The sequence below is a fragment of the Piliocolobus tephrosceles genome, chromosome 1 (assembly GCF_002776525.5).
Source record: "Piliocolobus tephrosceles isolate RC106 chromosome 1, ASM277652v3, whole genome shotgun sequence".
Lineage (NCBI taxonomy): Eukaryota > Metazoa > Chordata > Mammalia > Primates > Cercopithecidae > Piliocolobus > Piliocolobus tephrosceles.
In genome coordinates this window covers 89155099-89298380 of record NC_045434.1, presented here as the reverse complement: position 1 = coordinate 89298380, position 143282 = coordinate 89155099, and the positions used below count along the sequence as shown (strand labels likewise).

Genomic DNA, 143282 nt, shown 5'->3' with positions numbered 1-143282 from the left:
CTGAGGTCGGGAGTTCGAGCCAGCCTGAACAACATGGAGAAACCCTATCTCTACTAAAAATACAAAAAAATTAGCTGAGCGTGCTGGCGCATGCCTGTAATCCCAACTACTCAGGAGGCTGAGGCAGGAGAATTGCTTGAACCCGGGAGGCAGAGGTAGAAGTGAGCCAAGATTGCGCTACTGCACTCCAGCCTGAGCAACAAGAGCAAAACTCCGTCTAAAAAATAAAAAAATTAAAAATTTTTTTAAAAAACTAAATTATGCACTTTAGGTGAACTTATGGTATATAAATCGTATCTTAATAAAGTTCTTATGGCTGGGAGCAGTGGCTCACACCTGCAATCCCAGCACTTTGGGAGTCCGAGGCAGGCGAGTCATGAGGTCAGAAGTTCAAGACCAGCCTGGCCAACACGGTGAAACCCCATCTCTACTAAAAACACAAAAATTAGCTGGGTGCAGTGGTGCGTGCCTGTAGTCCCAGCTGCTGGGGAGGCTGAGGCAGGAGAATTGCTTAAACCCAGGAGGCGGAGGTTGCAGTGAGCAGAGATCACACCACTGCATTCCAGCCTGAGTGACAGAGGGAGACTCCGTCTCAAAATACATACATACATACATACATACATACATACATACATACATAAAAAATGAAAGTCCAGGCGTGGTTGCTCATGCCTGTAATCCCAGTACTTCGGGAGGCCGAGGCGGACGGATCACCTGAGGTCGGGAGTTCCAGACCAGCCTGACCGACATGGAGAAACCCCGTCTCTACTAAAATACAAAATTAGCCAGGTGTGGTGGCACATGCCTGTAATCCCAGCTACTCTGGGAGGCCGAGGCAGGAGAATCACTTGAAACCAGGAGGCAGAGGCTGCAGTGAGCCAAGATCACGCCACTGCATTCCAGCCTGGGCAACAAGAGCGAAATTCCGCCTCAAAATATAAAATAAAATAAAAATAAAAAATAGGCAGGGCACGGTGGCTCACACCTGTAATCCCAGCACTTTGGGAGGCCGAGGTGGGTGGATCACAATGTCAGGAGATTGAGACCATCCTGGCTAACACAGTGAAACCCCGTCTCTACTAAAACTACAAAAAAATTAGCGGGGCATGGTGGCAGACACCTGTAGTCCCAGCTACTCAGGAAGCTGAGGCAGGAGAATGGCGTGAACCCGGGAGGCGGAGCTTGCAGTGAGCCAAGATCTCGCCACTGCAATCCAGCCTGGGCGACAGAGTGAGACTCCATCTCAAAAAAAATAATAATAAATAAATAAATAAATAAATAATAAAGTTCTTACAAAAAAAGATAGCTGAAACTATAAAACTGTAAGAAAACATAAAAGATTGGGGTCCTTGGGTTAGGCAGACTTCTTAGAACACAATTGCATTACCCATAAATTTAAAAACTGAAAAACTAGACTACATCAAAATTTGAAATTTCTGTTCTTTGAAAGATACTGGTTTTAAAAACGAAAAGGCAAGTCACAAACTCAAATATTTACAAAACATCTAAGTCCTTTTTCTTTTTTTTTTGAGACAGAGTTTCACTCTTGTTGCCCAGGCTGGAGTACAATGGCACAATCTCAGCTCACTGCAAGGTCGGCCTCCCAGGTTCAAGTGATTCTTCTGCCTCAGCCTCCCGAGTACCTGGGATTACAGGCTCCTGCCACCATGCCTGGCTTATTTTTGTATTTTTAGTAGAGACGGGGTTTCACCGTATTGGCCAGCCTGGTCTCGAGCTCCTGACCTCAGGTGATCCACCGACCTCAGGTGATCCGCCCACCTCAGCCTCCCAAAGTACTGGGATTACAGGCGTGAGCCACTGCGCCTGGTTTATCTAAGTCCTTTTTCAAGCTACTGGAAAATATATATTTTATATATATATATATCTGATAAAGGACTTGTAGGGCCAGAATATATAAAGAACCTCTACAACAAAATAATAAGACAAACAACCTAATTTTTTTTTTTTTTTTGAGATGGAGTCTTACTCTGTCGCCCAGGCTGGAGTGCAGTGGCGCGATCTTGGCTCACTGCAAGCTCCGCCTCCCGGGTTCACGCCATTCTCCTGCCTCAGCCTCCTGAGTAGCTGGGACTACAGGCGCCCACCACTGCGCCTGGCTAATTTTTTGTATTTTTAGTAGAGATGGGGTTTCACCGTGGTCTTGATCTCCTGACCTTGTGATCCGCCTGCCTTGGCCTTCCAAAGTGCTGGGATTACAGGCGTGAGCCACCGCGCCCAGCCACAACCTAATTTTTTAAACAGGCAAAAGAGTTAAACAGTTACTTCATCAATGAAGACACATGAATGGCCATTAAACACACAAAAAGCAGCTCATCATCATGAGTCATTAGGTAAATGCAAATTAAAACCACAGTAAGATATCACTATGTCTATGAGAATGGCTAGAATTAAAAAGACTGAAAATATCAACAGGTTATGGAAACAATGAAACTCTCCACCTTATATGAGAATGTAAAAATGGTATAGCCACTTTGGAAAACTGTTTGGCAGTTTTTTATAAGGTTAAACTTACACTCACCCTGCAATTCCACTTCTTGGTATATACTCAAGAGCAATGAAAATATATGCTTACATAAAGACCTGTACATTTAATATTCTTTCATGGCAGCTTCAGTCATACTAGTCCAAAACTGGAAGCAACCCACATGTGCATGAACAATGAAGGGATGAACAAACTGTAGTAAATCTATATAATGGACTATTACTCAGCAATTAAAAAGGGACAAATATTTGGTATAAATAACAATGTATACCAATCTTAAGGACTATACTAACTGAACAAAGCCAGATACAAGAGAGTACACATGGTATGATTCCATTTATTTGACATTCTGGAAAACGTAAAATACAGTGACTTTAGTAAGCTGATCCGTGGTTGACAAGGGCAGTGGTAAGGGGTGAGGACTAACTGCAAAGGGCATGAGGGAACTTTTGGGGATATGAAAATGTTCTAAATCTTCATTGTGGTGGTGGTGGTTGTAAGACTATGTACATTTGTCAAAACTTGTAAAAGTGTAGACTTAAGGGTGAATGTTAATATAGGTAAACTATGTTCAATAAAGTTGATTTTAAAAGTACAATTAGTGGGCTGGGCACAGTGGCTCATACCTGTAATCCCAGCACTTTGGGAGGCTGAGGTGGGCAGATTACCTGAAGTCAGGAGTTCGAGACTAACCTGGCCAACATGGTGAAACACCATTTCTACTAAAAATACAAGAGTTAGTAGGGCGTGGTGGTGTGCACCTGTAGTCCCAGCTACTTGGGAGGCTGAGGCAGGAAAATTGTTTGAACCCGAGAGGCAGAGATTGCAGTGAGCCAAGATCACACCACTGTACTCCAGGCTGGGGAACAGAGTGAGACTTCGTCTCAAAAAATAAATAAAAATAAAAATAAAGGTACAATTAGTAGTATCATTCCTTTTCTCAAGTTTCCAAGGTTTTAGGTAATTCCCAAAAGGTCTCAACATCGAATCTGCTCTACTTTTAGGACGTGACCTTGATTTCAACTTCTTACATGCCTTATGACTCAAAGTTAGCACTTACGAAGCATAAAACTCTAAATTCTGTGTGTGGTTCTAAGACTACAGAAGTCCATGCTGAAATAAAACCTATATGCCATTATCTACAGCTAAATTACAGATGCAACCAAGCATTATTTGATCCTCTGCAACTTTTTTAGCTTCCTTGCTTTTCTTATCTTTTCACTAAAAAGAATTTACCATAAATGTTTAGTAGCTCATTCCCATGCGGAAGATAAATCTCAGTTTTAGAGACTGAAACTTTAGTCAACTGTTAAGCTTTAAACACCTGTAGTCTGTTTGCCAGTATCTAACAGAACCCATTGCATTTTCTACTAAGAATAATGAACATTTCTTATTATATCAACACTCCACAAATAATTAAAGGCAAATAAAGCATATTGCCACCAAAAGAAAAATTAAGTAGACTGAGCTATCAGTGGCAATTAGGCTTTGAAGAACAAACAAAGGCATTCAGGAAAGGGGCTAGCACACATCACTAAAAATTCAAGATGGGCTTTCCTGCATAACTACAACAGCAACAGACTGGAAATGTGTAAAACAGCTCATGGGAATTGCATTCAGGAAACTCGTGGGAAAAACCACAGTTAATCATTCACACGGGTATCTCCAAAGAAAATGAAAAAGAACATGATGTGGAAAGAAGAGTAGACATCTAAGTTCTGAAATGGGCGAGCCTCTCTATTACCCAAATATCTTGAAAGACACCATCCTTTTAAATTAATCTTGCCCTACAGCGCCACAAAATCAACAGTAAATAAGAGACTACTATTAGCAAAGAGATACGGCAACCAACAAAAGAACGAACAAAAAAGAAACTAAACAAACAAAAACTCACACATTTACAACAAACCAGAATGCAAACTCGAAACTATCTAAAAATAAAATGGAATTATAGTCAAGCTGAATAGGACTCTTTGCCATTACTGTAGTTCACCCCCTGCAATAAATCAGGGTCAGTGTCTTTTATTTATGTGTGAACTCATCCTCCTGGCAGACAAACTGACCTAGGTTGCAGTCTTTTATCTACCACTATAATAGTTTCATAATTATAAGACTAGGGGAAACAAAAGCTAGATGTTTGAGGATCGAGTTGGGCTGACACTCACCACAAACTTCTCACCATTCTGCTCCACATGTTTGTATCTGGGGACCGATATGGGCACTGCTTGCTTTTCTGTGTAATCATAAAATGATTGTCCCAACGAGTCGTCACTGGGATCTAGGTTATCTGCCTCATGAGGAGGTACAGATAACACTGTCAAGATCAATTCCTTCTCGCCTGCTCGAATCAGGTCCACCACCTGCTTGTGTGTCGCCCCCTCAACATTCACGTGGTTCCTAAGGGGAAAAAGGGAAAAAGACAATCCCATAAACCAGAAGGGTCCAAACACCTTGTATCTCCACCCTCCTGCCCCCACTCCAGTGTCACACAGTATGAACCATGAAGTCAAAAGATTAATTTGGTTCCTGAAAAGTTGTTTATGTTTTAACAGTTTCTAATGTGAAAAACTTTGTGAACTTATGGCAGGGAAAAAATGGAAAGAGGTGAGAAGACCTCCCCTTCCTCTATATTAATATCCCACACATAGCTTCAGGAAAGCACATGGAAAGAGGCTGAAGCTGAGGAGGAAACAAAGCTTTTTCAGTCAAACAGTTCAATTTCCTCATTCTACCCAAGCATGTATACAATTCAATCAAAGTGGCTTTCGACAGCCCTGCCACTTGAATTGTACTTTGTCCTTTTTAAACCTCATAGGAATTCTGTTAAAAGAACCTTCACAAAATACATTCCCTTAATTTGTAAGTAGAGACTCAAAAAGAGTTATGACTGAAGACAATTCCTTTACATTTACATCCAATTTCTCTCCATATCTCAAATCAGTCAACTTAATTTTCCTTTATGCCAAGTTTCATTACTTTGGGAGCTAAATGGTATTACTCTTCACGAATACACTAGTTTCCACTTCAATTAACCTCTTGGGATTCCATCAACTTTTTTCCTGCTCTATGCTATCTCATTTAAAGTCCTGTGTAATCAGTCCAAACTAAAAAATATACACCTATAGTTATATAGTAAGTCAGCCTACTAATTTTCCTTCCTGTTTTGCTGTGTATAAAAGGCAGAAACAAGGCAAAGTACAAGGTTTAGATGAAGTATTTTGTCAAGAAAGATGCTGAGTCTCAAAAACTCACTCAGCAAACCAAACTACCTTCCAGAATGCTGACCCAGGCTGCTCTCTCAGCAAAAACCACTGGGCAGCTGGCCTGGAGGTTCCGTCCCATGGCTATCCCAAGAGAGGTAGGAAACACACACCTGACCTCTAATCAACTTAACATTTAAAGCTTATATACCCTTTAAATTCTTTTTCAGTCCTGTTCCAAAGGTTATTAGGGATTTTCCTACCTGAAAAATGATACTAAGTTTAGTAACAAGCCTTCCATAAACTTTTCAGTCACTGAAATTGTCTCTGTCAGAGTTTGGTATCTGAAATATCCATTTATATGAACAGAACAGTCAGGAGATCCCCCCAGCTAGTCTCCTGGGATTTAATTTAGGGTTTAACAATCTAGCCAGTAAATTCAGCACTCCTGACATTTCACATCCTACAAGTCTAATTTACATACAAAAAAAAATCAGTAATTTTACAATAAGCTAGCTATAGAAAAAAATAAAGAGCCCCTTTCACTGATGAAAACTTGGGCTTTTTATTCATTCAGTCAGACTTGTAATCAAAAAACATGATCAACTTTGATGAACATATACCAGCATGGTAAAATGGAAAGAAAATGGGCTTTGGAGCTAGTTACAGGAGCTAATTTAAATCCTGATCCTGCCTATTAGTACCAGAATTGGTCTTGACTAAGTTTTTAACCTTTCTTAGCCTTGCTTTCCACATCTGTAAATGGAGACAATAAGTTCCTAACAGTGTTGCTGTGAAGATTAATGTAATAAAACATGTAGAACAATTCCTAAACATTTATATCAGAAGGTTTAAGAAGTAAAGAGGTACTATATACGTATTTATATTTTTTTTTCATTAAAGAAGAAATGGAAATCTTAAGTTAGGAACTGGCAAAAGATTTTTATCTAAGTATTTGGACTTACTAGTCCGGAGAAAATGATTTGATGGTAGAAGAAAAAACTGAAAAAGCAAGTTTAGAAATCATCAAACAATCTCATATATCCCTAGGAACCTTAGCTAACTCATGAATATACTTTTTTTTTTTTTTTTTTTTTTAAACACAGTGGCAAAAGCTGACACCTTAAAGACTGGCCAAAATACTAGTATCTTGGATACAGGCTGGGCACAGTGTGGCTCACACCTGTAATCCCAGCACTTTAGGAAGCCAAGGCAGGAGGATCACTTGAGTTCAGGAGTTTGAGACCAGCCTGGGCAACATGGTGAAACCCCATCTCTATACAAAATATGCCAAAAGATTAGCCAGGCCTGGTGGCACGTGCCTATAGTCCCAGCTACTCGGGAGGCTGAGCTGGGAAGATCACCTGAGCCTGGGAGTTCAAGGCTGCAGTGAGCTAGATCATGCCACTGCATCTAGCCTGGGTTACAGAATAAGATCCTGTTTTTAAAAAAATGAAATAAAATAAAATCTTAAATATCAAAATTTTTGTTAATGTAATCAATTTTATGAAATGCACATTTGTGAAAAATAAAAACTGATGCTCAAATCTTACTTTTCAGTTCCCTAATTCTTTTTCCTTTAAAGAATTTTTTATCCAGGGCACTCTGTTGGTAGACTTGGGAGTCACTGGATCTACAAAATTTGTATGTAAAATTGTTTTTATGTGCCTATTATGCATTTTTTTCTGGGGCGTTTCCCTAGTTTTCATCAGCTTCAAAAAGGAGTATATGAACTCCCAAAAGATTCAGAACTATTGCTTTCAATACACACCTCCACCCATTCCGTTTTCAAATCAAAATACACCATTCCTTGGGTCACTAACAAAAATAAACTCTGAAAATCGTCAGAGAAACTTAAGTGAGACATACCAAGAGGGGTCAAGGAGCAAGGGAGTTCACTTAGGCTTCACTTCTTTATTAGTAAGACCAAGTTTCAGATTGACTATAATTCCAAAAATCTCTTTTAAAGGAAGGCAGGAAAAAACTTCCAGTGTCATGTTCTAAACAGACTTGCTAATATTTACCTGGTTCAACTACAGAAGGAATGCTATACATTCCACAACTTACTACAAAGTGGGAAATTCCTTCATTCTTCAGAGAATGAAATAAGGTCAGTCTGATTTGAGGATGTCTGATTTGAAAAAGGACCCTCCTTCCTCAAGAATTAAGAGGTCTTCACAGTCATAAAAGTGTTATATGAGATACTTTTTTACAAGAAGGCTACTCTACCAGACTCAAATTCGGTGTGGTCCAATACTTTGTACAATTCTGAAGACATAAATTAATGCAAAAATATAAATTCTTCAATAAGGAGAAACTTTCAGCACTAAAGACTTCAGGTTCGAAGTATGGGTTTGGGAGTCAAACAGATGGTTTTGAATACCAATTGTGCTGTTTAATGGATAAGCCCTTAAGTAAATTACTCTATCTCACTAAATCTCAATTTTCTAATCCATAAAATGGGGTTAATACCATTGGCTAATGGAGTTGTTGTGAAAATTAAAATGAGATGAAGTTCTAGAACACGGTAACCACTCAATAAATGGCAGCTATTTGTGTTACAGTATTTGTATCAATTGGGCAAACAGGTTGGTAGTATTTTCACCTCCCTGATGATACAAACCTTTTCTACCAGCAATTTCCCTTGCCTTTCAATTTTGTCTTTGTAACGTAATCTAGTTGGAATTCATTTGAAAAATCAATAATCAAGCTCTCAACCAATGCTAATGGGGTTCACAGATAGCCAGCTTCACAAGACCACTGGATCAGTGAAGCACTAATTCTCTTATCACACAAAAGTACTGACTTCCCAGTAGGATCTACCAATATATACTGCTTTTATAAAGAAAGGCAGCAGCTTAAATACATCATCAAAAATATTTAACACATATGTGATCAAGCAAATACAACAAAATGTTAATTACAGAATCTAGGTAATAGGTATACAGGTATTCACTGTATGATTCTTTCAATTTTTCTGTAGGTTTGAAACTTTTCATAATAAAATGAAGGAAAAAATTAAGGGGGCCAAAAATTCCAACAATCCACAAATAAGATCAAACTTTTATTAAGCTAGGCAGATGATATCTAATTTATTTTATGTCTTTGGCATTGTAAAGATACACTTGATAATTTTAATAAAGTACTTACTTTTACATAAGACCAACATTTGGCCCCAGTAGAGAGAGGCCTTAAACTAGCTAATGGGAGTGGCTTCAAATAAGACTTCTATTCAACCAAAGTTGGCCAGCTAGGGAAATTGCAAAGCTAACATAAACATTCCCAAAAGCAGGAGAAAAAGCTCTAGTCAGGATTTGTATACCACTTGTGAAGGAAGCTATATACAATGAAAACTAGGTATAAATGGAAATATGACAAACCCAATCACTATATACACCACAGCAAAAAGCCATTCTATGTAGTAAGCAAAATACCATTTTGACCCTCTGTGACATGCATGAAAGTAATAAAAAAGTAATTAGTCTCTCAGAGATAGCCCATTAAAAATACATAATAAATTCCTATAACTGCAAGTGCTAAGACATACATTTCAATTTTGTAGATGGCTATATATGTCTACACAATGGCTACACATCTAAAAGAATGGCTAAAATAGAGTGGCAATAACAAGTTTTGCCAAAGATGTGGAACAAGTGCCATTCTTATATATAGCTGATAAGTGCATAAAACAAAAACAATGTAGCAGTTTCTCATAATGTTAAACATACATTTACTACAAGACCCAGCAATTCCACTCCTAGGTATTATTCAAGAGAAAAAAAAAAAAAAACACACATCCACACAAACAACTGTAGTTGAATGTTCACTGCAGCTTTATTCAAAATAGTACAAAACTAGAAACAACCCAATGTCTATCAAAAAGCAAATGGATAAACAAGTTGTGGCATATTCATAAAGTGGAGTATCACACCAATAAAAGGAAAAAGCAATAAAAAGGAAAAACTACTTATATCCCCAACAACACAGATAAATCTCAAAAATACACTCCAGGGGAGCAGAGTGAGACAGAAAAGAATCTGACTGATTTGACTCCATTTATTTGAAGTTGTGGAACAGGCAAAACTATTCTTTAGTGGTAGAAATCAAATCACTTGTTGTCTGGAGGGGAGGGGATAGTACTAAATGCAAAGGGGCACAAAGAAACTTTCTTACTTGTCACGCCTGTAATCCCAGCACTTTGGGAGGCAGAGGCAAGGGGGATCACTTGAGCTCAAGAGTTTGAGACCAGCCTGGGCAACATGGCAAAACTCCCTCTCTACAAAAAATACAAAAAATTAGCTGGGCATTCTGGCGCAGGCCGGTAGTCCAAGGTACTTGGGGGCTGAGGCAGGAAGATTGCTTGTACCTGGGAGTCAAGGCTGTAGTGAGCCAAGATCTCACCACTGCACTCCAGCCTAAGTGACAAAGTAAGACTCTGTCTCAGGAAAAAAAAAAAAAAGTGATGGAACTGTCTCTATCTTGACTGGGGTGGCGGTTAAATGGATGTATACTTTTGCCAAAACTCAAACTCTATACTTCCTATGTGTGCATTTGACTGTATGTTAATTAAGCCTCAGTAAAGTTTATTTTAAAAAAAATTATTATATAATATCTACATCTATAAGTGTGAAATAGGAGTCCACTACCTGGGTGAAAAGCATAACCCCTATTCTACTTTTAGATTACTCTGAATTTTCTGCTATTGTGAATAATTTTGTTATTGAAGATCTAGTAGATGAATCTGTACCTATCTGCAGCATAAAACTGCTTAAACAAAATACATGCGTTTTCCTTCACCTCCCATATCTTGTGGAAAATAAGCTAAACTTTGGCTATTTCCAAGTCTTCCAAGGTTATTTCATAGAAGCAATGAAAAGAAAATTAAGCCACAGCTAGTTTACCCCTACTTCTGCTTTGGCTTTTTTGTCTTACTCTCCTATAAACAACAGGACACTTATTTCAAACCTAGTATAGTTAAAAACCTCACCAACGTGGCCGGGTGCGGTGGCTTATGCCTGTAATCCCAGCACTTTGGGAGGCTGAGGCAAGCAGATCACAAGGTCAGGGGTTCGAGACCAGCCTGGCCAACATGGTGAAATCCCGTCTCTACTAAAAATACAAAAATTAGATGGACATGGTGGCACATGCCTGTAATCCCAGCTACTCGGGAGGCTGAGGCAGGAGAATCACTTGAAACTGGAAGGCAGAGATTGCAGTGAGCCGAGATCGCACCACTGCACTCCAGCCTGGGCAACAAGAGCAAAACTCCGTCTCAAAAATAAAAATAAAAAATAAAAAAACCTCTGCAACAAATTATAAAGTTAAGTCAGATAAACAACAGCATCTCTCAAGTTTATCAAAGCCATAACGTAAGGGACAAAGTTAAATTCACCAAACACTGCAAAAATACCATTATAGTGCATTACAAATACAATTCAGATTATTTTTCTTAGGAGGCCTAGATTTCACTTGTTAGATTTTTAAGGGTCAGGCATACAATCCCAACATTTTGGAGGGCCGCAGTGGGAGGATCACTTGAGCCCAGGAGTTCGAGACAGCCTGAGCAACATGGTGGGACTCTGGCTCTAGTGGTCCCACTAGACCTAGTGGGACACACGTATTTTTTTTAATTAGCTGGACCTAGTGGTGCACACGTATTGTCCCAGCTACCTAAGAGGATCCCTTGAACCCAGGAGGCAGAGGTGGCAGTGAGCTGAGATTGCGCCACTGCACTGCAGACTGGGTGACAGAGGAGAGACCCTGTCTCAAGAGAAAAAAAAAACGTAAGCATTTAAGATTGTAAAGCATTTTCTTCTGACCAAGTATTTGAAAAATAATTTGTTCAGCCAAATAATATCCAACATTAGAGAAACCTTTAAAGACACTGAAGTACATCAAACATATGGACTATAAACATCTTAAAAATATTTATGAAAACTATATGCAAACATGGAAAAGTTCTTACGTTAAATGCAAAAACGAAGATTACAAATTGTTTATATTTTAGCCCACAAGGCACATTATGTAAAATACAAAAACAGTTGAGTTAGGGTGACTGGAACTATGTTTAAAACTTTAACACAGCTATTATATCATCTTCTCAATTATACAGAGTTTCATAAATGAACTCCCTACCTTCTCCACAACATATCTTCTTGAAAATTAGGAGATCTCTGAAGTTGAAGGAAAAGAGACCCCTGCCATATGAGAAGAGAGACATTTCCTTTGACTTTTCACTGGTTCACTGCTTACTTGTTCAGTACAACTGTACTAGAAACTACATTATAAAGACAAGGAACTACTCTACCAAAATGTAAAGGTCTGTCCTTTCTGGTTTTTGCAGTTAAATCATCTGACTGGTTCAGTTTGTCTCCTTTTCATTTAACTCTGCCTCTTCGCTATCTTACTTAAGCAAACAAGTTGAAGAATATTCTTCTTGACTAATTATATAAGCAATCATACCATACTTTGCCCTTAAATTCTTGAGATACGAGATTTAGACACATGTAAGCAATGAATGCAGCCAAAATAGGTGAAGCTTAAATAGATCTAAACAAAATTTCCATTCTGGATCACTAAATATCAAAGACATTTGGAATGTTGTTTTAGAAATAATAATATTTTGCACCTCACATCTTAGAACATCTTATTTACTGATGGATGATAAAAGCCTAACAAGAGAAAGTAAATGGCCAAAGTTTTCCAAAATGCTTGCACTTTCCAATAAATAGCAAAATCTGGTCAACAACTTTTAAAATAAAAAATTATCTTAATTATTTTTAATATCAACTTTTATCTAGAATATGAGATGACGGTTTCATAAATACGCAAAATCCTTTGGAAAGCAATTTCACCGCATCTAAAGATATAAAAATGCTCATAATATTTTAACTAATAATTGTATTACTGAGAATTTATCCTAAGGCAATGACCAAAATATGAGTGTCGTAAGGGCAAACATTTTACAATGGTATGCAGAACACTCTCAAGCATTTCATGTAAGAATAAATAATCCCAAACACAAAAAAGTTCTTTTTTAATCTCGCTCTGTCACCCAGGCTGGAGTACAGTGGCACGTCTCGGCTCACTACAACCTCCACCTCCTGGGTTCAAGTGATTCTCCTGCCTCAGTCTCCTGAGTAGCTGGGATTACAGGTGCATGCCACCATGCCCGGCTAATTTTTATATTTTCAGTAGAGACAGGGCTTCACCACATTGGTCAGGCTGGCCTCGAACTTCTGACCTCGTGATCCACCCACCTCAGCCTCCCAAAGTGTTGGGATTACAGGCGTGAGCCACCATGCCCGGCCTGTTGTTTTTTAAGTAATTTTTTATTTTACATTTTGTATATTAAAAAAAAATAGAACAAGTCGGGCATGGTGGCTCATGCCTGTAATCCCAGCACTTTGGGAGGCGAAGGCAGGTGGATCACAAGGTCAGGAGTTCAAGACTAGCCTGGCCAATAATTTGGTGAAACCCCGTCTCTACTAAAAATACAAAAAAAAAAAAAAAAAAAAAATTAGCTGGGCATGGCGGCAGGCGCCCATCGTCCCAGCTACCTGGGAGGCTGAGGCAGGAGAATCGCTTGAACCCGGGAGGCAGAGGTTGCAGTGATCTGAGATTGTGCCACTGCACTCCAGCCTAGGTGACAGAGCAAGGCTCCATCTCACAAAAAAAAAAAAAATGGAACAGTGGCCGGGCACAGTGGCTCAGGTCTGTAATCCCAGCACTTTGGGAGGTTGAGGCAGGCGGATCACCTGAGGTCAGGAGTTCAAGGCCAGCCTGGCCAACATGGTGAAACTCTGTCTCTACCAAAAATACAAAAAATTAGCCAGGCATGGTGCCACACCCATGCAGTCCCAGCTACTCAGGAGGCTGAGGCAGGAGAATCGCTTGAACTCAGGAAGTGGAGGCTGCAGTGAGCCAAGATTGCCCCACTGCACTCCAGCCTGGCAACAGAGTGAGACTCTGTCTCGAAAAAAAAAAAAAATTATATTTTATTATTATATATACATACATATATACATATACACACATGTATAGATACGTATATATATCTACACATATATAGACTATATATGTATATGTGTATATATGTACGTGTATATATGTATATATGTGTGTGTATATATATATGGAACACTTCAAGAATTTATGTGTGATCCTTCCACAGGGGCCATGCTAACCTTCTCTGTATCATTATAATTTTACTATATGGGCTGCTGAAGCAAGCACCTAAACACAAAAAAGGCACAAACATATCCATTATTACTTAGGTTGTTTCCAAATTTGTTTTTATAAAAAGTCAATAGGGGGATGAAAATCCAAGAATATTGCAGTATAATAATTTAATAAACTAGAAAGCAATCATGTAAAATTGTAAATATGAAGAATAAAATAATTTAGAAATGTTTGAGCCAACATGTCTAAAAGTGGATTACACAAATACAAATCTACAAAACTTCTAAAAGACAACATAGGAGAAAATCTAGGGGGTTGGCAATGAGATCTCAGCTACAACACCAAAAAGCATGATCCATGAAGGAAAAAAATTGCTAAGTTGAACTTTATTAAAATTAAAAACTTCTGCTCTGCAAGAGACACTGTTAAGAGAATGAAAAAACAAAACAGACTAGGAGAAAATATTTGCAAAACACGTATCTGACAAAAGACTTGTATCCAAAATATACAAAGAGCTATTAAAACTCAACAATAAGAAAACAAACAACCCGATTTAAAAATGGGCAAAATATCTGGACAGATACCTCACCAAAGAAGATATACAGATGGCAAATAAGCAAATAAGATGCTCAATATCATTCATCATCAGGGAATTGCAAATGAAAACAAGATACCACTACACGCCTCTTAGAATGCCTAAAATCAAAAAAACTGATAATACCAAATACCAAATGCTGGTGAGAACGTGGAGCAACAGCAATCCTCATTCACTGCTGGTGGGAATACAAAATGATACAGTCACTTTGGAAGACAGTTTGGCAATTTTTTACAGTCTTACCATAAGATTCAGCAATCACATTCCCAGGTATTTACCCAACTGAGTTGAAAACTTACATCTACACAAAAACCAGCACATAAATAAATGTTTATAGCAGCTTTATTAATAATTGCCAAAAACCTGTAAGTAACCAAGATGTCCTTCAGTAGATGAATGAACAATCTGTGGAACAGCCACACAGTTGAGTATTATGCCTCTAAAAGAAGAAATGAGCTACCAAGCCATGAAAAGGTCGGACACAGTGGCTCACGCCTGTAATCCCAGCACTTTGGGAGGCCAAGATGGGCATTTCACCTAAGGTCAGGAGTTTGAGACCAGCCTGGCCAATACGGTGAAATCCCATCACTACTAAAAATACAAATACAAAAATTAGCTGGGCATGGTGGTGGGCACCTGTAATCCCAGCTACTCAAGAGGCTGAGGCAGGAGAACTGCTTGAACCCAGGAGGTGTAGGTTACAGTGAGCCAAGATTGCACCACTGCACTCCAGCCTGGGCGACAGAGTGAGACTCCATCTAAAAAAAAAAAGAACAGTCATGAAAAGACATGCAGGAACCTTAAGTCCATGTTGCTAAGGGAAAGAAGCCAGTCTGAAAGGCTACTATATATGTATGATTCCAATTATATGACATTCCAGAAAAGGCAAAGATCAGTGGTTACCAGGTGCCTGTGGAGAAGACAAGGATGAATTAGTGAAGCACAGGGAATTTTTAGGGTAGTGAAATTATTCTGTATGATACTGTAATGGTACATATATGACATAATGAATTTGTCAAAATCTATAGAACTTTATAGAACAAAGAGTGAACCTTGGCCAGGCGCAGTGGCTTACACCTGTAATCCTAGCACTTTGGGAAGCCAAAGCGGGTGGACTGCTTGAGCCCAGGAGTTCAAGACCAGCCTGGGCATCATGGCGAAACCCCATTAAAAAAAAGAAAAAGAGTGAACCTTAATATATGCAAATATTTTAAAAATCAGTTAGGAGGTTGGAAGAATCCCAGACTGTGACAAGAGAACCTAACTGTACTTCAAAGGTATTTTTAAAAACCTCACTAAAGTGAGTGGAGGAAAAGTTATGGATCTAAGTGACTGAAAATGAAAAGAGTCTATAAAACTAAAGGCAAAAGGGACTACCAACAAGTACTGTACTTTAGTCAATAAAGTTGTTTTCCACGAGGGTACTCGTTAACAATTCTGATACCGCAAACAAGCGTACTGGAATTGAACAATTAAGTAAATGGGTGGCAGATGGGAGAAGCCCAGTTTCTCACTGTGGGAATGGAAAGTTTCTCACTGTGGGATCGGCAAGGGGAGGAGGCTAGAATAATCCATGTGGTAATGCAGTAGAGATGGAGAATCAGAACTCATGTTTAATTTAATATAATACAGAGGGTTACAGAGAGATTTATAGATATGTATATACACAAGAGTTAATATACACACATCAATTTCTTTGCTGTCAGCCAAAATGGCCTAAAAGAAACCACACCCTAATGCCCAGAATGCCCAGATCTTGGTTGGTAAAACCAATAAAGGAACCAGGGACCTTTTTTTTTTTTTTGAGACGGAGTCTCGCTCTCTTCCCCCAGGCTGGAGTGCAGTGACCGGATCTCAGCTCACTGCAAGCTCCGCCTCCCAGGTTCACGCCATTCTCCTGCCTCTGCCTCCCGAGTAGCTGGGGCTATAGGCGCCCGCCACCTCGCCCGGCTAGTTTTTTGTATTTTTTAGTAGAGACGGGGTTTCACCGTGTTAGCCAGAATAGTCTCGATCTCCTGACCCAGTGATCGGCCGGTCTCGGCCTCCTAAAGTGCTGGGATTACAGGCTTGAGCCACCGCGCCCGGCCGGAACCAGGGACCTTTAAATAAATGGTTGATTCTAGGACTACAGCAGGAAATATACAAGATGAGCCTGGAGTACTTTACAGTATTAGAAAACAAAACAAAAACTATCTTGCCTCTCTTCAGTCATGATTTAGTGTAACCACTGTCCAGCCTTAGCAACTGCCTAAATACAAGTGAGCAGAAAACAACAACCTCAAAGTTATAGGGTCCCAAAATTTCAATCAATTTCAGTTTTCTCTTCTTGATTTTATTTGTATTTATTTATTTATTGAGACGGAGTCTTGCTCTGTCACCCAGGCTAGAGTGCAGTGGTGTGATCTCGGCTCACTGCAACCTCCACCTCCCAAGTTCAAGTGATTCTCCTGCCTCAGCATCCCAAGTAAATGAGACTACAGGTGCACACCACCATGTGCAGCTAATTTTTGTATTTTCAGTAGAGACAGGGTTTCACCATGTTGGCCAGGATGGTCTTGATCTCTTGAATCTCATGATAAAACAGTATTCTCTTCTTGATTTTTAAAACCATTATCATAAAACATTCTTTTAATGCAATAATTCTGACAAATTATTCTTTGTTAGTAAAAGACAATGTAAAAGACAATATAAAAGTGTCTTGGCTCAAAATAAGACCAAAAATAAAAACAAACCAAAAAAACCTTCATTTAATTCTAATTAGGTCTCATCTTTGGCAAATATTGGGGAAAACAAACAAAATGTTAATTACATACAGACCAAATTGAACAAATTTCTGGGATTCTATGGAGAGAGCCTTACTTCTCAAATCCTTTGGCACCTTTTTTAAGTATGAAAAGTAAGATTCAGTCTTTTTTATTTTTTTTATTATTATTTTTTTGAGACAGAGTCTCGCTCTGTCACCCAGGCTGGAGTGCAGTGACGTGATCTCGGCTCACTGCAAGCTCCACCTCCAGGGTTCACACCATTCTCCTGCCTCAGCCTCCAGAGCAGCTGGGATTACAGGTGCCCGCCAGCACACCCAGATAATTTTTTGTATTTTTAGTAGACACGGGGTTTCACTGTGTTTGCCAGGATGGTCTCGATCTCCTGACCTTATGATCCGCCCGCCTCAGCCTCCCAAAGTGCTGGGATTACAGGCGTGAGCCACTGCGTCCAGCCCAATCTTTTTTTTTTTTTGAGACACAGTCTCACTCTGTTGCCCAAGCTCTGGAGTGCAGTGGCCTGATCTCAGCTCACTACAACCTCTGCCTCCCAGGCTCAAGCAATTCTCCTGCCTCAGCCTCCAGAGCAGGAGGGATTACAGGTGTGTGCCACCTCACCCAGCTTTTTTTTTTTTTTGACAGAGTCTCGCTGTGTTGCCCAGGATGGAGTGCACTGGCGTGGTCTTGACTCACTGCAACTTCCACTGTCCAGGTTCAAGTGATTCTCCAGCTAATTTTTGTGTTTTTAGTAGAGACGGGGGTTTCACCATGTTGGTCAGGCTGGTCTTGAACTCATGACCTCAAGTGATCTGTCCCTTTGGCCTCCCAAAGCGCTCAGATTACAGGCATGAGCCACCGTGCCCGGCCAGATTCAACCTTTATACCAGTATTTTTTATTTATCTTTTTTTTTTTTTTTGAGACAGGGTCTTGCTCTGTCACCCAGACTGGAGTGCAGTGGCGTGATCTCGACTCACTGCAACCTCCACCTCCTGGGTTCAAGCGATTCTCCTGCCTCAGCCTCCCGAGTTGTTAGGATTACAGGTGCCCGCCACCACACCTGACTAATTTTTGTATTTTTAGTGAAGACAGGGTTTCACCATGTTGGCCAGGCTGATCTCAAACCCCTGACCTCAAGTGATCTGCCCCTTTGGCCTCCCAAAGTACTGGGATTACAGGCATGAGACACAGCACCCAGCCTATACCAGTATTTTTAAAGCACCTACGTTCAAAAATTTAACACTGGGCAAAAGGGAGTATTAACAACAATAAAGTTTGCCCCTGGCAAAGTTGAGAAACTGAGAAATATGTTAATTGGCATCTGGTCTTCCCAAAAAGGAAAAAAAAGAATAAATAACTTGTCAAACAAGCTGCTTACCATCACTGGGTCTTTTTACCTTTGACTGGGTGTTCTAGTTACAAAGAATGCTGCCTGAGGCAGAAAAAGTACAAATAAGACTCATCTGTTCTTCAACCTTAATATCTCCAGCCAGAAGTAACACGAGTTTATTACTGGGGAAGAAAGAATTATAGATTCCTCAAACCTTCTAACTCCAAGGCAATCAGTATACAAATATAATCAGGTAGATTTATTTTTAAATAAATGAATCATATTTGTCATTCAGAGAAAAAAAGTATAATAAGGCTTAAGGATTTAAGATATTTAAAAAATAAATATAAAAATATAATCAAGCTGACCGGGCGTGGTGGCTCATGTCTGTAATCCCAGCACTTTGGGAAGCCGAGACCGGTGGATCACCTGAGGTCAGGAGTTCGAGACCAACCTGATCAATATGGTGAAACTCCATCTCTATTAAAAATACAAAAATTGGCCAGGCGTGGTGGCTCAAGCCTGTAATCCCAGCACTTTGGGAGGCCGAGACGGGCGGATCACGAGGTCAGGAGATCGAGACCATCCTGGCGAACACGGTGAAACCCCGTCTCTACTAAAAAAAATACAAAAAACCAGCCAGGCAAGGTGGCGGGCGCCTGTAATCCCAACTACTCAGGAGGCTGAGGCAGGAGAATGGCGTAAACCCGGGAGGCGGAGCTTGCAGTGAGCTGAGATCCGGCCACTGCACTCCAGCCTGGGGGACAGAGCGAGACTCCCTCTCAAAAAAAAAAAAAATACAAAAATTAGCCGGGCGTGGTGGCAGGTGCCTATAGTCCCTGCTACTCGAGAGGCTGAGACAAGAGAATTGCTCGAACCCAGAAGGTGGAGGTTGCAATGAGCTGAGATTGTGCCACTGCATTCCAGCCTGGGCGACAAAGTAAGACTCTGTCTAAAAAAAAAAAAAAAAAAAAAAATCAAGCTATTCAGAAAAAAAAAAAGGATTTGTTATCTGATCATTACCTGTAAAGCCAATGTAACCACTTGTCACCAAGAATAAAAACAAACTTGTCCATTTCCCTCTTAGTAGAATACAAAATTCCAGTCAGAATTTTAGGCCAGGTGAGGTGGCTCACTCCTATAATCCCAACACTTTGGGAGGCCAAGGCGGGAGGATGGCTTGAGCCCAGGAGTTTGAGACCAGCCTGGGGAACATAGCAAGACCCTAACTTTACAAAAAAAATTTTAAAAATTAGCTGTGCATGGTGTTACACGCCCAGTCCCAGTTACTCAAGAGGCTGAAGCAGAAGGATCACTTGAGCCCAGGAGATCAATAGCTGCAGTGAGTTATGATTGTGCCACTGCACGCCAGCGTGGGCGGAAGAGTGATACCTTGTCTCTGAAATAAATAAATAAATAATTTTTTTTTTTTTTAATGTAAGCACAACGTCTTTATCACATGTGAGAGGCTAAAGAATTACCAGTGAGGTCTTAAAGTAAGTTCTGATGCTCCAAAAATATACAACACTGATTTATTTTGTCTGGATAGGATTTTTTTTTTCATTTTTATCTTTAAAAACTTGATCAGTACAGAGCAACCCTACAGTTCTATCCTATCATAGGGTAGACATGACAATGGGTTACTTCTTTGTACTGGAGGACAATAAATGTTAGAAATGGGAAAGGGTCAGGCGCAGTGGCTCACGCTTATAATCCCAGCACTTAGGGAGGCCGAGGCAGGAGGATCATTTGAATCCACAAGTTCAAAACCAGTCAGGGCAACAAAGTGGGACCCTGTCTCTACAAAAAATATATAAAAATTAGGTTGGGAGTGGTGGCTTATGCCTGTAATCTCAGCATTTTAAGAAGCCAAGGCGGGTGGATCACTGAGGTCAGGAGTTCGAGACCAGACTGGCCAACATAGTGAAACCCCATCTCTATTAAAAAATACAAAATGGGCTGGGCATGGTGGTTCACGCCTGTAATCCCAGCACTTTGGGAGGCCAAGATGGGTGGATCACGAGGTCAGAAGATCGAGACCATCCTGGCTAACAAGGTGAAACCCCGTCTCTACTAAAAATACAAAAAATTAGCCAAGTGTCGTGGCATGCGCCTGTAGTCCCAACTACTCGGGAGGCTAACGCAGGAGAATCACTCAGGAGGCAGAGGTTGCAATAAGCCAAAATCGTGCCACTGCACTCCAGCCTGGGCGACAGCGAGACTCCATCTCAAAAAAAATACATATATATATATATTAGGCGGGTATGGTAGCATGCGCCTGTAATCCTAGCTACTTAGGAGGCTAAGGCAGGATAATTGCTTGGACCTGGGAGGTGGAGGTTGCAGTGAGCTGAGATCATACCACTGCACTCCAGCCTGGGCGACAGGGCGAGACTCTGTTTCAAAAAAAATAAGTAAATAAAATAAACAAATAATATAAACATTAGCCAGGTGTAGCAGCACATGCAAGTCGTCCCAGCTACTCAGGAGGCTGAGGTGGGAGAATCCCTTGAGTCCAGGAGGTCATGGCTTCAGTGAGCTGTGACTGCACCACTACGCTCCAGCCTGGGCAAGAAAAATAAATTAAATTAAATTTAAATTAAAAAAAAAAGAAAAGGGAAAGAAAGTTGCTAATAGCCATGACGATTTTCCTAAAGTAACTCATTTTCCTCCTACACATTTCTGAGGAACCCCCCACTCAGTTGTTCACCACCAAAACATAACTAGTCCTAAATCATTTCCCAACACCACAAACTCAGTGTTTGAGAGCTGCTACATTTTGAATCATTGTCAACATGACCAATTTAAATGCTACCCTCAAATGATTTTAACTTGGTATACTGACCACAGGGAAAGTTAATTAAATAATAAAATATACTTGTTTTATCAATAACCTTGGTTTGCAAGTCAGGTAAATCATCAAAGGAAAAAAAATCTTGATTTTTTTGAAGTTCTATTTCACTACTAATTCTGAATTACTACATAATGTAATTAAAAGCATGATTCCTCATGTGATCTGGTAAATTTGTTCTGGGGCTGCAACCTGCATTCTGAATCTCAACCACCCATTTCCTATACATTTAATTAATCCTAAGTGGTCCTGTACATGAATGTGAATAGATAGCATAATCTATCATGACAACTGAAAAAAACAGCTGAAATACCTTCATTTACGAAAGATAGTCTTTACAAATTAGTAACGAGAGAAACTTTTGAAGGGATGACCCTTTGACAATCAAATACCATCTTTTAATCCCAGTTAAATTTGAGCCATTTCTTTTGGAAATGAAAAACACAGACTACAGTTTCTGTAAGTCTGTAGTCCATTCCAACATATTCAAAGAGAAGAAAGGTACAGTCGGACCTTTTCCAAATCAGGAATATAAAAGATAACTGGGTAGGACAGGGAAATCTAAAATAATCTACTAGCACATAACTCACAAAGGAAACTTCAGTGTCACATTTCCTTGATACAAAACATGAGGTAGAGAGAACAAAACTCATTGCTGTTTCCAAGTAAAGACAGAGGCAGGAACAAATGTTCTAGATGATTAAACTGACCAGCAAAAGAAGTAGAAAAAGTTTCCAAAATTTTCAGAGGCCATCGTGTTTTCCAAGATCTCCAAATATTCACTTAATCAATCTCCTAATTTTTAAAACATAATAAATAAATATAAATAAAAGTAGATAGACACATAGATATAAAAGTACTGTGGTATTTACGGGGGGAAGAGACAACCTTCCTAGTTAATAATCTTATTGAAAGTTCTGTGAGAGTATTCAGCCTCTTGAAAGCAGCTGGGAGAGCATGCACCAGAGCAGCTGACTCTCTGCAGATTGCCTGTACTTTTCCAGAGGGAAGTAAGCTAATTCCTTGTGGATCAAGTCCGTAGAAAACATAGGCCTATCATTCTGGTCTTGCTCTGAGGTTTGACACAAGAACCTAAAAAGTTTCAGATAGCTTAAGCAAAAACAGACCATTTCTTACAAGATGTTTTCATATCAATGGAAGTTCACTGAGGAAGTACACATAAGAGTACTCAAATACAACTCCTTATTCAGCAACTCAATACCTCACAGAGACGCACATTTCCTCAACTATTATGAGAACCTTATTTAGTTGGCAGGGAGCAATAAATAATAAACAAGAGACTACACACATACTACCTAGCATTTGACTAATACCATATCACAAAATGTAACCTGGAGTACTAATATTATGAAAGAAAGCAAATATTCACTTTGTGGTCACCACCAAGTCTTCAACTTATTTGAGGGCGCTTCACAGGAATTTTCATTTTGAAGGGAGGTATTAAGTGTAAACTTTAGTACCACATTAATTCCCCCTGTCTTCAGTCCCCTCAGCTCCAACATGCTGTATGCCAAAATAAAAGATTTAAATTAAAAGAAACATCTTTGGCCGGGCGCAGTGGCTCATGCCTGTAATACTTAGGGAGGCCGAGGTGGGTGAATCATGAGGTCAGGAGTTCAAGACCAGTCTGGCCAGCATGGTGAAACCCGGTCTCTACTAAAAATACAAAAAATCAGCCAGGCATGGTGGTGCACACCTGTAATCCCAGCTACTCAGGAGGCTAAGGCAGGAGACTTGCTTGAACCTGGGAGGCTAAGGTTGCAGTGAGCTGAGATCGTGCCATCGTGCCACTGCTCTCTAGGCTGGGCGACAGAGCAAGACTCCGTCTCAAAAAGAAAAAAAAAAAAAGGCAGCATCTCCAAATCAGAGGAACAGACTTGGAGCTTGGAGGAAAGTACAGCTAGAATAGAACAGGCCTATAGCACACAAGGATGACAGTCATCAACTGTAAATACAACAGTAAGTATAGTCATTTAAAACATAAGAGAAAGAGAAAGGATAACTGAGAAGCCGGATTCGATCGTGAAATAAAATACATACACAAGTTAAAGACAACCAGCTCCTCACCAGCTGTTCTCAGTTCTGGGTGTCAGAGCTTAGTTGTTCTTAGTTCCATTCTTTATATAGTACAAGACAGTCCAAAAGACTAGATGCTCTGAAATTATGCTAATTCTAATAGTGATTTTCCTCTTTCACCTGGGAAAAGTTATTCAACCTCTTCTGGTAAATAATTATATAAAACTGAATTCACAGTAAGTCCTGGGTATTAATGCACACACAGCTATATTCTGAGCTCATAAAGAGAAAAAAATCCAAACTTCTTGGGATTACATTCAAAGTCATCTTTTTAAAATCTTACTGCAACCTTCCTTTCCAGTTTCTATTACCACAAATGTCTACAGACAAACAGCAACTTCAAGCCCCTTGCTAGCCTAAGAGCTTTTCACATTTTCCCCTCTTTGGTCACAGTGTTCCTCAACCTATAAAATCCTTGCCCCTTCTCTGAAGTTTTATTTGTTCTTCAATCAAGTTTAAAAGCCTTATATGAGCTGTCTCCCTGCCAGTCTTCTCAGGCATATTCACTCCTTCCTCTATACTTCGATTGTGCTTTTCATTTATCTCTATTACTTCGTCTAGCTTTACACACAGTAAATTGTTTACCTTCCCTACTGCAGTGTAAGCTTCTCAAAGGCAGGGATGCAGAGACCCTGTGACTCATACAAGCCAAGCAGTACTTTATATACAGTGTGTGCTTACTTGTGGAACCAGACTGAGTACGAAGTAATATTTAGCAGGCCGATATCAGGAAAAGTGATGCCCTAAATTACTGTTGTTCAGACAGTGGATCACAACCAGATGAGTTGTGAAATTAATGTACCAGGCCACTACCAACACTCAAAAAAACAGAACAAACAAACTCAAAATACGAACAAACTAAAAAATACCAGAGTGGGCCTGGCACGGTGGCTCACACCTGTAATCCCAGCACTTTGGGAGGCCGAGGCAAGTGGATCACTTCAGCCCAGGAATCTCAGACCAGCCTGGGCAACATGGTGAAACCCTGTCTCTACAAAAAATACAAAAAATTAGCTGGGCATGGTGGCATGTGCCTATGGTCCCAGTTTTCTGGGAAGCCTAAGGTGGGAGGAAAAAAGAAACCAAAAAAAAACGTATTTACTGGCATCATGCACTCTGGTGTTTGGTTTTGTTTTAGAGACAGGGTCTCACTCTGTCTCCCAGGCTTGAGTTCAGTGATGTGATCATGGCTCATTGCAGCCTCAACATGCCAGGCTCAAGCAATCCTCCCACCTCAGCCTCCTGAGTAGCTGGGACTATAGGCACGTGTCACCACATGTGGCTAACTTTTGTATTTTTTGCAGCGATGAGGTTTCACCATGTTGCCCAGGCCGGTTTCAAACTCCTGAGCTCAAGTGATCCGCCCACCTAGGCTTCCCAAAATGCTGGGATTACAGGCGTGAGCCACCATGCCTGGTCAGTAAATATAATTTTTGTGAAGCTTATTTCAGGTGTGTTTTTTTGGTTTTTGGGGTTTTTTTTTTTTTTTTTGCATATATATTGGGTTGTAATGTAAAATGTATCTCTTACTATGAGTTGCAATTTTTTAAAAGATATTTTAAAACTGCCTAAAATTTTTTTCCAAATGTGGGCTGAACTGTACCAACCCATCCATGGGCTCTTACTGGATTGCCCAAGAAACACAGAAAACACCTACATAGCTGAAGTGGAAGAAAAGAATGAACCTAACTGGCTCTAACCTAAACCACCACAATATCCTTTTGTCAGCAATGCCATCATCTAATGAATGAACTTGCCACAGATTATGCTTAAAAAGCACTTTCCAGTGATCATAAATTGTTAAGTGTCTGCTTGTCAATTAAGTCTCTTTGCTTATCTACAAGGTCATAAGAATTATTCCCAATGGGACTTATCTTGAAAAATAATTATCTTTGAGAGTATGGTAACAGGTCCTCATCTGAAATAAACTGGTCAGTGGTGGATGGAAAGAGAACTGTTCTTCACAATAATTTAAAAGACCCAGACAAATCGTTACACTACTAATAAAATATATTTTCCTGGTTACAGCAATCTGTGGAAGTGATTTCTGAGGGGAAGGTAATGCTATTTTCAAATTTAGTTTTATTTGTTTGCAACCTCAACTACCTGTGAAATTAAAAGGAATTTAAAAATGATTGTTCTGCTGTCTTCACTGATAACCAACAGGGTAAAGATAGCAAAAATAAAGGCTAAGAATGCCTGCTTTAGTCCCCTCTCTTCCAATTTAACAATGGGTAATAGTGGGTAAATAAAAATATAAAATAGTTACAGTTCACAATAGTAGAACCAAAGTTCAACCGCTATCAAAGTTTATATGAACGTAACTGAATTCTAAGTTATCAGCAAGGTGCTCAAGCCTGTAATGCCAGCAGTTTAGGAGGCCAAAGTGGGCAGATCACTTGAGGCCAGGGGTTCAAGACCACACTGGGCAAAACGGCAACCCCATCTCTAAAAAAAAAAAAAGTACGAAAAAATTAGCTAGGTGTGGTAGTGCATGCCTGTAGTCCCAGCTACCTAGAAGGCTGAGGTGGGAGGATCACTTGAGCCCAGAGTTCAAGTACAGCCTGGGCAACATAATGAGACTCCTATCTCTTTAAAAGAAAAAGAAAAAGCTATAAAAAGAGAGAAAATAATCAAGACCTAGAATCCAAAGATCTGGATTTAATTCTGGTTGCCATTCATTGGTATAACACGCAGTTTCCATTTCCTCTCTTATAAAATAGGGATAATACTCATATATTCATTTGGCAAGTATTTATTTATTTATTTATTTATTTTACCTTTTTTTTTTTTTTGAGATGGAGTCTCACTCTGTCCCCCAGGCTGGAGGGCAGTGGCGCGATCTCGGCTCACTGCAAGCTCCGCCTCCCAGGTTCACGCCATTCTCCTGCCTCAGCCTCCCAAGAAGCTGGGACTACAGGTGCCCGCCACCACACCCGGCTACTTTTTTTGTATTTTTAGTAGAGACAGGGTTTCACCGTGTTCGCCAGGATGGTCTTGATCTCCTGACCTCGTGATCCGCCCGCCTCAGCCTCCCAAAGTGCTGGGATTACAGGCGTGAGCCACCACGCCCGGCCTTGGCAAGTTTTTATTGAAGAATACTTTCTGTGTGCCACCAGACATTTGGCTAGGGATACAACAAATACATACTATTTGATGTAGTCCCTGCCCTTGATAAGCTTATAATCTTTCTACCTCACAGGGCTGTGTGAAGATCAGATGTAAAAACACTACAAACTGGCTGGGTGTGGTGGCTCATGCCTGTGATCCCAGCACTCTGGGAAGCGGAGGTGGGCTGATCACCTGAGGTCGGGAGTTCGAGGCCAGCCTGGCCTGACCAACATGGAGAAACCCCGTCTCTACTAAAAACACAAAAATTATATGGGTGTGGTGGCACATGCCTGTAATCCAAGCTACTTGGGAGGCTGAGGCAAGGGAATCTCTTGAATCCGGGAGGTGAACGTTGCAGTGAGCCGAGATTGTGCCACTGCACTCCAGCCTGGGCAACAAGAGTGAAACTCTGTCTCTAAATAAATAAATAAATAAATAAAACTACAAACTATAACACACTATACACACTGCAAAGCAGTAAAATGATTATTATAACTATTAACTTGCTCTACCTCTTAACCATCCATCTTTATTTCAAGAGCTTAGCAAGATCCAATAAATAAAGTATAGATGATCAGATAGAACAGTTAGTATTAAACTGATTTTCCACTTAGGTTGGAATTTGAGAGCCTAACAATTCACTATTTGTTGGTATAGCCTTAGCTCATTACTCTCAATATAATCATGAAAATAAAATGAACTGATTATCCAAGGCCTACAACCTACTGCATCACCCTGGGCATGTAACTGGGTATGTGGGTTGCATTACCCATACCTGGCAAAGGAGTAAAAAAATAAAGATTTCTAGGCCCTACGAAAGATCTACTGAACCATAACCCTTAAAAGGTGAGCCTGAGAATCTGTACTTTTGATAAGCATACCCAAGTGCTTCTTATGTACCCTAAAGCCTGAGAACCGCTGCCATAAAAATTTCCTTTGATCAATAACCATGATGTGGTTATTTCAAACATTACCAAAATCTACCTAGAAAGTATCAGCGAAATAGAATTCAGTTACAATTGAGACAGCAGCTCTTGAGACAGTACTTAGTCTGTGTTACATGACTCACACTTAACTCATAAAAATACTTCTTGTGGCCGGGCGCGGTGGCTCAAGCCTGTAATCCCAGCACTTTGGGAGGCCGAGACGGGTGGATCACGAGGTCAGGAGATCGAGACCATCTTGGCTAACACTGTGAAACCCCGTCTCTACTAAAAAATACAAAAAACTAGCCAGGCGAGGTGGCGGGCGCCTGTAGTCCCAGCTACTCCGGAGGCTGAGGCAGGAGAATGGCGTAAACCTGGGAGGCAGAGCTTGCGGTGAGCTGAGATCTGGCCACTGCACTCCAGCCCAGCGACAGAGCAAGACTCCGTCTCAAAAAAAAAAAAAAAAACTTCTTGTGGCACCAGTCTCTTTATTCATTTTCAAACTCTCACATAAAATGAAGTTAAAAAACTGACTTTCAAAAAACAAATTGACATACACAGTTTTAATTTATCATATGACTTTTATGAGGGAAAGCTGATGGGTCTATTATCTCGTGGCTATCAAAGAGGAAAGCATATACACTGACTAGCATAAATATATCATGATTCTGAATGCTTGCAAGCCAATCTTAGTGGTCCATGCTTAAACTAATCCCTCAAAAATACAGACAGTTTTATATCTATATCCACTGTACACTAAAACCTTCCAGCAGCATCTCTCAAGAAATCAATCAAGAGTCCTTGGAACTACTTTAACCTTAAGAAAATTAACCTGAAGTCAAATGTTACTTCACATGCTATATAATTAGTGCAAACACATATTTATTTTGGTTCTGTTTGTTGAAAGCATTCTTTACTCATTAGCCTCCAGGTACATACACATCAAAGGGAAAATACTCAGTATATGTTACACTGGGAAAAATTACAAGGTGGAAACCAGCATTGCTAGTCAAAAAAACTTTCCATCTGCAATAAAATTTAGAGCCCAGAGGGCTTGTTCATACTGCAGTACCAAGCTCTGTTAGAATCTAGACGTCTAGCTTTGAAAGGAGAAAGGGCAAACTGAACCATATGGGTTCCAATTTAGTTTCAGGACTAAAGATTAGGACAGAGCCTTGGTAAGCCTTTCTTTGTGTTTAAAAGAAACACAAAGAAACTGATGCTCTTACTTGTGTCCAAGTTTGTATGCCCTTAAAAGTTACTCTGTTCTTTCACATCTCTGTCAGTTGTCCAAACAAGTGAATTATAAAAACAACTTGTAAAACAATAGAAGAACCTAAAATAGGGAAAAGTCTTAAATAGCAGTTACCAAGGTCCAAACGTTCACCTATGACTTGATATGAACTATATCCACACAATGATAATCCACCTATCCCTAATTCTGACCCCATCTGGCTCTTAATCAACATGCAAAGTTTTCCTGGGACAATAGAGGTAAACTTTAAGAACTTGGAGGACAGACAACAGCTCTAAGGAGTACTGCCTAAAAAAATGCTTTAGGAAAATTAGCATCCATCTAATCAAGATCAAGACAAGTAGCAGGCACAGATATCCCTCAAGAACCACATCTATTGCATTGCTGATTTCCCCTCACTTGAAACCCTAAAGAGAAGGCACAGATTATCGAAGAAAGGAAGAAAAGAGAACGACACTGTATAGTTGAGGTCTCACAGAATGTATCACTAGCTTGGCTTTGGGCTGTAATTATCATTACTTCCCCTATAGTACCAAAGAAGGTTCAGATAATTTGGAAATCAAAATACATGTAGTTGGAAAGGTGAGAAACCAATGCCAGGAAGATTTCTGATTACCACAACCTTCCACAGAAGTCTTCTAGGCAGAGTATTCTTTTCCTCTGCCCACTAAAAGCAACAAAGTTCTCTACTTACCACAAAGGATGTGCCAAAAAGCAATGTTTTTTCTCTAGAAGGCAAAGATTTCCCAGCTTCCTAATCTGGAACTTGAGCCTAAGGCAAGTCCTTCTACCTTTCCTAGGGGATCATCTGAGGTCTCCTTTACAGTTTATATCTAGGCTCTTGGGCAGAAGCCACAATAAAGGCAAGAAGTCGCTAACTATGTATGTTGGGATGTGTGTATCTGCAAAGATAGATCATGTTAACTATAGTCTCCTACAGAATTATTCTTTTTAGTTTAGTTCCTTTAGATCCTGTGAAGAGTAAATAATTTAGAACTTTATCATAAATTTATAATTGTAAATGCTTTAGTTTTAAATTTAAAAATAAGAAGCTGAGTCCAAAGTTAACTTCCAAAGGGAAAGGAAAACGACAATTCCAAGACCTTCTATTGGAAGAAAACATCAGCCACAAATTTTGAGTTATCTATAAAGGAAATAATTAGGTGCCCAAGTATAAGAAATCTGAAAGTCATTATTGTAATCCCAGCAGTTTGGGAGGCCGAGGCGGGCGGATCACCTGAGGTCAGGAGATTGAGACCAGCCTGGCCAACATGGTGAAACCCCGTCTGTACTAAAAATACAAAATTAGCTGGGCGTGATGGCACATGCCTGTAATCCCAGCTACTCAGGAGGCTGAGGAGGGAGAATAGCTTGAACCTGGGAGGCGGAAGTTGCAGTGAGCCGAGATCGCGCCACTGCACTCCAGCCTGGGCGACGACCGAAACTCCATCTCAAAAAATATATATATATATATATATATATATATATATAGTCAGAGAATACTAGGAAACAGTACATAGGACATTAATGAAACAGGAAAGCATCTATTTACAGAAAGAACAGAAGAAAGGTATACTGCCTCTAAACACTGGCCTAGGTGAGCAACTATTTTTTTTTTTCAATCAGCTCTCCCAGTTTAAAACCAACTATTTCTTGAGGTAGAAGAGATGAGGAAACAGAATGAGTGGACACCATAGAGTAAGAATGTCAAGGATAAGGGTAGACGGCACGAGATGAGTAAGAAGGAATGGACTTCTCTATAAGGCAGATTTTCAAAAGACTATTCCCTTTGCAAACCTACTGTTTTACAAGAGGCAACTGAAGGTTGTGGAAATTACAATTAAAATAAAATGTATTGAAAAATGAGAACGATTTCACGTGGGCAAATCGAAACATGGAGGGAGAGAGTAAAAGTGTAAAAAAGGAATGCACAACATATATTCAGTGAGAAGAAACACAGCACTGAAGACTGCTGAGGAGCGCGGAGACAATGCGAGAACACACCGCCTGCAAGTCAACTAGCAATCACTATCCGAATTTCAATACAAAGCACAAAAACACAAATGTAACACCTAGATTAGAGTAGTGGAGGAGGTGTGCACAGAGATTGCAAAACAAGGCAGCATCCCGCAAGAGCTTGAAGGGATGTGAAGGGATGTGGTGGGGAAGGCGTATGAAGGGGGAAGGACTGCAGCAGGGGAGACAGGGTGGGCTGCAGCAGCAGAAGGCGCCTTAAAAAAAACAGAAGAAAGGAAAAGCAGCCTAGGGGAGAGAAAGACAAGGACAAAGTCAAGTGTGGGATTACAGTAGGATAGAGTAGAAGAGCAGCAGAGACGGGCATGCCCTAAAAAAGCAGAGAGGTCAAAGACCCAAAAAGGGCTTGAAGTAGTTTGGGAGGAGGAGGAGTGACAAGGGGTCCACCATAAACCTGACTAGAAGGAGGCATGAGTGTAGAGCAGGAGTAAAGGCAGGAGGCCAGGGCAGAGATGCTCTCAGAGGGGTGTGCTGATGGAGACACTAGATTCCAAATTAGGGTGTGATACGGGGGCAACCGAGAAGAGAAACTACAGTGTCAAATCCCACGCCCCCTACCCCAAAGGCATGCAAGGGTCAGAAAGCAAGGTAAACTCTTGGAGTAGAAATACAAAAACGAGGGGAGGAAAGGGGCACACGGTGGGATGGAAAAATTTAGCGGCAGCTTAACCATGAGGAGAGGGTAACTAAGGAAAGAAAAAGGAGTGGAGCGGGGAGGGATGCTGTTTCCGGAGGAAAAGTAGGAGCAGACCAGAGTTCCTGCCTACTTGGTCTGGAGGGCAGAAGGGGCAGTCCACGGGGGCGGAGGGGAGTGGTGGAGAACGAAATTGCGATGCTGAAGATGAGAACTTGGGGAGGACACGGTACTGGCTGGATCAGAACGAAACGCCGTCAGGAAAGAGCAGATGAGGTTCCTTCTGAGCAAGACGAGGGGGAGTGAGGAGCAGAATGCAGCACGCCAAACGGGAAGGCAAAGGGGCGGAGAAGAGCCCAGAGTAATCCGGGCACAGGGTAGAGCACTGGGGGCGCAAGGGCATCAGCTGGAGACGACGGGGTGGGAGACGGGCGTCGCAGAAGCCCCGGGGCGGGTGGGGGGGAGGACAGCCCACAAGGAGGGGCCTGGCTGCGGAGGCCTGAGGGGCCGGGGTCGCGAGGCCGGCTCGGAGCTCGGGGGAGGTGCGGCCTGGGGGTGACAAGGGTAGCGGGGAGTGCAGGGGCAGGAGGAGGGGCGCGGGGAGGGTGGGGCGGCGGGCACCCCCGATACTCACACCTCCAGGATGCGGTCCCCCTTGCGCACCCCGGCCCGATCGGCCGCCCCCCCGGGCAGCACGGCGCTCACATGCTGCAGCGGCGCGTACAGCTCCCCGTTGATGCTCCGCAGTTGCCCGCCCTCGCTCACTTGGCCCCGCACGTTGAAGCCGTAGCCGGACTCGGACTTGACGATGCGCACGACCCGCGGGCCGCCGCCTCCCCCGCCGCCGTTCCCGGCGCAGTGGAGCCCAGACCCCCCGCCGCCGCCGCCACCTCCGTTCCTGTGAGGGGCCGAGGGGTGAATCCCTTCCCCGTCCTCGTCCGCCATCTTGCGAGCAGGCGAGCAGTACCCCCGCCCCCTACGCCTCCAAGGCCTCGCGGCGCGTGCTCGCCCTGCCCGGCAGCCGCACGACCCCCGACGCGCGCGCCCGATCCGCCGGCGCGGGACCGACTCGGCCAACGAGCTGCTGGTTGGGGGTGAAGAGGAGGCAGGGGGCGGGGGAAAAGCGGACAATTGGGCACCGTGGGGCCTCCTGGGAGATGTAGTTTATGGGCGGCGGGGGCGGGGAGCGGTCTGGGCCCGGGCCTGAGCCGAGGTTATAAGACGCAGTTCGGAGGCAAGGCCTGCCGGGAGTTGTAGTTTATCTTTTATGCTGGGTTAGGAGTTTGATCTGTTGGGTGGGGAGAGTATAACCCAGCACCCAGCGTGGTAAAATGATTCAGTTCTTGATGCGGACCAAGTTTCCCCCCCCTTTTATTTCATAACCTCTAAAAAACAATAATGTTAGAATAACAACTATGATTCAACACAGTCTTAAATTAAATCATTTTTTTGCACAGTAACTTATATGTTGACCAGGACCCAACAACCTGTAAGGCAACCTGATCACGATGAGCTTCCCTATTTTACGTTATTAGGAAACAAAGAGTGCTAAGAGTCATCCAGCTACTAAGTATCCGGAACTAAGGCCCAGTTATTGTGCAACTTTCTTGTCCTGTATTGCAACTACAGTCATGTGCCACATAAGGACATTTTGGTCTACAATGGACTGCACACACGAGGGAGGCCCCCTAAGATGATAATGGAGCTGAAAAATGTCTATCACCTAGTGATACAGTAGCCACCATAAGGTCATAGCACAACACATTACTCACATGTGTGGGGTGATGCTGGTGTTAACAAACCTGCACTGCCAGTCATATGAAAGTATAGCACATATGATTATGTACAGTACATAATACTTGATAATGGTAAGAACTATGTTACTAGTTTTTGAATTCACTATAGTTTTTATCACTATTTTAGGGTGTACTCCTGCTTTTTTTTTTTTTTAAGTTAACTGTAAAGCGGCCTCAGGCAGGTCCTTCAGAAGGTATTCTAGATATTCCAAGTATTGTGAGTTTTTTCCATGTATTCCAAGTATTGTGTTTTTGTTTTTGTTTTTGTTTTGTTTTGTTTTGTTTGTTTTTTGTTTTTAAGATGGAGTTTCACTCTTATCGCCCAGGCTGGAATGCAATGGCACGATCTCGGCTCACTGCAACCTTTGCCTCCTGGGTTCAAGTGATTCTCCTGCCTCAGCCTCCCAAGTAGCTGGGATTACAGGCGTGAGCCACCACGCCTGGCTAGTTTTTTGTATTTTTAGTAGACACAGGGTTTCACCATGTTGGCCAAGCTGGTCTCGACTCCTGATGTCGACTCAGGTGATCTGCCCACTTCAGCCTCCCAAAGTGCTGGGATTATAGGTGTGAGCCACCGTGCCTAGCCCCAATTATTGTTACCATCAGATGACAGCTTTGTGCATATTATTACCCATGAAGACCTTCCAGTGAGACAAGATGGAGGTGGAAGACAGTGAAATTGATGATCCAGATCTGGTGTAGGCATAGGCTATGTTTGTGTCTTCATTTTGAACCCCCAAAAAAGTTTAAAACATAAAACAAAAAATTGCCTAAATAGAAAAAAAGCCTTTGGAATAAAGATATAAAGAAAGAAAATATTTTGTACATCTGTACAATGTGTTTGTGTTTTAAGCTAACTGTTATTACAAAAGAGTCCCCCCAAATTTTTAAAGTCTGGGTGTGATGGCTCATGCCTGTAATACCAGCACTTTAGCAGACCGAGGTGGGAGGATTCCTTGAGCCCAGGAGTTCAAGACCAAACTGGGCAACAGAGTGAGACCCCATCTCAACAAAAAATAAAAATTTAGCTGGTGCGAGGTCAGGAGATCGAGACCATCCTGGCTAAACATGGTGAAACCCCGTCTCTACTAAAAATACAAAAAAAAAACCTAGCCGGGCGAGGTGGCGGGCGCCTGTAGTCCCAGCTACTCCGGAGGCTGAGGCAGGAGAATGGCGTAAAACCCGGGAGGCGGAGCTTGCAGTGAGCTGAGATCCGGCCACTGCACTCCAGTCCGGGCGACAGAGCGAGACTCCGTCTCAAAAAAAAAAAAAAAAAAATTTAGCTGGTGGCTGTGTGCAGTGGCTCACACTTGTAACCCTAACACTTTGGGAGGCCAAGGTGGGTGGATCATGTGAGGTCAGGAGTTCAAGACCAGCCTGGCCAACATGGTGAAACCCTGTCTCTACTAAAAATATAAAAAAATTAGCCGGGTGTGGTGGCAGGCGCCTGCAATCCCAGCTACTTGGGAGGCTGAGGCAGGGGAATGGCTTGAACCCAGGAGGCAGAAGTTGCAGTGAGCCAAGATTTCACCATTGCATTCCAGCCTGGGCGACAGAGCGAAACTCTATCTAAAAAAAAAAATTAGCTGGGCATGATGGCACATGCCTATAGTCCCAGCTACTTGGGAGGTTTAGGTGAGAGGATCGCTTGAGCCCGGGGGGTCAAGGCTGCAGAGAGCTGAGATCGCACCACTGCACTCCAGCCTGAGCATCAGAGTGAGATCCTGTCTCAAAAAAAAAAAAAGAAAGAGATCTCACAAAATATGGGGTGAGGACTCAGTCATTATAATTAGAATATAAAAATGTGACCTTATTTTACAACCAAGCTAATGAAGAAGGAGCTTGATTAGTTACACAATAAAGTTGGAATAAGAGTTTTGTTCCAAAACAATAGTGGCATTTGGATTGAACATGAATCATTTGGTTTGAACTGAGCACTGGATGGGGAAAGCAAGGCATCAGAGAAAGGAAAAAGAAGGGAGCCTCCCCTAAAAGAGTTATTTTTTCATTGGTTTATTAGATGAAAATATACTGAATGCCTGCTCCATTCTAGACTCTGTAATGGTAGCTAGGGGTGCAGAGATAAATACAATGATATCTACAAACTCCCTGAAAGGCAATAGGACATGGTCAAACTTACAAATACACATATTCCTCAAACTGGAGGCGGTTCCACTTCCAGGAGTTCATTCTACCGTGACACTTGCACATGTGTGAAGTGATGTTTTTATCAAGTTAAGTCATTGCAATATTATTTGTATTCACAAAAGACTGAAAACAACCTAATGTTTATTCGTTAAATCATAACATATCCACAATGGAAAGCTGAATTAATGTAAACACAGAATAAGGAAGCTCTGTATGCACTTACATGGAATGATCATATCATCAATACCATATATGATTCAGTGAAAACAAAGTGCAGCACAATCGATACAACATGATACCATTTGCATATAAAATGGGAACCATGGGCCAGGTATGGTGGCTCACGCCTGTAATTCCAGCACTTTGGGAGGCCGAGGTGGGTGGATCAGGGTCAGGAGTTTGAGACCAGACTGGCCAACATGGCGAAACCCCATCTCTACTAAAAATACAAAAATTAGCCGGGTATGGTGGCACACACCTATAGTCCCAGCTACTCGAGAGGCTGAGGCAGAAGAATCGCTTGAACCCAGGAGGTGGAGGTTGCAGTAAGCCAAGATCGTGCCACTGCACTGCAGCCTGGTGACAGAGCAAGACTCTGTCTAAAAAAAATAATAATAATAAAATAAAATAAAAGGGAACCATATATATTTTTATATCTCTAGAAGTATTCACAAGAAATTGATAACACTGATTGCTGCTGGGGAGGGAGACTGGATAGCTAGGGTGTCAGAGGTGGGGACAGGGGTAGGAGAGAGACTTTTCACTTTATACCTTTATGTAATTTCCGAATTTTCAGTCAGATGAGTATGTTGCCTATTCAAAAAATAAATGTAAAAATATTTAGACAGGATCAGATTGAAAGAAAAGGTGATCAGAGCATCAAAATAACCAAAGACTAAGACACCATTACTGCTGGTGAGAATTCGCAATCTAGCAGGAGAGAAAACAAAAGAAAAAACCATTGCAATAAGGCGTGATGAGAGCTGTGATGAGAGTCCTGCACAAGCTGCTAGGAGTGCACATTGGAGGGACTTCCACGTATCCAGAGGGAGGAGTTAGGGAAGATGACTCACGAAATGGGGGAGCTGAGCTAAGTGATTACACATGAGAAGAGTTAGCAATTGCAGCAGAGAAGGATAGTGGTGGAAGGGCATTTCTGACAAAGGAAACAGCATATTCAAACACACAGAGATTTGAAAGAACACAGTACCATGTGAGACCACCCAGTTCAGTAGGACTGGAGCAGAGGAGACAGGAAGTGGACAGGGGAGGTGGGCAAGAGTCAGATCCGGGAGGGCTTAAAATATCGAATGTCAGCTGGGTGCGGTGGCTCACACCTGTAATTCCAGCACCGTGGGAGGCCGAGGCAGGCGGATCATGAGGTCAGGAGATCGAGACCATCCTGGCTAACATGGTGAAACCCCGTCTCTACTAAAAATACAAAAAATAAAAATAATTAGCCCAGCGTGGTGGTGGGCACCTGTAGTCCCAGCTACTTGGGAGGCTGAGGCAGGAGAATGGCATGAACCCAGGAAGCAGAGCTTGCAGTGAGCCGAGATTGCGCTACTGCAGTCCCGCCTGGGCGACAGAATAAGACTCCGTCTGGGGGAAAAAAAAAAAAATCGAATATCATGCCCAGGAGTTTGAATTTCATTCCTTAGTAGTGAGAGGCCTCTGATTGCTTTCAAGCAGAGCACAGGCATTCACAAATCTGTGCTTCAAAAAGTTCATGCTGCAGGATGTGTGGAGAACAAATTCGGATAGAAAGATCAGTTATGAAGCATTTGCAGTGATTCTGATGGGAATTAATGAGGTGCCAACGAGGGCAGTAGTGTTGGGAATACAAGGAGGGACATGCACAGGAGAGAAAGCACTTGGTGACCACTAAGATCTCGGGTGCGAAGGTAGGGGAGGAAGGAATGACATAAGATTTCTGACATGGTGGTGTGATTCCCCAAGACATGGCATAAAAAGGAAGAGGGAGAGGTTTGCAAGGACGATGAATTCAATTTGTTTAAATTTGTTTGATTTGAACAAGAAGATTAGTTTAATTTGGGGCCTGTGGGAGAGCCAGGAGTAACTGTCCAACAACTGGTTGAACACATGAGTGTGGGCCTGGGGAAAGGAGTCTGGGCCAGAACTTAGATTTGGGAGCCATCAGCCCTGGGTGGTGGTAGATGAGGACCCCAAAACATATTGTGCAGTCAGATGAGAGGAGTGCCAAGTCCGGAACTCGGAGAATCTTCTCCCACAGTCACTCCATTTAGGAGACTCAAAGAGGGAGAGCATCCAGTGAAAGAGGAGCCAGGGGGCTGGGGGACCCAGAGAGAGTGGGAGTCAATGATGCTGCTTTCAGAAATGGGATCTGGACCATTTACAGAGCAATTTGCATCCAAGAGCTTATTTCGTTCTCACAATAACAAAGTCAATCGAAGTGGTCACAAGAAGCTCAGCTCAGATAACCAGCAGGTCCCAGTCACACTGCTAGTTAATACTGGACCTGAACCTTGAACCCAAATTTTCTGACAGCAAGCCAGGACATTCTCCTTTCCCTACCTAGCTTCCCTTTGGTTCAATAAGAAAAAGTTCCTCCTACCCCTTGTGATCTGCAAAGTCGTCAGGTTTCTGTTACCTTTTTGTGTAGGAATGACTTAGGTGAGAATCCCACCTCCATACTTTTGCTAACGGAGTTCTTTGGTCCTAGATGTTCTGCCTCTTTATTTCCCTTTGCTGTACTAAATTCTACTCTTCCTTTAAGACCTGGCTGAAGTCCTTCCAAAGAGCCTCCCCAGGGAGTCCAGTTCACTCTGACATCCCTCTTTTCTAAATTCCTAAGGCAAATATACCTTCAGGTGACCCCCTCGGTGAGTCATGCTCTTGTGTAATCCCTTCTTCTTGAGTGTGGGTAGAACCTGTGTGCTTCTAGGCAATAGAATATGGCAAAGGTGAGGATGTGTCACTCCCATGATTATATGACATTATGTAACACTTCTGAGCAGACTAGAGCAGGAGACTCATGCTGGCCTTGAGGAAGCAAGCTGCCATGTTGTGAAGTGCCTGTGGAGAGGGCCACACGGCAGGGAACTGCAGGGCCCTCTCTAGGTGCTCAGTGTGGCTCTGGGCTGACAGCAAGAAACTGGGGTCCCCAGTCATACACCCTCGAAAAATTCTCCCAGCAACCACCTGAACTTGGAAGAGGATCCTGGGCTCCACAAAGAAACACAGCCCAGCCAGCACCTTGATTGCAGTCTTGTGATGCTGTGAGCCGAGGACCCAGTTAAGCCCAGCCTAGACTCCTAACACCAATAGAAACTGTGAGATAGTATATACTTGTTGCTTTAAGCTGCTAACTTTGTGGTGCTGTGTTACACAGCAATGGGTAATTTAATTTAACTGCATTTAGGTCAGTACCACTCTTAATTTTTTTTTTTTTTCTTTTTTTTAGAAACAGAGTCACCAGGCATGGTGGCTCACGCCTGTAATCCCAGCACTTTGGGAGGCTGAGACAGGCATATCACTTGAGGTCAGGCATTCAAGACCAGCCCGGCCATCATGGTGAAACCCTGTCTCTACCAAAAATTAGCCAGGCGTGGTGGCATGGTAGCTGTAATCCTAACTACCACCTATAATCCTAGCTACCACCTATAATCCTAGCTACTCGGGAGGCTGAGGCAGGAGAATTGCTTGAACCTGGGAGGCAGAGGTTACAGCCAGCCAAGATCATGCCACTGCACTCCAGCCTGGGCGACAGAGTGAGACTCCGTACCCCCTCAAAAAAATACATAAATAAACAGAGTCTCACTCTGTCACCCAGGCTGGAGTACACAGTTTAGACCATAACAATTTAATATCAGTTTAACTTTATTTTTCCAATCTGATCATAAGCTTCTTGAAACAAGGAACTGGTCATACATGACTTGTACCCTGACAATGTATGAGAATGAGAAGCACAGAGGAGTTGAACAAGTGTTTCTAGAATGTGAGTCTAGGAAAGGACAAAAAGTGGCTAATACGGCTATGTTGGGGATCAAATCAGCGTTACGTAGAAAATGCCTAGCAGAATGCTTAGCACATCACTTTTTTTTTTTTTTGAGACAGAGTCTCACTTTGGTCGCCCAGGCTGGAGAACAGTGGTGGGTGCAATCTCAACTCACTGCAACCTCCGCCTCCCAGGTTCAAGCCAATCTCCTGCCTCAGCCTCCCAAGTAGCTGGGATTACAGGTGTGCACCACCACACTGGGCTAATTTTTGTATTTTTAGTAGAGACGGGGTTTCACTGTGTTGGCCAGGGTGGTCTCAAACTCCTGACCTCAGGTGATCTGCCCATCTCCACCTCCCAAAGTACTGGGATTACAGACATGAGCCACTACGCCCAGCTGCTTTTATTTATAATTCTAACAAATATCAAATCTAGCCCCATTTGCTCATTTTTTCTGATAAGTATCTCCCTCCACCACCACCCTTCAGAAGAAGAAACATACCCAGCAAAAGTACAGCAGTTTCTCAAAGGTCACTCAGCAGATCAGTGGCCAGAACTCAACCCTAAGGAGAAAAATTAAATAGTCTGAAAGAGACAATGAACTGGACACAGTGGCTCACACCTGTAATCCCAGCACTTTGTGGGGCCAAGACGGGGAGGATCACTGGAGTTCAAGACCAGTCTGGGCAACATAGCAAGATCACATCTTACCACAAAATTTTAAAAGTTAGCTGGGTGTGGTGGTGCATGCCTGTAGTCTCAGCTGCTCGAAAAGCTGAGTGAGGCAGGAGGATCACTTCAGCCCAGGAGGTCGAGGTTACAGGGAACTGATTGTACCACTGCATTTCAGGCTGGGCTACAGAGGGAGACCTTGCCTCTGAAAAAACAAAAAAAGGCAATGAGGCATCCATTATCCATGGGTTCACATCTTAAAGAGAACAAAAAGGGGGTCCTCGTTTTAGGCCCTTGCCCTAATTCTCTCTTCTCTCCTTCACTACCTTTCTATACTTTTTCCACAGACACCACATGAAAAATTACTTCTTTGGCAAACTGAATAACTGACTCACAAAGAGTGAATAATACCTAGAGACTAGAGAGTTTATTAGTCAAGATTCCTTGCAAGTAATTAGTCAAGATTAGTTGCAAGTGACAAAAACTCAATTCAAACTAACTTAAGCAAAGAATAAGTATTGCTTTACATAGCTAAGGAGGACATTGAGTATTCCAGTAACTGCAGCTACGTAACAAACCACACAGCCAGGTGTGGTGGCTCATGCCTGTAATCCCAGCACTTTGGGAGGCTGTTTCTGGAGGATCTTTTGAGCCTAGAAGTTCAAGACCAGTCTGGGAAACATAGCAAGACACTGTCTCTACAAAACAATTTTAAAATTAGCCAGGCATAGTGGCACATGCCTGTAGTCTTAGCTACACAGAAGGTTGGGATGGGAGGATCCCCTGAGCCCAGGAGTTGGAGGCTGCAGTGAGCTATGATCCCACCATTGCACTCCAGCCTGGGTGACACAACAAGACTCTGTCTTTATTTTATTTTGTTTATTTATTTATTTATTTATTGAGATGGAGTATCGCTCTATCACCCAAGCTGGAGTGCAGTGGCATGGTCTCACCTCACTGCATCCTCCGCCTTTGGGGTTCAAGCTATTCTCCTGCCTCAGCCTCTCAAGTAGCTGGGATTACAGGCATGCACCACCATGCCCAATTAATTTTTGTATTTTTAGTAGAGACAGGGTTTCACCATGTTGGCCAGGCTGGGCTCGAACTCCTAATCTCAAGTGATGCGCCCACCTCGGCCTCCTGAAGTACTGGGATTACAGGCGTGAGCCACCATACCTGGCCGAGACACTGTCTTTAAATAAATAAATAGATAAAATTTCTAGAAGAACTATGATTATCCAAACCTGGATCCCATGCCCAGGTCATGTGCCTAAGAAGAAAGCTTGCTGTGTAGATGCTAAACAATAGCTAGTACAATCAGCACAGGTTTAACTTGAGGGAGAATTTATGTCAGCTTAGCGTGTAATTATCATTCTGTTGGCTCTTTATCAGCATTCTATAGCTGTAGTGTTCCCTTTCCCTGGTCGTCTTCATATCATGTCCCTGTCTTCCACTTTGCCATAACATCACCTCTCTGAGGTGCGCTGAGTTTCCCATTGGAAAGTAAAGTTTCAATGGCTTTGTCTGGGCACGGTGGCTCACACCTGTAATCCCAGCACTTTGGGAGGCTGAGGCGGGCAGATCGCCTGAGGTCAGGAGTTCGAGACCAGTCTGACCAATATGAGAAACTCTGTCTCTACTAAAAATACAAAATTAGCCAGGCGTGGTAGCACATGCCTGTAATCCCAGCTACTAGGGAGGCTGAGGCAGGAAAATTGATTGAACCCAGGAGGCGGAGGTTGCAGTGAGCCAAGATTGCACCATTGCACTCCAGCCTGGACAATGAGAGGGAAACTCCATCTCAAAGAAAAAAAAAAGAAAAAAAGGAAAAAAAAAAAAGAAAGAAAAGAAAAGTTCCGTGGCTCTTACAGCCACACTGGCCGGCTTTTTTTTTCTGTCATGCCCTCTCACTACATCGCACTGTCATGCTTCAAAGGCCACTCCCAAATATCATCATCATTTTTCACTATCCTTCCAGCAGCGACTACCTAGGAAATTGTCACTCTATGAACTGTGTTTCTCCCTCTTTTCCAGTGCTTCCCCCACCTTTTTTTCTTAAAATTACACTCAGTTTTCCAAGGGTCCCTTTTCCTAGAGATTACCTCCCAGGACCAACACTACAGAAATAATACAATAGATCAGGAGATCTCATAACAAATGGGCCAATGAGGTTTCTGCATTGTTAGCATTATCCAATGGGAAGATGTGTGAGACTTGGGTCCTCTGCTTTGGTTCCTGTTTAGCTTTCATCTTTAATACATCCTTAGAATGCTTTTGGCTGCAAGCACAGAAAATTCAAAAGTTTAAATAATAAAGAAATTTAGGGTTCCACATAAGTGTCAAGAATAAAAGTGGAGAATTCCAGAGTTGGTTAATTTTTTTTTTTTTTTTTTTTTTTTTTTTTTTTTTTGAGACAGGGTTTCTCTCTATAGCCCAGGCTGGAGTGAGTGGTGTGATCTTGGCTCACTGCAGGCTCAATCTCCTAGGCTCAAGGGATCCTCCCACCTCAGCCTCCCCAGTAGCTGGGACCACAGGCCCATACTAGCACATGCAGTTAATTTTGTATTTTTTTTAGAAATGGGGTTTTGCTATGTTGCCGAGGCTGGTCTTGAACTCCTGGACACAAGCAAGCCACCTGCTTTGGCCTCCCAAAGTGCTGGGATTACAGGTGTGAGCCACTGCACCCACCCCCAGAGTTGGTTAATTTAGTGACTCATTCACATAGAAGATCCAGATTCCTTTACATCTCTCCCCTCTACCATTTTTGGTGTATCATCTGGGCTATTTGGCTAACTCCTCTCATGGTGGCAAGATGTCTGCTGAACTCCAGGTATCACCAACACACAAGGCCCCAACAGTGAGAAGTAGAAAATAGGAAATTTCATCCTGAGTCTACTGGAAAAGCAAAAAACCCTTTCCAATAGCCTTGCATCAGCTTTCTTTCATGTCTCATGAGACAAAAGTATATCACATGATAAGCCACAGAACTAATCACTGGCAAAAAAAAAAAAAAAAAAAAAATGCCATGATTGACTTAAACTAATTAAAACTTACTCCTGGGTCCAACAGGAGACCCATCCCAGTGTGAGGAGCTTGCCAGTGAAAACCAGAACAAAACTGGGGGTCAGAGAAGGATGGGAGCAAGGGGAACGGGGGAGGATGGAGTTGGACAAGCAGCCAATTATATTCAATGCACTTCTCCAGTTTGGTCCCTCCAACTGTAAACTACAGATGGAGACATTTCAATAAATAAGATTTTGCAGGACATACTTGTCAAAATTGTTTAATTAAAAAACAGTGAGACAGGCTGGGCGCAGCGGCTCACACTTGTAATCCCAGCACTTTGGGAGGCCAAGGCGGGTGGATCACCTGAGGTCAGGATTTCAAGACCAGCCCGGCCAACGTGGTGAAACTCCATCTCTACAAAAATACAAAAATTAGCCGGGCATAATGGCAAGTGCATGTAATCCCAGCTACTTGGGAGACTGGGGTGGGAGAATTGCTTGAACCTGGGAGACAGAGGTTGCAGTGAGCTGAGATCACACCACTGCACCCCAGGCTGGGTAACAGAGCAAGACTCTGTCTCAAAAAACAAATATAAAAACAATGAGACACGTGCTACAACATGGATGAACCTTGAAGACATTATACTAAATGATATAAGCTAGTCACAAAAGGACAAATATTGTATGACTCCTTTTATACGAGGTTCATAGAGTAGCCAGATTTATACAGACAGAAAGTAGAATGGCTGTTGCCAAGGGGAAAGAGGAGTGGGCAATGGAGAGTTATTATTTAAGGGGTTCAGAGTTTCAGTTGGGGAGATGAAAAAGTTCTGGAGATAGATGGTGGTGTTGGTTGCACAACAATGTGAATGTACTTAATGCCACAGAACTGTATACTTAAAAATGGCTACAATAGGCCAGGCACAGTGGTTCATGCCTGTAATCCCAGCACTTTGGGAGGCTGAGGCAGATGGATCACCAGGTCAGGAGATCAAGACCATCCTGGCTAACACGGTAAAACCCCATCTCTACTAAAAATACAAAAAATTAGCTGGGCGTGGTGGCGGGCACCTATAGTCCCAGCTACTCAGGAGGCTGAGGCAGGAGAATGGCATGAACCCAAGAGGCAGAGCTTGTAGTGAGCCAATATCACGCCACTACACTCCAGCCTGGGTGACAGAGCGAGACTCCATCTCAAAAACAAAAACAAAAACAAAAAAACAATAAACGTTAAAATAGTAAATTTTATGTTATGTATATTTTTCCATGGATAAAAAATGTTTAATACAATAGTAAGGCTATTTAAGATATAGAGCAAAGAAATTGTGCTAAACTTGAAAAAATTTTCACTAATAACCCTAATGTTGAGCTTTTGGGCTATTTTAATATGTGAGTGACAGCCATTTCCCAGCCTCAGCGATCATTTCTGTCCTAGTCATGTGCCATCCTCTTTCCTCAGACCCATGGTTGTTTTGACTGAAGTACAAGTCAAAAAATTCCACCCCCAAGGAACTCCCTGCAAGGGAGTCCCCAGCACAGAATGGAATCAACCACGACACTCACTCACCTTTCCCCTTGAAGGTGACCCTCACCTTTCTTCTTTTGTTGTGTAGTCGTCCTTTTTCAATACATCTGGCTCTCCCCATATCCACGCCAAGAGCCTTTGGGACCAGGAGGCAGGGAGAGCCAGAGAGAAGCACACGCACAGAGCACCAGCTGATACTGGCAGCTCTGGAAACGTCTATTTACTGACAACACATATGTACTCATATGGACTGATTCCTCTGATGTTTGCAGATGAGGCTGAGCTGTGGGGAGCTGTACAGAGAAGTGGCAGCCATGTGTCCAACCTCAACACTCATTTGCGGAGGGCCAGGTCATTCCACCTGAAGCTACCAAAGCCCCACACCATGTCCAATGCCCAGAGCGAGCAAGAGGCCTATTCAATCCGATTACATAGCCTTAAAATCAGAGGTCATCTATTCTCATTTCAACTACTCACTCCACACAGTCTTTTCTGAAAAAATCAGAGACTGTAAAGACCTTCAACATTGCAACACCCACCACCCCTTTAATTCATGTCCCAGAGCTTAATCACATTATCAGAAAATTTCTCCTTACATGTCATCCTCTGGGATTAAAATAGATTCTAAACAGCCTCCATCAAATTTTGAATGATGTGTGCCCTCCAGTGCACAAACATTAAACGTTAGCATTCAGTTCTCTGCGTTGAGCTCCTGATGCAAGTGCCCCAGGGCTGCCTCTGGGAGTGATTGTCTTTTGTTCAGTGATCTTGGTCAGTCACCTGGAAAAACACTCTGTTGTTTACAGGAAGGAGAACTTACTTCAGTTCTGCCGGCACTGACCGAGTCCCTACCACCTGCCAGGCACTGGGTCAGGGCTGCAGACACGAAGATGAATAATCAAACCCTTCTCTTAGGAATTCTCCGGCCTGGGGGAGATGCAGACATGAAAACAAACAAGTACTGTACACTGTGATAAGTTTTGTGCCAGCGGCGGTGGGAGCCCTGATGAAGGATGATTAATTCTTTCTGAGGATTCTCTGGGGAGTCAGAGAAGACTTCACCAAACAGATGTCATTTGAGTGGGGTTTTGAAGGATGACTAGGAGCTTCTCAGGAAGATAAGGCAGGGAAAAGAATTTCAGGCTGAAGGAAGCACACATGGAAAGGCAGAGAGGTGAAGAAAGACATGGTGTGTCTCAGAAACAACTGGCAAGGTAGCAGAGGTCCAGAAACGAGACTGAACGAGTAAAGCCACAGGCAGCTTAATGCCGACCATGACCCCTCCGCAGTCCAGGGAGAAGAAAGGCAAAAACAAATTGAAGTTCTAGCCCTATTGCTGCTGAGTAAACATTATTTTTCTAGATGACGATGATATCCTTAAGTCTTTGTTCCACGAGTGTTCTAGATGTTCTGCAAGATTATAATCTACTAGTGAGAACTATCTTCTCAAGGAATTCGGGCCTTTTACATTTGGAAAGGTCATTAGACAGATCATCTGGAAACTTTTGGGAAGCTGTGTTGATTTGAAATGTCATTATTGCTGACTGGAGCTCTGAAGAACAGGCCATTTGACAGAGGACAGAATCAGGGCTCACAGAGGTAAAGGGGCCACCCGACCTCATCATGGTAATGAGAGGTGACAATTTGCTAGCAGCCCTCACTCTCAGCACCTCCTCGGCCTCGGCGTCCACTCTGGTGGTGCTTGAGGAGCCCTTCAGCCTGCCACGGCATCGTGGGAGCCCCTCTCTGGGCTGGCTGAGGCTGAAGCTGCCTCCCAGTGGGGCAGTGCTTGGAACCTGCAGCCTGCCATGTCTGAGCTCCTCCCTCTGCGCTCCCGTGCAGTCTGAGCCTCCCTGACGGGCACCACCCCCTGCTCCGTGGTGCCCGGTCTCATGGACAGCCCAAGGACGGAGGAGTGCAGGTGCGGCTCGGGACTGGCGGGCATGAGTGCAGGTGCGGCTAGGGACTGGCAGGCAGCTTCGCCTGCGGCCCCCATACAGTATCCACTGGGTGAAGCTAGCTGGGCTCCAGAACCGAATGGGGACTTGGAGAAAGTTTATATCTAGCTGGAGGATTGTATGTGCACCAATCAGCACTCTATGTCTAGCTCCAGGTTTGTAAATACACCAATCAGCACTCTGTGTCTAGCTCAGGGTTTGTGAATACACCAATTGGTACTCTGTATCTAGCTAACCTAGTGGAGACTTGGAGGACTAGCGCTCTGTGACTGTGTATAGCGCAAAGGATTGTAAATGCACCAATCAGCACTCTGTGTCTAGCTCAGGGTTTGTAAATACACCAATCAGCACTCTGTGTCTAGCTCAAGGTTTGTAAATATACCAATTGGTACTCTGTATCTAGCTAACTGTGTCTAGCTAACTAGCACTCTGTGACTCTGTGTCTAGCTCAAGGATTGTAAAGGCACCAATCAGCACTCTGTCAAAACGGACCAATCAGCTCTCTGTAGAGTAGACCAACCAATCAGCTCTCTCTAAAATGGACCAATCTGCAGGATGTGGGTGGGGCCAGATAAGGGAATAAAAGCAGGCTGCCGGGGACAGCCAGCGGCCATACGCTTGCGTGCCAGTTGGAGGTGTGTGAGGTTCGTTCTTTTGCTCATTTCAATGAATTTTGCTGCTGCTCACTCTTTGGATGTACGTTGCATTTTAGAGCTGTAAAACTCATCGTGAGGGTCTGCAGCTTCATTCTTGAAGTCAGTGAGACGGAGAACCCACCAGTTCCAGACACAGTAGGATAAGCCAGGCCAGCACCCAGCCCTCCTTGCCATCCTCACTGAACTTCCTTTTTTTTTTTTTTTTTTTTTTTTCCTTTGAGATACCGTCTGCCTCTGTCACCCAGGCTGGAGTGCAGTGGCGCCATCTCGGCTCACTGCAAACTCTGTCCCACAGGTTCAAACAATTCTCCTGCCTCAGCCTCCCGAGTGGCTGGGATTAGCATGCGCCACCACGCCCGGCTAATTCTTGCATTTTTGGTAGAGATGAGGTTTCGCTATTTTGGCCAGGTTGATCTCGAACTCCTGATCTCAAGTGATCCGCCTCAGCCTCCAAAAGTGCTGGGTTTATAGGTGTGAGCCACCATACCTGGTCTGTCCTTCCTTTTATCTCCTTAAGGAGCCCAGGTTGGTACTCTTTTATTCAGTGGATATGTAATAATTCTGGTTATTTCATCCTCTCCAGAAAAAAAAAAAAATAGTGCGTGGTTTGGTGGACTTTCTGGAAACTTCCAGAACCAATTCTTCCTGAGTAAGGGCGTATTAAACATGAGCAGGTCGGGTGCAGTGGCTCACTCCTGTAGTCCCAGCACTTTGGGAGGCTGAGGCAGGTGGATCACGAGGTCAGGAGTTCGAGACCTGCCTGACCAACATGGTGAAACCCCATTTCTACTAAAAATACAAAAATTAGCCAGGCAAGGTGGCAAGTGCCTGTAGTCCCAGCTACCCAGGAGGCTGAGGCAGGAGAATCACGTGAACCCAGGAGGCGGAGGCTGCAGTGAGCAGAGATGGCATCACTGCACTCCAGTCTGGGCAACAGAGCGAGATTCCGTCTGAAAGATATACAAACAAACATGAGCAAAATGAACTGAAACTTCTCAAGGAACGCTAGGTAAAACTGGTCTAACACATGAGCCTTATAAAGTAGTTTTTTCGATCACCTTTTAGTCTACTGAAATTTTTACCAGTCTTAAAATCCTCCCAGTTCTTTTCAGTTTTTTTGTTTGGTTGTTTGTTTTGTCTGTTTATTTTGAGACAGGGTTTAACTTTGTTGCTCAGGCTGGAGTGCTGTGGCACGATCTCAGCTCACTGCAGCCTCGACCTCCTGGGCTCAAACGATCCTCCCACCTTAGTCCCCCAAGTAGCTGGGACTACAGGCGTGCACCACCATGCCTAGCTAATTTTTTTGTATTTTTAGCAGAGACAGGGTTTTGCCATGTTGCCCAGGCTGGTCTCGAACTTCTGACCTCAAGTGATCCACCCACCTCAGCCTCCCAAAGTTGCTGCGATTACAGGTGTGAGCCACCACACCCGGCCTAAAATGTTCCTAGTCCTTCTCAAAACTCTGCCTCTGATGATGTGAGGTGTAAGGCAAACTAACCTAGGACAGGGACAGATTTTCAGTTTTTCATAAAATATTTGCTTTCCTAGAATCCAGTATCTTTTTAGACTTCTTTTTTTATCCTTCTGGTGCTAAGCCTAATTTACAAAATTGCTCCCTCGTCTCATCCTAATTTGGCTGGCCTCTGCTAAAGAACTGAGTTTGGAATTTACAACATGAAGACTACAGAGACCAGGCAGGTCTGAGGAGACAGCCTGCTTGTCTTCCTGTGGGGCCTGGAGGTGGCCACCTGCCCAGGTGCTCGGAGACTTGCTGCCCTCTAGTGGTTGCATCCTGGGCGTGCAGGAGTACCTCGACTTCGCAAATGAAAAAAATTCTCGTTTTCAGGTTCACGGGCTAAACGAGCTCTAAAAGTATTGTCTTCCCCTCCGAAGACCCGTGGAATTCTAGAGCTAAAAGGGAACTTAGTCCATCCCCTACTTTTCTCGTTTTGTTTTGTTTTTGTTTTTGTTTTGTTGTGTTGTATTTTGAAGAAGCCTGAAGATCAGAGAGATTGGGTCCTTCAGCTAAGCACCTGCAACAGTTGGAGAAGTAGATAGGAATAGAATCTCCCCGCTTCCCCACACCCTTATTAAAAGACAGGGAAGGGAGAAGAAGTCACCAGTTGAAATTTAGAAAGGCACAAGATGCAAAAGAGTTGTGTACTCCAGTGAGCCAAATGAGCCCAGGGAATCCTGGAGGGTCTGGCTAAAGGCGGAGTTCTCCCCATCAACCACTCCCCTCGCCCGTCCCCTCCCCAAACAGCTTCTGCTTCCCCAGGAAGCTACTTTGTAAGCGCATGCAGGCCTCGGATAGGGACCATCTCTCTGCTGTTTTTTCAACTTTCCTTAAGTCAAGGACACTGCACTGCAACGTAGATCTAGATTTTTGTCCAAATTTCAACCTAAAGTAATTTACTCCCCCACCCCCACCATTGGGCCTCGGTTTCCTCATCTGTCAAATGAGGGAGTTGGATCAGATGCTTTCTAAGGTTTCTTTTAGCAGTGATAGTTTATGATTGTCTGCCTCTTGGCATACAAGTGTTGATGAAAAGAGTCAAACTATAAAATATTTGAAGAAATTTATTCTGAGTCAAATACGAGGGACCAATGGCCTGTGACATAGCACTCAGGAGATCCTGAGAACATGTGCCCAAGGTGATTAGGCCACAACTTGGTTTTACACATTTTAGGGAGACATAAGGCATCAATCAGTATATGTAAGGATGTACAATACTTTTTTATTATTTATAATTTTATTTTTTTGAGACAGGGTCTTGCTCTGTCACCCAGGCTGGAGTGCAGTGGCATGATCTCAGCTTTCTGTAGCCTCTGCCTTCCAGGTTCGAGCAATTCTCCCACCTTAGCCTCCCGAGTGGTGGGATTACAGGGGCCCACCACCATGCCTGGCTAATTTTTGCATTTTTAGTAGAGACGGGATTTCACCATGTTAGCCAGGATAGTTTCAAACTCCTTACCTCAGGTGATCCACTCGCCTCGGCCTCCTAAAGTGCTGGGATTATAGGCGTGAGCCACTGCACCCAGCTGATTCCAAGTTTTTAGGCAGTAACTTAATTCTTTCAACCAATTGCCAATCAGAAAATCTTTGAATTTACCTGTGCCCTGGAAGCTCCCCCCAACCCCCTCCCAGTTGTCCCACCTTTCTATACTAAACCAGTGTACATCCTTACATGTACTGATTGATGCCTTATGTCTCCCTAAAATGTGTAAAACCAAGTTGTGGCCTGACCACCTTGGGCACATGTTCTCAGGATCTCCTGAGTGCTATGTCAGGAATCAATAAAATTGGAATCAATAGAAAGGAATATCTGAGTCAAGATAAGGGATTGTGGAGACCAACTTTCTGTCATACAGATGAAGCCTCCAGGTAGCAGGCTTCAGAGACAATAGATTGTAAATGTTTCTTATGAGACTTAAAGAGTCTGTTCCATCAGTAGTTCCAAAAGGGATGAGGGTATGATGAGGTATGTCCAGCTCCTGCTTCTAACCTGAACTAGTTTTTTGGGTTAACTTTGGAATGCCCTTGGCTGAGAAGAGGGGTCCATTCAGATAATTGGGGGGAGGCTTAGAATTTTATTTTTGGTTTACACACGTGTCTGGTGGCGCTACTAGACTGGTGGCAACTTGAGGGCAAAGTCTGTGTATCTTTTCCTCTTCACATCCTCAAAGCCATGCCCTATATATTCTCTGACATTGAATGCTAAAAAATTTTATTTATTTATTTTTTATTTATTATTTGTTTTTGAGACGGAGTTTCACTCTCGTTGCCCAGGCTGGAGTGCAATGGCACGATCTCAGCTCACTGCAACCTCTACCTTCCAGGTTCAAGTGATTCTCCTGCCTCAGCTTTCTGAGTAGCTGGGATTACAGGCATGTGCCACCACACCCTGCTAACTTTTGCATTTTTAGTAGAGATGGGGTTTCACCATGTTGGCCAGGCTGGTCTTGAACTCCTGACCTCAGGTAAAATGCCTGCCTCGGCCTCCTAAAGTGTTGGGATTACAGGTGTGAGCCACTGCGCCTGGCCAAAAAATACTTATTAACAAGTACTAACATTTAGCATGTGCTGTGTGCCAAACGTGCCACATAGGATCCCCTCATATGGCTTTGTGCTGACCACTGCGACACCCATGAGATTGTCAGGCATGGCACTAAGCACCAGGGCTCTGGAATCAAATCACCTATGACCTAGAACTGGTTTGACACTTTCTACCTGTACATCCTTGGACAGGTGACTTACTGTGTCTCAATTCCCTCATCTGTAAAATGGGGATTAAATGACAGTGCATATAAGCACTTGGTAAATGTTCTCGTTAGACAGGCATTATTATTTTGGTTTTATAGGTTAGGAAATTAAGGCTTAGAGAGCTTAAATAACTTCTGAACTAGCATGGCCAGTGAGTAACATATCTAAGATTATGAGAAAGATCCAAAGCCCATGCTAACTCCTTAAACTCTATGCTACACTATTGCCCTATTGTTGAATGATTAAATACAAGAACAAGTGAATGAATGAATGAGATTATTTATTGCTGATGGCAATGATAATAGCTGGCATTTGACTCTTCCATAAGAAGGATATTGGTACCAGAATCTGTCTCTTCCTCATTCCCTAGGACCAACTAAGAAAGAAAATGAAAACAATAATAATTTAAAAAAAAAAAAAAAAAAACACAAAAGTGCCCCCTTATGACCAAAAAAAAAAAAAAAAAAAGTACAGGTTTCTTCTAAATCAGGAGTGTTCAATCTTTTGGCTTCCCTGGGCCACACTGGAAGAAGAAGAATTGTCTTAGGCCACACATAAAATACACTAACACTAACAATAGACAATAAGCTTTTAAAAAAAAACTGCAAAAGAATCTTAATGTTTTAAGAAAGTTTATGAATTTGCATTGGGCCACATTCAAAGCCATCCTGATGCAGCCCAGGATGGCTTGATTGAATAAACTTGTTCTAAATCAGTGAGCACTTATTAACCATCTACTTTGTGGCACTATTAGGGCTGGGCACTGTGGAATTAGAGATATCCCTGACCTTTAAAAGCTTGCAGTCTCTCTGGGGAAAGAAACACATGCAAAGTCTGAATTATAATGCAAGACAGTACATTATGACATCCTACAACAGGGGAATACAAATGATCTGTGTTGAGCAGAAAGGAAACACAGCACAGGCTTGAGAATTCTGGGAGGGCTTCATAAAAGGGAACACAGGCTAAGTCTTGAAGAATGAGTAACTTTCTTTGATGTTATCTTTGATTATTTTCTCTCCTTTGTCTCCTGCATTCAGTTGGTCAGTCACCAAGGCCTATCGGTTCTTTCCCAGTGACTCTCACACCAACAGTCCCTTTCTTTCCAGTCCAGTGGCCATTATCACAGTTCAGCCCCTCATTGCTTCATGCCTGGAGGTGCCCTAACATCCATTACTTGTTTCCTTGCTGCCAGCCTTTACCTTTTCAGTCGTGCTCTCTGCCTCTTTGGGATTAGATTTCTTATTTTATCATGTCACTCTAGTGATTCAACTTCTCTTCAACTAATATTTATTGTGCATCTACTATGTGCCAGGCACCACTCCTCTAGATACTAGGGATTCAGTGTTGAACAAGATAGGCAAGAAAAATCCCTGCCTTGCCAGAACTTACATACTAGTTTAAACAAAAACAAACAAAAACCTCTAATGGAGACCTTTCACTTTAAAGATTAGAGTGCAGTCCTGGTGCAGTGGCTCACGCCTATAATCCCAGCACTTTGTGAGGCCGAGGTAGGCAAATCACTTGAGGTCAGGAGTTCAAGACCATCCTGACTAACACAGAGAAACCCCATCTCTACTAAAAATACAAAAAAAAAAAAAATTAGCTGGGCATGGTGGCAGGTGCCTGTAGTCCCAGTTACTCAGGAGGCTGAGGCAGGAGAATGGCACGAAGCCGGAAGGCAGAGCTTGCAGTGAGCCGAGATTACGCCACTATACTCCAGCCTGGGCAACAGAGCAAGACTCCATCTCAAAAAAAAAAAAATTAGCCAGGCATGGTGGTACACGCCAGTAATCCCAGCTACTTGGGAGGCTGAGACAGGAGAATCGTTTGAACCAGGGATGGGGAAGTTGCAGTGAGCTGAGATCACACCACTGCACTCCAGCCTGGGTGACAGAGCAAGACTCTGTCTCAAACATTAAAATAAAATAATAAAATAAAAAATAAGAATCCAGACTCTCCCCAGAAGGCCCACTCCATTTGTCTCTCCTTGCCCTCTTGCCACTTTCCCAAAGGTCTCTTCATCTGGACCCACCATCCCCAACATATGCCGCATTCATTTCCAACTCAAGCTTTCTTCCTGCCGATCTACCTGTCCAGATCCTTCGGAGCCTAGTTCTAGCTCCACATCCTCCCCACCCTTCTCTCATGTTAGCATTTTACATGTTCCATAACTAGTCATCTATTTCAGATGCTGCTGTTTTTCTCCCATCCATCTGACGAGAGTGCAAACTTCTGGAAGGCTACAACCCTGTTCTATATTTTCCATCCAGACATCCTTATGGTACCTGGCTCAATATTATGCAAATAATAGGTTCTTTCTCTTCCTCCTCCTCCTCTTTTCCCACCTAACAATAACAATTAACATCTGTGAAACACTTTACAACAGTGTTTTCAAATACATTATCTTCCATAAGCTATACAATATCCTTGATGCAATCATCAGTAAATATTTAATGGATTAATAGGTCAAAAGAGGAAGGCACTGCTGGTAAAAGAAATAACACCAGTAACTGTACAAAGACAGGAATGATCCCAGTAAGTGCAGAAGGCAGTGAGAACACAGCCTAGCTGGAGAGAGAGTAAACACTCTAGAAAATTTAGATAAAAGAATAAAGGTAACAGAAAACAAAAACAAAGACAAAACCCACCCCACTAACATATTAGCATTTAGGTGTTTTTATTTCTAGCCTTTCCAGAAACATTTTGTTTTGCAAAGCTGTAATAAATGTCCATAAAATTTTGTGTCCTACTTTTTTCACTTAACATTCTAAGCACTGTTCCCTGATGCATCACAGTCTTCATAACAGCCATTTGTAGTGAATGCATAATATCCCAGAGTGACTGCATCCTCATTTACTTACCCGTTTCTCTATTGTTGGACACATGTTGTTTCCTATTTTATACGATTATAATAAGCACTGCAACAAACCTCTTCTGCAGAGAGAAGAAATGAAAAGAAGCTGGATCTTTGGTGAGACCTCAAGCTTCTCTATGCAGGCTCACTTGAGTCTAAGATGTCTCTGAACTTTTCTGTCACTTCAGCCAGCAACACTGGTCCTCTGTTGTTTAAACCAATTGCAGTCACATTTTCTCCAACTTGTAGCCCATGTTATCCTACCTAACACAAGATGTTTGAGGGCAAGAGCAAATTTGTATTGTTCACTGCTGTGTCCCTACCCAAATCCTTGGTCAAGGACACAGTGGCCTGCAGAGAGGAGGAACTTAATAAATATGTGCATTGAAAAGAATATGAATTTATTTACTTATTGTTGAGCTGGAGTCTCGCTCAGTCGCCCAGGCTGCAGTGCAGTGCAGTACCACAATCTCAGCTCACTGCAACCTCCACCTCCTGGGTTCAAGCGATCCTCCTGCCTCAGCCTCCTGAGTAGCTGGGGCTACAGGCACACACCACCACATCCAGCTAATTTTTGTATCTGTAGTAGAGACTGGGTTTCACCATGTTGGCCAGGCTGGTCTCAAACTCCTGACCTCAGATAATCCACCCACCTTGGTCTCCCAAAGTGCTGGGATTACAGGCATGAGCCACAGCGCCCGGCCAGAATATGAATTTTTAATGAACTATCTATTCTTATCCTGATCACTGATCTAGTAGAATCTTAGTATTTATATCAATTTGTTTGAGCTGATCAATTAAAATGTTGCCTATTCACCACATTTGTCACCAATAAGTCCTCATTCTTTGGGTCTTTAGTTTAATTCAGAAATTTTACATTTTTATGAACTAAAAATGTTTTCCTTCATGACCTTCAATACTAACATTCTAAATGTATCTCCTTTCGGATTTGATATTCAATTGTATTTTCTTCTAGTTTTTCTACAATTTGTAATATTTAATTAATTTATATAGAATTTGGGTATGCTGTTTAGTTTCTTTTTCCCAATTATTATTATTATTATTATTGTTATTTTGAGATGGAGTCTCACTCTGTTGCCCAGGCTGGAGTGCAGTGTCGCGAACTTGGCTCATTGCAACCTCTGCCTCCTGGGTTGGAGCAATTATCCTGCCTCAGCCTCCCGAGTAGCTGGCATTACAGGTGTGCGCCACCACACCCGGCTGATTTTTGTATTTTTAGTAGAGACAGGGTTTCACCGTGTTAGCCAGGATGGTCTCGATCTCCCGACCTCATGATCCACCCATCTGGGCCTCCCAAAGTGCTGGGATTACAGGCGTGAGCCACCGTGCCTGGCCTTTTCTCAAATTTTTAACCAACTGTTCAAATGCCTTTCTCCCTGTTAAGTTGCAATGCTTCTTTTATCCTTTTCAAATGCTTATATTGTATAATTGGGTCTATTTCTGCCTAGCTAGTCTCTTAAATTGATGTATAAGCTATATAATGTTTTGCTATTTGCCAAGACTATTTATTTATTTATTTATTTATTTATTTATTTATTTATTTATTTATTTATTTTTGAGACAGAGTCTCGCTCTGTCGCCCAGGCTGGAGTGCAGTGGCCGGATCTCAGCTCACTGCAAGCTCCGCCTCTTGGGTTCACGCCATTCTCCTGCCTCAACCTCCTGAGTAGCTGGGACTACAGGCGCCCGCCACCTTGCCCGGCTAGTTTTTTGTATTTTTTTAGTAGAGACGGGGTTTCACCGTGTTAGCCAGGATGGTCTCGATCTCCTGGCCTCGTGATCCGCCCGCCTTGGCCTCCCAAAGTGCTGGGATTACAGGCTTGAGCCACCGCGCCCGGCCTATTTGCCAAGACTAATAATCCTCCCAAATTAGCTCTGCCTTCAAAATTTTCTTTACCATTTTCCCATGTATTCTTCCAGATGGAATTTTAAAATAATTATATCCAGTTCTAAAAAGACTCTATTGAATTACAATGTAACTCACTGTAATTACACAAAGCCTAAAAATAAAGAATTGACATCTTTACAATTTTAAGTTTCCATCCGGGAAAATTTTTCTTCATTGTTTTCCCATCTTTCTCCACAAAATCTGGTCATTTTCTTCACATAGGTCATTGACATTTCAAATAAAGGTTATGCCTAGGTATTTTCTATCTGTTGTTTTATTTTGTGTTGTTTCTAATTGAGATACTGCTGGTGTGTATAGGAAAACTTGCTACTTGCCAAGACAGTCCACCCTGCAGTTGTCAATGGATTCTTTTGTTTCTTAGCTATCTCCCTGCAACTTCCCAGCACCCTCTGGAGCAAAACTGCTGCTGCTCCTCCCAAAGGACCCACCTTCTCTTTGGAAACTGCTATCATCCTTCTTTTGTCCTGGCTAAATAGCCCTGACTGGTAGAAAGAACACTGCATTTGGGGAAGATTCAAATGACAGTGGTGGGGAGGGTGGATGTGGGGCAGATAAGAGGCTGGAGCTGGAGATCAGCAAGGACTGGCTTCAGTGGTCATCTAGGCTTCAAGAGATGAGTTGAGACTGTGAACATGGGAAGGCGCACTTCTGAGATATATTCCTTTTTTTTTTTTTTTTTTTTTAAACAGAGTCTCACTCTGTTTCCCAGGCTGGAATGCAATGGCGCGATCTCAGCTCACTACAGTCTCCACCTTCTGGGTTCAAGCGCTTGTCTTACCTCAGCCTCCAGAGTAGCTGGGATTACGGGCGTGCGCAATCACACCCAGTTAATTTTTGTATTTTTAGCAGAGATGAGGTTTCGCTATGTTGGTCAGGCTGGTCTTGAACTCCTGACCTTAGGTGATCTGCCCACCTTGGCCTCCCAAAGTGCTGGGATTACAGGCATGAGCCACCACACCCAGCCCAAGAGATATTTCAACAGAGGAAACATGAGGACCTGTTGACAAACTGGATTTAAGGGATAAAGGGACAGGGAGCAGTTTGGAAGGAAGTCCATTTTGGACCTCAACCCTGAGATTACAATACAGCCAAGGACAGAGGTCTGTCCTCTAAACCAGTGTTCTTCAGATTTGTTCCCACAGTAAGAAATATATTGTACATAGCAGGCCAGTTCACACACAAGCACATATAGACAAATATAAAACAGACACAGAGCCGGGCGTCATGGCTCCCGCCTGTAATCCCAGCACTTTGGGAGGCCGAGGAGGGCAGCTCACCTAAGGCCAGGAGTTCAAGACCAGTCTAGCCAACATGGTGAAACCCTGTTTCTACTAAAAATAGAAAAATTAGCCGGGCATCATGGCACACGCCTGTAGTCCCGGCTACTTGGAAGGCTGAGGCAGGAGAATTGCTTGAACTCGGGAGGCAGAGGCTGCAGTGAGCCAAGATCATGCCACTGCACTCTAGCCTGGGTGACAGAGCGAGACTCCATCTCAGAAAATAAATAAAATAAAAACAAAACAGACATAGGGTGATAAAACTCCTGCAGACGTATACAAGTTTGGGCCTGGAATCCTAGTGGGAGGAAGGGCTGGGTGTGTAATCAGCACTGAATTGATAGATTAAGTCACTAGTACTAATGACTTCCTTTCCCTCGGCTGTCTGAGGTCCTGTGGTCTAAGACTTGGCGACCAACACCTTTTAGGAAATTAATTATCCTGCTACTACTATCCACCCTCAATTCTGTGTCCCAGGGGGCTCTAGGAGAAGAGAAATTCCAGCAGATAGGCCACACACATTTTGTGTTTAAAGTAGGTCTCATTGCCACAGAGCATGCTGTGCTAGAAATTACCTTTAAGAAACATCTTTATCTTCAGCCTGGGTATGGATTTTCCTTGGAGAAAGAGGGAATAGGGAATATTTAGGTCTCCAACTTTGGAGTTTCAAGGCCATCCTGCTTAGAACTTGGACAGGGAAGACAGGAAACAATTTCTCCTTGCAAAGCTGAAGTCTTAAATTGAAGTGTGAAAAAAGAGGCCAAGAGCCCTAGGCTAACACTTGTTGTTGAGTCATAGACTGAAGGAGCTCAGGCCCAAGCTCAGTGATGCTTGGCTCTGAGGAATGAGGAAGCCAGGCGATTATTAGAGGCCCTGCAGAAAACAGCAACACACACTAAAAAGCTGGTTAAAGAGGGAAAGCTGCTTGCTTTTCCAACCCAAAGGTTGTTACCCTCCTCAGTCAAATTAAGTTGCCTTTTTTTTTTTTTTTTTTTTGTGACGGAGTCTCACTCTGTCGCCCAGGCTGGAGTGCGACGGTACAACCTCGGCTCACTGCAAGCTCCGCTCCCGGGTTCACGCCATTCCCCTGCCTCAGTCTCCTGAATGGATGGAACTAGAGGCACCTGACATCACACCTGGCTAATTTTTGTATTTTTTGGGAGAGACGGGGTTTCACTGTGTTGGTCAGGCTGGTCTCAAACTCCTGGCCTCAAGTGATCCGCCCCCCTCAGCCTCCCAAAGTGCTGGGATACCAGGTGTGAGCCACTGCGCCCAGCGTAATTAAGTTGCTTTAACTCCTGTCATGTCAGAGCACCTTTCCAAAGTGGAAACACTTTCTAGTGGGACATTTCATAGCCAAAGGTACTTTTAAATAGAGACGAAAATGAGCCAATCAATTCTTGGCCTTAGAAACTTAGTTTGAAAAAAGTTCCAGTGCACCATTTGCTTGAAATACTGAGTCACTGCCAGGCTTTTTTCTGTGCAGGGGAAGGAACAGACAAAGATGGGGAAGACAGGGGCAGCTGTTCGGCAGACAGGGTGCTGCTGCTGCTTTTCCCATGCTGGGCTGACGCTCCAGGTTTATAGGACGCTGTTGATGACGGCTGCATGTCTGAGCAGCTCTCAACATCCAGCTCAGAGAAACAGGCCTTCATGGCAGAAGTCCCAGGGGATCAGACTATCCTCCCTCCACAAAATATTAAGGTAGCACAGAGGAGCTGGCTTACAAATGACAAAACATAGGCAATAAACAGGCCACTGAAGCCAGGAGCTCCTTACTCGCCACACCCTTTCTTCAGGCCCTGAACACCATCTCATTCTCCTTCAGTCCGCCATTCTCCATCTCTAATTGACAAGATAGCCAAGATACAAACTATATTTCCCAGACTACATTCCCTTTCCAAACCCCTGCCCCCCACCCACCCCCGCTCCCCTGCGGCATGCCCCTATTCTCTTTGGCTGTGGTGTAACTAAACTCTAGGAAATATACACCAGTGGCATGTTTTTGTCCAAGGACTCTCTTAGACCCCTGGTTCGAGTCTCTGGAATGCCTCCAGACCTCTCCATTATCTGCAACACAAATCTCAGTTCCTCCCACTGAGCCCAGGATGCCCGGCGGGAGCCTCCGTTTCGTGCAGGGCAGCACGCTCACTCCAGTATTCCTCCAGCTCTGAGTCTTCTTGGCACCTTGGTCAACCCCGCCCTGCTTCCATCCTGTTAATATTCTGATAGCAAGTACAGTCTAGATCTACCCATGCCAAACAAGACTGCCAGAGAAAGAAGAGAGCCACGGGTGTCAGAAGACAAATCCAGGTTTGGAAAGGAGAGAGGTTTCCAATGCGTTTGAAGCCTGCGGTGTGAATTGGCTGAGAAGCAGGAGAAAGGGGAAGAAAAGAAATCAGAGAAAAATATACACTCTTTCAATTGAAGAAGAGAAATGGGAGCTAGAAAGTAAATAAGCCAGGGATGAGGGGGTGTTGTGTTTCTCGTTTCTTTGGCCCAGAGAAGATTCGCGTAAATTCAGCTATGTCCCCATTTGGCCCTGCAGTCAACTGCCTTCTTGGCAGAAAGAAAAAAAAAAATCATGAGACTAACTGAATGATGCCCAGAGACAGCCAGAAACAAACCCCCCTGAACAGCTGCAGTCAGCATTTCCAGGGTGCTTTTCATTTCTGCAAAGGGCATGCAGTTACTCATCTACCTCCAGTGCTGCTGGGTCTATCTCTATGTAATCACAGGACTCTACCTCTGTCTCTTCCAAATGAGACACAATGCGGCCAAGCTTAGGGATCCTACAAGGCCACTGCTCCAGAGAGGGTCAAAGCTAAAGTTAGGGGCTGCCTCCTATAATCACGACTCAGACCACGGAGCTGAGCTGCTTCTAATACCTCTATAAATGCCACGAAGTCCTCCTATCATGGCATTTGGGATGTTTGGACCACACCTCCCACATGTGGATAACAGGGTGCCCATCTTCCAAGAAGCACTACAATTTTGTTCCTTTATCCCCCCTGAAAAGTGAAAGGAAACCAGACCAGGAGGTCAAAAGAGACACATTAACATAATTTATTAAATTTGCCATACAAAGAATATGCCACGGACAACAATATCAGAATGGGAAGAAACATGGAGATCACCTGCTCTGACCCCCTCATTTTACAAATGAGGGAACTCCCTGAAGTCCCAGGGCATTGTTATGGACAAAGCCAGAATGTGAGCCCAGTCTTGAGACACAGAAACACACAGATTTAAGGCTTCTGGTTGTGAGCCACATAGAGCCTAAACACTTAATCCACATTTGTTTTGAATTTTTCTGATTCCTATAGTACCATACTCTGATGCCTATCTACTTCTCAAGGCTGTAGGAAGAGCCCTAAAGAAAAACATTATGGGCCAGGCGCAGTGGCTCAAGCCTGTAATCCCAGCACTTTGGGAGGCCGAGGCGGGTGGATCACCTGAGGTCAGGAGTTCAAGACCAGCCTGGCCAACATGGTGAAACCCCATCTCTACCAAAAATACAAAAATCAGCCAGGCGTGGTGGCATGCCTATAGTCCCAGCCACTCGGGAGGCTGAGGCAGGAGAATCACTTAAATCCAGGAGGCAGAGGTTGCAGTGAGCCGAGATCGTGCCACTGCATTTTAGCCTGGGTGACAGAGTGAGACTCTGTCTCAAAAAAAAAAAAAAAAAGACAAGAAGAAAAGAAAAACAAGAAAAAAAGAAAACCATGATGACCCGCAGGGTCATTCAGAGCCAGAATAAAAGACCAATTATGGAGCAAGGAGTTCGGAAGGGCCAGTGAAGAACTCATCTGGGCCCCAGAAGAGTCCTGATTGCCCTTTTTCTCCAAACAACATACACTCTGACCCCAAAGCCTCAGGGAAAGGATACTCACCTTCTTGAGCTGCAGATCAAGTTTGAAAGAGAAAGGGAGAAGAAACAGGCAAAGGAAAGAGGAAGATTTATAATAGTGTCACTCTGACAGCTTTCCCAGTTCCAAGCAAACCCAAACATTGCAAGAGAAGGCTAGAGAACTCTGGTATTATATCAATCATGAGATGTAAGCAAAACCACCAATAACTTAGCAAAATAAATACAAAGAGGATTTTGCTGGGACTGGTGGAACCCAGTGAAAACAGTTTTTAGGCTCTGGGTCAAGAAGACTGAGGTGTGGCTGGTGGTGCACCTTAGGGAAAATCCCTAGAGAGACTCTGGGAGTTTTCACAGTAGAGAGAAGTCACACATAACTGTCTGTAGCCCTAGAGATTTTTTCTGCAAAAGGCTACTCCCTGAATGTACATTCCCTACTCCCCAGAAAGACACCACCACCCAAAGCTTAGGTTCACTGGCTCTCACCAGGCCTCGCCAGGTAACCCCACTATCTGTCTGCAGGAGGCCAGGTCAGCGTAGGCTGCAGGTGGAGCAAGCAGAAAAACAAACAGTTTGTTGCTAAGAACTGAGCTGTGTTTGTGGAAGGAACTTCATTCCCCCAGGACACTCTCCAATCACTCTGGACATCTGTGTCTCCAGCTTTTAGGGCTGAGGCAAATCTTGTCAACTCTCCAATCTGATGAAGGCCTGGCTTATGGGGCAGCCAGAGTCCAGTCTACAACAGAAGGGAGGCTCTCTACAGAGAAAAATAGTCGCCGTAGGAATATAGATACTGCCCTGTCCTGCTCGCAGGACAATGTCTTCCAAAGGGCTGCAGTTGCCTTGACTAGGTGCTCATGCTCTGTCTGCCCAGCATAGAGTGGCCAGGAGCTTGGGAATGGTGAGACACAGGAGCCCTAAGTCCTGGGTGCAGCCAGGGGACAGTCAGAAAGTCAAAGTCAGCGCTAACAGCCAACAGGGGCGGTGGGCTTCTCCGAGGCAGAGGCAGCAGCAATGGCAGCATCCATCTCCAGGCAGCTCAGGTTTCCACCACTCGGATGACAGGCATGGGCTTCGGGCTGGGGGGCTTGGATATCCTAATACTGAAAAGAAGGTTGGAAACACTGAGTTGTGCTGGGAACAGCTGTGTTGTGGCCCACCCTTCACAGAGCCTGTGGAATCTTCACATTTGCCTCTGGAATCTTACACTGCAGTGCCGGCTGATCACTTGGGTTCCAAGTGCTTTAAAACGGTCATTATTCAGTGACATCTAAGAGAAAATTTGGGGCATGATACATGTGTCTTGTAGCAAGGGTGAAGAAAAGAGAGGGGCAGTTAAACAACTGAGAAGTGGATATAGCTGTGATTCTCGATTTTGTCAAGATCACGGGTCCTTTTCTGAATCTCTTAGAGGCAAAATACCCTCTCCCTAGAAATATGCAAACATTATAAATAAATTTTGCATACCATTTCGGGTGGTTCATACACCTCTAGAAGCCATTCATGGACTTCCTTGGGCTTGTGGTAACAGGTTCTACCCTAATTGGGTTAGAAAATGGTTCTGGCAAACAATGGGTCAGATTAGAGACTGAGGGAAGAAAGCTGGATCTAAAGGGGCCTTGTTCTTGCCTAAGCACTAAATGCTCCACATAGCTCTGTCCCTCCTTCCCCCCTCCTCCCTGGCCCCATTCTATCTACACGCGCTCACTCACCTGCCCGGGTTCTCTGTCTTGGCCCGGGCCTGGGTGCTGAAGTTGCCGTGACTGATTTGTTTTTCTATCAGGTGTTCCATCCGGTCGTGCATCTCTAAATTCTGTAACACAAGCTTAGGGGTTAGAGTTGGCCTTTTTCTGGTTTCCCAGGTGTCACATTCACCTACTGCACTCTGGTCTCTCCGCCTGTGTTTGTGCTGCTGTTGCCTCTACCCCCACGTGTGCCACTACCTGGATACTGTCTTGCCTCGTCTTCGTTACCATAGATTGCACTTGTCCTCCAATACCTGCTCCTCTGTAACTCTGTACAACACTGACAGACTGATGGTTTCCTATATATCCTCTACATACAGTTTTTTTTTTTTTTTTTTTTTTGAGATAGGGTCCCACGCTGTTGCCCAGGCTGGAGTGCAGTGGCGTGATTATAGCTCACTGCAGCCTCGACCTCCTGGGTTCAAGTGATACTCTCCCTTAAATCTCCCAAGTAACTGGGCTACAGATGCATGCCACCGCATCTGGCTAATTAAAACAAATTTTCTTTTTCAGAGACAACGTCTCACTATGTTGCCTAGGTCTTGGAACTCCTGGCCTCGAGCTATCCTCCCGCCTCAACCTCCCTAAGTGCTGGCATTACAGGCATGAGCCACTGCACCTGGCCCCTATATATAATTTTTTGTCCTCAGTTGAGATACTCACTTGCCTTTGTTGATATGCTATTCTATAAAGTATTCTTTGATCTTTTTAAAAATATACATTTTATCTCTGACTATAGACTGCAAACTCCCTAAAGATAACCCTTTCTCCCATTTATCTCCCTCACTACAAGGGTCTTCACAGAGTGTTTGCAAAGTGATCTTCGGGTAGTCAACAGATAGGTAGGGCCCTGTGGCAAAGTGGAAATTAGACTAGGAGGGCAACTCGTTAGGTAATCTAGCCCTGGAAAAGACTCCATCTATATGAATGCCTCCTCCTCCTTCACAGCCCAGCACCACTGCCAGCTCCTTTGCAAAGCCTGGAGGGTCAGAATTAGCCAGCGTGCAGCCATGGCATGTGGCTTGCACCAGGATGACATGTCAATTGAAGGTGGGGTGGAGGGGGTCATCTCATCATTGTTAGCAGCTTCCTGAAGGTTCTCAGAAAATGTTTACTCAACTGAACTGAAAGTCAACCAACCACCCTAGGTATTCACTTCAGAGCAGCAGTGAGACATGACAAAGACCCCTCCATAACCTCTGTCTCCCTTATGACCACCTTCTCTTCAAGAGCCCCGTTCCCCTGCTGGGCTGCCCAGCACACACACCTCCGCCTCCAGATAGGCAATTTTCTCCTTGAGCTCCTGGATGGTGGCGTCCTTTGACTGGATCACAGCTTTTGAATTCTGTAGCTGCAAAGGTGTGGGAGACACTGGAGCTCATTTTGCAATGACTCATTACACACTCACCAGACTTTTCACCCCAGTGCTGGGGAAGCCAGCAGAGCCCTGCAACTCCATATGACTTCATTAGCTTTTCTACAAAGGCTTCCTTTCAGTCAATATTAAACTCTTGATTATCCCGGGGCGGGAGTGAGGAGTGTGTGAGGGGAATACCACCCTGAGAATCCAAAATAATGAATGACTCAAAACCCATTCCATTTGGTTTTGGAAAATACAAATTATTTTTTCATTCGAGACATATTTATTGAGTACTTACTACATGACAGACTCTGTTCTAGATAATGGAAAATAGCAGTAAATAAAACAGACACTAACGGAGCTGACATGAAGCACATAGGACCTTCCAACCTCCCAGTTACGGAGCTTTAGGCTCCCAAAACAATTCTGCAAATCGACAAATCCTTAGTATGCTACCCTCAAGCTCAGGTGGGGTAAGGCAGGAAAGCAGCCATGAGGCTCAAAGACTGATAATCTGTACAGACAACAGAGTTTATTATGATTCAACTACTCATTTACCCACACTCTTCACAGAGTATATGAGAAATTAACCTTTTCCTTCCTTTCCTATTGGAAAGCAGAGGCCAAATGGCAAACAAACAAAATAGTAGGGGAAAGATGGGAGAAAAGCAAATCCTAATAACCCGAACCCTGGTAATTGGTAGCTATAAATGTTTGACATGGGAAATGCATGAATATAAGTCAAGCTCCCTAGAAAACAAATAAGAGCATAGACTTGGGGTGACCCCCCCGAGGGCAGGTTATAAACCAACCCAGCTTACCTGCTCTATCATTTGCCGGACTTTCCGCTGCTGGCTCTTGAGCATGTCATCCAAGTGGTGGATCTTCTCCCGCAACCCAGCCACTTCCTTTTCCAGGGTAGCAGCCCTGGGGATAAAGACCAGAAGGCTGAATTGAAGCAAGGGAACAAGATGACTTCTTTACCCAGTCACAGGAAGAGCCTTGAGCTTGGGAGGTTCCCATTAATATGATTCCCTTTGCCTGATTCGCCAGTAGGCTGCCCTGAAAAGTAGGTGGTGGGTACCTTAGAATATCACATTGGAAGCACTGAGGTCAGGAGTTCAAGATCAGCCTGGCCAATATGGTGAAACTCCATCTCCACTAAAAATACTAAAATTAGCCAAGTGTGGTGGCGTGTGCCTGTAGTCCCAGCTACTCAGGAGGCTGAGGCACGAGAATTGCTTGAACCCAGGAGGCAGAGGTTACAGTGAGCCAAGATGGTGCCACTGCACTCCAGCCTGGCCACAGAACAAGATTTTGTCCCGCAAAAAATAGAACATCACATTGGAAGCATCATCAGGGATCACCTAGTCCAAGTGAGGAAACTGAGGCTCGGAAGGTTAGAAGGGATAAGTCATTCTGGAAAACTCTGGAGGGTAAATCTAGAAGCAACAAATAGATGGTTCCAGGGAAGCCATTTTTATATTGACACAGGAAAGACTTTCTCGGTATTAAAGCTGCCAGAAAGTGGGCAGTCTCATGTGTAATCAACTCTTCATTACTGGAAAGATTCAAGTAGAAGCTGGTATCTTCCCCACCCCACCTTTCTTTTCTTTTTTTGGAGACAGGGTCTCACTCTGTAGCCCAGGCTGGAGTGCAGTAATGCAAACATGGCTCACTGCCGGGTTGACCTCCTGGGCTCAAGCAATCCTCCTACCTCAGTCTCCCATGTAGCCGGGACTACAGGCACACGCCACCACACCTGGCTAATTAAAATATTTTTTGGTAGCGACACAGCCTCACCATGTTGGCCAGGCTGATCTCGAACATTTTTTTTTCTTTTTTTTGAGACGGAGTCTCGCTCTGTCACCCAGGCTGGAGTGCAGTAGCGTGATCTAGGCTCACTGCAACCTCCACCTACCGGGGTTCACGCCATTATCCTGCCTCAGCCTCCTGTGTAGCTGGGACGACAGGCGCCAGCCACCACACCTGGCTAATTTTTTTTTTTTTTTTTTTTTTGGATTTTTAGTAGAGACGGGGTTTCACTATGTTAGCCAGGATGGTCTTGATCTCCTGACCTTGTGATCCACCCACCTCGGCCTCCCAAAGTGCTGGGATTACAGGTGTGAGCCACCGCGCCCGGCCTCGAACTCTTAAACTCAAGCAATCCTCCTGTCCCTGCCTCCCAATGTGCTGGGATTACAGGTGTGAGCCACCATGCCCAGCTGGAGCTGGGATTATTACACTCAACGCCATCAAGCTGTTGGCAGGGATTTGGAGGAGGGAGACAGGATTGCTCCTTAAAGCCTCTTCACACGATTTTGTTTCTAGGTCTCCTGATTCCCAAACCACTGTTGCTTCCTTTGCATCTTCTAAGCAGACTGAGCCAAGATCCCCCAAAGGGCAGTGTAAAATAATAAGAAATATATACTGGGTCTCCATCCCGGTTCCTGACATACAGCTCCTATGTTTTGTTATAATATTTGGTCACATTCCCTGGTTCCTGAGCCTTGGAATCTCCAAGACTGATGAGTGTCTTTCTGTATGCGAATAATGACTGGTGGCTGGGGTCCCTGGATAGCTTCAGGATGGGTCTAGTCAAAAGACCAAGGCAGGATGAAAGGGTTGAAACTTTCAGCCCCATAACTCCCGCTAACGTCTGGGAAAGGGACAGGGATAGGAGCTACAGACTAAACTAATCACCAGTGGCCAATAATTTAATCAATCATGCCTATGTGATGAACCTCTGTAAGAACCCAAAACAAAGGGGTTCAGAGCTTCCAGCTTGGTTAATGCATCCACATGTTGACCTTGCCCTACGTTCCTCATCTGTCTGTTCATTTGAATCCTTTATCATAACCCAGTAATAATAAGTGAAATGTTGGCCAGGTGCAGTGGCTCACGAATATAATCCCAGCACTCTGGGAAGGCGAGATGGGAAGACTGCTTGAGCCCAGGAGTTCGAGACCAGCCTGGGCAACATGGCAAGACCCTGTCTCAATGAAAAAAATTTTTAATTAAAAAATAAGTAGGCCACGTGCGGTGGCTCACACTTGTAATCCCACGACTTTGGGAGGCCAAGGCGGACAGACTGCCTGAGGTCAGGAGTTCAAGACCAGCCTGGCCAATATGGTGAAACTCCACCTCTACTAAAAATACAAAAAATTAGCCAGGCGTGGTGGCACATGCCTGTAGTCCTAGCTACTCAGGAGGCTGAGGCAGGGGAATCACCTGAACCCGGGAGGCAGAGGTTGCAGTGAGCTGAGATTGCACCACTGCACTCCAGCCTGGGCAACAGAGTGAGACTCCGTCTCGAAAAAATAAATAAATAAATAAGGAAAATGTTTCCCTGAGTTCTATGACAGCAAACCCATTACAGCAAGTTATCAAACCTGAAAAGAGGATATGGGAACCCCCAATTTATAGCCAAGTTGGACAGAAATGTAGGTACCCTAGACCCCACTACTTGTGACTGGCATCTAAAGCAGGGGCAGTCTTGCAGGACTGGCCCTTAACCTGTGGCTGTGCACTAACTCTGGGTTATCTCAGAATTGAATTAAAGTGTAGGGTACCCAGCTGGTATCAACTGAGAATTGGAGAAGTGCTTGATATGGAAAACCCATATATTTGGTGTAAGAAGCATTATGAGTAGAGGAACAGTCTTCTTTTAGTCAGGTGACTTGGGAGAGTATCCTGGGGTTTGGGCCCCTGAAGAATCCATCACTCCCCAGTTCTGCCTGAGGAAGCTGACAAGTGCATGCTGCTTGGGGTACCACGCAACCTGAGCTACCCCTTATCCGTCCTAAACTCCAAGCATTCTAAATTTCCACTTTCAGCTCTCCAATGCCCTACTTCTCAGACTCCTTTTATGTAGAAATCAGCACGTACTTGACACAGCTGTCACTGTCATTCCCAAGCCCTGGCTTCCGATTATCTAGCCCTTTTGTCTCTCTTGCTCTGCCCATGCGCACCTACCCACCAAGGAAGGAGTGCTGATTAATTCTGATATTAATTCTGATACAAAGTCCAGTCAGAAAGGAGGCTACAATATGACATGTGTATGACATGCCAGGAAGGTCAAATCTAGGTTATCCTAAAGGAGAGAAGATGCCTCCAGAAGACTGAGGGGCCCTAAAGGGCAAGAATTGTGTCTGTTCTTCTTGGAATTTCTTAAAAGGCCCTTTAGAAAATGTCTTGTTGAACTAAAAAAGGTCCACCTTATACAATGAAGATCAAATCAAATATGCTGATGTTAAATGTGATTTACCATTTGAGGTCTTATTTATTAATTGCCAACAGCATAATTTCCAAATTCCTGAAGATCTAGAAGGCACACTCTTTGCTCTGTAGGTTTCATTGGTTGTCCGGGGCCTCTGATTTCCTCTGATCAGAGGGAATTTGCAAAACCCTCTCACCTTGGAAGTAAAAAGGATCTCAGTGATCACCTATGGGACTCTGCTGACAGGTGGTTCTCAGTTTCTATCTGCATTGCTTCAAGTAACAGGAAGTTCAGTATCTCCTCATGAAGCTGCTCATTCCATTTTTCATCAGCATGACTGTTAATCAATTCTACCCTCAAACAGTTTACAGTCACTTTTTGTTTCAGCGGGGAGGAAACGAAGGCATAACATATCCACTGCACTAATCTGGGGAATGACACACAGCAATAGCAGATGCTCCACCAGCTCTTGCTTGCCCTTGGCTCTAAAACTGTGAAAGCCTTTTCTTTAGGTTATTACCCCATGGAAAATGAACTCCCTGGAGATGGCGGCCTCCCAAATGGTATCTCTTGGGTGGGGCTCCACCCTGAGCAAGCTCATGGTGAGTCAGAGCTGGAAGATCTGACATCAGCACCAGCTTCCTCCCCAGACCAGGCCACCACAGGAGCGACAGGCTGCATGGCCCGCCCGCCCCTCCCTGCAACCCAACTTCACCGTGAACAAGAGCCAAGCCCTTACTTTTCTCGTTCTGCTTGGCAGTCAGCATTGTTGCTCCGAAGCTCCTCTAGGGCCACCTCCCCTTCCCTGACTTTCGCCAGTAAGGCCTGATGCTCCTGGGTGGGCCACAAAAGAAAATCTAGGATGAGAAGATGGCAACTGTTTCTGTGTTTGGGGTGAGATGGGTGCCAGGCTGGGACTTAGCCCCTGCTGGGCCTGGACAGCTGCCAAAGAGCAGCAAGATGAGCTGGTTTGATGGGGCACCCTCCCTTGACGAGGAGAACCCTTCCCACTCTCACTCAGCCTCACCCTGCTGCCCTGAGGCAGAACCCAGCCCTGCATCATGCAGGCCCACTCGCCAGCTATGGCTGCCAGTCCCTGAGAAACCAGGACTTCAAAAGGGGCATCTGTACAGGAAACTAATGTGGAAAAGGATCAACGCTAGTTACGGGGAGGTTAATTCCTTGAAGGCTAAAATACATTTGAAGGGATCTGCCAAAGGAAGCTGTGAAGTGTGCTTTTCTGGAGACGCTTGGAAAAGAAGGGTCTCGGCAACCGTTTCAATCCACCCACAGGCCCCTTCCGGCCCAGGAGTCCGGGCAATGACAAGCAAGATCCCCCAATTACCGTCTCCATCCCTAGTAAGCGCCTCTGCAGCTCTCCAACTTCTGCCTCTTTCTGCTCCACTCTGTCCTCCTCTCTCTGAAGGGCCACATTACTCTGTTCTGCTTCTCTCTGGTACCGGCTGAGTGTGACCTAAAACACGGAACAGGAATATGTTAAATGGTGTGGAAAAAAGAGCAAACATGAAAAAAACCTTAGAAAAGAACCCAGGAAGCTGGGTGGCTCTGGAGCCATGACAGGAGAAAGCTGGTGACACTGATGGGCACACCACCACCTCCCCTTCGCTGTACAGGACCACCTCAGCACTCCAGCAGTGTAAGTCTATTTCCAGGGTTAACTGGCTCACAGTTGACTGAGGTCCACTTTAAAGTGACACCTGGAACCCACAAGCACCACTTTTCAGATAGGTGACTCCTTCAACGTCCCCATGAACCCTCCACCACCACCCAAGCTTAACCCAATGTTGTGGCTTTCCTACAAATTCAAAAGCAAATAATCCCAGGGAGGATACCTCCAGCTCCTTCCTTCTGTCTCCTCAGCACTCCCACCCTCACCTGCAGCAACAGAGCCCACACACAACAGCCAAAATGGCACCTGGAAGGGCTACTAAGCATCAGAAGAATTTGTCTTATTTATTTATTTATTTTTTGAGACAGAGTTTCATTCTTGTTGCCCAGGCTGGGGTACAATAGCGCGATCTCGGCTCACTACAACCTCTGCCTCCCGGGTTCAAGTGATTCTCCTGCCTCAGCCTCCCAAGTAGCTGGGATTATAGGCATGTGCCACCACGCCCAGCTAATTTTGTATTTTTAGTAGAGACGAGGTTTCTCCATGTTGGTCAGGCTGGTCTCGAATTCCTGACCTCAGGTGATCCACCCGTTTTGGCCTCCCAAAGTGATGAGATTACAGGTGTGAGCCACTGCGACCAGAGGAATTTGTCTTTTATCAGAGATGAGAAACCAATTTAGAGAGGACAGAAGCAGAATATTAGAATGAGAAAGCAAAGAACTTGCGTCCTTTCTTCCACCTTACGTCTTTCCAACTCCTACTCATCCTCCAGATCTCACTTAGATGACCCTTCTTCCAGAGAGCCTGGGGGAGGAGCCCTTCCTTCGTGTGCCCAGGGAGAGGACACACAAGGAACACACGGCCTTCCCTCTCATAGCATTGAACAGATTTTGCCCAGTCACTGTGTGCACCCTGAAGTAGACTGTCAGTGTCCTGATGGCACAGACTGAGCGCCATTACACTTCTAGAGCTCCCACAGTACCTCATATGCAGTAACTACTCAATAAAATCATGAGTGGAACTGATGTTCATCTAATCCAACCCTCTCCTTTAACAAGTAAAGGTCAACTGACCTATTCAAGGTTACCCAGCTAGTGAATGACAGCCAGCGCTAGGACCCAGATACTTCACCATCCATTTCGGTGCTTCCCAGGTACCTCACACTGACTGCTCATCATTTATTTAAAAAGCATCCAGGTAACTTCTGGAAAGCCTAGCAGCCAGCCCTGGGGAAACAGAACATCAGCAGCCAGTTTGTCGGCCCTTCCCAAGGTCAGAACTGGGAAGGAGAAAGTACAGCACAGAGTGATGTGTGATGGGATGTGTCTATGCTACACACCAGCCCTGTCCAGAGCAAACTCACTCTCATTGCAAATCCTTCTTGACATCAAGCAGCCAGTAGAACAGGAAACCCGTGCTTAATGGCAAGTTATTTTCATGGTAATTGATCATCTTGCCCTTCCTACCCTGAGGTTCAGAAAACTAGACCAGGGAGTCCAATTCACTAGGAGAGACTGAGACAAGCCTTCAAATGACCCGTATTAACCTGAAACAGGCCATCCCCATAGGCAGGAACTTGAAAGTAAGGCCTTTCATTTCTGTATATAAATAAACACTGCACCGAGGTTGATGTGAGCTCAAGCACAGTGTTAACAGGGCCATGGTCCGATTCTTGCACCCCACTGTCAGAGCAAAAGGTTAAAAAAAAATACGGACTCCCCTTCCACATTTGACTCCGCAGCTCCAGCCAACCCTGCCCCCGAGGGAACCTCTTAATTATAAAGAGGTTGCCAACCTAGCCCAACAGTGGGAATGACCCAAGGAGCACCTCCTTTTTCAAAAAAAAATTACTCATGTATTATATTATTTTTTAGACAAGGTCTCAATCTGTTGCCCACCGAGAGTGCAGTGGCACAATCATAGCTCACCGCAGCCTCCACCTCCCGGGCTCCAAAGATCCTCCCACCTCAGCCTTCCAAGTAGCTGGAGCCACAGGCTTGCTCTACCACACCAGGCTAATTTTTTTATTTTTGTAGAGATGAGATCTATGTTGGCCAGGCTGGTCTCAAACTCCTGGGCTCAAGGATCCGCCTGCCTCAGCCTCCTGAGGGATTACAGGTGTGAGCCACAGCGCCCAGCAGGAAGCATCTCCTACTGCAGGTGGTGCTGCATACTATGGGGTTAAGAAAAATAAACCCTTCTAAATTCTGGACAGTGGGTTACAGCTGTCAGGGTACTTTTGCTCAGGCTCTGAAATCCAGAGCAGCAGACTCCTCCATGTGTGATTAAAACCAACAAGTATTTCTGTTAATTTCCACAACTTCATAATGCCTCTCAAGGCAGAATTTTTTTTTCCAGAATTCACAACCCTGGTCAGTGCTAGAGCCTCAACCTTACTTTCCTCCTGTTTTGTTCGGAAAAGGTAGGAAACAGCTGGTCACCCACTGATACATCACCAACTGAATTATACAAATTGTGGAATCTGAAATAGATGCAACATATCCCTTCACCACACAGCTCCTTTGTTCTGAGATGACAAACTAATTTTAATATTACCCTAAGTCCAAGCTACTTACAATAGGAAAATCTCCTTGTTAAACGGATTGCTAAGAAAAATATAGACAATTTTATATTTCTAAAACCCTTCAGAATAATCAAGTGCCCTCACATATATTACCTCACTCGATCTACACAACCAACTTGTAAGGTGTATTTCATTAACCCTTTTTCCAAAAGTTGAAACAGATGCTCAGAGAGGTTAAACTACTTGTTCTAATAAGACTTCGGCCAACACAGTTTATCATCCTTGGTGCCCTTCCTCCTCACCCCCAAGCCTCCTCTCAAAAATTCTCCTTCTCATTTCCATGAAAATGAAGAGTTCAGGCTGGCGTTTCTCTTTTTACCAGCTCCCAGCATGCCTAGGCAGGATATAACCCTATCATAACATATTTATGACACAAAGAATATGTTACTTGTGGAAGAACAAAAGCAAGTAACAAATGGTTAACCTCACACAGAGCAGTCGGAAAACTGCCCATAGGCCAGGTGTGGTGGCTCATGCCTGTAATCCCCACACTTTGGGAGGCCGATGCACGCAGACTGCTTGAGCCTAGGAGTTTGAGACCAGCCTGGACAACATGACAAGACCCTGTCTCTACAAAAAAACACAAAAATTAGACAAGCATGGTGGTGTGCACCTGTTGTCCCAGCTACTCAGGAGGCTGAGGTGGGACATGGCTTGAGTCCGGGAGGTGGAGGTTGCATTGAGCCGAGATTGTGCCACTGCACTCAAGCCTGGCAACAGAGTGGGACCCTGTCAAGAAAAGAAAGAAAGAAAGGAAAGAAAGGAAGGGAAGGGAAGGGAGGGAGGGAGGGAGGGAGGGAGGGAGGAAGGAAGGAAGGAAGGAAGGAAGGAAGGAAGGAAACTGCACATGTACCGTGTTTTATACTCAAAGGATTTTCTAGAAAACATGGAAGATCTCACATATAGTAGGGGGCTTTACTCTCCATTTATAGACTTCTGTACTATAACAGTAATTAATATACTCATTCCAGGCCGGGCGTGGTGGCTCATACCTGTAATCCCAGCACTTTGGGAGGCTGAGGCAGGCGGATCACAAGGTCAGGAGATCGAGACCAGCCTGGCCAACATGGTGAAACCCAGTCTCTAATAAAAACACAAAAATTAGCTGGGCATGGTGGCACGTGACTGTAATCCCAGCTACTCGGGAGGCTGAGGCAGCAGAATCGCTTGAACCTGGGAGGCGAAAGTTGCAGTGAGCCAAGATTGCACCAATGCACTCCAGCTTGGTGGCAGAGTGAAAAAAAGGTACTCATCCTAGACCACAAAGCTCTGCAAAGCTGAGTCTAGAGCCCAAATCCTCCAACCTGATGGGTGCAGTTCTTTCTACAACAACACAGATTTAGTCACTCATCCAGTCCACGTTTAGGAAGCACCTATCTAATACCAGGTATTGTGCCAGACACTAGGGATGCGGGGGTGACATGCCAACAGCAGTCCTTGCCTGCACAGAGTCTCAAGAGCCCAGGGATTCTTACCACGACACAGACAGAAATGACTTCTGAATCACTGGCTGCCCCAGATGGGCACCACCCTCAAATTCATCAGAGCAGAGAATCCCAAGCTGACCTTTGAACTATGGGCCGGCCTTGGACAGCAAACAGTATAAACGTCCAGGAGAGGGAGAAGCAGACAAGTGTTCCAGGCCTCACAGTCTTGCTTTCCAGTTTGTGGCACTCAGCCAGAGAGACAGGAAGTCCAAGCTGAGACATCACTGGCACCTGTGTTCACTAGCCCATCCCTTAGGGCACCTTCTCCCCAAATCCCAAATCTCACCTCAAAAGCGACACGGTCTGACTGGTGTTGCCGCTCGGCCTCCTGAAGCTTAGCCAGTAAGTTCTGCACAGTCTTCCTCAAGCTGTCAACATCCTCATTTATACAGGTGTCCACCTACAGCCAGAGCAAGGAAGGCAAGAGGAAGCCATCAAGTTTCTGACTCAGTAAGAAAAGGTCCCCTCCCAGGCACACACTGGTTTGGACCATCTCATCCAGACCACCCTCACAAAAGAACTGTCATCACATAAGGGGAGAGTTACCTTAGGCAGCCAGGAATTCTGAGTTATTCAATGAAACATTGTCCTTTCATACCGTAAAGAACTCTGCTAGCCTCAAAACACCCAATTATTTTAGGACATGCTCAGTAGTATTTCACTTACGTATCCACTGATTGATTTCTTGGCGAATATGTGGATGCTGTCTCTAGGTGTGTGTCCTGTTTCCCTCTATCCGCCTACAACTCTCTGAGAGCAGAGACCATGTTCCCCTTGGACCACAGTTCCCACAGGACAGGGACTATGTCGCACCCATCACAAAGGGAGTGGTCCAAAATCCTTTACCATTCTCAGCTTTTGGCACTGAGAGCAGCATATAAAGGGTTACTGATGGAGGGACAGGTTTATGGCAAAAGCATGCAATGAGTCCAGGAATCTGATTCGATGTGGAAAACGGTGTCTCATCGAGGTAACTGCTCAGTCTCTCCCAGACACACCCAACCGTGGGCTGGTGGTTAGGGATGAGCTAACACGTAGGGTCTCGCCCCCGTCTCTGCTGCACAGGCACCAGACACTTCGATTACGAACTCCCTGTGAGTCTGACAGAAAAATCTCTCCCAATCTTGCACAGTGGGAAGCAGCAACGCCTTCAAACCAGAGCTCAGAGCTCTCGGCTGGGAGGAGGGAGACAGGGTCTCAGTCTCTGCATTATCATCCTGTGGGTGACAATGAAGAAATGAAGTCCTGTGGGCCTTCATTTCTTTATCTGTGAGGCAGTAAGTACACTCCCTACCACACCCTGCCTTACAGGCTGCCTCAAAACTAGGTAAGATAACATCCAGTACAGCTTTGAGCTTGTGAGAAGAAAGAGGCCAAACAGATATTACCAGGTATTAATGTAATTTGTTGCCAACAATGTATTTGCCAAATATGGTGATTCAAAAGAAGGAGAAAGTCCAAGCTGCACATCTAAAGCAAGTGGTTAGAATCACAGCATTCCAAATCTAGATGTCATAAGTTATCCAGTCAATTTCCCTAAATCCACACCTGAGCCAATGGGCAGATGAAAATGTTTTAAAAGGCTCCTGGAACACAACTATTATGCACGTATTTCAAAGAGTGTTCTCATAAGGCTGTTTAATAACATGGAAAACTTTCATGAAAATATTATTTCATCATGTGATATAATATGAAGCAAAAAAGTAAGTTATAAAACTACATGTAGAGGCAGAAGCAATGAACTAGATTTTAATACAGCAATTTAGATAGATCCTAAAAAACATGGTACCAGGGAAAACAAGAACAAGCTACTGGGTAGGCTGAGGTGGGAGAACTGCTTGAAGAAGATATAGCACAAGTTCATCACGTATATTGAAACATTTTACAGGCATATTTAAAGCCATATATTGAATTCATTAGAGTGAGTGCCTCTTGCAGGAGGTGGAGAGGCAAAAAAAACAAAAAACAAGAACTAAAACCAGTGAGAGGCCTTGACAGGACCCATGAGGATGATGTGCCATGAACTAATGGGTGGGTCTGATTCAACCTATACCTGAGGGCCAAAAACACCGAATGCCAAAACATACCCAACTAAAGAAACAAACAAAAAAAACAATTATAAAGACATGCTACATACTGTACAATGTGAATATTACAAATATATATTTGCATTCAGGGAAAGATGAAATTTCACTGTGGTTTTTCCCTGAGTAGATTACAAGTGACATTTTTTTCTTCTTTCACTTTCCTGTGTTTCTGAATTTTCCAAATTTTCTACAGTATGAAAGTTTTGTATTATATAATCACAAAAAAAACACAATAACACACTTTTAAAAAATACAGTCATGGTGGCCGGGTGCAGTGGCCCATGCCTGTAATCCTAACGCTTTGGGAGGCTGAGGTGGGTGGATCACCTGAGGTCAGGAGTTCGAGACCAGCTTGGTCAACATGGTGAAACCCCATCTATACTAAAAATACAAACATTAGCCAGGCATGGTGGCTCATGCCTGTAGTTCTAGCTACTCAGGAGGCTAAGGCATGAGAATTGCTAGAACCCAGGAGGCAGAGGTTGCAGTGAGCCGAGATCACACCACTGCACTGCATCCTGGGTGACAGAGTGAGACTCTGTCAGTCAATCAGTCAATCGATCAAGTACAGCCATGGAAGGAAATACTACGTAGTTATTCAAAAGAATGAGGTAGATCTATTATGTACTGACACGGAAAGAAGGTTATAATATACTCTTTAGTCAAAAAAAAAAAAAAAGCAAGCAAAGAAAAATTTACCATCCTATAGTTGAGAAAAGCACATATATATTATATACATATATTTATCATTTATATATGGTATATATATAACATATACATGATATTTAAATATGGTTGTCTATGTATATAAAAATATTCTAGAATACTGGCACGCAACTTTAGCTAAACATTAGTATCACCTGAAGAGCTCTTAAAAGTCCTGATGCCCAGGCCACTTATTGGAACAATGAAATGACAAGCTCTAGGGATGGGACCCAGGCATCATATCCTTTAAAGCTTGCAAGGCCATTCCAATGAGCAGCTGAGGCTGAGAAGCACTGCCCTAGAAAGATCCACCCACTTCAATCTGTTAACAGTGGATACTTGTAAGGAGTGAGATTGGGGAAGGAGAATTTCCACTCTTTATATTTCTCTGTTGTTTGAATTTTTATGTCAACTACTACTCTTGTATTTAATGAGAGAGAGAGAGACAGCAATAAACAAAAGGATGGGGAGGAGGCAATCCTGCCCCTGGCTAAGCAGAGCCACCATTGTGTCCTCTGTTACCCACCTCAGGTGGGCTGCTGTACAGGGCCGTGGGACTCTGACTAAAGCCATTTGGCTTTTCTAGCACCACCTGTTCAAAGAAAAATAAAATTGGTAGTTAAAACAGATGAAAGCAACCAACTTTGAATATTATTCTCCTAACACTCAAATCTTAGAGAAGGACAAGGAGAGAGAGAGGAAAGTGACAGGGAGGCAGGGAGAGAGAAAAAGACAGGGAGGGAGAAAAAGGAAGGAATTAAGAAAGGAAAAGAGGAAGAGGGAAGGAAGGGAAAGAAAAAAAGATTCCTTGTGTTCCCTGAGAAAATAGAAACAAGAGGGGGTGGAGAAATGTGTGTGGCCTTGAAAGGGAACACCCTAACCTTGTAGGGAGGATGAAAAAAAACCTCAGGCTAAAACCTTTCAGTGGATAGAAAAGTACGTGTAGTTCATTCTTCTTAGCCAGGGAATAAGAGCAGCTGCCTGCCACAAACAAAGAGTTTCCCTTGCCCCCAGGGATCCTGGCAAAGTTTGACAAAGCAAAAATTACAAAGGGAAGCCCTTTTTAAATTATTTCTGACCCAAAGCCTGATTATTCATCATATGACAGCTGGTTTGTGCAAACAAGGGGGCTGGACTTTGGGCCAGTCTCTGTGCACATTAGGTTCTTCTGCCACCTGACAAAGGAGCTCCCACCAGCCAGATGTGAGCTCAGGCACTGAAAGGCCTGCCTTTAGCCAAAGCAAAAATTAGGAAATGTTCCACCACACAAGTGCATGTGCAAGACAAAGAACTTTCCTTGCACCAGCTGCTGGGCCGCTGTTCCCCTCAAGGGAACGAAGGCAGGGGCTGCTGCTGGAGCAAGACACCCTGCCCGAACCAAAATGCAAATTAAAGATACAACTCAGAATCTAAAGGATGAGGGCAAAGTCACAAAGAGACAGCTCTGTTCTCCTGAGGGCATTTCTATCCTCGAGTTTTGGAAAAACTGAAAAGCAGGATCCCAGGATTATCCATCCCAGGAAAGACTTATCCAGTCTGTTCAGTCTAACAAACATTTACTGATGCCTTCTACATCCCAGACCTGGGGAGAGAGGGAGGGTGAGGATACAGATACGGGATGGGGGTGGGGTGAACTCCTAACCTTGAGGAGCTTCCCATCCCAGGTTAGACATAACTATATACAAGATTAATAACAGGCTAGGGCACGGACTTCAATTCACACTACAGGTGCCACCCAAACTAAGCAAGATCAGCTTATGAGAAGTGTAGATTTACAGGTGACCGTCTGCTTTATAAAATTCCATTATTATAGGAAGCTTGATCACAGAATCCTTATAGATAAGAGGCTTTGCTAACAACTGATGATATTTAATTTGTATAAGTTCAATTTCCGTACAGGGTTTCAGGAGCAGGTGTACTTATGCTTAAGCTGACATGTGTAAATGTAAGTGCTCATCGGCTGGAGAGTCCTAACCAGATTGTGAGTGCTCCAGAGAAGCCAGCATCACCTCTATTTTCTCCATTCCTGGCAGAGATGCTAGATTCAGCACACACTGGGTAACTGGTAAATGAGACTGCCTGGCACAACCCCACCTCCTCGGTGGGGACCCAACCATGGACCATTTCCTATTACCTGTATCTCCTGTCGATGGAGAGAATCTCCTAGGTCCCTGTCAAGCTTGCTACTTATATCCTCCCGGAGCTTCTGTAGGCAGTTCCTGGCCTGGGAGGGGAGGGGAAGAAACCTGAGCTTTAGGGTAGAGAAAGAGAGCACGCCAACTCACCCAACTCTGTGCACCATCCCCGGACTGTACTACGAGTCAGGCACTGTCCTAACTACTGGCCGTAGGATGGAGAGAGATGCCCTGGTCAAGTGGGGCTACAGCTGACATTCTTGTTGGGGAGACACACACAACACAAAAGACAAATAAGTAAAATGTGTAATATGTTATATGGGCATAAGTGCCAATGAAAAACATGAGCCAGGAAGGGAGTGAAGAAATTATGTGAAAAGTTGGCTGGTAATTTTCGATAGGTGGCTGGGGACAGTGCTAGGCACATAGTACTTAAGTATCCGTGGATTAATGGATCAGGTATGAAGGGTCAAAAGTTATATATTTGACACACAGGAGGGCATGGCGGCATTTCAGAGGCATAAAGGAAAAAGAAGCGGAATAACCAGAATCCACAAAAGAAGACAGCCAAAAAAAATGTGAGATTTAGAGAAATGACCTAGGCACTGCGTGAGAGGGAAGGGGTACCCACCTCCTGGATGTACTGGACCTCACTCTTCAGCTGGTTAATATTCTTCTCATGAATCATCTTGTCTCCAGACCTCCCCTTCAAGTACACCTGAAATAAGAACACTATTTAGTTAAGAAACCTCAAATTAAATTAACTATACAAAAATAGGCAGCTTCATACAGTGCTGGTGGGAGGATAAATTGTTACCGCCAATTTACTGGGTGGAATGTGGTGATTCGGATTAGAAGACCTAAAAATATATTTACCTTTTGGTCTATCAATTCTACTTCTGGAAATTTACCCTAATGCAGTAAATTTAGCTAAATGCTCTATAGCTATATTGGCATAAACACTCACATATACACAGTCATGCATCACTTAATCATAGCAACACATTCTGAGGGATGCATCATTAGGCGATTTCATCCTTGTACAAACATTACCGAGTGTACACACACAAATCTAGACGGCATGGCCTCCTACACCCCTAGGTTGTACGGTGTACCCTATTGCTCCCAGGCTACAGACAAACCTGAACAGCATGTTAGTGTACTGAATACTGTAGGTGATTATCACACAATGGTAATGTATCTAAACCTAGAAAAAATACAGTGAAAATGGAGTATAATAATCTTATGGGACCACTGTTGTCTACGCAGTCCATCACTGACCGAAATGTTGTTATGCAGCACATAACTGTACTGTAACTGAGTCAATCATATGGTATGGGATTTATATCTCAAAAAGCTGTTTTATTAAAAAAAAAAAAGAGAGAAATAACAAAAATCATTTTATTTGGGCCGGGCGCGGTGGCTCAAGCCTGTAATCCCAGCACTTTGGGAGGCCGAGACAGGCGGATCACGAGGTCAGGAGATCGGGACCATCCTGGCTAACACAGTGAAACCCCGTCTCTACTAAAAAAATACAAAAAAAAAAAACTAGCCGGGCGAGGTGGCGGGCGCCTGTAGTCCCGGCTACACGGGAGGCTGAGGCAGGAGAATGGCATAAACCCAGGAGGCGGAGCTTGCAGTGAGCTGAGATCCGGCCACTGCAATCCAGCCTGGGCGACAGAGCGAGACTCCGTCTCAAAAAAAAAAAACAAAAAAAAAAAAAACAAAAATCATTTTATTTTTTTAAAAAAATAAGTTCCATCAGCCAGGTACCAGCATTTTGGGAGGCTGAGGCAGGACGATTGCTTGAGCCCAGGAGTTGGAGACCAGCTCAGGCAACAAGGTGAGATTGTCCCTACAAAACTAAAAACATATAAATAAATAAATAAATAAGTTCCATCAGGATGAACCCATTATAGGAAAACAGTAAGTTCCATAAACACACCTCCTACCTGTCTCCACAACCTCCAGCAGCAAAACATGGTCAGTGGATAGGCCCCTAGTAAGGTCATCCAGTACGGCCCCTTGCCTGGGGCCAGGCCACACCAGAGTTGCTAACAGGCAGACTGTAGTCTCCTGGTATTAATTAAGATGTTTCTAGGAGATTGCCAGGAACTAGCAGCTCAGGTCTGGTTCCTTCCATCAAACCACAAGCTCCCTTTGGCAACAACATCAACTGCTCCCTCTCACATGCGTGCAGGAAGGAAGAGGACAGTGAGAAAAGTTGGAGGTGAACTAAGCTTACCTTAATGATCTCCTCATGTCCATCATGGGACTCCACCAGTTCTGAAGCCAGAGAATGACCAGTGGAGTGGCCGGACACCATGGCATAGGTCTTCCTTCCCGCCTGGCCGAAGAGAGACAAGACAGAGAAAGAGATGGCTCAGAAATCACATGGCAAGCCCAGAACTCCTGCCCCTCAACTAATGCAGAAGACCTGTTTCTCAAAAGACTTGAAGGGTTAGTCTGACTTTCCTCTCCAAAAACTCATTTCAGAACCTCTAACACAAGCCACACAGCAGCAAGAACACCGGCCAGGGAAAATTGGCAGAAATAGCAGCTTAGTTTTAATTTTAGTGGGGGACTCCTCCTGCCCCAAAGCAGTGCACAAGGCTGAGGCAAGCTGGATGTTGCTGAAAGGAGGGGCTCCCACGCTCGCGTCACCAGAGTCGGCTCCAGGCAGTACTAGGGTAAGAGGCCAGCAGCAAGGAAGCACTCGTGTGGGGAGGGGGCCTTGCACACCAGAATTCCGCAGTACCTTCTGGGCTATGTATTGAAGTTCATCTCCTGTCAGTTCACCCTGAAGAGTCAGCCTGAGAATGTCCACGCTGCCCTAATAATGACAATGACAGCAACAATAACCCCTCACCTTTACAGTCTACAGGTACGAAGTGCTACCAGTACAGGGTGCTTCTGCCAGCCCTGTGGAGCGGGCCTTGTCATCACCACTTCACAGACTAGGAAAAAAAGTCCAGGGAGGCAGTATTACCTTGCCCAAAATCAGGTGTTTGGGGCAGTGACTCTGGGACCATCTGACAGTCCTTTCTTTCACAACAAGGACTACATGGCACACTGCTCTGTACGGCCCCAGCAGGGCTACCCTGGTTCTTGGACAACAGGGAACACATTGCATGCACTCTTCTTTCTCTAGTTGTGGAGAGGTCATTCGTGGACTGCTCATCCTCAATCCAGAATTTCTGCTCCTGACAACCAGCCAGCAAGTTATTGATGCACTTTACAAGACTAACACATTCTTCCTGAACTAAACTATAAGAAAATACCTGAATTCAAACTCCCATTTCTATGAGCCACACGGAAATTATCCAAGTGAAAGCAGGCAAGATAACAGGTATTCATCTAGAGATCAGCCTAATTCAAAGAATGAAGCAGGTTTTCTTTCATAAGTCAAATAAGTGTGTGTGTGTGTGTGTGTGTGTGTGTGTGTGTGTGTGTGTGTCTGCAGCCTCGACCTCCCAGGCTTAAGTGATCCACCCTCCCAAGTAGCTGGGACTATAGGTGCACCAATATGCCCAAAAAATTTTTGTATTTTTTGTAGAGATGAGGTTTTGCCATGTTGCCCGGGCTTCAAAGAAGGCTTTTTAAAAAAAAAGGCTGGGCATGGTGGCTCAAGCCTATAATCCCAGCACTTTGGGCAGGTGGATCACAAGGTCAGGTGGATCACGAGGTCAGGAGATCGAGACTATCCTGGCTAACACAGAGAAATCCCATCTCTTCTAAAAAATACAAAAACAAAATTAGCCGGGCTTGGTGGCAGGCGCCTGTAGTCCCAGCTACTCAGGAGGCTGAGGCAGGAGAGTGGCATGAACCCGGGAGGCAGAGCTTGCAGTGAGCTGAGATCGCGCCACTGCACTCCAGCCTGGGCGACACATAAGACTCCGTCTCAAAAACAAAACAAAACAAAAACAAACAAACAAACACAACACTTTGTGGGGAAAATTAAAAACCTGAAAGGAGAAAACGTGGTAGGAGGGAAAACTAGGGGCCTGTAGATTGGGAAGATTATAACGTTGAGAGAAGACTAACAAGGCAGAGTAGATCACCTGTACTATGCATGGAAGTGAATGAGCGGCTTAGCCACTATGGATCTCTGGTTCACACTGGAAAAATAAGGAGTTGGACCAAGTATATCTCAGGCTCCTTCTGGATTCCATTCGGTGACAGCATGAGGATGAAGCGTATGCCTCTCCCAGACAAAGAAGAGAAATAGGTGCTGGGCTACCCCAGAATGAAAGTGATCTTGAGGTCATTTGGTCACCAAAACATCTTACCGGTAACAGACAGGTTTTAAAGAACCCTCTTAACCTTCCAAATGTCTGGAGAAGATAACCTTCCAACTTGGCGGAGAAGAAATCAGTCTTTGGTGAGATACTTAACTCTTGGTGTTTTTATCTGTAAAATGGGTATATTACCATCCAACTGAGGATTGTTTGTTTGTTTGAGATGGAGTCTTGCTCTTGTCTCCCAGGCTGGGGTGCAGTGACACGATCTCGGCTCACTGCAGCCTCCACCTCCTGGGCTCAAGCAATTCTCCTGCCTCAGCCTCCCAAGTAGCTGGGATTCCAGGCACCTGCCACCACACCTGGCTAATTTTTGTATTTTTAGTAGACACGGGGTTTCACCACGTTGGCCAGGCTGGTCTTGACCTCCTGACTTTGTGATCCTCCTGCCTCGGCCTCCCAAAGTGCTGGGATTACAGGCTTGAGCCACTGTGCCCGGCCCCCAGCTGAGGGTTTTTTTGTTGACTATTACTTGAAAATGTTGCCAGGTGTGGTGGCTCATGCCTGTAATCCCAGCATTTTGGGAGGCCGAGGTGGAAGGATCACCTGAGGTAAGGAGTTCGAGACCAGCCTGGCCAACAGGGTGAAACCCCATCTCTACTAAAAACACAAAAAAATTAGCCAGGCATGGTGGTGGGCACCTGTAATCCCAGCTGCTCAGGAGGCTGAGGCAGCAGAATCGCTTGAACCAGGGAGGCGGAGGCTGTAGTGAACTGAGATCACACTACTGCACTCCAGCCTGGACAACAGAGCGAGATGCCATCTCAAAAAAAAAAGAAAAGAAAGAAAAGGAAGAAAGAAAAGGAAGGAAGGAAGGAAGGAAGGAAGGAAGGAAGGAAGGAAGGAAGGGAGGGAAGGGAAGGAAAGCAAAGAAAGGAAAAGGAAGAAAGGAGGAAAGAAAGGAAGAAATGAAGAAAGAAAGGAAGGAAGGAAGGAAGGAAAGAAAGAAAGAAAAGAAAATGAGAGAATGTATGGAGGTTACTCTCTGCTAAACAGGAGGGTAGCACTGAAACATCAGCATCCTCCTACTTCTTGGAGTGAATCCAAATGTAGGAAAGACAGAAGACACTGTCACAATGGCCCTTAAACCTTCCCAACCCTAACAAAGTAGCTGGTTTTATGAAAACACTTAATTCCTATGAGATAAAAGCCACATCCTTAGAGTGGCATGCAAGGCCTCCACAGTCTGGGTAAACTCACGCCTCTTGCTACCATCTCTCAGTGCCCTATCCAATACATTCGATGGTTTCCAACTTCAGTGTCTTTGCTCCCATCATTTCCTGTGCCTTAAATATCCATTCTTCCCATTTTCACCTAGGGCATCTGCAAGTTCCTCAAGTTCATGTTCAAATGCCTCATCTTCCAAGATGCTACCCTGCATCCTGTGGGAAGCACGTCTTCCCCTCCCGGAGCTCCCACAGCGTCACAAGGCCTCCCATGGCATCTGCCTCTCAGTTACTTGTGTTCTGTGAAGAATTACCCCTTCTGTTAACTCCTCGAGAGCTGTTGTATGCCACAGCGCTTCGCAAAGGTATTTTCTGAATGCATAGAGAATGCTTCACGACATCTAGCTCAAGAAAATATTACAAAAGAAAGAAGAGGAAATGATTTCAAAATAGCCAGAATGGCTGCCAATTCTTTCTTCCCAGGATACACCCGCACTTTTATTAAAACGCTCTTTCAGCTGGGTGCAGTGGCTCACGCCTGTAAACCTAGCACTTTGGGAGGCCAAGGTGGGTGGATCACCTGAGGTCAGGAATTTGAGACTAGCCTGGCCAACATGGTGAAACCCCATCTCTATTAAAAATACAAAACTCAGCCAGGAGTGGTGGCGGGCACCTGTAATCCCAGCTACTAGGGAGGCTGATACAGGAGAATCACTTGAACCTGGGAGGTGGAGGTTCCAGGGAGCCAAGATCGCACCACTGCACTCCAGCCTGGGCAACAGAGCGAGACTTCATCTCAAAGAAGAAAAAAAAAAAAAAACACTATCTCCCCATACCTGGAGGCAGGCTGGGAAAAGGCAGGGCATCCTTCGGTCAGAACAAAGGGGTTATTAGCTAACAAAGGTCAAGTCTGGTCTGTTTCGTAAACCCAGGCAATTCCAATTGGAAGAGCATAGACAACTAGGCTGGGTTGGGGCACTGAGAGATGATTCCATCCAGCCATCAGAATTCCAGGTAGAGAGAAGAAAGAGGGTGAGTTAAAAATGTTCTCAAAGAAATAATGACCAAAACCTTTCAAAATTTGGCAAAAGACACAAACCTGTAGATTTAAGAAGCCAAGCAAACTTCAAACAGAGCAAACATGAAATTCATGCCATGACAGACCATAATTAAATTTCTGATAACTAAAGACAAAGAAAAAATCTTGAAACCAGAGAAAAAGAAAACCTAAGAGGGGAAGGAAGTCTTGTTGTATTTACCCATCTTTTTTCTACTCATGTTTCTTTCTTCTCAATATTTCAAGTTTCCTTTTTTTTTTTTTAAAATCATTTTCTTTCTGTTTAGAGAACTTTTTCAGCCATTCTTTTAGTGTAGGTCTGCTGGTGAGAAATTCTCCTAGAACTCCTGGAACTCCTGACCTCATGTGATCCACCCGCCTTGGCCTCCCAAAGTGCTGGGATTACAGGTATGAGCCCCCATGCCCGGCCTTAATATTTAGAACTTTTATTCATCAAAATACACTGCTGAGAGGGCTGGTGTGGTGGTTCACACCTGTAATCCCAGCACTTTGGGAGGCCGAGGTGGGTGGATCACCTGAGGTCCGGAGTTCGAGACCAGCCTGGCCAACATGCTGAAATCCCATCTTTACCAAAAATACAAAAATTACCCTGGAGTGGTGGCACACACCTATAGTCCCAGCTACTCAGGATGCTGAGGCAGGAGGATCGCTTGAACTCTGGAGACAGAAGTTGCAGTGAGCCAAGATCGTGTTACTGCATTCCAGTCTGGACAACAGAATGAGACTCCGTCTCAAAAAAAAAAAAGCGAGGGGGGCCACGCACAGTGGTTCACAGTCCCAACACTTTGGGAGGCCAAGGTGGATGGATCACGAGGTCAGGAGTTCGAGACCAGCCTGGCCAACATGGTGAACCTCCATCTCTACCAAAAATACAAAAATTAGCCGGGCATGGTGGCACGTGTCTGTAGTCCCAGCTACTCAGGAGGCTGAGACAGGAGAATCGCTTGAACCCGGGAGGCGGAGGTTGTAATGAGCCAAGATCGTACCACTGCACTTCAACCTGGATAACAGAGCAAGACTCTATCTCAATAATAATAATAATGATAATAATAATAATAATAATAATAATAATAATAATAATAATAATAAAGAGTGCATGGCAACCCACAGAGCAGAAGAAATTCACTATATGTATAACTGACAAAAGATGTCCAGAATATATAAAGAATTCCTACTAAACAAAATGACTAACATGGGATCCTGGACTGAACCCTGGAACAGAAAAAAGATACTAGTGGGAAAAGTAGCAAAACCCAAATAGTCTACAACTTTGTGAACGGCATTGTACCAACATTAATTTCTTCATATGACAAACATGCCACGGTGACCTAAGATGTTCACGTTGTGGGAAAACTGGATGAAGGGTATACAAGAGTTCTGTGTACTATCTTTGCAACTTTTCTGTAAATTTAAAATTATTTCAAAATAAAATGTTTAAAGAAAAAAAGAGAGATAGCCAGCCAGACATGCAGCCCAGTAGAAAAACAGGCAGAAGACGCCAACAGATACATCATCATGAGGATACCCAAATAGTCAACAAACATATGACAAGGGGTTCAACTTAATCAGGCATTATCAAAGAACTGGAAACTAAAACCACAAAACAATGCCACAAAATACCTATCAGAATGACTAACATGAAAGGGGTAAAAAAAAAAATACCAAGTGTTCAGCAGATGTGGAACAACCGACACTGAGACGCTGATGCTGGGACTGCACAGTATCACAATCGCTGGAAAATTCAGAAGCATCAACCAAAGATGAACACAAAAGTACTCTAAGGCACAGCAATTCCACCACTAGTTACTCCACCCAACAGAAACGCAAATGTAGGATCTCAGAATATGATACCCCAAAATGGAGGCCTTGGAAGAAAAAAGTTTTCTCTGACTTTCTCCTGACCTCTTTTCTGGCCTTTCATTCCTCCCCTCGTCGTCCCGAGGCTAGCCATAGAAACTAGAATCCCTCTTCTCAAGGTGGGTCATAGAAACCAGAACCCCTTTTTCCCAAAGCCAACCATAAAACCTAAAATTATTACTCTGACTTTCCACCTCTCTTTCTGTTAAAAACTAGCTATAAATAAATTATCTGGCTGGGCGTGGTGGCTCACGCCTGTAATCCCAGCACTATGGGAGGCATGGGCGGATCATGAGGTTAGGAGTTGGAGACCAGACTGGCCAACATGGTGAAACCTCGTCTCTACTAAAAATGAAAAAATTAGCCAGGCATGGTAGCAGGTGCCTGTAGTCCCAGCTACTTGGGAGGCTGAGGCAGGAGAATCACTTGAACCTGGGAGGTGGAGGTTGCAGTGAGCCAAGATTGTGCCACTGCACTCCAGCCTGAGTGAGAAAAGTAAGATTCCATCTAAAAAAAAAAAAAAAAAAAAAAAAATTATCTGACCCACCTTGCTTGATTTTAAGTCACAAGACCCCCATTCCAGAGAGGGCCCTGCCTCATACCCAGAAGGAATGCTTAAGAGGTCAAGAAGAATCTAGACAGACAGGCCTTGCTGGGTTTCCCACTTAGTCTCTTAGCATTAGATCATACCCTTTTTGTCCAATCATATTTCTACACAGCTGTCTATACTTTTTGAAATCTAAGAATGGCCTGCTTCTGATTCAGTAAGGCTAGCTTTTAAAAATAATAAAAATTGAAAATTAAAAAAGAATGGACGGTTTCCTCTGTATATTTGGGTCTTCATTCTGAAGGTACCCATGTCACCTAAAAATATGATCAAATAAATGTGTAAATAAATGTGTATGCCTTTTTTCCTTTTTTTTTGAGACAGAGTCTCTCTCGCTCTGTCGGCCAGGCTGGAGTGCAGTGGCACAATCTCGGCTCACTGCAACCTCCACCTCCCAGGCTCAAACAATTCTCCTGCCTCAGCCTCCCGAGCAGCTGGGATTACAGGTGTGTGCCACCACGCCCAGATAATTTTTACATTTTTAGTAGAGACGGGGTTTCACCATGTTGGCCAGGCTGCTCTCGAACTCCTGACCTCAGGTAATCCACCCGCCTCAGCTTCCCAAAGCGCTGGGATTACAGGTGTGAGCCACGGCGCCCGGCCCTTTTTTCCTATCACTCTATCTTTTGTCAGTGATTCTCAGCAAAACTTCCAAGGGTGAAGAGGAGGCTTTCCCTTTGCCCTGGCACATACATATGTTTCCCATAAAAGCAAGTATACTAGAAAGTTCACAGTAGCATTTTTCATAATAGCCTCAAACTAGAAATTACCCACATGTTCACCAAGAGTAGAATAAGTTGTAATATATTCATACAATGGAACTTTGTACAACAATGAAAAAGAATGAAGCACTGTACATGCAATATCAGTACATCTCACAAAGACATTAAGCAAAAGAATCCAGGCGCCAAAGTACACTATATGATTCCACTTATATAAAAAGCACAAAAATAAGCAAAACTAATATAATATGCACTTTGGAAGTCAGGACAGTGGTTACCCTTGAGGGTCAAGGTAGGTGGTAATTAGAAGGGGACAGGAGGGGGCTTCTGTAGTGCCCGTAATGATTTGTTTCTTGATCTGGGTGCTGCTTACGGGAATGTGTCTAGTTTGTGAAAATTACTTGACTGTACATTTGTGATGTATGTATGTTTCTATATATATGTTACTATTAAATGTTTTTAAAAGCAAAAAATCAAAAACTCCTTATTATGGTATTAGAGTCCCCTTACGATCAGGACTATCACAGTGTATACCACATAAAATGTTTTGACTCCCTCCAGTACCCCAATGTACCCTGCACTCTAACTGTCCCCAACTTTTTCCTGATCCAATTGTAGAAGGCATCCAAATCCAAGTCTGTTTCTGCTAACGGGTCTTCCAGTGCAATACGTGCTCCCACCTCCCTAGAGGTGCGCATGTTGCTTTCTCCGACCAGGGTATTCTCTCCTCCCTTGCCTCCTTGGAGAATTCCTGCTCAGCCTTCAAGGCATCTCCTCTTTGAGGGTCCTATCCCAGCACTTCTCTCTCAGTCAGAGCACCTACTGCAACCTACATATCCTGCACTTTAACAAGGAGCCCATTCTTTTGTAACTATTCATTCATCTCCCCCAATAAAATCAAGCTCCTTGAAGACATGGATAGCTTATTTAGCACAACGCCTGGTCTAGAATAGGTTCTCAAAAAAATATGTGTTGCATGAGTTCCAGGTGATATGTTCAGGGATTTTCCCAATTCCCTTTGAGAAACTCCAGCTCTTCAGTTTAGAGAAGCAGTATGGAAAACTGAAAAAAGCAGAAACAGAAAAGTAGCAGAGGAAGGTCAAGGAAAAATTGAGCAAAACTAAGAAGGCAACTCTAAAAAGAAATACAAGTGGCTAATGGAATGGTAAAGATGCTCAACCTCACCAGTATAAGGAAAATGCAAATTAAAATGCTAATGAGCTATTTTGGGGGGATTTCAGTACACTTATAGAAATATAAAGATAAGACATGTAGAAGTATGTTCACAGCAGCATTGCATGCAATGGCAAAATACCAGAAACCACCCAGATGGCCCACTGACGAGAAAACGAATTTTTAAACTATATATCCTCATTATTTTTGAGACAGGGTCTCACTGTGTCACCCAGGCTGGAGTGCAGTGACATGATCATGCCTCACTGTAGCCTTGACCTCCCCGGCTCAATTGATCCTCTCACCTCAGCTTCCTAAGCAGCTGGACTACACGCATGCACCACCATGCCTGGCTAATTAGAAAATGAATGAATAAACCCTGACATATTAGTACAATGAACTACTATTCAGCTGTGAAAACAAATGAACTATGCAACATGCATTGACATGAATAAATCTCAAAATAAATGTTAAGTAAAAAAGCAAGCTGGGGCTGGGTGCAGTGGCTCACGCCTGTAATCCCAGCACTTTGGAAGGCCAAGGCGGGCAGGTCACTTGAGGTCCGGAGTTTGAGACCAACATGGTCAACATGGTGAAACCCTATCTCCACTGAAAATATAAAAATTAGCTGGGCCTGGTGGTGCATGCTTGTAACCCCAGCTACTCGGGAAGCCGAGGCGGGAGAATCGCTTGAACCCAAGGGGCGGAGGCAGTGAGCAAAGATCACGCCATTGCACTCCAGCCTGGGCAACAGAGTGGGACTCCATCTCAAAAAAAAAAACACTATTTGGGCCAGGCACAGTGGCTCACGCCTATAATCCCAGCACTTTGGGAGGCCAAGGCAGGTGGATCACCTGAGATAAGGAGTTCAAGGCCAGCCTGGCCAACATGGTGAAATCCCGTCTCTACTAAAAATACAAAACACTGGTCAGGGGTGGTGGTGAGAGCCTGTAATCCCAGTTGCCTGGGAGGCTGAGGCAGGAGAATCGCTTGAACCTGGGAGGCGTAGGCCCCAGGGAGATAAGGAGAGAGGTGCAGTGAGCCCTGTGACACTTCTGTAATAAAACATATAAAGAGAAGGAAAGAAAAAGTACTAAACTTGGCTAGGCATGTTGGCTTACGCCTGTAATCCCAGCACTTTGGGAGGCCCACGCAGGCAGATCGCCTGAGTCCAGGAGTTTGAGACCAGCCTGGGCAACATAATGAGACCCTGACTCTACAAAAAGTACAGAAATTAGCCTGGCGTGGTGGTGCACACCTGTAGTCCCAGCTACTAGGGAAGCTGAGGTGAGAGGATCAATGGAGCCCGTAAGGTCAAGGCAGCAGAGAGCCAAGACCGTGCCACTGCACTCCAACCCAGGTGACACAGCAAGACTCTGTCTCAAAACAAAGTACTAAACTTGAAGTCAGAGGCAGGATGATGACCATTAATCCTTGAGCAAATCACTCAATCTCTCTGGGTCTCAGTTTTCTGTCTGTAAAATGAGGGTGATAATACCACCACCGACATTTTAGGAAGGGTAGGTAGATGTGCGAGAATGATGTAAAAGTGATTTGCAAACCATAAATCTCTTCACAAGGATGAAGCAGCATTACTTTCCCAAGTAGCTCTGTAAAGTCTGCAAAGGAAAAGGGTGGATGAAGTAAATCGTCTAATGGAGCTGATGAAAAACCTAGTGCTCCCTCTCTCTCTGGCACCTCATCCTCCAGAACCAGAGAATGCATCTTAGTCAACAAGGCCACAGACCTCGGCCTGCACCCCCAACCCAGAGTCAAGGAGCAACTCCGGGGCTCCTCTCTGCTTGGTGCACTTCCGTTGTTTTCTGGAGCAGGCTCGCATTTTCTCAGGACTGTGAGCAGGCTCCAGGGAGCTTTAGGAACACCCCAAAAATATCTGGCGGGGGGGTCTCCACTGGGGACTCTGAAAGGCAAGATGAGAAGTGAGGCCTTCTTCTCTAGGGAAAAAGGAGCAGTGCTAATCATAAGGTAAGCAACCTCTAACCTCATAAACATTTTTGGGAGAAGCCCAGCTACCTCCAAATTATAGGCAGCCTCACCACTCTGTTCAAACAAATCTCCGGCTGTGACTCACTCCTCAAAGCAGGGAGGGGGTAAACACATAGCTGTGGGGTTAGAGATCAAGACGCCATAGCAGAGATAAGGAGATAAACAGGGAGGCCCCAGAGAGATAAGGAGAGAGGTGCAGAGTTCTCACACCACAGGCTCATGTGAATAGGGAAAAGCCTGCATTGCCCCAGCTCTCACTCCCCAGGTTTTACAGGGGTCAATAGGACTGGGTAGGAGTCAAGTGTTCTTTCTAAGAGGAAGCAAAGGAAGTAGAGATTGTCCCTGAGCTGGAAACCAGCAACCTTAATTCATCTTCACCCTGGATCCCACTCTTTCCTCATTTTGTCCCTCAATCCCATCCACTTTCCCACCCCGGGTGTATATGGCCTCTCAAGTTGCTGGAGGAGCAGTCACCTCAGTTTCCCCACGTTGAAAAATGGGAGGCCAGGCGCGGTGGCTCACGCCTGTAATCCCAGCACTTTGGGAGGCAGGCGGATCACGAGGTTAAGAGATTGAGACCAACCCAGCCAACAGGATGAAATCCCGTCTCTACTAAAAATACAAAAAGTAGCTGGGCGTGGTGGCACATGCCTGTAGCTCCAGCTACTTGGGAGGCTGAGGCAGGAGAATCACTTGAACCTGGGGAGTGGAAGTTGCAGTGAGCTGAGATCAGGCCATGCACTCCAGCCTGGTGACAGAGCGAGACTCCGTCTCAAACAAAAAAAAAAAAGAAAAATATGAATAGCCAGCCCCTTGAAACAATGGCACCCAAGTGATCAGGATGAAGGATGCCCCACAAAGTCAAAGAAGAGAGCCGGATGGGAAAGGTGGGTGCCTACCCTCTCCTTGAGTGAGGCTCGCACCCGACTCAGCTCATCAGTCTCAGGTACATGGTCCTGCCTTCTGCAGTGCTGCCTAAGCCAGAGATGGCCCTTTGTGGAGCAGGACACAAAGATTCACTCCCTTTCTTCCTCCCCATATTAGCCAACAAAACAGGTGTTTGCTTTTTATGTGGCTGTCTACCCAGAGGCATGGGCTGGACAGGCACTATGTAGAGGGCTGACCAGGGTTACTGTGAGGTGAAATGAGAAAAAGGATTTGAGGTGGCACCCTACATGAGGCAGCCCTTCTCATTACTTGGAGCCTTAACAAAGGAAAACAATGGGACCGAGCAGTGACTGTGTATCCGTAGAGGGAAGTGAGCTCCTGAACCAGCTCTGAAGGAGACACCCACTTGCTGAGCCAGTCTCTCTCTAGGACACCTACCTGGCGACCAGCAAACCTGGACTGAAAGGGCAAGTTCCTCAGTGCCCCCTCTGCATCAAAGGGAGTGGCTCTGCCCTCTCTAGGCTCTGACTACCTGCTTAGTGATTTTTGCTTCTGTGCCCCTAGACCCAAGAAAACTATGTCCCTTTTCTTCCTTCCTTCCTCATCCCCTTCCTTCCCTATATTCTCTCCTCTGCTTCCTGCCTCTGCTGGCCAGGCTTAAATCTGGGCCACAGGCCTTCCTGGCACATACCTATTTCCGCAACTGAACCTTCCCAACCCCTGGAAAACAAAGGTATTTCACAAGACTCTGCACCTTGACCCAAAGAGGCATGCGCCATAATTACTAGCAGGCAAGGAAGCTCATCCCACCTCTCTGAGCACACGTGTCTGGAACCGAAACCATCTAGGTGCACACCCCCCTCCACCCTGGAGAACTATGGGCAAATGTTAGCGCCAAATGCCTGGTGATGAGGTAACTCTCCTCGCTCAGAGGAGATCCTTCCTTCTCTGGCAAACCCCAGCATTCCCCAAATTCCTGGCAGGCTTGTTGACATCAGCTATAATGCTCCTGAAAGTAAGAACCTGGCAATAAATGGGAGAGATGGGATGGTGTGAGGAGAAATTTATGGGCTGAGTGTAGGGCAAGTTTCATGAGTAGAAGGAACAGGCAGCCACCAAACTTGAAAGGCTCCTCTGCCCAGCAGTTTCCCCTACACTCAGATGTCACAGAACCAGGACTTCCGTGTTTTAGAATACATTCATTCCTCTGGAGTAAGCACCAATGGCTCTAGATGAATCCTCTTTTAAAATGCAAATATTCTGACCCAGCAAATCTACTCCTAGGTATTCCTCTCCAAGAGAAATGAAAATATATTTCCACACAAAAACTTGTACACCAAAGTTCGTAGCAGCATTATACAGAATAGCCAAAAAGCAGAAAGAACCCAAATGTCCACCAACATTTATCCATGACGAACACTGTTGTAATACATCTAAATAATGGAATATTATTCAGCCATAAAAAGGAATGAAGTACTGATTCACATTACAACATTGATGAACCTTGAAAACATCATTCTAATAAAAGAAGCCAGTCACAAAGGATCATATACCGATGATTATATTTATATGAAATACACAGAACAGGTAAATCCACAGAGAAAAAAAGTAGACTGGTGGTTGCCTAAGGCTGAGGGAGGTTGGGGGGAAATGGGGAGTGACTGCTAATGGATGAGGATTTCTTTATAAGGTAAGGAAAATGTTCTAAAATTGATTTATTGATGATTGCACAACTCTGTGAATATACTAAAAACCAAATGGGTATATGAATTATATCTCAATAAAGCTATTCATAAGAAATTATATGAAGCTCATGGTAAGGCTTCAATAAATCACAGTTCTAGTTTAAAAAATAAGAGAGTGAGGCTCTGGAAAGACTTGGTATTAAACTACTTGAGCTTCTGAGGTCCTAAAGGAATGTCACCTATTCCGTGGTAAAGACAAGTCTTCAGATTGCAGCTGATAAAAAAAAATTCTGAGTCCACCCAGGTGTTGAGAGAACCTCTCTGGACAAGACAAATCCAAAAAAAGAGAAAGAAAAAGAGAGAGAGGATGAAAAAAATGCAAATATTCTAAAGAAAGATAAAACTGATATATTACTTAAAGAAACCAGAGCAGTAGGGGACACCAGCTGCCTTGGTCGTGAGGTCTAAAAAAGAAGAGGAAAGATGCCCAGAGAGAGATGCCAAAATATGAACCCTGACCCATCGCCAGTGTAAGACCAGTACAGGCTGAGTCAGGACTAGCAAAGGTTACTCAGGTCTTCACCCTGGCTCTATCTGTAGGCCCTCCTCTCACCCCTGGGACCCTCCACTGGTTGAGGAACATGGATCATCAAGAAAATGAGAAAGAAACAGATAGGAAAAAACAAAAGTCAGTATAATGAGGAGGAGCAAACCTTGCCCAGAGAGTTCCCAGACTCTTCCTCCATCCCTTGGCTGGTTGCTTAAAGGAGGTTAAAATAGTCTAGTCCAAGCCAGTAGAAATAGAAAATAATAGCTAACATCTGAGTACTTACCACATGCCAGGCACTGTGCTTCATATTTTATATATATTATCTAATTTAATCCTCACAACTACCTTATGAAAAGGGTGCAATTATTATTCCAGTTTTACAAGTGAGAAAACTGAAAATGAAAAAATTAAGTAATCTGCTTAAGTGAGCTCGGGCAAAGCAGACATCAAAGCCTGATAAGAGCCCACCTTAGTCAGATTCCCACAGCCATGCTCTTTTGTGCTTGTTTGTTTGAGTCGGAGTTTCACTCTTACTGCCCAGGCTGGAGTGCAATGGCGTGATCTCGGCTTACTGCAACCTCCACCTCCCGGGTTCAAGCGATTCTCCTGCCTCAGCCTCCCAAGTAGCTGGGATTATAGGCATGCACCACCACACCCCACTAATTTTGTATTTTTAGTAGAGATGGGTTTTTGCCATGTTGGTCAGGCTGGTCTTGAACTCCTGATCTCAGGTGATCCACCTGCCTAAGCCTCCCAAATTGCTGGGATTACAGATGTGAGCCACCGCGCTCAGCCCAGAGCCATGCTCTTGACCACAATGCTATTAACAGAAACTATAGTTTATTACATTAACAAAAATTGTAATACAATTACACTGGGAGGATGGGAAGGAAGCACGTGAGGGGCGGGAGTATAGATTTTCCTATAATTCCATCAATAGATGTCTAAAACTGATAAATCAAGAAAAATCACAGTAAGCATATTATTGAGAAACATGGAGATAAACACAAAACAGCTAAAAGAGTAGAAAGTGGTTACTTCCATGGAGCAGAATTTGGAGTAGGGGACTGCTATTTTCTTTTAAAAGCCTTTTGATATTATTAGATCTTTTTAAAATCACACACATATATTCCTTTGATAAAAAGTGATCTAAGAGACAGGGCATGGTGGCTCATGCCTGTAATCCCAGCACTTTGGAAGGCCAGGGCAGACAGATCATTTGAGGTCAGGAGTTTGAGACCAGCCTGGCCAACATGATGAAACCCCATCTCTAGTAAAAATACAAAAATTAGCTGGGCATGGTGTCCTATGCCTGTAATCCCAGCTACTCGGGAGGCTGTGGCAGAAGAACTGCTTGAACCCAGGAGATGGAGGTTGCAGTGAGCCAAGATTGTGCCACTGCACCCCAGCCTGAGTGACAGAGGGAGACTCCATCCCCGTCCCCCCCAAAAAAAGGTGATTTAAGGCCAGGCGCAGTGGTGCACACCTGTAATCCCAGCACTTAGGGAGGCCGAGGCAGGAAGATTACTTGAAACCAGGAGTTCAAGACTAGCCTGGGCAACATAGTGAGAACCCATATCACAAAAAATGAAAAATTAGCTAGATATGTTGGGTATGCCTGTGGTCCCAGCTACTTGGGAGGCTGAGGTGGAAGGATCCCTTGAGTCCAGGAGTTCAAGGCTGCAGTGAGCAGTGATCATGCCACTGCACTCCAGTCTGGGCAACAGAGTGAGACCCTGTCTCAAAAAAAAAAAAAAAAAAAAAAAGGTGATTTAAAGACGGACGGAAAGAAGGCAGGAAAAGAGAGAAGGAGGGAAATGAAATCAGAGATCATCCATGGTAAAGTCTAATGTCACAGACATCTGTTCTCTGGCCACACAGCTTTCATTCCCCTCTGCTGAAAACAACATTTGGGTCTTTGGAGAATCTCCTTCCATCACTATAATCTGGGGGGCCTATCAATCAAGGAACCCTGTCCTGCTCTGGACAACTGGGGGCCAAGGGACAACGGCACTTTCTCCCTGGAATCTTGAGCATAATGGCGCAAAGACCTAAAACAGCTGGAACCAATTCACCAATAGTAGTAAGCCTCCATCGTTCCACTTACCCAGGCCCCAGAACATCCTTGGTTAGGGCTTTTTAAGCTTTCCCTTAAATTCTGTGAACTGCTTCATTTCCTTCTAATAATTTCCTCATCTGCTTAGTTTAGCTGGAGTCATTCTCTGTTGTTTATAACCAAAGGAAGTTAATGGAAATACCTAGCAAAAAGGAGTTTGGTGTTTATTTGTTCTTTTATTTGCCAATATAACTTACTACAGTGGCTTGCAAAACTTTTCAATCTCAAAAACATATTTCACATCAAGACCCAGTAAACAAACATGCACATACATAATATATATACACACACACACACACACACACAGATATATATAACTGAAATAAAAGTTCTACCAAAAATGTCTATCCTCACTAACACTCTAAGAGTGTTAATTCTATTTCTTTTTTAATGCTGGTCTGACCTACTAAGCCGATGTCAGACCCACTAGTGGTTATGGTCTGCAGTTCTGAAAAACACTGGCTCCTTGTACCTGCTGCATCTGCCTCCAACAATAAAAACATCCCAGAGAGTGTACTGGCCCTGTGTCCATGTCCACATGTGATACACTAAGGCACACAGCCTGGCTAGTGGGGAAATACCAACAGAGTCCAGGGCCCTCACTCACACTAGGATCTCTAATCAGGTCAACTGTCTACACTCTGACTCCGGAAGAAACATCTGTTCATTTATTTATTTACTCACTTTGCACATGCATTGAGCACCCATTCAGTGGTGTGAACATATGACAGATTCCTGGGGGTTGTCCAGAGCCATAAATTCTGCCTACAAGTTGGATCAGAGAAGAGGAATGCAGGACAAGGCCTGTGTCCTGACTGTTCACCATCTCCTCCCCTCCCTTAAGGGCCCAGGAATGTCTCCAAGATCAGATCTGGACAATGATTACTTCATTCCCAGCTTTGGAGTAAAATAAGTCTCAGGTTCAGCCCAGAAAAAAGGAATAAAAGGGAATTTCTTTTTCTCCCTTGCTCTAGAGGTCTCTGGTTAGCTTCAAACTAACCCATGACTGGAGACCATCTGAATTCCTTGTCCACTATTTTCTCTTCATAATTTTTTCTGCCCCACCAAACAGCAAAAACATCAAGAAAGAGTAGAAGGGGCCAGATGTAGTGGTTCACGCCTGTAATCCCAAGCCTTTGGGAGGCCAAGGTAGGCAGACTGCTTGAGCCCAGGAGTTCAAGACTAGCCTGGGCAACATGGTGAAATCCCATCTCTACCAAAAAAAAAAAAAAAAAAAAAAAATGTAGGTGTGGTGGCATGCGCCTATAGTCTCAGCTACTTGGGGAGGCTGAGGAAGAAGGATCTATTGAACCCAGGAGGTGGAGGCTGCAGTGAGCTGAGATCATGCCATAGCACTCCAGCCTGGGCAACAGAGCAAGGCCCTGTCTCAAAAAAAAAGAAAAGAAAAGAAAAGAAAAGAAAAGGAAAGGAAAGAAAGGAAGGAAGGAAGGAAGGAAGGAAGGAAGGAAGGAAGGAAGGAAGGAAGGAAGGAGGAAAGAAATGAAGAAAGAAAAAAATAGTAGAGGTTAATGATTCACTAACACTGCTAGTGCTAACTTGGTCTTAGACTTCTTTCTGGATCTCTTTTCTATACAGCAAGGAAGCAAAAAGCAGCCCAAACATCCTTCTCCTTTATTTATCTCATACCCTTTTTCCTCAACTATTCCAAAAGAGAGAGCAAGAGCATGGAAGAGAAGCTACAGGTGGTGTGCACCTGAAGTCCCACCTACTCAGGAGGCTGAGGCAGAAGGATTGCTTGAAGCCAGGAGTTCAAGGCTGTGGTGTGCTATGATTGCACCAGTGAAGAGCCACTGTACTGCAACTCCTGCAACGTAGCAGGACCCTCGTTGCTTAAAAACAAAGAGCATGGAGTAGGACTTGTGGCTGACACATAATGGATGGATTTCTTCCATCTCTTCAGAGTCTCATAGCTGGGGATGTGGCAGGCTACAGACGAATGGGGTTTGGGCAACTGGGGTTGGCCAATAGCAACATCTGTATTTTACTGTGGCAAAAACACTCATAGCCTGGGCAGAAATGGAGAGGGGACTGGGAACAGAACTAAATGACCATCTGTATTCTAAACCTGAAATGAGTTTGAAGAAGAGCCATAATCTAGCTGCAGTTGGGTTAGCTCTACCTCAAGAGCAGGATGAGGCAGGCAGAGAGTAAGAGAATCAGATGTGGGAGGGGGGAATGATACCCAAGTTCCCCATCACCTTAGTTTTCATTTCACTCCCACCCACAATAGCTTGGAAACTGATGAAATAGTACACACCTAATCTAGCTTAAGTTCCCCAACAGAGCCTAGAAACACTCAGCCACAAATTACCCTCCTCAGCCTCTGGAGAGGAAAAACCATATGGTCAGCTAGGGTGGGGAGAACAGGGACTGGGAGCCAGAGAAAGAGGAGAGCGGGGTAAACTAGCCTGCACTGGAGAAAGCCCCCTTTCTCAGCAACCCTCTCTCCGTCCAGAAGCCCTCGCTTGAGTCACTTCCCTCCCCTTCCTCCACTATCCCTGGGCCTGGAGGCTGGAGACGGAAGCAAAACTAACACACCGTCCCAGGAAGTTATCGGGAGGCAGATGGCGGGAGGAAAACAGGAGAACTACAAGGGGGAAGAAGGAGAAATCCAAGACGAGAGGTGACCCCCGGGCGGAAAGCCCTATCCCTCTTAGCGAAAGGTAGAGTCCCTAGCCAATCTCGGAATAGTTTGAGTCCTACTGTCCCCCACTTGCCCCCTACCCTCCAGTCCAAGCCCTGTAATTTACCCTTTTTCTTGTTACTGATCATCCAAAGCACCATGATGAAATTCTTTGGAGGGCCTCTGAGGTCACCAGGACCCTCGACCCAAGGGAAAGCCTAAGCCTCCTCGGCAGGACACAATGTCCAACGGCGCTCAGGGACCCAGTCCCTTGAGCTCATTCTCTTATGACCCAATCTGGCTGCCCACAAGACGCCTCAGACCCGCGGCCCAAGCACGGGCTCGCCGGCGCCGAGTCCCAGGCAGGAGCCGCAGGGTCCTAGCAAAGGGCAGGGACGCCCCGAACCCTCCAGCCTCAAACGAGTCTTCACCCCGCGACTCCCACTGCCCGTCGCAGGCAAAAGAATAAAAAGAAGCGCCGCGCAGGGCTGACCGCGCAAGCCGGGCACCAGGTGATGTCAGCGAACCGGCGTGGGGCAAGGAAGGGGCGGACTTAGAAACCAGGAATACAAAACGGAGAAGACGGCGAGGGTGCTTTTTCTTACCGCCGCCTGGTCCTCTGGGTGCACGTCCACCAGGGTACACCAGTTCCCTGTCCCGTTCATCTTCCCTCGGGGTCGCAGCACACACACCCCTTCTCCCCCGGGCTGTCCAGCTCCGACTGCGCGGGCGCGCGCGGAACCGCCTCCTTGTATAGGCTTATCAGGGGCGGGGCTGAAGATAGGCCACGCCCCAGTTCGCGGTTTCGCCGAGAACGAGCGATAGGCGAGGAGGTGAGGTGAGGTGGGCGGGGCCAAGGGGTCTGGGACATGCCCCATCGGTGCTCGCTCGGATTTACACAAAGGTGGGGCTTGGGAGAGACATGGGGCTGCTTTAACTGAATAGCTTTATCTAGAGTATGTGGTTGCACTTCAACATTCTTCATTAATCTTGTCGCCTTCCATCTCCAAGATCAGTGTTGATCAGAGGGAATCACCCTGCCTGCTCCTAGAGGATGAGGAGTTGGAACCTGCAAAAGCTTCCTCCACACATGTTCCTCTCCCTATACGTAAACCAGCCTATAGGCTTTGTAGAGCTGAGTAAACCTTTCCTCCACCGCAGAAAGGCAGGCACCAAGGGCCAACTCACTCAGACTGGCCTAAGCCAGTCTGGCAGGTGCACTTCCTTGGCAAGAGGCCCAGGAGGCCCAGTCAGCTAGGCTCTGGGTGGGGCTTGTTTGCTTGTTTTGCAGAAGCTCTTTTACTGACGCTGCCCTTATATGGTTGGGAGAGGCGGGACACATTGCCTTAAAAGGAATTTGTGTTCGTGAGAAAGGATGAGCCTTGACTTCTCCAGTTGCATTTTCTCCCCAAGTCTAGGCTGGGATCTTAAGGGCCCAGAAGAGAGGGTTGGCCAAGCAGGACCCTGGAGCATCCTCCCCAGCCAGCTGCTCTTGGCAGATGGCTGCTTCACTTGGCTATGGTCCACACAGACAGCAGACAGAATACTTCAGGAGGAGGTCTGACCCACTCCTGAGTGGATAGTACCCCTATACGTGGCAATAGGCTCTAGAGAAGGGCCAGCTCCCTCTTCAAGGCAACACTAGGGCAGGAACAGCAGAAATGTCCCTACCTCCCAGTTAGGGACTGGGTTCTATGCCAGTTAGGAATGAATGAGGATTTTTCTACCTGGGAAGTGAATGCTGGGGTTATCACTATGACCCAAGGGAATAAAACCCAGTTCTGGTCTGTTCTACTCTAACCCTCAAGAAGGCATTTACTGCTGGCCGGGCACAGTGGCTTATGCCTGTAATCCCAGCACTTTGGGAGGCCGAGGTGGGCAGATCACGAGGTCAGGAGTTTGAGACCAGCCTTACCAACACGGAGAAACTCCATCTCTACTAAAAATACAAAAATTAGCTGGGTGTGGAGGCATGTGCCTGTAATCCCAGCTACTCAGGAGGCCGAGGCAGGAGAATTGCTTGAACCCGGGAGACAGTGGTTGCAGTGAGCCAAGATCACGCCATTACACTCTAGCCTGGGCGATAGAGTGAGACTCAGTCTCAAAAAAAAAAAAAAAAAAAAAAAAAAAAAGGCATTTACCGTCCTTGCTCTTCTCAGAATGTTGTTCAGGAGAGAATGGGGCTGCCATAAACATCTCCAAGTTTCCTAGGTCCCACCTGCTGTGTTGTAAAGGGCCTCTGAAAAGTAAGGTGAAGAAAACTCTAGCTTTGGCCCCTAAGCTGTATAGTTAATATGACTTCATAAAACCTGGACCTCCAAATAAGCCAAGAAAAAGAATGAGAAGACAAATCAAGGATTTCAATATAAATGTATAATTTTAATATTTAATTTAAGATAAAACCAAGGCTGGATTGGATTGGAAAAGAATGTCCAATTTGCAGAAGAATATAGGAATTTTTTTAATCACGACATTACAAGTCATTCGTGAAAACAGCCTTCCTCCTCCCTCCGGCTCCCTACACAACCTGCTTAGGAAATATGAGACGTGAATCATCCCCCTTACCTGTTCCCTACCAGGACTTGGTTCTCCCCAAAATCCAAAGGAGAAATAAATGTCTTCCGTTCTCTCTTCCCATTTTTACAGTCAGCTTCTAACCCCTTGCAAAGCCCTGAATCAGGGCCAAGCACCTCAGAAAATGAGGGTCCCTTGGTTCTTTTATCGAAGTTGGGTACATCTGGTCAGAGAAGTCCCAAGGAAGGCCACAGGGACTGACACCTTTACTTCTGGAACTTCTGCAGACAGTTGTCAGGGCTCCCAGGTGCAACCACCTTATAACCATATCCACAGTCACAGAGGAGGGAGAGGAGGAAGGACGGAAACCCTGAGCAGGACCAGACCCCCGCCACTTTATCATGACCCTACCAAAGTCCCTCTCCCAGTGGCTCATTGGCAGAGAAACCCCCAATAGCTCTCTCAATCAATCACTGGGGCAGCAGGGAAGGCTGAGGGCCCTGGCTGGGCAAAAGCTGGTCTTTGGAGAGGTATGAATGTGCAGATATAAAAGGCAAGAAGAGCATCCTTATCTCCTTACCCTGGCTAAGGCACTGAGAGGAAAAATGCAAGGTAGGAATGGCGAAGAGGGGAAAGGAAGAAGACAAAAATATAGGAACTGGAAGGATATGGGGACTACCACATGGGCCCCATACTTGTGCAAAGAAATGGGTAGAGCCATGCCTGCATGTCCGTTACCCATAACATTCCCCTCACCCTGCTCTAGAGTGGAAGGACAGTGAGTTGCACGAATCCAGGGAGCACATTAACATAGGGTATTTCCCTGAGCCTTAGGGTTAAGGGCTAAAAAATAAAGCTTTGTACACATGGCAATTTCTATCCTTTCCTATCCTGCTCGGTCCCCATCAGCCTAATGCTGACCATCCTTCCACTATGAGAGAGATGAGGGAGGTGTCGGCACTTGAGGAAAGGGCTCAGTTGGCTTGAAATATCCACTCCTACAGTGGAAAGTCCATCTATCAGCTTATTGCTGATGTGTTTTTTTTTATCACCATCATTCAGACCCCTCCCTTTCTTAGGTCTGAATAATTGGGTCACCCATAGGAATGTGGAATCCAGGGTGGGCAGAGCAGAGCAGCACTTGCTGGGATAGGCCTTGAGCCTGGTTGCTGGGCCCTTGAGGACCACGAGCTAACAGGAGCTGGTCTGTAGGTTGCTCTCCGTAAGCAGTGAGGCAATGGATGAGGGATCGTAGACACTGTCGAATTCCTCATCTGAGCTCAGTCCTTCGTGTTTGAGAGCTGACTCAGCAGCTGAGCGGGAAGCTTTGCGCCTGACTCAGAGAGAAGAATAATGGTTAGGGAGGGGAAAAAAGAAATATTGAGACAGCCACCCTTTTTGTACAAAAGAAACCCCAATTCTTCTAAGGCTTAAAGTTTACTCACAAAATCCCCAACTAATCAGATTTGGGGAGATGAGGTACAGGATGGTGGCTGAGATACTAAGAAATAAATATACTGGCTTCCGACCAGAAACAAGTGACTACACAGTCCCATCTTAGAGATTCTCCTCCTTATCCAGCACAGGAGAGACCATTCCCTCCCTGCTCTAGTGTTCCTATGGAGCAAGGGCAAAAGGGCAGCCCATACCAGGAGTCCTTCTCCAGAGACTTGATCCGGGCCTGGAGCTGTTCATTGGCCTCATGCTGCTCCTCCAGCTCACGCTGGGCCTTCTTCCTCAGGCCATCCAGTCGCTCAATTTCCTCTTCTGCTTCATCCACCTGACGCTTCAAAGCCTTCACCCTCAGGCTTAGCTGGGCAGGATACCAAGTCCACACATTGGAATAGCATCTACTACCATGGCCTGGGACCCTCCCCCTTAACAATCTTGTCAAGGGATAATTGCCGCTGGAAAAATGTGGCCTTGGGCAAGTTCCTTAACCTCACAGGGTTGTCTTAGGGATTAAATGTATTAACACATGTGTAATACTTACAGAACCTAGCACATCATAAGGACTCAATATATATGCTTACTACGACTTCTCTAGTCTAGTCCTTTCAATCTAATCTCTGTCCTTATACAAGGAAAGTCTAAGGTTGGAAGACCTATGGGGGATAAGGGCCTCCCTTGGTTTTCAGGAAAACATATAATATATACTTGCTCCGGGTTGCTTGGCCCCAGGGTGCCATGTCCTCACCTGGTCTTTCTGGTCATTGACATGCTGCCGCTCGTCTTCAATCTGGATGGATAGCTCTTTAACTTTCCGCTCCAGTTTTCGATTGGTAGACTGCAGAACTGTCTTCTCCCTAAGATGAGATAGAAGAATGTCTATGAGTGACCCCATTTCTAAGGGAATCCTAACTTGGTCCCCTACCGTCCCCAAGGACTTCTCTCAGTCATGAGCCCCACCGTTAGACTGGGCAGGATCCAGGGCAGATTCAAAGAACAAAGGAGAGTGAGGTCATTCACGTTTCAGAATTTCTGCAACTCTCTTTGCCCTCTATCAGGAGAAAAGGTTCCCTAAAGATCGGGCCAGGTTGGCCACATCTGAGGTGGAAGATGGAGGGAGCTATAGAAGAGAAAAGCCAAGAAGGAGGGAGGAAGAAAAGGAGGGAGGGAGGATAGGCTTATGTCACCTCTCTTCAGCCTGTAGCCGCTCCTGCAACAACTGATTCTGGGACTCAAGCTGACAGAGGCTGGCACTGGGCTTCTGGAAGCCTTCTGAGCTGGCCAACCGGGTCTTCAGGTCTTTGTTCTGAGAGAGATAGGAAGCCTCCACAGTTAGCACTCCACTGGCCATTTTACCCACCTCCTGGGGTCTATCCCTAAGAACCCTCCCCTCCCCACTCACCTGTCTCTCCAAGGAGATTTTGTCACACTCCAGGTCCTGCCGAGCAGACCTCTCCTGCAGGAGCTCTGTCCTCAGCTGATCCACCTAGTGGGGATGGGTGAGAGGACGAGACTTGGGGAGGGCTAAGGATGAACCAGCAAGCTGAACCAAGTGAGGCCGAGTCATGGGAGGATGGTCTCTGAACCCTGAATCCAAAAATTCCCAGGCAACTAAAAAATCACAGCATATTCAAATGGGAGGAGCCAGAGGATGTAAACAGGGCCTCCTTCGTCCCACCAGGAACTAGTATCCCTCGTAAACTAAAGAAGCCCCAATTCAGGTCAGAGAGTAGCCCAGGCCACCAGGATCCCTTCCTCCACACAAATTATTGGCTTCTTTCCACCCAAGGAAACTGCTCAACCTTTCCCAAAGCAGACGAGACCCTGAAATAGACCCAGCCATGCACAGATTCGGCAGCCAGATGATGAAAGATGGGAGGGTAGAGTTGTTTTTGAGAGAACCAAGAGGTGATGTAGTTGGGGTAAACAGAGATGAGGGATAAAGAGGGGGTTACCTGGTCCCGGCCACGATTCACCCGGTCTGTTAGCAGCTCCACAGTGTTCTTCTCCTCATCTAACTCTGCTTCCAGCCGTGAGACTTTTTCCTATGACAGAAGAACAAGTTAATTTTGTCCCAAATGCTGGACACCAGAATGCCAAACTCAGACGAGGAGCCTCTCAAACGCCAGCATTAACAGACTTTTCTCTCTTGCACATCCCTGTAACCTTTTGGTACTTGCCGGGGCCCAGAGCCACCATGGAGCCAGCGCCCTCTGCTGACCAGATGTGGCATCACGGGCAGGTCGGGGCAGGTCACTGCCCTTTGACAGACAGGCAAACCCCAGAATCTACTCTTCATTGGAAAACCCTATTTATCTAATGGGAAAACAGAGAGAAACCCAAGTACCTGGGCCAAGGCTGAGATGAAGAGACTCAGAAACTGAGGCACTGGAGGCAGTACCATGTAGAGGCTAAGAGTATATACATGGGACCAGACTGTCCAGTCTGAAAATCAGATTTACTGCTTCCTGGCAGTAGACCATGGACAAGTTCATCGCTCTGTGCCTCAGTTTCCCTCATCTGTAAAATGGAGAAAACAAGACTACCTACACCACAGAGTTATTCTGAGGATTAAGTCTTAAGTGCCTATCACACAGCACAATATGTTTGCTGCTGCTGTTATTATTATTATCAAATATAGCAAACTGAAGAATACTGTTCACTCTAAAGGGGAAACCCACTGCTCAGCTCCAGCCAACTGTTGCCATGCAGACTCAGGACAAGACACTCAGTATTACCATATCTGCCAAATACAAAAGAAACTAGAAATCCAAATTTTTAGGTGACATCTATAAATTTCTAAACATTGGCAATTGATTCAAAGTTGTTTAAAATACTGCAGCCAAACAAAACTCATCAACTGTGGGCTGTCAGTTTTGACCGCTAGTACAGAAAGAGGCTTGGAAGTCCCACCCCTTTTCCACAGGTCACACCCCAGTGCCCTCACCTCGAGGCCCTTCAGCTGCCGGGCCCTGTCGTCCTGGGAGCGCTTCTTGTTCTCTGCCTCTTGCTCCAGCCCCTGCAGTCGCTGGGCCAGTAGCTCTTTGTCCAGCCGGGCTGTGTCCCGCTCAGCCTGGGATGCCTGCAGGGCCTGCCGTAGCCTCTGGATCTAAGCAGGGGTAAAAATGCCACAGCTCAGTGTAGTAAGAAGGTGAAGGTTGAAGGGCAGGAGCAGTCCAGCCCAGTGGGCAGAAACATTTAATCACTGTTACTCTTTAGAATTACCATTGGCATGGTGACAATAAAAAGCAGACTGACTTTTCATCCATTTTCTTTTTTTTTTCATTTTTTAGATGGAGTCTCATTCTGTCACCCAGGCTGGAGTACAGTGGCGCAATCTCGGCTTACTGCAATCTCCACCTCCCAGGTTCAAGCGATTCTCCTGCCTCAGCCTCCCGAGTAGCTGGGACTACAGGCATGTGCCACCACGCTTGGCTAATGTTTTGTATTTTTAGTAGAGACGGGGTTTTACCGTGTTAGCCAAGATGGTCTTGATCCCCTGACCTTGTGATCCGCCTGCTTCAGCTTCCCAAAGTGCTGGGATTACAGGCATGAGCCACTGCACCCGCCCTCATTCATTTTCTTTATTGTTTCTGTTTTTTTTTTTTTTTTTTTGAGACACGGAATCTCACTCTGTCGCCCAGGCTGGAGTGCAATGGCACGATCTCGGCTCACTGCAACCTCCGCCTCCCAGGTTCAAGCAATTCTCCTGCCTCAGCCTCCTGAGTAGCTGGGATTACAGGCGCCCACCACGTTCGGCTAATTTTTGTATTTTTAGTAGAGATGGGGTTTCACCATGTTGGCCAGGTTGGTCTCGAACACCTGACCTCATGATCTGCCCACCTCAGCCTCCCAAAGTGCTGGGATTGCAGGCGTGAGCCACCGTCCCCAGCTTCTTTATTGTTTTTAAAGTATCTACACAACTTGGAATCACCTGAGGAGTTTTTTAAAATACTGATCCTGGATCCCATCCCCAGAGATGATGACTAAAGTGGTATGGAATACAGCTTGGGTGTGGAGATTTTTTAAAATCTCCCCAGGTGGCTCTAAGCCACAGAATTTGAAAATCACTGCTCTACAGACAATATATTCCTCCACACTGCAAGTCATTAGACCTAAACCTGGGCCCCAGGGACCCTTGGTCACAGGTTCAGTTAAGAGGCAAGGATGGGGCCGGGCACAGTGGCTCACGCCTGTAATCCCAGCCCTTTGGGAGGCTAAGACAGGCAGATCACGAGGTCAGGAGATCGAAACCATCCTGGCTAACACAGTGAAACCCTGTCTCTACTAAAAATACAAAAAAGTAGCCAGGTGTGGTGGTGGGCACCTGTAGTCCCTGCTACTCAGGAGGCTGAGGCAGAAGAATGGCATGAACCCAGGAGTCAGAGCTTGCAGTGAGCCGAGATCGCGCCACTGCACTCCAGCCTGGGCGACAGAGCGAGACTCCGTCTCAAAAAAAGAAAAAAAGCAGCAAGGACCTTCAAACCCAAGGCTTCTACCTCATCCTGAAGCCGGTTCAGTCCCCCAGAGGTCTTCTCAGCCTCATTCGCCCAATCCTTGGCCTGGCGCTGGGCATCTGCCACCTCTCGCCGGGCCTTTTCCTTATACTCGTCCAGCTGGGCCTGGAGCTGCTGCAGGGCTTGCTTAGAGTCCTCCCCGATCTTCTCCAACTGAAACACAGAGAAAAGGGTCTTCAGCACTGTATATAAATGTCCCTGTCCAGGCCCAGACTCCCAAGACTCTCCCCCAAGGGTCTCCTTCCTGACAAGGCAGCCTTCTCTTGCTCTTCCCTGGGCCTAGGTTCCTAGATATAGCTAATAGTTATATACAGATGCCTGGGTTCAAATCCTGGCTCTACCACTTACTAGTGACCATATGCAAGTTACTTATCTCTCTGGGTCTCCGTTCCCCATCTGTAAAATGGGATAAGAATAGTAGCTGTATCACAAGGTGTTGTGAGAATTACGTTAGTTAATTATGTGAAGTTCTGTACTTACAACAGTGCCTGATACAAAGTAAGCCTTAAATGACCATTTCAGCAAACCCAAGGTGCCAATGATTATAAGATGTACAACTAAGAAAAATCTGCCAATTGAACTATAACATACCATAAGTTGTAAGACACAACTCTATTTCAGAAATGATAAAATGTGCATTTTTCATTGACAAATGATAAAATGCGCACTTTAGAATTGATGTAATATATTACGTGTTTGCTCTTGTTTTACAAAAAGATTGGGAGGAGAACCTTAGCAGCAAAAGCAATTTATTTCCTTTTCTTTTTTCTTTCTTTTCTTCTTCCCCTCACCGAAATTTAAAATTCTACCAATGAAGATTTTTTTTGTTTGACAGGCTCTTGCTGTATTGCAGTGGGGCAGTCACAGCTCACTGCAGCCTCAACCTCCTGAGCTGAAGCAATCCTTCTACCTCAGCCTCCCGAGTAGCTGGGAATATAGATGTCTGGGTTCAAATCCTGGCTCTACCACTAATTAGCAACCATAGGCAAGTTACTTATCTTCTCTGGGTCTCAGTTCCTTATCTATAGAGAAACTGAGGCACAAGCCACCACACCTGGCTAATTTTTTTTTTTTTAAAGTAGAGACAGAGTCTTACTATGTTGCCCAAGCTGGCCAATGACGATTCTTGTATATAGGTTTTGTAGACTCCTAAGGAAGAATCCCAGGAGATGCTCTCCAAGAATGAAGACCATAAAGGAATGGGATGTGAGGGAAAGAGCAAAAACATGGAGGGGAGGTAAGAAGGATGCCCCTTCCAGAAGATTTGGTCTTGGTCTTCCTAACAATGTACTTGAGGAAAGCAAACATCACACATTCTTTTTTTGTTGTTCTTAAGACAGAGTCTTGCTCTGTCACCCAGGCTGGAGTGCAGTGCCATGATCTCGGCTCACTGCAACCTCCGCCTTCCAGGCTCAAGTGATTCTCCTGCATCAGCCTCCTGAGTAGTTGGGACTACAGGCATGAGCCACCACGCCTGGCTAATTTTTTATATTTTTAGTAGAGACAGAGTTTTGCTGTGTTGGCCAGGCTGGTCTCAAACTCCTGACCTCAGGTATCTGCCTACCTCAGCCGCTCAAAGTGCTGGAATTACAGGCGTGAGTCACCGCACCCAGCCATAAACATCACACATTCTGACGAACCCCTCTCCCCCAACCCCCTTCCCCTCAGGCCAACTTCTGGATGAGCTAGGCCTCTTCCTAAAGGCCCAGAATACCCCATGCCCCACCTCCTTGTTCAGTCGGTCCACAGTCCTGTCCAGCAAACGCTTCTGCTCCTCCAGCTCAGCCTTGCCTCGCCGGAGCACCTCCCGCTGCTTCCCTTCCTCCTCCAGGGCCCGGTTCAGTGTCTGCTGCTCTTGCCCCAGGCGGGCCAGCCCCCGCTGAGCCTCCTCTAGGCGTGCCTCCAGTGCCCGCTTGGCTGCTGCCAGACTCCCTTCCTCTTCCTGGGATGCATTCAAGGCCTCCTCCAGTTGCTGTTTCTCTGCCTGGGAGGTAGGGAAGCAGGGTTGGACTGAGAAAAGGCAAAACTTGGGTTCAAGTTATTTGGAGGTGGGTAGCTGGACGGGAGAAATGAGGTATTTATGAAAATGGTGTGCAATGAAAACAGGCTCCTAGCAAAGAAATCAGGATGCATAGAGCAAGCAAAGGGTGAGAGATAAGAGACAAAAATACCAGTGCGAAGACTGGAACACTGGCGCCAAAGTATACTCCAGGAAATAGACCCAAGGTTAACAGAGGGTTTGGGGAGGCGAAACAGATGCACACTAAGAACAAAGTGAAACTGATGACTGTTTAGCATAGGAGTATTTCACCAGGGCTGAGCAGAGAGGGCTGGGAGGGCAGAAGCACTGACCTCCAGCCGCTGCAGCTTGTCCCGCAGTCGTGCCTCCACCGCTTCCCCACCATCCACCAGACCTCGAGTCTCCTTCAGCTGCTGCTCCAAACCCAGGATGTGCCGGCGGAATTCGTCATTTTCCTCCTGGGTCTCCCGAAGCGTTGTCTCCACTGCGGCCCGCCGCTGCCCCAGCACTGCTGCCTCTGCCTCGGCCACCATCTTAGCCTAAGGACGGTTCAGGGGGTGGCAGCTCAGACCCCAGTGCTTGGCGCCATTGACCAAACCCAGGGGAGCCATCCCAAAGACCGCCCATAAGAATGAGGCTTAAAGAGAGGAGCTGCCACCAGCCAGACGCTTCCCTGAAAATCCCACCCCTACAGAGATACAGGTGTCCTCCCCCTGCCAAATCCTGGCTTCTTTGAACCACAAGCCTAGGACCCAGGAACTGGTCAGTACATACCCATGACAGGTAACTTTCCACACCCTCTGGCTCCTCAGCCCTCCAGACACCCTCAGCCTCCACCTCCTAAGCCCTGTGCCCACTCCCCTTGCCTTGGAAGCCTCTTCACAGTCCAGTCGCAGTTGCTGGAGGGTCTTTTGTAGCTGGAGGTTCTGTTCTTCCAGCTCCCGACCTCGATCAGCCTCAACCCTCAGGACCGCCAGCTGCTTCTCCAACTCCCGGTCCCGGTGTCGCCCAGCCACCTCCTGGCTCTGCCGTTCTGCCTGCAGTTCCTTAAGCTCCTCCTGTGTCTGGAGCAGCTCCTGGAAGGAAATGGGAGGTGATGGGGCACCTAGAGCCAGACGAAGATACCTGAATGTGGAGAAGCTGAAACTCTCTCACACACTGCCAAGGGGAATGAAAAATGATGTGGCCACTTCGGAAAGCAGTTCAGCAGTTTCTCAAAAAGTTAAACACAGATTTACCATTTATATCACCAGCAATTCCACTCTTAGGTAACCCAAGAAAACTGAAAATGTGTGTTCACATAAAAACTTATACATACGTGAATGTTCATAGTAGCATTATTCATTATAGCTCAAATGTATAAACAACCCAGATGTCCATGAATTGATGACTGGACTAAACATGGTACACCCACAGAGTTGAATATTATTCAGCCATAGAAAGGAATGAAGTACTTGGCCGGGCGCGGTGGCTCACGCCTGTAATCCCAGCACTTTGGAAGGCCGAGGCGGGCAGATCACGAGGTCAGGAGATTGAGACCATCCTGGCGAACAGGGTGAAACCCCGTCTCTACTGAAAATGCAAAAAATTTAGACAGGCGTGTTGGCCGGCGCCTGTAGTCCCAGCTTCTAGGGAGGCTGAGGCAGGAGAATGGCGTGAACCTGGGAGGCGGCAGAGCTTGCAGTGAGCCAAGATCGTGCCACTGCACTCCAGCCTGGGTGACAGCATGAGACTCCATTTCAAAGAAACAAAAAACAAAAAGGAATGAAGTACTCATACTTGCTACCACCTGGACAAACCTTGAAAACACTATGCTAGGTGAAAGAAGCCAGACACTTAAGGCCATATATTATAGGATTCAATTATATGAAATATCCAGAATAGGTAAATCCAGAGTCAAAAAGTAGATTAGTGGTTGCCATTGGGTGGGGGGAATTATTGCTAACAGGTTTGGCACCTTTTTGGGGTAATGAAAATGTTCTGTAATTAAATAGCGGTGATGGTTGTACAACTTTGTTAATATAATAAAAACCACTGGGTGCCAGGCGCCAGTGGCTCACGCCTGTAACCCCAGCAGTTTGGGAGGCCGAGGCAGGTGGATCACCTGAGGTCAGGAGTTCAAAACCAGCCTGGCCAACGTGGCAAAACCCTGTCTCTACTAAAAATACAAAAATTAGCCAGGCGTGGTGGTGTGTGCCTGTAATCCCAGCTGCTTGGGAAGCTGAGGCAGGAGAATGGCTTGAACCCAGAAGGCGGAGGTTGCAGTGAGCCAGACTACACCACTGTACTCCAGCCTGGGTGGCACGGTGAGACTCCATCTCAAAAAAAAAAAAAGAAACCATTGGATTGTACACAAAGATGACTTTTACAGCATGTAAAATATAACTCCACAAAAAAAAAAAAAGTGACGGGAGAGTACATGAAGGTATGACTAGTGCAACTGGTTGCTTAAAAAAATACAGTGTGAGGCCGGGTGCAGTGGCTCACGCCTGTAATCCCAGCACTTTGGGAGGCCGAGGTGGGCAAATCACGAGGTCGGGAGATCGAGACCAACCTGGCTAGCACAGTGAAACCCCGTCTCTACTAAAAATACAAAACAAAATTAGCCGGGTGTGGTGATGGGTGCCTGTAGTCCCAGCTACTAGGGAGGCTGAGGCAGGAGAATGAACCCGGGAGGTGGAGCTTGCAGTGAGCCGAGATCGCACTACTGCACTCCAGCCTGGGTGACACAGTGAGACTCAACCTCAAAAAAAAAAAAAAAAAAAAATATATATATATATATATATATATATATAGTGTGGTCATGGGATCTCCAACTGCATGCAAGAGCAACCTGGAGAGACTTTGACAGAACAGGTCAGCATAATACCTGCAGCTGCCACTTGTCTTTCCTATTGTGTGTGTGTGTGTGTGTGTGTGTATGTGTATGTAAAACCAAAATATGTGACACAATAAATACAGGCACAGCTCTGATTTCTTTTAAAAAGAAAATTAAAATATGAGTTCTGGTTCTAATTATTTGCTATAAGCTACTTCTGAAATTCAGAAAGTACCATAATTAGGCTAAAGGGTTATATAATATGTAGTGAATCTTCAATACAAGACCATATACTCTGCTATTTTTCTTTTACTAATTAGTTTTGTTACATTAGTAACCAGGCCGTGCCAACACAAGCGTTCCAGTCAATGTGATGATATTTCTCAATGTAAATTAATAAACTGAAATTCTAATGGTAAACATTTTTTCATAAATGTACTTAGAGACCCCTCTGAAAGACAAAGCAGCTTTTCCCATGCTGACCAAATTAGATTTCTGAGCCTGCAAAAGTGACCCTGGAGTTTCACAAATCCACCTAAATGCTGCTACCCATGACGTCTCTTGGGAGGCAGCCAGCAGCTTCTGGCTATACCCCAACCTGGGTCCTGAGAGCACTTTCCATTAGAAACCTCTATGCTCAATGAGGAGACTGGTGCTGCTGTGTTGGAAAGAGATCAAGCTGAGCAGGCAGGATAAGGCCTGGAAACCAAGCACATAGGAGACAGCCCCACTAGCGTGGAGGCCCTCATGGAGAGGTAAAGCAGGTGTTCATCACCCCCACCTGCCATTCTGCCCCCCAATTCCCAAATACCTTCTTGAGCACCTCAACCTGGCGAGTATCTCCAGCACTAGCTCGGGCCTGTTCTAATTCCCTCTGCAAGACCTCTATCTTCTCTCCAAGCTCCTCTTCCATCTCCTCCTTCTCCATTCGCAGCTGCAGGAGCCTGAGCCGGACAAGGTGAAATAAAGGGGAAAGGGAACAGAGTAAGGCCACATGCCTGGGGGAGGTTAGCATGACAATAAAAGCCACCTCTCCGGGGGCCAACACACTGGGCACCCACTCTCAAGAGGAAGGAAGGTGAACATGGAAAGGAGCAGTTTGAGAAATGGGAGAGTAAGAGCATACCATGGATAGAAAGGAAGTGGGCCAGGCATAGTGGCTCATGCCTGTAATCCCAGCACTTTGGAAGGCCAAGGCAGATGGATCACTTGAGCCCAGGAGTTCAAGACCAGCCTAGGCAACATAATGAAACCCCGTCTCTACAAAAAATACAAAAATTAGCCGGGTGTAGTGGTGCATGCCTATGGTCCCACCTATTCAGGAGGCTGAGGTGGGAGGATGGCTTGAGCCCGGGAGTTGGAGGTCGCAGTGAGCCCAGACTGTGCCACTGCACTCCAGCCTGGGCAACAGAGCAAGACCCTGTCTCAAAAAAAAGAAGGGACTGGGTGCAGTGGCTCATACCTGTAATTCCAGAGTTTAGGGAGGCCGAGGTGGGCGGATCACGAAGTCAGGAGTTCAAGACCAGCCTGGCCAACATGGTGAAACCCTGTCTCTACTAAAAATACAAAAAATTCAGGCCTAGTGGCAGGCGCCTATAATCCCAGCAACTCGGGAGGCTGAGGCAGGAGAATCGCTTGAACCCAGGAGGCAGAGGTTGCAGTAAGCCAAGACCGCACCACTGCACTCCGGCCTGGGCAACAGAGTATGACTCCATCTCAAAAAAAAAAAAGGGGTCCAGGCGCAGTGGCTCACACCTGTAATTCCAGCACTTTGGGAGGCCAAGGTGGACAGATCCCCTGAGGTCAGGAGTTCAAGACTGCCCTGGCCATGGTGAAACCCCATCTCTACTAAAAATACAAAAATTAGCCAGGCGTAGTGGCATGAGCCTGTAATCCCAGCTACTTGGGAGGCTGAGGCAGGAGAATCACTTGAACCCAGGAGGCAGAGGTTGCAGTGAGCCAAGATCGTGCCATTGCACTCCAGCCTGGGCAACAAGAGCAAAACTCTGTCCCCCCCAAAAAATTAATTAAAATTAAAATTAAAAATTAAAAAAGAGAAAGGAAGTGGCATATGAATCATGGGTATTTCTGAGAGGGCCAACGTCCTTACTCCTGCTTGGTGGCTCTAAGATCCTCCTTATTCTTCTGGAACATACTCTGCCAATGCCCTGTCTCCTCTGAAGTCTCCTCCAGCTCCCTCTGCAGCCCTCGCACAAGGGCTGACATCTTCTGCCTCTCGGCCTCCAGCACTGCATGGTCCTGGAGAAGGGGAGAGTTGGACACCAGAAGGCTCAGAGGGAAGAGGTCACTTCAAACCAAAGTGTGAGTGTGTACAAGGAAAGGCTTAGACCCAGAGGGCACCATGCCAGCTGCACCCCCTGACACTCTTGTGGTACCTGGTACAATGCTAGCAGAGGTTCTCTTCTCAAGTCATAGTCCACCCCTCTGTCATCTACAGGAAACCTCCCCAGTTATTTCCCCTTGGGATTTTTTATTTTTAGGTGGACAAAGTCTCGCTCTGTCGCCCAGGCTGAAGTGCAATGGCATGATCTTGGCTCACTGCAACCTCCGCCTCCTGGGTTCAAGTGATTCTCCTGCCTTAGCCTCCCAAGTAGCTAGGACTACAAGTACGCATCACTACACCCAGCTAAGTTTTTGTATTTTTGGTAGAGATGGGCTTTCTCCATGTTGCCCAGGCTGGTCTCTAACTTCCTGAGCTCAAGCAATCCACCCGCCTCGGCCTCCCAAAGTGCTGGGATTACAGGCGTGAGCTACCGCGCCCAGTCCCCCTTGGGACTTTGTCACACAACCTCATGGTACTTCTGGCCTATACTCCCTCCCTCTGCCCTTATAGTTTTCCTGGCCAAGGTTTTCAGCAGATCTCACATGTGTCCTTTAGAGGGAGAGGGGGAGTTCCCAGTTGCAACCATGAAAAGTCCAAAAGTCCAAGATCCCAAGGCAGCCTTGTCCCCCAGCAGTGCCCTCCTCTCTCAGACCCTGCTCTTGTCACATGCCTGGGTTGCATCTTGCATGCTCCTGCGGAGCTGCTCTGTGTCTTGCTGGTACTGCTGCCGGACATGCTCCACCTCCTGGTCACGGGAGGCTACCTCCTCTTTCAGGGCCCCCTTCAGGGCTGTCAGTTCCCGCTCCCGCAGCCTCAGCTGCTCCTCTACCCGCTGTTTCCCCTCCAAGACCTCCTCCAGAAGTTCCCGGGTCTCTAACAGGTCCTGGAGAAAGTAAAGGAAGAGGTACAGGTGTGACCATATTAGAATCCATCTACTTATCAATTCACTGAGTCAAAAAATATGTATTGTGTTAGGCATAGTACCAGGTGCTCTAGTATCGGTACTAGAGCCCAGAATGATAGGTTTCCTTTATCCTAACTCTAGTCCCAGCCCACCACTGAATCTGGCTGAAAGCACACTGAGTACCTGTAATCAGCCAACCATTCCTCATACTTTGGGGAAACCATGGATGAGCAGACTTGAGGATGCTCCAGCTGAGAAAAAGCAGAGGCTGGGGCATATGACCCCAGACCCTACCTTCAGTAACACCTCCTTAGCAGGCTCAGGACCCTGGACCTGTTTCAGCTTGTTCTGCAGCTCCATCACCTGGGCCTCCAGCCCATGTCGTAAACCTTCACCCTGGTCCAAGAGGCGCTTCATGTTCTGGAGCCTAATAATAGATAACATTATTGCACACTATGTGTCAGGCAGTTTTCTAAACACATCATATATTTTAATTCATATTTATTAATGCATTTAAACTTCCTGCCTTCAAATCTCGATGAGGCCTCCCCTGATTTTTGCAACCTGCCCCACTACAACCTGACCCTCCTGATCTGCCTTACCCTGTTGTATCTACTGCCTTCTCATGTGTTACAAATTTACTTGCATAATATGTTTGTTTACTGTCTGTTCCCTCTCAGCAGAAACTAAGCTTCTGGAGAGCGAGCCCTTCATCTATAGGGTTCACTGATGTGCCTTGGGAACCTAGATTAATGCCTGTCACAGCATTCTTGATGAAACATCTGCTGAATGGATGACTGAATCCTTACAGTGATCCTGTGAGGTAGGTACTATTATTAACTCTACTTTATAGTTTAAGAATCTGAGACAGAGGCAAACCCAGATAGCTTAACTCAAAATCATGCACTACCACCATTATTGATAAAGAAGGTAGAGAGAAAGGCCCTATCCTGTCCTTGAACCAACACTGCCCCTTTCAGCTTCTGGAGATTTTCTTCTGTCTCCTTCAACCCTAGGGGCAAAGAGGGAGTGGCCTCTAAACGTGGCCTACGACCCCAAGCAGCCCCCCAGCAGCCCAAGGTGCGCCATCAGCTGCACTCACTCCTTGTTGCTCTGCTGGGCCTCCTCCTTCCTTCTCTCCAGCAGCTTCTGCAGTTGGCTGCACTCTTCTGTTTTCTCCTCCAGCTGCTGCTCCAATCCAACTCGGGATGGCTCTAGCTTCTGCCGCCTCTGAAAAAGGGAATGAGAGTACAGCAGATGGAGGGTAGGGAAAGCCTCTCAGACTCAGAATAATGGGAATGTATGTCTAACACTCATTGGACACTTGCTATACAATAGACACTGTACTTAGGACCTTATGTGTATTATCCACATTTAATCCTCATAACTAGCCTTGGTACTTATGATGATGTAAAATATATCCACAAATTATCTGACATTTCTTTCAAAAGATAAAGCCGGCTGGGTGCGGTGGCTCACAACTGTAATCCCAACACTTTGGGAGGCCTAGGCTGGCGAATCACCTGAGGTTGGGAGTTTGAGATCAGCCTGACCAACATGGAGAAAGCCCGTGTCTACTAAAAATACAAAATTAGCCAGGCGAGGTGGCACATGCCTGTAATCCCGGCTACTCCAGAGGCTGAGGCAGGAGAATTGCTTGAACCTAGGAGGTCGAAGTTGCAGTGAGCCGAGATCACACCATTGCATTCCAGCCTGGGCAACAAGAGCAAAACTCCATTTCAAAAAAAACAAAACAAACAAAACAAAACAAAGATAAAGCCTAATTCTGTTTGCCTCAAGCACGGGCTTGACTTAGGGGCTTCCTTCTAACAAACGGTAAAAGGAGGACGTGATGAGTAAATTCTGAGGTTAGGTCATAAAAAGGCATTGCAGCTTTTCTCTTGGATCCCTTACTCTGGGAAAAAGTAGCTATTATATTATGAGGATACTCAAAAGCAGCTCTAGGAAGGCCAAACAGCCAGGAACTGAGGTCAACAACCAACAGCCATTTGATTAAGCCAGGTTTTTCTGTTTTGTTTTGTTTTGTTTTGTTTTTGGTGTTCTGTTTTGTTTTGTTTTGTTTTTGGTGTTTTGTTTTGTTTTGTTTTGTTTTGAGACGGAGTTTCGCTCTTGTTGCCCAGACTGGAGTGCAATGGCGAGATCTTGGCTCACCGCAACCTCCACCTCCTGGGTTCAAGTGATTCTCGTGCCTCAGCCTCCTAAGTAGCTGGGATTACAGGCATGTGCCACCTTACCTGGCTAATTTTTGTATTATTAGAGTAGAGACAGGATTTCTCCATGTTGGTCAAACTGGTCTCAAACTCCCGACCTCAGGTAACCCATCCACCTCGGTCTCCCAAAGTGCTGGGATTACAAGCATGAGTCACAGCGCCCAGCCTGTTTTTTTGTTTGTTTGTTTGTTTTGAGATGGAGTCTCACTCCGTTGCCCAAACTGGAGTGCAGCGGCACCATCTCAGCTCACTGTAACCTCTGCCTCCCAGGTTCAAGCAATTCTCCCTGCCTCAGGCTCCCAAGTAGCAGGGATTACAGATGCCTGCCACCATGCCTGACTAATTTTTGTCTTTTCAGTAGAGACAGGGTTTCACCATGTTGGCCAGGTTGGTCTTGAACTCCTGACCTCAGATGATCCACCCACCTCAGCCTCCCAAAGGGCTGGGATTACGGGCATGAGCCACTGCACCCAGCCAATTAAGCTGGTTTTGTTTGTTTGTTTCATTCATTTATTTATATTTTTTTTAAACAGGGACTTGCTCTGGCACCCAGGCTGGAGTGCAGCAGTACAATCCTAGCTTAGTGCAGTGTTAACCTCCTGGGCTCGAGCAATCCTCCCACTTCAGCCTCCCAAGTAGCTGGAACTACAGGTGCATGCCATCACATCTGGCCAATTTTTTTTATTTTTTGTATAGCCAGGGTCTCACTATGTTGCCCAGGCTGGTCTCAAACTCCTGGGCTCAAGTGGTCCTCCCACTTTGCCCCTCCAAGGTGCTGGGATTATAGGTGTGAGTCAACATGCCTGGCCCTGAGTAAGCCATTTTAGAAGCAGATCCTCCAATTTACTTCTTTTAGCCACAGCCAGAAGCTGGACTGGAACCTTATAACAGACTCAGAGCCACAATTACCCTGTTAAGTTGATCCCAGGTTCTTGGTCCTCAGACACTGGGAAATGCTTTTTTTTTTTTTTTTTTTTTTGAGACAAAGTCTCGCTCTGTCGCCCAGGCTGGAGTGCAATGGCCAGATCTCAGCTCACTGCAAGCTCCACCTCCCGGGTTTACGACATTCTCCTGCCTCAGCCTCCCGAGTAGCTGGGATTACAGGCGCCCGCCACCTCGCCCGGCTAGTTGTTTTTTTGTATTTTTTTTTTAGTAGAGACAGGGTTTCACCGTGTTAACCAGGATGGTCTCGATCTCCTGACCTCCTGATCCGCCTGTCTCGGCCTCCCAAAGTGCTGGGATTACAGGCTTGAGCCACCGCGCCCGGCCGCTTTTTTTTTTTTTTGAGAAGGAGTTTCGCTCTTGTTGCCCAGGCTGGAGTGCAATGGCGCCATCTCGACTCACCACAACCTCTGCCTCCCGGGTTCAAGCAATTCTCCTGCCTCAGCCTCCCAAGTAGCTGGGATTACAGGCATTAGCCACCATGCCGGGCTAATTTTGTATTTTTAGTAGAGACAGGGTTTCTCCATGCTGGTCCGGCTGGTCTCAAACTCCCAATCTCAGGTGAACTGCCTGCCTCAGCCTCCCAGAGGATTACATGTGTAAGCCACCGCGCCCAGCCAGAAAATGTTTGTTTTAAGCTGCTGAGTTTTGGGTAATTTGTTACACAGCAATAGTTAATTAATATAGTACTATCATAATCCCCACTTTACAATTTAGGAAACAGAGGCTTAGAACATTTAAAGAACTTGCCCAAGGTTAGTCACACAACCAAAAAGTAACAGAACCAGGATTTGAACCCAGTTAGTTTGGCTCCACAGCTAACCACTTAATCATTACACTACAGTGCTTTCCAAGAGACAAGGGAAGTTACAATCCAGCATTTATTGAGCACCAACTACACACAAACCAATATTTTGAAAGGCAGAAGACATGTTTTTAAAAAGGGTATACTGGCTTTAGAATAAGACTGACCTGGATTTTTTCATTCCTCTCTGCAACTTACTACCATAGGCAACTTACTTAGCCTCTCTGATCTTCAGTTTTCTCATCAGAAAAGGGTCCAGAATAGGTATTCACAGGGTAACTATAATGATTACAGTACCCAGGACAGTACATACTACCAAAATTATACTCAATAAATGATAGCTACTACCACTGCCATTATTGTGATGATGGAAAAAAAATTGAGGCACAGAGAATGTAAGTAATTTTCTTAAGTTTTATACAGCTAGTAAGGGGCAGAACCAGAATGGGAACTACCAAAGGGAGTGGAATGGAAGGTAGGGAGATTCCTAATGTGCTCTGCCTCCCTAACCCCCAGAGAACCCAGAAGTCCTTGCTGGAATTAGTACACACTCTTGTCTCTTGTCTCATAGGGCACAAACATGCTTGTTCCATTGCTTGGAAGAGTCAGCTCAGCCCATCCACAGGCCAAGGCTTTTTCCCTGTTTTCCTTCATGCCTCAAGCACCTCTAACCTTTCCTCACCTTCACTTCTTCATCCAGCTTTCGCTGTAGCTCCTCCACTTTTCGGGTAAGCTCGCCCTGCCCTGCCACAGCCTTAGTAGAACCAGAAGAAATCATCTGCCAGAGATATGGAGCGTTGGGGGGAAAGGGAGTGAGTCCAAGTCTGGATCCCCCGAGGCCCTCAAAGCCCTAACCTTGACCCTTGGTCCCATCCAGAGAAGGCCACTCACCACTAGAGGCTGCATCTTCTCCAGCACCAAACTAACCTTCCTCCTCACAGAGGTTTCACTTTCTGAGCTTCTAGAGGATAAAAGGATAGAAGCAAGGGTTAGGGGAGGAAAGAGGTAGCAGAGATCAGAAAAGGGTAAAATCAGGGAAGATGGGGAACAAAGCTAGAAGAAAAAGAAGGAGGGGTATGCCTCTGTTGCTGGGGGGCCCCCACTCACCCCTCCCTCAGGATGCCATAGATGGTGGCCTTCATATGGTCCACACTGCCTGGTGGGGCTGCCTCCTGCTGGTCTCGAAGGAGGTCTGGAGTTGACTTGAACTGTTAAAAAAAAAAAGAAAGAAAGAAATAGGAAGATTAGGCCAGAAGCACGCGTGGGGTTCAGGTGAAGGAGAAGTGGCAGTCTCAGGTCAAGCCCCTTCAAGCGTGATGAACAACCCTGAAGTGTGGCAAGGAAGACACGGTGCGGAGGCCTGAGCAACAGGCCAGGGAGAGGCCAACACAGGATGCACCTCTGCACTACTGCTGTAAACCAGATTTTCCTCAACAAACATCTCAACCAGCTGCAAACTGTGCCGCAAGTGATTTGTCACTAATGGTAGTTAACACGCTAGAGTTTATAAATAATTTACTCTTAAAATGGACTTAAGTTTCTCTCAAAGTAAAGTCGCTCCCTCACTTACTTACATTCCTGAGTAGGAGAGAAAGTTGTGGACTTTTGGCAAGAGCACCAAGGAAACTGCTCTTATCCTCCAAGCCTGCCTTACGTATTCTGCAGACCTAGCAAATGCTGGTGACTGAGGCATAGTTAATGGTTGTGGCAATGACAACTAGGTACAAACTTGTGAATAGTGATTGTAGAGCTTGCTCCATTTTCTTTAGAATTTTACCCATGGAAATATCCTGTGCATGCGAATATCACCTATTTTGTGGACAGATACGGTGGAGAACAAAAGGCAGAGAGTTTCAGCCTAGGCTATTAGAATTAGCAAGGAGGCTCATGGCTGGGGGGTAAAAGCTGATGAGAAGGGAGAAGGGGCTGACATTTGGAAGCCAGGGAGGGGCTGGGTCTGACCTGCAGCATGGTGGGGTCCTGTGCTCTCCCCCGTGGCTCCTCAAAACTCTGAAGGACCCAGTCCTGAGTCTGACGGGAACGGCTAAAGCCACTGGGAGGACTCGGGCTCTGGCTCTGGGATGGCTGCTTCGGACTGCCCACGTGGTTGGCATATTTTGTGCTAGGGGTCCAGTGGTTGGTGGACTGGCGCTCCCGTTCCTCAAGGGTGTCCCGTGGGAGGCGGCTGTCCAGGCTTTTGCTCCGTTTGCGCTGTTCAGGGGGTAGCATTCGTGTTCGGCGGCCAGTCCGGCCCCGGGACTGGCCTCCAAGTTGACTGTCAAACTTGTTGATGAGCGAGTCCACTGAAGACAGGGGAGCAGTGTCAATGGTGCTACCCGGGGAAGCCACTTTCGGGGCTAGCTCCAACATGCTGGTGCTTCTGTTACTAGGATCCATTGGGCCAGGGCCTGCCAGTGAGGCCTGGGACTGGGAACGGAGTAGCCTTCCATTCCAGTAGGCCCCAGGCTCCTCATCAGATGTGCTGCTCTGAGAGGCGGCAGGAAATCCCTTGACTTGAGAGTAGGGGTTCTCAGGGAGTTCAAAATCTGAGCTCAGAGCTCCTGAGGCCCCCTGGTCATTGGCCCCCTTGATTTGGACCCCAAAGGAGTCACCACCTTTCTCCCCACTGTTGAGCACCACAAATGGCTGCCCAGCGATGCCCTGCACACGCACAGCAACCCCATAGGTACTGGCTCTTGCATCCTTAGCTGGGCGTCGTCCACCGCGACGTAGAGTGCCCATCTCTGCACCACTCACTGGCTCTGTGATGAAGCGAATCTGGACTCCATGGTCTACAGGGCCGCGGGGCTCAGCCATGTTGGGTGCCTGCTCCATAAATAGGAGGAGTCCTAGAAGATCAAGAAATGAGTTTAGGCTGAGAGACTTAACTAGAAACTATGAAACTTCGGCCGGGCGCGGTGGCTCAAGCCTGTAATCCCAGCACTTTGGGAGGCCGAGACGGGCGGATCACGAGGTCAGGAGATCAAGACCATCCTGGCTAACACAGTGAAACCCCGTCTCTAATAGAAAATACAAAAAACTAGCCGGGCGACGAGGCAGGCGCCTGTAGTCCCAGCTACTAGGGAGGCTGAGGCAGGAGAATGGCATAAACCCGGGAGGCGGAGCTTGCAGTGAGCTGAGATCCGGCCACTGCACTCCAGCCCGGGCGACAGAGCGAGACTCCGTCTCAAAAAAAAAAAAAAAAAGAAACTATGAAACTTCTACCTGGGGGTTGACTTCCTTGTCAGTTCCTATAGATAAACCACTGATTCTCAGACGAACAGAACGCCCCTGAAGAGCCTTTTAACATACAGGTTGCTAGACCTAACCTCCAGAGCTGCTAATTCAGTAGGTCTGGGTTAGGACTTGAGAATTTGCATTTCTAACCAAGTTCCCCAGGTGACACTGATGCTACTGGTCCAGATACCACACTTTGAGACTCACTAACCTAAAATAATCCATTTCCTCTGATACAGCCCTGGGGAGCCAGGCTTTGTTAAAAGTTTAGCCGGGCGCGGTGGCTCAAGCCTGTAATCCCAGCACTTTGGGAGGCCGAGACGGGCGGATCACGAGGTCAGGAGATCGAGACCATCCTGGCTAACACGGTGAAACCCCGTCTCTACGAAAAATACAAAAACTAGCCGGGCGAGGTGGCGGGCGCCTGTAGTCCCAGCTACTCCGGAGGCTGAGGCAGGAGAATGGCGTAAACCCGGGAGGCAGAGCTTGCAGTGAGCTGAGATCCAGCCACTGCACTCCAGTCCGGGCGACAGAGCGAGACTCCGCCTCAAAAAAATTAAAAAAATAAAAAAATAAAAAAATAAAAATAAAAAATAAAATAAAAGTTTAAAGATTTTGCTTGATGGCCAGGAGCAGTGGCTCATGCCTATAATCCCGCCACTTTGGAAGGCCAAGGCAGGTGGACTGCTTGAGCTCAGGAGTTCAAGTTCAGTCCGGGCAACATGGTGAAACCCCGTCTCTACAAAAAATACAAAAATAAGCTGAGCCTGGTGGCGTACACCTATAATCCCAGCTACTTGGGAGGCTGAGGTGGGAGGATCACTTGAGCTTGGGAGAGGCTGCAGTGAGCAGTGATTATGCCACTGTTCTCCAGCCTGGACAGAGTGAGACCCTGTCTCAAAAAAAAAAAAAAGATTGCTTATCTTCATACATACACATAACACCACCATGTGGCTGGGAGCAGTGGCTCACGCCTGTAATCCCAGCACTTTAGGAGGCTGAGGCAGGTGGATCACCTGAGGTCAGGAGTTCAAGACCAGCCTGACCAACATGGTGAAACCCTGTCTCTACTAATAATACAAAAACTTAGCCAGGCGTAGTGGCGCATGCCTGTAATCCCAGCTACTCGGGAGGCTGAAGCAGAAGAATCTCTTGGGCCGGGCGCAGTGGCTCAAGTCTGTAATCCCAGCACTCTGGGAGGCCGAGACGGGCAGATCACGAGGTCAGGAGATCGAGACCATCCTGGCTAACCCGGTGAAACCCCGTCTCTACTAAAAAATACAAAAAAACTAGCCGGGCAAGGTGGCAGGCACCTGTAGTTCCAGCCACTCAGGAGGCTGAGGCAGGAGAATGGCCTAAACCCGGGAGGCAGAGCTTGCAGTGAGCTGAGATCCGGCCACTGCACTCCAGCCTGGGCAACAGAGCGAGACTCCGTCTCAAAAAGAAACAAACAAAAAAAAGAATCACTTGAACCCAGGAGGTGGAGGTTGCAGTGAGCCAAGATTGTGCCACTGCACTGCAGCTTGGGTGACAAAAGCAAAACTCTATCTCCAAAAAAAAAAAAAAAAAAAAACACCGTGTGCCTTCCTCCCTGCCTGCCCCCGAGGGAAGGCAGAACCCACACCCTGCTCAACAGATACCTCCATTTCACTGGAGAAAAAGGGACCTTCTGTCCCAGAACTCGTTTAAAATATAGAAAACCTCAAAGTATATCATCCCACTTCTGGAAAGAAACTTAGAAACACTGATAACAGTGATGCCTTTGAGGGAGAGGAACTGAGGACTAGGAACAGGGATGGGACAGTTTCTATTCTCGGGAAGAGCAGAAAGGAGTGGACATTCTACTGTATATCACTTTGTCCCTTTTGAATTTGGAACCATGTAGATGTATTATCTATTCAAGAAAAGGTTGTTTTTTTTGAGACGGAGTTTTGCTCTTGTTGCCCAGGCTGGAGTGCAGTGGCACAATCTTGGCCCACTGCAACCTCCACCTCCCGGGTTCAAGTGATTCTCCTGCCTCAGTCTCCCAAGTAGCTGGGATTACAGGCACCCACCATCATGCCCAGCTAATTTTTGTATTTTTAGTACAGATGGGGTTTCACCATGTTGGCCAGGCTGGTCTCAAACTCCTGACCTCAGGTGATCTGCCCACCTCAGCCTCCCAAAGTACTGGGATTACAGGCATGAGCCACTGCACCCGGCCAAAAAGATTTAAATGTGGTTTAAAAACTGTGCCACTCAGCCAGGCATGGTGGCTCACGCCTGTAATCCCAGAACTTTTGGAGCCCAAGGTGGGTGGATCACCTGAGGTCAGGAGTTTGAGACCAGCCTGACCAACATGGTGAAATCCTGTCTCTACTAAAAATACAAAATCAGCCAGGTGTGGTGGCAGGTGCCTGTAATCCCAGCTGCTCGGGAGGCTGAGGCAGGAGAATCACTTGAACCCGGGAGACGGAGTTTACAGTGACCCAAGATCACGCCATTGCACTCCAGCCTGGGTGACAAGTGTGAAACTCTGTCTCAAAAAGAAAAGTGCCATTTCAAGGGGCCCTACGTCAGGTAAACTTGTCTCAGCTGAGGGCCAGAGCCAACACCATCCATACGCCAGCTTCCCAGGCCCACATCGCTAAAGCTCAAGAGTCAGCAAATGGAATGTATTCCAGGTATGCTCTGGCTCCAGGAACTTGGGGGAGAGATTGTCTTCCAAGCAAATAAAAAAATTCAGCTTCCCCACCCCTTCTGCTAGTCTCCACCAGAGCCTAGCACCAAACTGGAGGAGGAGCCTCTAATGTGCCAGACAGAAACACAAACATACCCAACTCAACCTCCCCATGGAGTTCTGGGCCAAAGAAACTTGGCAAGGCCCCTTTCAGGGACTGTAAAGTGCTAGCAAGCCAGGAAACAAGAGTGAGATGAGAAGGGAGGGGAAGGGATGGGAGAGGCAGAGCTACAGGTGACAAAGGGCTTGGTAGGGAAGGTCTCCTATCTGAAGAACGGCATTCTTAGAATTCCCAGCAATTCTCAAGAGAAAGGAACCGGGAGAGAAGAGCCCTTTATTAGGAATGATTCTTCATCTTTTTGGCCCTGGGACTCCATGAGAAAATGATGAAAACAATGCACCCTCCCCGAGGAGACAGCACACACAAACTTTTACCACCCCATCTTAAAAGGCTTGTGAAGGCAGACAAGTAAAGTAGTTCTCCAAACCACTCATCCAGTAGAAAATGCACTGGACTAGAGTCAGGATCTGGTTTGGAATCCTGTCTCTGCTCTTCACCTGGTGTATGCAACCTCAGGCAAATCACAACTTTTCTGGTATGGTGGTTCACACCTGTAATCCCAGCATTTTGGGAGGCCAAGGTGGGTGGATCACTTGAACTCGGGAGTTTGAGACCAGCCTGAGCAACATGGCAAAACCCCATCTCTACAAAAAATACAAAAAAAACGAGCTGAGTATGGTGGTACACACCTGTAGTCCCAGCTACTTGGGAGGCTGAGGCAGGCGGATCACCTAAGCCCAGGAGTTTGAAGCTGCAGTGAGCTGTAATCCTACCACTGCACTCCAGCTTGGGTGACAGAGTGACACTCTGTCTCAAAAACAACATCGACAACAAAAAACCCACAACTTTTCTGTGCCTCAGTTTCCTCATCTGTAAAATGGGTATCACGATAATGCCCCACAAGGTTATTATCTGTAAGAATGATATTTATGCAGCCATATGCATAAATAAATAATTATATGGGCATATACAATGATAAAAAATTACCAAGTTACACACTTAAGATCTTTGTACTTTATTTAGGCCAGGCGCAGTGGCTCGCAACTGTAATCCCAACACTTTGGGAGGCCGAGGCAGGCAGATCACTGAGGTCAGGAGTTCAACAACAGCCTGGCCAACAAGGTGAAACCCCATGTCTACTAAAAATACAAAAACTAGCTTGGCATGGTGGCGTACACCTGGAATCCCTGCTACTGGGGAGGCCAAGGCAGGAGAATTGCTTAAACCTGAGAGGCAGAGGCTGCAGTGAGCCAAGATCCACCAGCCTGGGTGACACAGCAAGACTCTATCTCAAACACACACACACAAAAAAAAGATTTTTGTACTTTATTGAACTAGGGTTCTAATTTAATAAAAAGGAGAGAAAAGACAAGATATTAAACATGAAAACATTTAACATTGTGACCATCACAAAGCTGACAACAAATATCATCCTTCACACATGCTACTTCATCCAACAGGCACTTTTGGCTGCACCTGGTTCATAGAAAGATGTCACTTCTTCAGAGAAGCCTTCCCTGACCACGACTCCCACAAACAAGGTCAGTTCTCACAAATCAGCCTCCCACAAACCAGATCAGATCCACATTATATGCTCTATAGTTGTCCTTCAGCAGGTTTATTCCAGTTTATATTTATACATTTATTGGAGTAATTATTTCTTGTCTGTCTCCTCCCCTACTAGATAATAAGCTCCTGGAGGGCAAAGACCATGGCTATCAGCTAACCACTGTGTCCCCAGGTATTTGGGCATGTGGTAGATGTCAACAAATATTTGTTAAAGGCTGTATCCTGAACTAAAGCCCACATGCACAGCAGTGGGGAGATTTGCCCAAGACAAATCTACTTGCCTCAGTAACAGGACCTCTTAGCAACAGGACCTCCTCCTGGTCCAGCCTTGCTGCCCTATGTAGTCATGATCTTAGAACCAGATGTGCCTAGATTGCTGGCTCTCAGGAAGCCATATGATTTATTCATGATGCTGTCTACCCTGTCAGTACATCTACTGATCTTCCAGATCCAGGTCAAGGAGTTCCCAGCCTAGGCCCAGCGGAGGGCACAGCCCCTCGGACAACAGCACTAAATTGTTCAGAGGCAGTGCTGAGCACTCCCCCAGGTCCCAGATTAGGTTAACTACCTAACCTCAATCACCTTCAGTCCAAGGACATGTGGATCAGGGGCCAGGAAGGTTGAAGGGATCTTTGGGGTGGGTCAGAAAGCAGGGCTCTAAATGATTCAACATGGAAAATCTGAAACCTACCCGCCTTCTGTTACAGAGGACAGTGGGGCGGGACCAAGGCAGCAGGGCAGCTCTGAGGCCTTGCGTAAGCCCCAGAGGCAGGCAGGTAAACAGTGATCAAGGGCCAGGCAACATGGAGTCCAGGGCCTGTGCCCTCACCAATGCCTGACCCTGCTTTTCTCTCCCGTGTCACATGCCCAGGGCTCTCCTCACCAACTGTACTCCAGGAAGAGACCAGACCACAATTTAATTCAGCTGCATCTGTCTGCCTCTGCCTTTCCTGCCTGCAAGCAGTGGGAGAACACTCTACACCTGTACCAGCCAGCCACTTCTCCCTGAGTTACTCATTAGCCTGCCCTGCCCCAATTCCATCACCTCTGGCCCAGCCATATGCATCTGGTTTCCAACTAGGAGTGACAGGGTCTCTGGACTTCTGGCAGGAAGTGGGGGTGGGGTGGTTTCGGGTGTGCGGAGGAAGGACTGATTCACACAGGGCCAGACAATACGTTAGATGCTAAATAATCGGCAGATTTAGAAAATGGGAGAACTTGAGGTATAGAGATTAGAACCCCCTCAGAAGTAACAAGGAAAGCAAATGGTCGAAATAGAAAAGGACAGCTCAGTGACCTTGATGATTCGGCACCCTTTTTCTCATAGTTAAGAGATAAGAAGGTTCCCCGTGGATCCAAAAAGAATCCCCCAAGTGGACTCCTGCCTAGGTCCACTGAAAAAGCAGAAACCTGAGAGCCAGGCTAGAGCTGCTTGGCCAGTAGGGAAAAAAACACAATGAGGAACTGGGCCCCTGCAAACTGGCTGGACTGGTTTGAGAGGCAAGGGGAAGGAGGGAGCCAGGGAGAATACACTGGCAGCTTGTAAAGCAGACCAGAGAAATTCCACACCACGGAGGAGGAAGAGGGGCAAGACCACAGACAGGGGCTCTCTGGCCTTCATGGCAAAGCCAAAGCTCTAAAGGAGAGGACAGAGGGCAGGGAAGGAACAGGCAGGAGGAGCAGATGAACAAGAACCTGGTGACAGGCCAGTATGTGACAGGGAGACTTTGTCTCCCTCCACCCCTCCCTTTCAGGTTTCCAAAGTTGCATTCCTGATCCCACACTTGCCTTGGCCACCTCCCTGGCCCTCAGTTCGCCCCTCCCTAGCACAGAGAGAAAAGCCCTACACTCTCCTCACCTCCCACAAGGGGAATGGCATGCAGGCCAGCCTGGGAAACACAGGAAGGGTTCTAGGAAGCCAGGATCCTCTTAAAGTCCGGCAAATCTCTGGATTAGCAGTCCCCCAGAGCCAGCCCCCAGACTCCCAAACATCCAGGATGAAAGAAGAGACGCATAGGCATGTGTAGGCAGCCCATCTACAAACATAGCGGTTGCTAATTATTTCCCAATTACAACAACCTTCCTCAGGCAGGGCTTCAAAGGGGCCAAGCTAAGGTTGACTCTAGTTCCCTTACCTGCCTAAGGCAAAGAAATTTGCCTCCAGTCTTTTCTGGGCCCCAAGGTGCACCTTTCATCTGTCCTAGGGATTTGGAGTTGTAATTTCCCTAGTCTCCTGGTCTCCTGATGAGTCCTGCCTATTTCCTGCACCAATAGTGCCTGCTGCCATTCTGACAGCCACCAAGGTTTAGGAGTCAGGGATGCCTGGGGGGCGTTCAGGGAGTAATGGGGATTCCTCCAGCCATCAAGGAAATTGGTTGGGCTCCCAAACCTCATCCAATGGTCCCTATCTAGAACCACAGAAAAAATACATGGGTACTTGGAAAAAGGGTTTGACATCCGCCCCCAGAAAGGGGCCTCCTGAGAAATAAGTATTAATATTTATCAATATTTTGCAGGCCCAGGCAGGGCTCTATGCTTCCTCATATCCCTCTCTTCGGGAGTACTCTCTCTCTCTCTCATGAGGAAGAAGGAACGATCCTCCCTGGCACGAAAGCAAAGGACAGAAAGTGAAAGCCTAATGGTTGTACACCTGGCGAAGAGATGAGGGTGCCCTCTCAGCTGCCCCTCAGTGTCTCTGATTCGCAACTGCCTTAGGCCGGAGGTGAAGGGCTGGGGAAAAGATCCCACACCTCAGAGTCATCTCAAAGCCATCAGGGAGGTGACAGCGGCCAGCTGAGACCGGAGGACGCGGGAAGGAACCTCAGGCAAGCAGCACCTGCAGATGCCCTCCCCTGGCGAGTCGGCACCTCAGGCAGCAGCAGTTCCCGACTCATCTGGGACTAACTCCTTCCCCCTGCCACCGCCGTCTCCAAGAGAAATTCTGCCCCTAGGGCTGGCGTCTGACCTCCAGAGAGATCTGGCGCTGAAACGCTTTCATGCCCTGGGAACAGCATTCGCCCCAGGTGCCCCTCGCCTGGCACCTTCCCAGCCACCTCCATCTGGCACCTCAGGGTAGGGGTCGGCTCTTAAGCAGTACCTCACCCCGCCCCAACCTCCCCTCCTCCCGTCTCCCACTCGGCACCTGTGCCCTAGAGAGGGGCATCTCACTCCGCCTCGATGCCCGCCTCTCAAAGGTACCCCTGAGGGCTCGCTTTCCTCTCGGGTGCCCTGGCCCCCACTCCGGGTCCACTTACCCTGACCCGGCTCGACGCTCCCAGGCGTGCGTGCGTTCGGGCTCGGGCTCGGGCTCGGGCTCGGGCTCCGGCTAGGTCAGAGCAGCACGCGCAGCTTCGGCCCTCCCCCTCGTCTTCGGCGCTCCCTCCTTTCTCCACCTCCCACCAACCTGTTACTCCGCTGCAGAGCTCCACCCCCGCGGGCCGTCAGTGCCCGCCCCGCCTTTCCCAGCTCCGGTTGGTCCGCTTCCCGTGGGGGCGGGGCCTCCGCCGCGGGGACCGGGACTAGGGGTCTCCAGCCGCGAGGGGCGGGCCGGGTCACGTGGACCGGCGGGCTGCGGAGCGCCGGGGCGGGGCGGCGAGGGGCGCGGAGGCCATTTTGGGGGCGTCACGGATGGTTGTGAGTGACCGCCGGCCAAGACCCCGGGAGCCGTCGGCCAGAGCATCTTCTGGGCTCTGCTAGAAAACAGCGTCCTGCCTCCGGTTTACTCCAAGGGAATCGCCGGCCAGGGCCCTTTCTGTTCTTCACCTACCGCTGCAGGAACCAGAGGGCTCCTTCGTCGGTTTCTGCAGAAGATATCTCCATTGTCCCCCGATTTCAGAGCCTCCTGCACCTCAGTTGGTCTCCCTTTTCCCTGACCCGAACCAGAACCCTGATCTTGGATTCTCTTTTATCTCGTGGCCTCCGCAATCATTTTCCAGCCTGACATCTTTTTCTATGTAATATTTATCACCTTCTAGTTAATAACATAATTTTCAAAATCATTTTCATCATTTTGCCTCCCGTCCTACGATAAGCCTCACTAGAGCAAGGATCTCTTGTTCTGTGCCCTGCTGCACCCCAAACGCCTACAACAGGGACTGGTACATACTGCATGCTTAATAAATATTTGTTGACTGAATGAATGGAAACCGGGGACGCAAATTTACCACAATAGGAATGACCTTCGTTCTAAACTGAAAGGGACTCAACCCCAAATTGTAAATCCACCTTAGAGTTAGCCTCTCAAGAATTAGGGATGCTGATCCCAGTTCCCAGAAAAGAGTAAAGACTAGGGGCTCTGCAAACTGCAGGAACCCCGCTCATACCAGCTGCAGTTAAAACATTAAAGCTGGCACCTAGCTGTTAACCGTTGAGATATTTAAAAACGAGATTGACTTAGTTTACGTTGCTGGGCTCAGAATTTTGTTCTCATTTAGTTACAACAAATATTTACCCTGTACCTATTTGGAGTAGAATAGGAATCTTCGATGCAGCCCAGATTCCTGTGTGTTCTCGGGAGCTCATTTCCGCCCCTCCCCCAGCCTTCAAAAGCTAGGTGTGGGTCCTATAGGGTAAAGTCCACTTACCAGCTCCTCAGCTGGGATGCAAAGCCTCTGCATTCCAGAGGAAGCTGTATATAAGGATTAGGGCCATCAAACCGGCCCGTTCCCTGGGGAGGAACAGCAAAAAAGATGTAGTGGGGGTGGGGACAGAAGAGGAAATGTCCTTCCAGGAGCGCACCTCCTGAACACTGGGTGGCTTTTAAAAGACCTTAAAAAAATTTTTTTTTTCTTATTTTTCTTTTATTGGGCAGCCCCCTGAACCAGAATAGGTGCAGAGACACTCCCATGGGATGGTTTTTGGTTTGGGTTAAAAACAAATAAATAAATAAGACGGAGTCTTGCTGTGTCGCCCAGGCTAAAGTCCAGTGGCGCGATCTCGGCTCACTGCAACCTCTGCCTCGCAGATTCAACTGATTTCCGGCTAATTTTTTGTATTTTTTAATAGAGACAGAGTTTCACCAGGCTGGTCTTAAACTCCTGTCCTTGAGTGATCCGCCTGCCTTGGCATCCCAAAGCGCTAGGATTACAGGCGTGAGCCACCACGCCCAGCCTCTTTTGGGGTTTTTTGTTTTTGTTTTTGCTTTAGTTTTGTGTTTTTCATTGAGACGGAGTCTCTGTCACCCAGGCTGGAGTGCAGTGGTACAATCTCGGCTCACTGCAGCCACAGTCTCCCAAGCTCAAGCGATTCTCCCTCCTCAGCCTCCTGAGTGGCTGGAAATTCAGGCCCACACCACCACACCGGGCTAATTTTGGCATTTTTAGTAGAGACGGAGTTTCCATGTTGTCCAGGTTGGTCTTGAACTCCTGAACTCAAGCGATCCGCCTGCCTCCACCTCTCAAAGTACTGGGACTACAGACTTGAGCCACCGCGCCCGCCCAAGTTTTTGTAAGGAGATTTTTTTTTTTTTTTTAATGTGGGATATTGACCCAGATATTAGAAAGGCGGAAGCACCTAAACTCTCCTAGATACCACCTTAGCTATTAGGATACTTAGTATATTTGTAGTAAATACCAACTTGGGTGGTTACCCAGCACCATGAACACAGATTACAAGGTTAAGTGGGAGCCTCTGAGTCACCGCCTTCGTCATCCGATCTTCAAGGAAGCACTCAGTCTGAGAGGGACATCCAGGCACAAGTGACAAAGGCGACACCCTGGTCTTTTTACAGAGTTCAGAAGAGAGGTGATCCCTCTCCTTAAGAAATGCTGCAGAGCCAGGCATGATGACTCATGCCTCTAATCCCAGCACTTTGGGAGGCCTAAACAGGAGGATAGCTTGAGCCCTGGAGTTGGCTTGAACCCAGGAATTCAAGACCCACCTGGGCAACACAGTGAGACCCCATCTATATAAAAAATAAGAAGAAGAAAAGTTTTTCAAAAAAGAAATGACAAAATTGGCCAGTTTATAAATACTGCAAAAGCAGAATATTACAGCAAATGTAATATCCAGAAAGAAGAAATAAATAACACTGACAGATGTTCAAGAGAGTAGTTTTATTTTGTGAAATGGAATAATAGAGAAAATTTTAGGTAAATCGGAGGTTCCATCAAAGAAGGGAATTTGGAATCAAATTCCTCTCCTGCAATTCTTTCCTGAGTTCTCCAAGATTCACTGATACCACTAGCAACTCTACTGAATTATTCTCTCAAAGATCACCCATTAAGGCCGGGCACAGTGGCTTGCGCCTGTAATCCCAGCATTTTGGGAGGCCAAGACAAGCAGATCACATGAGGTCGGGAGTTCGAGATCAGCCTGGCCAACATGGTGAAACCCTGTCTCTACTAAAAATACAAAAATTAGCCGGTGTAGTGGTACATGCTTGTAATCCCAGCTACTCGGGAGGCTGAGGCAGGAGAATCGCTTGAACCCAGGAGGCGGAGGTTGCAATGAGCTGAGAGTGTGCCATTTGCACTCCAGCCTGGGCAAGAAGAGTGAAACTCCGCTTCAAAATAATAATAAGAGGGCCGGGCGCGGTAGCTCAAGCCTGTAATCCCAGCACTTTGGGAGGCCGAGACGGGCGGATCACGAGGTTAGGAGATCGAGACCATCCTGGCTAACCAGGTGAAACCCCGTTTCTACTAAAAATACAAAAAACTAGCCGGGCGACCTGGCGGGCGCCTGTAGTCCCAGCTACTCGGGAGGCTGAGGCAGGAGAATGGCGTGAACCCAGGAGGCAGAGCTTGCAGTGAGCTGAGATCCGGCCACTGCATTCCAGCCTGGGCGGCAGAGCGAGACTCCGTCTCAAAAAAAAAAAAAAATAATAATAATAATAATAATAGAAATGAGATGATGCCATTAGCTGTAATGGAAAGGACAAGAGACAGGAAGGTTTTGGGGAGGACCTAGAAGAAGAAGAATATGATAAATTAACTCTGGCACCTGCTATCTTAAAGAAGCATGTGGTACATACACACACACACAAATGTCTAGCAAACAACTGGAAATGAAGCCTAGATAAGAAGTCAGGGCTAGAGACAGAGCTAAGAATCATCCTCATAGATTGAAGTTTGCTAAGAGGACTGGAGAACAAACTGTGAGAAATAAATGACAGATGAGGAGTAAAAACGGAATCAGTGTTGGGGTGGGTATTCAGAAAGGTGAGTAAAGAAGTCCATGGAGGCTGGGCGCGGTGGCTCAAGCCTGCAATCCCAGCACTTTGGGAGGCCGAGACGGGGGGATCACGAGGTCAGGAGACCGAGGCCATTCTGGCTAACACGGTGAAACCCCGTCTCTACTAAAAAAATACAAAAAACTAGCCGGGCGAGGTGGCGGGCGCCTGTAGTCCCAGCTACTCAGGATCTGAGGCAGGAGAATGGCCTAAACTCAGGAGGCGGAGCTTGCAGTGAGCTGAGATCCGGCCACTGCACTCCAGCCAGGGCGACAGAGTGAGACTCCATCTCAAAAAAAAAAGAAGTCCACGGAAGAGGGGTGTTCAAGTAGGAGAAGAGACTGGAATCTGGCATTTTGAAGTTATGGTTGATCTTCCAGTTGTCAATTTCAGCAGTGTGGTAGGCTCTCAACTCAGAATGCAATATAAGAAGTGTATCAATAACAAGGAAGGAGAGAGGGTACCTTGACTTAAAGGAAAACAGGGTAAAAGAAAGGGCAACTTTTGTGTTTGGTTTTGGGGTTTTGTGGGGGGACTGTTGGGGGTGGTGTTTATTTTATTGACACAGGGTCTCACTGTCACCCAGGCTGGATAACAATCACAGCTCACTGTAGCCTCAACCCCTTGGGCTCAAGTGGTCCTCCCACCTCAGCCTCCTGAGTAGTTGGGACTACAGGTGCACATCACCACACCCAACTAATTTTTTGTATTTTTTGTAGAGACATGGTTTTGCCATGTTGTCCAGGCTGGTCTCGAACTCCTGAGCTCAAGTGATCCACCCACCTCGGCCTCCAAAGTGTTGGGATTACAGGTGTATGCCACTGTGCCCAGCTGGTTTTGTTTTTAAGAAGGAGAAACTGGCTGGGCGTGGTGGCTGATGCCTGTAATCCCAGCATTTTGGAAAGCCAAGACGGGCAGATCACATGAGGTCAGGAGTTCAAGACCGGTCTGGCCAACATGGTAAAATCCTGCCTCTACTAAAAAATTAGCTGGGTGTGGTGGAACATACCTGTAATCCCAGCTACTTGGGAGGCTGAAGTAGGAGAATTGCTTGAATCCGGGAGGTGGAGGTTTCAGTGACCGAGATTGTGCCATTGCACTCCAGCCTGGGCAACAAGAGTGAAACTCCATCTCAAAAAACAAAACCAAAAAAAAAAAGAAGAAGAAGAGATTTGGTGATGTTTTAATGAGAAGCTAGAAAAGGAGACAAGATTCAAGAACTAAGATGAGACGGGAGAAAGAGGAAAAGAGAAAAAGAGAACAGCCAAATAGTCAAAGCCTGGAACTTAGAGGAGAAAGTGAAGTCTCTGTTCTGGAACTTAAATTGGACGAACAGATGTGAAAGAGTGAGGAGTTGAGAAAGTTGAAGCAGGTAACTAGTTCACCAGATTACTGGACCTGCCAAAGAGAAGTGATTCTCAGGGCTGGAGAATTTGTTAAAAGGTTTTGGAACTGTTGGTATTATCTACAAGCCTAAGGAAGAATATGATAAGTGCCAAATCAGTGGCACAAATGAAGTGTTACTGGAAAGCTTATCTTTCAACTAGAGTAGAGTGATTTATAATCTGGGCCTTGAAAAAACAGGCAGGGGAAAGGGAGGAGGAAAGAGAACAAGAAAATGTGCAAGGGCCCTAGGGGCAGAAAAGCATCATGTCAGTTTAGTGAACTGGAAGGTTAGCCTATAGAGCAAAGGGACAAAGAGAATAGTGGTAAATTAGATGATAGGTAAATTCTGGGGTAGATTTTATAAGTCCTTGAATATCAGAATAAGAAATGTGGGCTTTCAGCCGGGCTCAGTGGCTCACACCTGTAATTCCAGCACTTTGGGAGGCCGAGGCAGGTAGATCACCTGAAGTCAGGAGTTCAAGACCAGTTTGGCCAACATAGTGAAACTCTGTCTCTACGAAAATACAAAAAAAATTAGCCGAGCATTATGGCGGGTGCCTGTAATCCCAGCTACTCAGGAGACTGAAGCAGGAGAAGTGCCTCAACCCCAGGAGGCAGAGGTTGCAGTGGGTGGAGGTTGCAGTGAGCCGACATTGCTCCATTGCACCATTGCACCCCCACCTGGGTGACAAAGAGAAACTCTGTGAAGGAAGGAAGGAAGGGAGGGAAGGGAAGGGAAGGGAAGGGAAGGGAAGGAGAGGGAGGGGAGGGGAGGGGAGGGGAGGAGAGGGAAGGGGAGGAAGAGAAAGGGAGGGAGGGAGGGAGAAGGGAGGGGAGGGAAAGAGAGAGAGAGAGAAAGAAGGAAGAAAGGAAGGAAGGAAAGAAGGAAAGAGAGAGAAACGAAGGGAGAAAGAAAGAAAGAGAAATGTGGGCTTTCACAATATTCTAGCCTGAGCAGCAAGAGCTAGACCATGTTTCTTTAAAAAAAAAGAAAGAAGTAAAAAGAAATGTGGGCTTTATTAGTAGGTAATGGAGAGCTATTAAAGGTTCTTAAGCAGGAAAGAGGCAGTACTTCAGAAGGTCTCTATGATAAATGCAATGGTAAAGCTTGATTGAAGTAAACCCTAAAAACCACAGCGGTGGCTGGGTGCAGTGGCTCACATCGGTAACCCCAGCCCTTTGGGAGGCTGAGGCAGGCAGATCACCTGAGGTCAGGAGTTCAACAACAGCCTGGCCAACATGGTGAAACCCCGTCTCTACTAAAAATACAAAACATAGCTGGGCATGGTGGTGAGCACCTGTAATCCCAGCTACTCGGGAGGCTGAGGCAGGAGAATCGTTTGAATCCAGGAGGCGGAGGTTGCAGTGAGCCAAGATCGCATCATTGCACTCCAGCCCGGACATCAGAACAAAAAAACAAAACAGAACAAAAAACAAAACAAAACAAAAAACAAAAAACACAGTGGTGGCAAAAGGAGGGAAAAGCAAGGACCACTCACCCTGATGCTCTTTTAGCGTATTACTCATCATTTCTCTCTTGAGCTTTGTTTACAAACACTTCGCTCTTCAAAAGCAATAATAATATGTAATTATACGAACACTTGGGGCTTTTCCTGGCTGAATACAATTTCTATTCTGGTTATGGTCAGGGAAGATAATAAGAAATGGTCACTGTATATACTCACTTTATATACATGTACAATCTTTGAGTACAGGACTTCCAAGAGTCGCCAAAATATATTTCATTTTTTGTGACCCATGTCATCCAGTTTTTTCTCAGTTTGACTAGGGAGGCAGAGCTGCAGAGATTTCATGAACGGACATCACTGAGGCAGCGTACCAAGTCAGGAGTCAAGAGATCTGTATTCTAATTTTACTTCTGGGAAAGCTGTACTCCTAGCCAAGTCTTCTAAAATATTTGGGACTCTGTTTTCTTTTTTTTTTGAGACGGAGTCTCGCTCTGTCGCCCAGGCTGGAGTGCAGTGGCCAGATCTCAGCTCATTGCAAGCTCCACCTCCCGGGTTTACACCATTCTCCTGCCTCAGCCTCCCGAGTAGCTGGGACTACAGGCGCCCGCCACCTCGCCCAGCTAGTTTTTTGTATTTTTTTAGTAGAGACGGGGTTTCACCGTGTTAGCCAGGATGGTCTCGATCTCCTGACCTCGTGATCCGCCCATCTCGGCCTCCCAAAGTGCTGGGATTACAGGCTTGAGCCACCGTGCCCGGGACTCTGTTTTCTCTGAGAATTATGAAGATGATTTCAGATTTCATAATTGTATTGTTTCCTTTGGGTTTCTTGAAGACGGGTTCTGCCTCCCATCTCTTCCTTTTATTATCAGCTAGTAACGTTAAGTGTAACCAGATCTAGTACATAAAGGATGATTGTTTGGGACAAAGTGTTCCAAGCAACTTTTTTCAGTGTAATCAGAGTCACTCTCAGATAAGGGAAAGACTCATTTCCAAGTTCCTTGGATCTCCTCACACGCTGGACAATAGCCCCTATTGTCCTAGTTGCCTACCTCTAACGCTCTGAGCAGCTAAATTCCAGTAAGTTCAAAGTCTCCAGTATATATTAATTTTTTTTTTGTTTGTTTCTTAAATAGTAGAAATGGGGTTTCCCTATGTTCAGGCTGCTCCTGAACTCTGGGATCAAGCAATCCACCCACCTCGGCCTCCCAAAATGCTGGAATTACAGGCGTGAGCCATAGTGCCTGGCCTTCACTATACATTCAAAATAAGAATGTCATTTAAAAGGAAAAAAAAAAAAGAGCAAGACAGACCACATATTTCCGATTCCCATGCTGGGCGTGGTGGCTCACGCCTGTAATCCCAGCATTTTGGGAGGCCGAGGCGGGTGGATCACCTGAAGTCAGGAGTTCAAGACCAGCCTGGCCAGCATGGTAAAACCTCGTCTCTACTAAAAACACAAAAAAAATTAGCTGGACGTGGTGGCATGTGCCTGTAATCCCAGCTACTCGGGAGGCTGAGGCAGGAGAATCGCTTGAACCCGGGAGGCAGAGGTTGCTGTGAGCCAAGATTGCACCACTGCACTCCAGCTTGGGTGACAGAGCAAGATGCCGTCTGAAAAAAAACAAAAAAGAAATTAAAAAGAACAGATTCCTTCTGCATAATTCTTCTTCTGGGTTGTTAAAACACCATTCTGAGGAGAGAGCCAGTTTTCCTCCACACACCCAAACAACAGCTGATTCCATCTCCCATCTCACTTTCCTCCTCTCATCAATGAAGGGGACAGAAGCTTGGCAGCTCAAAGCTATACACACATCCCGCAAGCCCTGAGACTCCTCCAGTTCTCTCACCGTCCACTGTGGCAAAGAGTTTTAGCAGAATCCCATTAATTGCCTGATTTGCTCAGGTTTTTTATCTGAATCTTTTTCTAAGTATAAGTCTCATAATACAGAGGCAAAATGGCATATGGAAATAGCACTGAACTCCAAGACAAAATACCTGACGTGGCAGCCATGACATCCCTTAGAAAGAATCTGCCATTCAACTGCCAGAAAGCAATTCGCTGTCAGCCCACAGCTGCATCACCTTTGGGATCCATTACCATGTCAGAACTAAGGCCACACTCTTCCTGAACAGCCCCAAGCCAACTGACTGACAGTGTAGTTACTGGGACCTGACGGTTTCTGCCCACTTTTAATTTATCTGTGTGATAACCTTTACCCTGGCACTTTCCACTGGGTAAACTGCAACTTGGAAGAATCTGCACCATGGCTTGAGGTTTTTCTTGCCCGATTTTGCTTCTGCCTTCCTTTACTTTATCAGGATAGGGAAGCCTATCCAAAGGCTTTCTCTGCCCATTCCTGCTTCCTTCTTTATCTTTCACAGGTGTTGCCAGCCAGTAAGCCTCTTGCACTCCTAACTTTGTCTCAGCATCTGCTCCCCAGACCACCTGAACTGACTCAGCTGACCACTCCAGAAGTGGTCTGAAAAAGCGAGCAGTAAGATAGGTTTAGGGAACTGCAGTACTACTGCCTGGCTGGCAACAAGAACCCCTCCTGGATGTTGTAGAGTACAGGTAGTCTCTGCAACAAGATGATATCCAAGTTGCTAAAATTTTCACTGATATGAAATGGGAGGATGTTCCTGCGGTGGAACAGTTCAGGCATATGGGGTAGGCGGAGGGACAGCAATGAGTACAGGGACAGTGGAATTTGCTGGCTGTTATTAAGTTGCATTGGGCCCTGCCAAGAGATAATGAAAAGCTGAGAGTAGTTAACAAACATTGAAAATTAACTGTGAAGGTCAGAGGGCCTTTTTGATGGCCTACAAAGAGGCCCTTATCTATAGCAGTGAGAGACCAAAAAAATCTGAAGACCAAACTGGAGAACTTCAATAGAGCTCCCAGAGGCAGATCTGCAATCAAGGTCAGAACTCTGCTTGGGAAAACCTGGGATCCTAATACATGGAATGGAAATATCAGTGGGGGTGCCCCCAAAGATTCTGACTTTCTGCACTCCTCTGAACCCTCAGAGCCTTAAGAGGGAGCCCACCACTCCCTATTAAGAACTGGAACCCCCTGTGTGTGCGAAGACACTGCAGAGGTCTCTCCCCTCCCAGAATCTCCTGACTGTGAAGATCTTAATCTTAAACTCTCATGGGTTAAGTTACAGCATAGTCTAGTAGCCAAGAACATACTAGGCCTGATAAGGAAAGAAAGGGACTACAACCCAAAGTATCCCGCAAGAACTGGCCAACATTTAGTAGTAAGAGTAGGGAAGTACCCATGAGACTGGATTTTGATAGTGCTTAATCAAAGGGATGAAATATAAAAGTGGGTTAAGAGCTAGTTTTTTTACTTGGGGACCACTCTCTTGGGATAGAATATAACTTGCTGGCTGGGCACTGTGGCTCACGCCTGTAATCCTAGCACTTCGGGAGGCCAAGGTGGGCGGACCACCTGAAGTCGGGAGTTCGAGACCAGCCTAACATGGAGAAACCCCGTCTCTACTAAAAATACAAAATTAGCCAGGTGTGGTGGCGCACGCCTGTAATCCCAGCTACTCAGGAGGCTGAGGCAGGAGAATTGCTTGAACCCGGGAAGCAGAGGTTGCGGTAAGCCAAGAGCGTGCCATTGCAGTCCAACCTGAGCAACAAGAGCGAAACTCCATCTCAAGAAAAAAAAAAAAAAGAATTTAACTTCCTGGTAAGGACCTGCCCCTAGAGGCTCCTAGGAGCATAAAGGAAATGATAATACTTGCTGAGTGAAGGTCAAATGTCTGTATTGCCATAGCAACTGGGGGAAGAAAAGATTAAATGGCTCAGCAAAGCCAGCATGATAGAGTGAATTCTAAGGGTGCTCCATAGAAGACCCGGAGGAATCCCCCTTTTTTTTTTGAGATGGAGTCTCGTTCTGTCACCCAGGTTGGAGTGCAGTGGTGCAATCTCAGCTCACTGCAACCTCTGCCTCCTGGTTCAAGCGATTCTCCTGCTTCACCCTCCCCAGTAGCTGGGATTACATATGCCACCACGCCCAGCTAATTTTTGTATTATTATTATTATTATTTTTGAGACAGAGTCTCACTCTGTCACCCAGGCTGTAGTGCAGTGGCGCTATCTTGGCTCACTGCAGCCTCCGCCTCCCAGGTTCAAGCCATTCTCCTGTCTCAGCCTCCCGAGTAGCTGGGACTACAGGAGCGTGCCACCATGCCTGGCTAATTTTTTTTATTTTTTTATTTTTTTTTTATTTTTAGTAGAGATGGGGTTTCTGTGTTAGCCACTGTGTTAGCCAGGATGGTCTCGATCTCCTAACCTCATGATTCACCCGCCTCCGCCTCCCAAAGTGCTGGGATTACAGGAGTGAGCCACCACGCCCGACCTAATTTTGTATTTTTAGTAGAGACAGGGTTTCACCATGTTGGCCAGACTGGACTCAAACTCCTGACCTCAGGTGATCTGCTTTCCTTGGCCTTCAAAGTGCTGGGATTACAGGCATGAGCCACCGCACCAGCAAAGAATCCCATTTACCAAGGCCATCAAAAATGTGCTGGTGAAAGTGCCAGCATCACACAGAACCTTAGTGATGTCTTTCTTCTACAAGCCAGTGCTCCAGTGCTAACAGGAGGAGACACTGTCACAAGCTTGGCTCTTTTATAGTAACAAGGATGATGGGGGTACTGAAGTAGTAGAGGCTGGTGGCAGCACTTAATTGCCAGAAGCCGTGGGATGGGGGTTACAAGTATCAGAGAGACTGGCAAGGGGCTTGACATGAAGAGTTGTATCAATGGTTAATAGAACATGGTATCCTTAGGGGGTAAAATGGATGTGCAGTCAAAACAAGGATACTACTGAAGATGTGTAATCAACAGAGAACAAGAATGGATGAGCAGGAACCTGAGGGTGGAGCTCTCAGTTAAAAAGCATGCTCCTTTGTCTGGTTCCAGAACCTAAGTCAGTTTTCAGACCCAAAACTCATTGACT

General features: G+C 45.6%; 3 protein-coding genes and 2 non-coding genes across 12 annotated transcripts in view; 1 reads left to right on the top strand and 4 right to left on the bottom strand.

Annotated features, from left to right (window-relative positions):
• SNX27 (sorting nexin 27) overlaps positions 1–32627 on the bottom strand; it is an 85746-nt gene extending 53119 nt beyond the window's left edge. The window contains exons 1-2 of one of the 4 annotated variants that reach the window (XM_023213731.2): positions 32112–32627; positions 4669–4900 (exon numbers count right to left, since the gene is read on the bottom strand). In XM_023213731.2, coding sequence (XP_023069499.1) covers positions 4669–4900; positions 32112–32422 — 543 coding nt within the window. In that variant the 5' untranslated portion in view covers positions 32423–32627. The remainder of the gene's footprint in view (positions 1–4668; positions 4901–32111) is intronic. The other 3 variants (XM_023213730.3, XM_023213728.2, XM_023213732.3) reach the window with 3 other exon arrangements.
• LOC111544030 lies at positions 13832–13938 on the bottom strand. Its single transcript, XR_002732012.1, has one exon. It is a non-coding gene; the product is annotated as a U6 spliceosomal RNA (small nuclear RNA).
• Positions 32628–60589: 27962 nt separating the features above from the next.
• Positions 60590–100898, bottom strand: TUFT1 (tuftelin 1). 4 transcript variants are annotated; one of them, XM_023213724.2, is made up of 13 exons: positions 100761–100876; positions 82123–82197; positions 81610–81711; positions 79996–80082; positions 79364–79453; positions 77756–77821; positions 74724–74837; positions 70082–70210; positions 69476–69570; positions 65339–65444; positions 64425–64508; positions 63125–63225; positions 60590–62515 (listed from the first exon to the last, which is right to left on the bottom strand). In XM_023213724.2, the coding sequence occupies exons 1-13, from the start codon at positions 100818–100820 to the stop codon at positions 62452–62454; spliced, it is 1173 nt and encodes a 390-aa protein (XP_023069492.1). In that variant the 5' UTR covers positions 100821–100876; the 3' UTR covers positions 60590–62451. The 4 variants fall into 4 exon arrangements, with proteins under 4 accessions (XP_023069492.1, XP_023069493.1, XP_023069494.1 ...); XM_023213725.2 differs by lacking the exon at positions 82123–82197 and having other exon boundaries at positions 100761–100898; XM_023213726.2 differs by lacking the exon at positions 79364–79453 and having other exon boundaries at positions 100761–100869.
• Positions 100899–102513: 1615 nt separating this feature from the next.
• Positions 102514–132105, bottom strand: CGN (cingulin). 2 transcript variants are annotated; one of them, XM_023213723.2, is made up of 21 exons: positions 132052–132105; positions 122662–123548; positions 121807–121907; positions 121591–121660; positions 121382–121477; positions 117824–117951; positions 117016–117148; positions 116488–116700; positions 115584–115732; positions 114285–114417; positions 111522–111731; positions 110988–111194; positions 110362–110619; positions 108618–108788; positions 107066–107227; positions 106074–106163; positions 105521–105604; positions 105306–105424; positions 104867–104975; positions 104319–104482; positions 102514–104002 (listed from the first exon to the last, which is right to left on the bottom strand). In XM_023213723.2, exons 2-21 carry the CDS (start codon positions 123532–123534, stop codon positions 103861–103863), a joined length of 3612 nt encoding a protein of 1203 aa, XP_023069491.2. In that variant the 5' UTR covers positions 123535–123548; positions 132052–132105; the 3' UTR covers positions 102514–103860. The 2 variants fall into 2 exon arrangements, with proteins under 2 accessions (XP_023069491.2, XP_023069490.2); XM_023213722.3 differs by lacking the exon at positions 132052–132105 and adding an exon at positions 131540–131666.
• Positions 113449–113554, top strand: LOC111544040. Its single transcript, XR_002732021.1, has one exon. It is a non-coding gene; the product is annotated as a small nucleolar RNA SNORA44 (small nucleolar RNA).
• Positions 132106–143282: the final 11177 nt, after the last annotated feature.

Coding starts and splice junctions, on each gene's coding strand:
- CGN (XM_023213723.2), bottom strand. CDS start 123,534: ATGGAGCAGGCACCCAACATGGCTGAGCCCCGCGGCCCTGTAGACCAT. Junction 121,661..121,806: donor TATGGCATCCTGAGGGAGGG/GTGAGTGGGGGC, acceptor TTTATCCTCTAG/AAGCTCAGAAAGTGAAACCT. Junction 104,976..105,305: donor CGGCTACAGGCTGAAGAGAG/GTGACATAAGCC, acceptor ATCTCATCTTAG/GGAGAAGACAGTTCTGCAGT.
- TUFT1 (XM_023213724.2), bottom strand. CDS start 100,820: ATGAACGGGACAGGGAACTGGTGTACCCTGGTGGACGTGCACCCAGAG. Junction 82,198..100,760: donor ACCCAGAGGACCAGGCGGCG/GTAAGAAAAAGC, acceptor TGTCATTATTAG/GGCAGCGTGGACATTCTCAG. Junction 65,445..69,475: donor TGCCAAGCAGAACGAGAAAA/GTAAGGGCTTGG, acceptor CTTTATCCCCAG/GGCTGCTACCCTGGAAAAGG.